The following is a 140,649-nucleotide window of genomic DNA, read 5'->3' on the forward strand; positions in this document are numbered from 1 at the left end:
CCAGCCACCAATAGAAGTGCCACACTTTCCTCCAGGAGGTTAATTAATCTTTATGCAGTCCTGTATGTAAACATCATTCACTAAAGCTCATCAGACTGGACTCTATACCTGAATCCTGCATAGCCAGATTATGGCTTTCATCTTCATCTTCAGTGGAAATGCTGTTAAGAAGAGGATGTTTCATCTTGGATAGTGCCCAAGTATCAGTCTAATCTGCTCTGACCTCAGCAAGTTAGAGGGAGGTTTCCTCATCAAGGAAAGACCTCATTACAAAGCTTCAATCCTTTGCAACCCTGACTGCCTTACTGCATGTTGGATAGAAATCTTCTGGTCTTCTCTGCGCTGGTCAATGTGCAGCTGGAGGCGTGGGCCAGCTGGAGTTCATCTAAAAAAGGGAAAATCAGACTGCTGGTAGATGTAAAATTCATAGTCAGGGAGAAGACATTGAATCACAGGGCTAGTGAAAAGTGAAGACTGGTAGTCTTTGGGTTTGCAAAAAAAAAGCTGCTGCAAAAAGCGTGGGAATAATCTGTTCTCCTCATCCACTGAGAGCAGGAGAAGGAAAAGCAGCTTTGAAGATTGTGTCATGTATGAAAGTTTTAGATGATTTAATTATGGACTTAAATTTTTTGAAAATATTTGTTTTCTCTTTTAGATTCTTCCTGGAACCATCTCTTTAATGTAATGAGACATTTAAGCTAGATATTAGGAAGCATTTTCTAATGATGACGATGACTACATCCTGTCACACATTGCTATGAAGGTTAGGCGAGTCAGCCACCATCTGCTGGGAGTGCGCTGGGCATCGCTGACCTCGCTGTGCCGAGCGGGAGGCGGAGGATGACCTCGGCAAGCCCCAGTCAGTCCTGTTTCCTATCATTCCGGCATGTCTGAAGATTTACTTTCACCCTGAAGGTAATCAGTCAGTTGTGATTTTGACCCACAGTTTAATGTGCTCTCTTGTTACAGTTACAGACATCCTCCTTCTGGTTATCCTCCCTGCTGTGACTAACGGCATCTTTGCAGTTGAAGAGGTGTTTTTTAAAGAAAAACATCCAAGTTTCAGTGCTGTTATTGAGTTTACAGTTTTAGCAAAAACAGCAGCATGGCAGTCCTTGCTATGGCCTATGAACTTGATATTTTTCAGGTCAAAATGTGTACGTGTAAAGTTATACACCTTTCTCAAAATCCCTAAATACGCAGGAAGCATCAATTTTTCTCTTCCTGTTTATGCAATGGATCATCAGTCTCTGTATTCACTATTCACAGTGAAGGATGTTTAAAGTACACTTACTCCATTCATACAAAATATTCTTGATCAGCCAAAGTTTTTTGAAAACTGAATTGTTTTGCACAAATGCAAACAAAAATGGAAACGAGTTTGCCAAGAATCAGGAACCGAATACCGCACAAGATACCAACCAAACTTTACAAATACGGTCCTGCCAGTGTGGTTTTCTGGAAGATGTTTAGGGGTTAAGAACCATTTTTTAAAGATAAAGCCATAAGGATTTTAAAGGTATTTTGCAAAAACCCTCAACCATTAATAAATATTCCTTTTGAAAACACTGCAATGATTTAAGCCAGTTCTCCAAACCGAAGAACAGATTTTTACATTGAGTGGTGTGACCACTTAAACAAACACAATTGATTTTTTGTGTGTGTCTGTGGATGCTGAAGAAAAATTTGGGAAAATGCTACATTTGTTTAAATCTCCTTCCCTTATTTTTGCCTCCTAAAAAGGCTCCCTGCATCTTTTCACCTCTAAGCCCAATTAAAGTCAAGGGCAGGAGATCACAAAAGCTAATACTACTTGACCAAAATTTCTACTCTGTGTGGCAAGAAAATAATCAGAAAGTAGCTCAAGTTTTGCTTTTCTTTGCTGGATAAGACTGCAGATGTCGTCTGGATGCTAATTGGAGTCATTGTACAATTATGTTAGATGCCCTGTTCTCATTCAATATTGTGGCAGGTAACATAGTACCTGTGTTGGTCAAGAAAGGATCAATGACACAGAGGTAGTTTTCTGCTGCAGGGAGAAAACAGACAATTAGAAAATCAGTATTTGTATTCAATCTCTGTTTACACTGGTTGACCGCATCTCTTGCAAGCACAAATTTCTCTCTAGCTTCAGAAATACACAAATATATCAGCACCAGAAGTCTCCTCTCGTTTTACTTTGCAATTCAGGAATGCTTTATTAATCAACGTAAGATGCATTCATTGAACTGGATTAATCCTGCATAAGTAATTTTGAAATTTCCTGCTGATGTTATTTTTCATTTCTGGGAACAAATCATTTATTTGGATTTTCATATATCAGGATCACAGAGATTTGCCACAGTCAGATTTTAATTTTAGTTACATCTGAGCTGGCTTATATATTAGGGCACATAGTTTTGCATGAGAGCATCTTCTAAAATCTGTAATTGGTGTGGAACACTGACATGCACAGAATACATCTGACAAGGTCCAGAGAGTTAGGTTCAGTTTCGCTGATCAACATCTATGCTGCAGATTAACTGAATCTTTTATGGCACTACAAGCCCTCCAGAATTCATTAGTGTACTTTCCCTTCCCGCTAACCACTCTGACCTCCAGCACTGCCGTCGCTGCCTCCTTGGTCAGGACCAGGGAGGCTGAAACACTGACTCTTTTCCGCTGCTGCACTAACAGAAATGAGAATGTGTCTCTTAATACTGTTCAGGAGTGTGTATGTTGGCAATTACTGTTTTGCCCTCTTTAGCCCTGTTTGGGTTTCCTGTCTCCTTTGTCTGTACCTGGAAAGCTCAATTTAAATTGCAAGCTGAAATATGGTCTGACCCTTAAAAGCAAGAGAACTACAGTATTATACTGGCACGAGTGATTATAATACAATACACACTGGTACGTATAATGAGGTTTGGCATGGATTTTTCTCAGAAATTGGCTCGCGGATGCAGCTAGCAGAGTAAATCATTGTATTAAAAGCAGGAAGGAGGACAAATGTGAAGGAAAGCAATATCAGCTTTTGAGAGGTGGGTGCACGGTACCTTTGAAGACAGTGCTATAGTCAAGGTAAAACATATTTCTGAAACACCATCTTTGCCCTCCTTAAGGGCAAGCATATAGGTTGCAAGTCAGCAGCAACCCAGTCCTCTCACGATTCTTGGGCAGTGGATGGACCACAGCTCAGGGACAGGGACATAGCTCCATTCACTGGTCTGTTTTTCAGGCTCAACTCTGCAAAAGTACCTAGGCAAGTTTGTCATGCTGAGGACAAACAGGAGAAGATAGATGTTTGGCAGGAAGGACAGCAGTGAAGGAGAATGGAGGAACAGTCCAGGTGTCCAGCTCCCAAAGATTACTCTCACCTGTGAATCAGAAATGGAGAAGACCCTTCCCTCCAGCCCAAGAGCGATCAGAACTTGCAACACATCTGCTCTTCCTCTGCTCCCCACCACCAGTGGCAGCTCTCCTCCTTTGCCACAGGTGCTAGTCATAGTTGGGTGCTTGCCATAGCCAAGGCACCGCAGAGACGTGCTGCTGGGCATCTCATGATTTCTGTTGTGCTGAAGTCCGTACATTGAAAGCTTGAACACTGCAACATCTAAGAACTCTGCTGATTTGACCCTTCTGCTTGACAGCTAGACCACTGTAAAGCATGAGCTGAATGGGAGTGGTATCATCAGCAAGTGTTTACCCAGTTTCATGTTTATTTCACGCCTTCCCTTATTGCATTTTCTTGTATTTCTCTTCTGCTCTTTGTATTGCTTCTCCTGTCATTTCTTTCCAGGCTTGCTCTGATGTGTGCTTCTCAGAAACCATCTTTGCCTTCCTTATTACTCCAGCCCTTACTTTCTCTGTACTTGATTCACAAGAACTTCCCACTTTCTCCTCTCACAGGCACTCATTTTCATTTTTTTTCCTTTCATTCTTACCTCTTCTTTCTTGCTCCATTCCCTTCCTTTCTAAATCATATGACTACCTGCTACTTCCAGCTTCTCCTCTTCCTTCTTCTCCCACATTGCTTTAAAAAAACCATGCATAAATCTATCTTAGAATCACAGAATCATAGAATAATTAGGATCGGAAGGGATCTTTAAAGGTCATCTAGTCCAACCCACTTGCAAGGAGCAGGGACATCTCCAACCACCTCAGGTTGCTCAAAGCCCTGTCCGACCTGGCCTTGAATGCTTCCAGGGATGGGGCACCACCTCTCTGGGCAACCTCTTCCACTGTTCCACCACCCTCATTGCAAAACATTTCTTCCTTACGTCCAGTCTGAATCTACCTCCCTCTATTTTAAAACCATTACTCGTAGTGCTATCACAACAGGCTCTGCTAAAGAGTTTCTCCCCATCTTTCATATAAGCCCTCTTTAGGTACTGGAAGGCTGCTATAAGGTCTCCCCAGAGCCTCCTCTTCACCAGGCTGAACAGCTCCAACTCCCTCAGCCTGTCCTCATAGGAGAGGTGCTCCAGCCCTCTGATCATCTTCCATCCTGTGGACCTTCTCCAACTGGTCCATGTCCTTCTTATGTTGGGGGCGCCAGAACTGGACGCAGTACTCCAGGTGGGGTCTCACTAGACCAGAGGGGCAGAATCACCCTTCTGATGCAGCCCAGGATGCAGTTGGCTTTCTGGGCTGCAAGCACACATTGCTGGCTCACATTGAGCTTCTTGTCCACCAGCACCCCCAAGTCGTTCTCCTCAGGGCTGCTCTCAATCCGTTCTCCGCCCAGCCTATATTTGTGCTTGGGATTGCCCCAACCCATGTGCAGGACCTTGCACTTGGCGTTGTTAAACTTGATGAGGTTTGCATAGGCTCACCTCTCCAGCCTGTCAAGGTCCCTCTGGATGCCATCCCTTCCCTCCAGCATGTCAACCACACAGCTTGGTTGTTGGCAAACTTGCTGAGGGTTCACTCTATCCCACTGCCCATGTCACTGACAAGGATGTTAAACAGGGCCAGTCCCAATACCAACCCCTGAGGAACACCACTCATCACCAGTCTCCACTTGGACATTGAGCCGTTGACCACAGCTCTGGATGGAGTGCGGCCATCCAGCCAATTCCTTATCCACCGAGTGGTCCATCTGTCAAATCCATGTCTCTCCAGTGTAGAGACAAGGATGTTGTGTGGGACAGTGTCAAATGCCTTGTACAAGTCCAGGTAGATGATGTCAGTTGCTTGTCCGTTATCCAGCAATGCTGTAACCCCGTCATAGGCGGCCACCAAATTATGCCTTTATGTACTTAGTGAAGTTGTGTTGGCTGTCACCAGACACCTCCTTGTTTTCCATGTGCACCTCATTGTCTCCATGCATGGTTTCCAGGAGGATCTGCTCCATGACCTTGCCAGGCACAGAAGTGAGACTGACTGGCCTGTAGTTTCCCAGGTCTTCCTTATTTTCCTTTTAAAAAATGGGGGTTATGTTTTCACTTTTCTAGTCAGCGGGAACCTCACCAGACTGCCACAACTTCACAAATATGATGGACAGTGTCTTGGCAACTTCATCCACCAGTTCCGTCAGGACCCACAGATGCACCTCATCAGGTCCTATGGACTTGTGCACCTTCAGGTTCCTTAGGTGGTTTCGGACCTCCTCTTCTGCTACAATGGGCAGTTCTTCATTCTCCCAGTCCCTGCTTTTGCCTTCTGTGGCTTGAGCGATGTGGCTAGAGTCCTCACTGGTGAAGACTGAGGCAAAAAATTGTTGAGTACTTCAGCCTTCTCCATGTCCCAGGTAACCAGGTCTCCTGTTTCCTTCTGGAGAGGGCCTACATTCTCGCTGGTCTTTCTTTTATCCCCAATGTACCTAAAGAAGTTTTTCTTGTTGCCGTTGAGGTCCCTGGCCAGATTTAACTGGCAGGGGTTTAGTCTTCCTTACCTGATCTCTGGCCGCTCAGACAATCTCTCCGTATTCCTCCCAGGCTACCTGTCCTTGCTTCCACTCTCTGTAGGCTTCCTTTTTGTTTTTTTTTTTTCTCTTCCTTCCTTTGTCTTCTGAAACAATGTCATCAATGAAGCAGTCCAATTCATTGGTCTATCTTACTGTAGTTACTGCTGGTTTGCCTTTCCCTTCCTTAGAAAAGATCTGAGCAGGAATGATTCCCTTGTTAGACCAGACTCTTTCATTGCACCCTCAGCCAGCCCTCAGCACAGCTCACACTTGCTGTAAGTGCAGGGGTCAGAGGTCTTTTTGTTTACTCAGTGCACCCACTCAGTTGGCATAAGAAGCTTCTGGTCTGTGACAAAGGTTAGTAGGCACGAATAAGTAAGACATGGAGTACAGTAATTGGTAGGGATAATGATTCTGCTTCCTGGTAGAACCCTTGTGTCCTCAGTCTGGCAATACCTCTTGTCCCAACTCATCATGCCAGGACTTCCTCTCCAAGAATGGAAATACCCATAGTTGGAAGGGTTAATCACCACAGGAGGGACATTTTGAAGAGTGAAGGAATTGCCACAAGTAGGATTAAATTCCTTAAAGCAAGACTGCATTTAACTGAGTGGCATCCTTGTCACTTACCTTACCAGGAACAGGCTGAGCAGCGCAAGGCAGAGGCACTGCACAGGTGTACGATTGCATCTGTAGGCTTCTGAGGTCCAACCCTGCCTGCGGGCTTGCAGCTGGGGCTTTCCCTGCTGGAAGCAGAGGCCAGGCAGGTGGGCTGGGAGAAGACTCTGGCTCACTACATCTTACTGTGTCGCTGTGTTTACAAGCATTGAGTAATGACACTTGGAAAACAATGAGGCTGTTATATGTACGACCACAAAATGAAAAGAAGTTTACGCATCTACATGATAAAAAAAGTTCCAAAGAATTTAATGTAGATATTATTTATACATACACTTTGTAAGTAGGAATATGGCAGACAGTTGAATTAGTACATAAAGTTTTATTTAAAGTTTCCCCCCTACAAGCAAGCTTCATTTACACAGTCTAGTACTGTACAAAATTTACATTCTTTGTGTGACTTATTCAGTTAGCACTTTCCTTGGTCATGCCTTCCTGAAAGATAGAAAGATTTACATACAGTCCTCATAAATCTTTAAATTATCTTGGTAAAAAAAAAAAGAACCACTTAAAAGGACAACAAATATCCTTTAAAAATTGTACGTTTTAGTAGAGACAGGTGACAGTCAGTGTTTAATGGCAGACCTTATCCTGATCTTAAATGTCATTCACGGTTTCCTCATTCAGTATCTTAACAGTTTCCTTTTTATATATATTTATATTTATATACTTTCAACAGGAAAGGAAAAAAAAAGTAATGATTGCACGAAGTATATTTTACAAGGGATCCCCTGGATCTGAACAATATAAATAAATACAAAACCAACTAAGATTGCACTATATAGTAGAAATGGATTGAGATTTCAGGATATACACTCCACCTTTATGAGTTCCTTAGTGACGCTCACTGGAAAACTCCCCAATGGCACATTCAAATATTAGCATCTTCAGATAATTATTTTGTTTAAACAATTTTTTTCCAGGCGTGCAGCTACCTCATCAATTGGGTTATTGCATTTGTATGGTATCAGTCTTTACTGCGTTACTCCAATTTTACAACTGTGTAATTCTGCTGCAAGCAAGGGAGTTGCACTGCAATAAAACTGGACTGATGCCAGAGAGAAACAGTCCCATGGTTATTTGCTCTCCATTATTTATATTGCTCTCAAGCTTCAATATATAGTGTAATTTCTGTGTACATTCGCCCTCTTTCTATTTTGCAAAGCAAATAATGAATTCTTCCTCCCATCTATTGCCTCTGCAGCAGAAACCAGCCTCTAGTAGTTGCCTGCTCCTTGCTTAATGCACTAGCATTAAATCCTATCGTGAAAGATATGTGCAGGCTTGAAAATGCAGGATATGAGTCTCCTTTGCCTTTTATCTGGTGCAGCCAGTTACAAGTAGGCAAATTAAAGGCCAGATTCTTAGCTGGCATAAATCAAAGTACATCCATTGGCTTCAATGGGGCAATGTCAGTTTATACCAGCAAAAAGAATGGTCCTGAGGGTAATGGATGCAGCACCAGTAAACCACAACAGAAGAATTATGCACATACTTTGAGGTGTAGATGATTACGTTAACTGCAAGGTGGTGAAGAATCAGGCTCAGATTATGTCACTGCTTTTGCAAAGCTAGGACAGAAAGACATAAGCTTAAAACATGGACAGCCTGATTTCTGCAAGCAACTATGAGTTCATGAAGCAAGTCTAAAATGCTACTGGTCCCATGGGGTAGCATTCTGAACTCGCTTTGCAATGTGTAAATAATTACACAGTCTATAAGGCAGTGGAAAGTCTAGCCTCATATTACTTTGGATCAATAGTAAAAATCTTTCAGAGCACATTTTATGGTCAACCACACAGGAGTATTTTAACCACTTACCAGTGTGTCTCCAAAATTGCGCAATATCATTTAATAGTTCAAAGTAATACATTTATATTTAAATGCAGTCGTCTTGTCTTTGGAAGCAACTAGCACAGATGCTCTATCTAACAGGTTAGCGAAAAGTAAGTAAGGGTTCTGGTGCTTCGTTAAGTGGCCATAGAAATAACTTACTTTACGAACCCAGAATTTAAGGTGTAAGACAAAATTTTTGTTATACTAATGTAGAAATAGTCATTCTGTGTGATTTCAGTGAAATGACTCTGACTTTACACCAGCGTAATTAGAAGAATTTGATCCTAATCCTTAAGCTGCTATTGCAAGAAGTGCTCTGTAAAGCATGGCTTTCATTGTAGTCTGCTTTCCGCTGCACTTACACATGGGGACTTTGAAGGCAGAGCATATTAGATGCCAAGCTGTGCAAAAATGGAATGATACTTCTTTACCTTTTATAATCTTGTGATGCCATGTTGCTTGCAGAGCATGTGAAGTAGCTGTAGGTTAGGATTACAGAGGAGGAGACAATTCTGCAGTGCAGGGTGAGCTTTTCACTATCTGAATTCTGAAGCATTCATGAAAACAACATCCTCATTACTTCAACACAGATCACATGCAGGTAGATACAATGCACAATACCGATCCTGTCTCTTCAGGCTGTATTTGAAAATTTAGCCTTCATTTTTTTTTAAAGTTAAATTTGATGTGAGGAATATCACTGCAGCAGGAAAAAGTTAATATCAGTCTGGAATGGCAGTCTGTCAGCATGTAATGTTCGGTGCATTTTAGCTGCTTGCTTCATAAGACACCGGCATCTATCTGAGATGGGACAACACTTGGTTTTTGTTTTCTTTTAGTTTGCTCCTAAAGCATAAATATGGAATAAAGGGTCAATTATGGTAGTTTTGTTTTAACAGGAATCCTGTTCTAGTAAAATATTTACGTCACCCGTCATTATTTTCCCAAATGCAATCAATGTTCGTGTCAGTGCTCTTTGACTATCATTTGTTGTACGGTACGCAAGCTGGCAATATGACAGTTGAACAAGCAGGTCCTGCAAGTGGCTCAGCAACATCTCCTTCTAGTTCTGTCCAAGTTCCTTTCTCAGGACTATAGCAAATAGTAGAAGATTTGTAAGCTCCCTGTAATAGAACAAAAAGTCATATTAAGTGTGGCTTATGTTAAATCCAAATTGCACATCAGTTTTAAAGACCGAAAGCCACTTCTTTTCAAAAGTGACTTATGGTTTTGGTCCCTAATTTAGGAGCCCTTGAAGAGGTCTGGTTTTCACATGGGCTGAGCACCCAGCAAATCAGGCTCCTTTACAAGCATCTCATAAGCAGAGCTATAGGCATGCAATCCTGTCAATCACTTTTTCCAAATTACATCTGATTTTTCTATTACTCCAGATCAATGAATACAATCTGATAACTCTTCTAAACAGGAAAGTAGATAGATGAAAAAATACTCCATGTTCTCCATGAGTTGAAAACCAAATCAAAACCTGCCCCTGCAGCTACTTTATCCCTCGCCTCCTCTCAGTCCCTTTTGAGTAATACACAGACTGGCTGCAAGAGCTCAGAAGGAATAGAAGGGTCACTGTAGAAAGCAGGTACACACCATACTCCAGCTGTAGCCTCCTACAAGGTAAATACTGTCATCAAGGACTGCGCAGCCAGGGCCACTGCGACCCTCCAGAATAGGAGTCTGGAGGATATTCCACTGGTCACCTTTTGGATCGTAGCATTCCACAAGCATTACGTCGAGATGGGAGAAGCCTGGATAAGGGCATTGAGAAAGGAGAATGTGCATTATGACATACTGTTTGATTATTTGTTTTACTGTTAAATTTATTAAAGTTATTGAATTATTACAATTATAACATCACTGTTAAACTTTATTCTATAAAATACTGCCATATACATTTAAGTCTTCTAGTGTTAATGTCTCACTACTTCAGTTCAACTAAATCTGCTGAAAGCTTTTACCATTAGTTCTACAGTCTTCTACAAATCACAAGTACATATAAAACCTGAACAGATCAGAAAGTAACACTCAGTAATAACCTGTCAATGATGAAAGCAGATTCAAGCAATATTCTTCCTCATCTATCAGTGCTAATGCAAGTTTGAACATGTACGAAAGGACTGTCCTGGCAGTCTTCCTCAAAGGTCAGCAGATCTGATCTATTCAAAAGTCAACAGATTAAATCTCGCTCACAAATCACTGCCTAACAAGTCAAAGTAGATCTCAGACAACTGATGCCACATGGTTCCAGAGGGGCAAGGTGCTTAGCATGACAGACCATGCTTAGCATGTTCAGAACCAGCTTCAATTTTCAAGCTGATTTAAGGTATACCCTAAGCAAATAGCTGTGATGTGACAAAGCCTTTAAGGTGACAGAAAATGTGACCAAAAACCCCTGGTAGTTTAATTCTTCCCTGACAGACCAAAAAAGGCTCCATGTGACTACTGCTTTGTGATCACCAAAGGGCAAATGGGTCTCAGCTCAAGACTCTCAAGCTGCATTAAATAGTATCAATTAAGTGAGCGAACTGAACACAGACATAGAACCCAGGAGTCCTGGTTCCTGCTCCAATATTTAGACAATTTCCCACCTCAAACTACCTTCTTTATCAGAGCAACGCAGTAAAATTATGGCTTTCTTAATATGCTGGGATGCTTTACTTGACACTACTGTCTTCCCTATCGAGGTATGACAGAAAAGAGAAGTTAGATTTGGTGGAAAAGGGCATTTGGCGATATTGGTACTTCACAATGATGCTGCTTGTAAGAGTATTATTTATGTAGAGAATGAATAGCTGTGATGAAATAATTTTTCATTGCAGTAAAGTTTTCAAGGGGCCACAGAAGGCCACTGCAGTGTGCCCAGAATCTATCAAAAGCTCTGTAATAAACTGCAGTATGCACATGACTAGCTGTGATGCGGCAAATGCACTGCTGGCACTAGTATACAGATCCAGCTTCACAAAGGAGGGCTTTGCCGTGGAGCCCTGCTATTCCCACCCAGTTGGAGAATTTGTAGTGTTTCATCCACACTTCAGTCCCCTCCCTCCTCCCTTTCCTTGCAATTCCTCCTTTTGTTTCACTGTACAGAAAAGCCCTGCTACCAGACAGCTGATGGGTTTCCAGAAGTCTGGATGTTAAATAGCTCTCACCACAGCAAGCAATTCATACATAAGAAAGGCATCTAGGGCAACACTTGTAGAGGCAAAAATGCAAGGTTTATTAGAAATTCCTTCTTTCCCAGAGGATGGTAGGTGAAACTGGGTGAAAAAAAGGAGAAGGCAGGATGGAAGCAATTCAAGCCTATGCAAACCAAAGCATGTGCTTTAGCTATAAGAGGGGTGTGACACGTTGACTTCTACTTTAGTAGGAGAAAAAGCCAACACTGTGGAAGCCTGCAACTCCTACAAAATTTGCAGATGTACATGTGCAGGCAGCTTTTACCCCACTCTCCCTTGTAAAGTCCAGTCCAGGAACACCCATCACAACTGGGAGAAGGTAGTAGAGGGAGAGTAGCCCTGCATCTGGTTGCAGAGGTTTATGCACCAGTACAAGGGAAAATTTACACCTGAGACTTTGTCCCCTACATGCTTCACAGGCACTCAGATCTTCAAAAGCAGCATATGGCTTCAGAGTCTCATGAGGACCTGATGGCTGGAGTCATCCAGGCACATGGCCTGGTGTTTCTGGCAGTTAACATCACTTTTTCTTTTGCATTACAATTTTCTCTTTTGTCATTGTGAGGCTTTTTTTTTAAGCAAGAAAGGAGAAAGAAGGAAAAAATATGAATATAAACTGTCAAATATTGTCATGGGACAACGGAGCAGGAGCTGTGCTTTTTGTCTAAGTGGCTGGATTAAGCAGAATCTCTTTAGCAGTAATAGCAATGGCATGTAGGCATTAAGACAAAAATACCAGATGCCTAAGCAGTACTTATTTTAATATGAGACCTTTTCAAAAGATGAAAACAAGAGACTTCTAAAAAAATTATAATTAACAAGCTACATATAATACTAAAAAGGGATCTAAAGAACCTAGTCCCAATATTTAATGGCTGGAGGTTTTTTTTTTTCTTCTTCATTAAATCAGGAGCTTGCTTTTGTGTGTTGCTCTGAATAAAGCTCTCTCTAACGGCACATTTTAGAAAATGATTTACAGAGGAAAATATTGCTGGTACTTTCGGGTCAAAGAATAATCTGTTTGTTTCATTGAATTCTTGGTAATGACAAATTGTCCATGCCTTTGAGTAATGGAAGCTCCCATTTTTATTATCTAAAGCATTCATTACTCATATATTTAATGTACTGTTATAATTTTAAAATAATTTGCATTAAATGTTTTTAAAATTGCTGGCTCAAGTGTCCTGTTAAATTGTGTTGCCTGGTTTTTAATGTATTTAAATATGACTGTCTAACAAAAATATTCTTTATCAGGAGAAAGGGGCCACTGAAATGCTTTTTTGCTGTAAAAAATGTGACCTTTCAAATGGTTTCCTCCAATTGCATACAGTCGATCATTCATTACAGCCAAAGTGTGGATTGCTCGTTTTGTGTTCATGTCCTGTTTTCGGGCCCAAACGTCCATAACAGGGTCATAGCAGTACAGCCAGGGGACATATTCTCCATTGTGAACACCTCCTGCAAAGTAAACATACCTCTGTTAGTTAATATAAATAAAGACATTGTGCTGCAGCAGGAATTCATCTCTATGATTTGGGGTTCTGGGGGTTTTGTTGTTGTTTTGGTTGTATTTTTGTTGATTTATGTTTTTGTTATATAGCAGGAATTATAAAAAACACTGGCCTGAAATATATATCTTGCCATTGTGAACAGCTCCTGCATGGGCTGCCAAAGGCTGTGGTAACGAAGACACGTAACGCCACTCATTTGTCTCCAGATTGTAGCACTCCACGCTGGACAAGTAGCCAGTTTCATTTCTTCCACCAATGACGTACAAGTTCTTGTCAAGACGACAGGCATAGAAACTGGCTCTCCTGGAGGACAGGGCAGAACAAAACAAAACAAGCCAACAACAAACCAATTAGCCACATCAATCCTGGTTGTTTCCTCTTCAGTTGACCCCCTAAACTAAGACAGTTGCTCCTTTGCATGCTACTTCAGAGAGAAGTGTCCAGGAGCTTTACATGCCTACAGTTATCCTAGAGACTGTGGCTGCTTTGCTAATCAAATACGTGCTCCACATGAAATAAATACTTCATTTTTTTTTGTGTCAAAACAATTAAGCACACATAAACCTGGCAGAAGATATCCCTTTTCAAAGCTGTTTGTTGCTTTTTCACACTCGTGAAAGATAAAAAGGTGCTCATTAATGTTTGGAGCATTACCTTGCAAGGGATATAACAACTCAGTAAGACAAAGTGAAAAATGAGGTAGATAATGTAACAATAATAAATTATCTTGACATTCACTTTCTTTATGGTCCTTCAAGGGTCATTGTTCCCAATTTACTAAGAGAACCACATCATCAAAATTTTTCTTCAATTATCATTTTTTTCCTCTTTCTGCAGTACTGCAAATAGAACAACTTTCCTTATGCTAGGCACAGTATTACATTTCCACCCTTTAACTCAGAAGAGGTCTGTCTCCATCCAGCTAACTCTGAGAAAAGTTTTAGCCACCCATCCGCTTTCACATGCAACTCAGGTGTGCAGGAAAATAATTAACTTTTCTGGTCAGGACTGCTAGGCATTAGTTGGTCTTCCTTCTTCCTCAAAATGAATGGTGAGTGCCTGTTGCTGAAGTAAAAGCAGAGCAGTCAACAATTTTGAGAGCCCCTGTTTGGTGTAATCCACTTTCAGGGAAAGCTCCCTGGATTATTCAGCAGCAGGAAGGTTTACTGGGGTAGAGGCCTTTAATTTTAAGCTGCAACAATATGAGAAAGAAAATTGCAAAAGAACACAGCTAGGCTAGGATGAAGACCTGTACAAAATGCTGACTGACACGAACTGTCAGTCCCAAATATCACATTTTCTCCTGGCGTGGTGTGCCAGCCCAGAGACGAGCAGGCAGGTCAGGCATGGCAAGGCCTAGCTCTGACAGCTCCTGCAGGACAGGCACACCGAAATGTGGCTGCAGCTCGCCAAACCCCGCTCTGCGGCTGACCAGGCACTCCAATTTGAATCCAGGAGTGGCTGCATATGGCACTACTGAATCGTGTGGTAAATCTTGGGGGCTTGATGGACACCTGCACCATCAAGGGCTTGATCCTGCAGACCACTGCAAGGCATTCAGGATGAGCAGTGGTCCAAGTCCAGAGCACAACACCCTGCAGTTAACAGCTCTGGTATGTCCGGATCCTCCCCAGGCTTCCCCTACAGTCATCCCATGACCAGGTGAGGTAGCAAAGCTTGATGCGCTGTGTCTCTAACCTGCCATCTACCCAGGCACGTGCTCAGGAGCATTTCCTTCAGTGAAGGCATGAATAAGATCTCTCTCCTTTACCCAGCTGCCTATTTTCACAGAATTTGTAATATGCTTTAATATTTTGGAGACATTTCCCTCTTTGTTAAATGTGGCTGAGACTGGCTGGTCATTTGTAAGTTGGCGGAGAGATCAGGCAGACAAGGAGACACAGCCACGGAAAGAGCAGGGCCGGCTTGGACATGCAGGGAGCAGATCTGACACAACGCTGCGTGCTCCTGGCCTTACTTTTTTTGGATTTGGTGTACATCTGACAGGGCTCCTCACCAGCCAGGGTCACTGAGTTCCTGCTCTCTACCCCTTTCCTTTCCAACTTGGACGGTGTGGGACAGCACCCCCTTGTTGAGTGGGAGTGGGAACACCACCACAGGGATAAGGCTACTGAAAAACAAGATGCAAACAGGAGGATGGGAATATTGCTAAGTACCTCCAGCTCCTCTGACGAATTAAATAAGATAATGTAATTTATCTGTCAACGGGCAGATAGAAGCTGATGGCATTTATTGCTCTGCATGGTCGGGCAGCAAATTGCGCATCTATGTTTTTAGGCTGATTTTCTATGGAAACAAAGCTTATTTGATCACAGTGTACATGTACCCATGTCTGCCTGAGTGTTGTCTCCTCAACAAAAACTTGCTGGCTGATTTCACTCTGATTTGACAGAGGGTATAGGTGTTAGAGGCAATCACGTGCTTCTGTGCTTCCCGTGAGTATGTGACAGGCCAGAGGCAAGACAGCCCATGGCGGACTCAAAAGTAGGAAAAGCTGCAGAGATCACATCCTAGCAGACATCAGAAAGCCTCCACGGGTGGGTACACGCTCTCTGATTCTCCTGTGTCCGGCAGCCGCAAGGCACAAACCTACAAGGTGCCTGCTGTCGTCAATGCTTGGGGTGCTCATGCACCCGCTTCTCTGTCCTCGCACACCTCCTCTGACAAACCCACTAACAAACTGCTCTCACCATATGTTTTTTTTTAGTGCAGGTTTAATAAACAGAGATAGGTACAACTTGCAGGCATTACTGTTTTAACTAGGATTTCATGGACATTATTCTGTATGTGTACTCCTGGTTTCATCCACACAGTGTCACTGTAAGGAGCAAAAATGAAAGCGTCAGCACCCTTCACTCTTCTCTTGGATGTGAATATTCACTCAGTAGCTCCCGTCACTAATACTTCCAAGCTTTTTGTTTTTTCACTTTTCAATGATACAGTAGTGTGTATGGGGCATGATGTTAAACGATGACTTTTTAAACCGCTGTAAAATATGACTCAGATTAAAATATAATACACTAATCTTTGCATGACAACTTTCCCCACAAAACTAGGAAGATACTATCTGTTCTAATGAGATAAATGGAATCTGCCTCAGGATCTGAATATGGACAACAAGACAATTATTTTGTGGTTTTCTTCAGAACTGCAAGTAATTGACATTCACTTGTCTCTGAAATGCTTTTCCTTCACATTCCTTCACTCAATAATCAACCCAACTAACTTTGCCTAAGTACATACACATAAAAGCGAAGAACTTCTGATTTCCATAGATGATGAATTTATGCCCTGAAACAAGAAATAAAACTACCAGTCTGAGGTTTAAAACTACCAATGCTATTATTGATCATTTCAATATCTGTACCTGATTTCAGAGTCACTTTTAGAGTGCATGCTTTGCTTTTTAAAAACCAAAGTCATCTTAATAGGGGTTAACATTACTATTATTAAAGGCAACGACTAAAATAGAATGTGAAATTGTTCCATCTCTTTCTGCGGCTTCTTTTCTCCATTCACTCGGCCTCAGTGAGGACACTGACCTGCACACTTCTCTTGTGCTTCTTCAGGCCTGGTACAATGTTGTGGTTTTTTTGCTGGTCTTTAAACAAAAACTTTTAACTCGGAATGTAAGAAAAAAGAAGATATTTTAAATGTTATTATGTTCCACACACGCTGTCCAGCTCTGGCTGAGCTGGCAAGATGCAACAGTACTGACTGAGATGTCCAGCTGAGGCTCATGCCACAAGTTCAGATATGTCTGCTACAAAGATATGCGCCTCCAGATATGTCCGCACTTACAAAGACCACTCCTTCAGTAGGCATGTTAGCCTAACTGAACTGGTCTCCAAAAAGCATCCTATTGTTACTACATCATCAGGCAGATGTGTATTTCGAAAGCTGATGAGTCATCTGCTGCTTCTCTAAACAACACACGTCTGAAAATAGTATGTACTTTTCAAAAGCACATATTTTTGAGATGTTCTTCAAATGAAAAGAAGCCAAACTTAGCTTTAAAGAAAATACACTGACAGCTTGGAATCCATAATGGGATTAGACTTTTCTTTATAGCTCATATAGTAAAATCAATCAGATATGGATTTTTAGCATATGAGATAAAAGTTTACTCATCAAATATTTCATACAGATTTTCAACTTGAGAATATACTGCCTGTGAATGAGACCCACATTTACCTGGCAGTCATTTCAAAGGAGCCATTATAGTCTATCCAGCCAATTATTCTCAGACTAAAATTCCTAAGTAGGTTTTGACTTGATGGACCATAATGACTCAGAAAAACCCATTAAACAGTCTGTCTTGTCAATGGTGCCTGCATTATGCCAGTAGAGACAGGGCGTGACCCTGTAGTCCTAGAGGGGAAAAAAATAGCCTGTTGACTTCAATGAGAACTTTATCTGAGCTAGGAAAGGAGATTGCATAAAAGCTCTCTCTTGTTTGTATGATCTCCTAAAAGCTGGGCCAGACGCTACCTCTAAACCTGCAACAACTCTGAGGAAGTCATCAGGGATGAGCAAATAAACCATTAAAAACATTTTAGGAAGTCATTTGAAAATCCGTGTTTTCCAACAATAGCCCCAGTGCTTCGGAGCCTTTATAGAAAAATAATGGGCAAGCCTATGAGTTATGTATCCTGAACAAAAGAGGCAACAATTCACACTGTCATAGTAAAAGCCCTTGCAAAAGGAGCTATGTATGAGTGGACCATTACATTTAAATAACAGTGTAAAGCCCTGAGATGCTAACGCATTCACTTTATTACTGGGCAGCAGCTAAGCAATCACAATATGCAGCACAGTTTCGAACTCTTGGCTGAAGGTGGCAGCCTCCACTGTGGAGGTGGAATAACTCCTACTGTCTGCTTTCTCCAACCCTCAACTACCTACTTCTGTCTTCCGAGGTTCGTCAGCCAAATAAACCCAAGCGTTCAGCCAGCGGCACATGCGCCTCCAGAGTTTTGCTTGCAGACTCCTGTAGTCTAATTAGGACACAGATCAGGCTCCACAGAAGAGCTTCAGGCTCCCTACACTCGTCAGCCTCCAAGTTCACTGAGGATGACCTGCATGGTGACACACAATCTCACCCACACCTCCTCTCTCCCCCATGCCAGCACCTGACTTGGCAGTGACTCAGTTCGGGGAGCTGAACCAGAGGGGAAGGCATCCCTCTGTTTTAAGGTAAATAAGCCGGTTGTGGGGTTGTCCCACAGTGCTGGCAGGAGAAAGTGAGAATCCAAAGACTATGATGAATTGTGATCCTCTTATCTCTATTTATATGGCTAATTTTATCAGTTCACTCAGCTCCAACAAGGAACCTCCTCAGATCTGTTCCACTTATGCTTTTTCATGCAGTGGTACGATGCAGTATTTTTTGGTGACAAGCATTGCACACAGGTCTGCGTATGGACTTAGGTCAATCAAACTGAATCTTGAACAAAGGCCTTTCAAAAACTCTACAGACTGACATTTTACCTCTGAAAATTTGAAAGGACAGCCATATTTCCATGCATCTCATAATACACACCTTGAATCGCAAGGTTGCACTGAGTTCAATATATTTATGACCACCAGACACCTGAACATGGAGGGCAGCCAGCAGAAAAAGAGCTCTAATACTGACAGGACATGGAATAAGGAAAGTGTCTTAGGAAGGTGGTGTGAGATCTCTTGTACATTAGATTCATGAGAAGATGGGTGTCAAACTGAAGGATGGGCACTGAATGCTAAATGACCCCCCTCATTGGGTGACTTTTTACCTGACAAGGTATGATTTGGGATCTGAAGTTAAGTTTATGCCATCTTTACTGGTCACTGCTCAAGTCCACATGCACCTCTGTTCTTCGGTACACAGCTAAGATTAAAATGTGTGCTCCTCTAATATGTATTAGCTGACAGCATCTTCACTCAAAGACTACCTAGGATTAAGAGTCATCTGAGAAGGCAAGTCATGTTGAGGAGAGGTCTTCATGGCTAGCATGGTGAAACAGGATGGGGTCAACATGTGGAGGTTTCAGTTCCCTGTAAGATATCTGACTATACTGCTTATTTACTGCAAACTCATCATGACGCTTCAGTCAGGGAATATGACAGGACACCATGAAGACTTCAGAGAAATCCTTCAGACTGTACCCAGGCAACCAATAATTGCACAAAATCCATGGTTATTTTCTATGAGTTAGCACTGCAGGATTTGGCATCTGGAGTTTTGAACTTGGAAAGTTAAAAAAGATTAGGAGACAAATGGGATGCAACTGCATGCTGCAGTTTTATCTCAGTATTTTCAATGCTACTGTTCCACTCCTTTACTTACTCCCTTACTTAGTCCCTCTTTACTCCCAGAACTAAGACAAACTTCAGCTGCTCCTAGGATGATAAAACATATATTGAACAACACGTAGTAGTAGGTTTTTACCTCTCTTGCATGGGCGGAAGTTGTATCCAGCTGTTAAATCTGGGATCGTATCGGCTAACAAAGTTTGTACTGTGTTTCCCTGTAAAGATAGATTATTTTGACACTCAGCTGTTTGTTTCATGTATTTAACATCATGATAGTAATATATATTACATATACTTCACAAGTTGACAGCTTTTATGAAGGGTTCCCCCTTTTACAACAATGTATGATTACACTATGTGTACAGTAATAATTCAACAAATGGGGCACTGCAAGGTTTGAATTAGCAATTGTTAGCAGTAAAAGCAGATAAGAGATTATTCTTGCTCTTTGTAATAAGGTCTTGAAAATGTATATTTAAATTTACTTACAGATGCTGTGGTACTTTCATAGCCAGAATAAATCACAGCGCTAAACAAAATTACTGCCAAAAAGAGGCATCCCCACAGTATTTTTATGACTAGAGCATTTTGTGTCAGGTAAAAAAATCAAAGGGAGAACATGTGCTTTTCTTTCTCCTCACATCAGCTCTATGTGGAACATGGTAAAAAAACCCTGTGCAAATAACCAGGAGCTCGATAAGCCATCAGCATGTTTGCACTAGATGGTTTATTCTACCATGTACTTTCAGTGTTAAGTTAGAAGGAATTACACATGTGCATCGAAGGGGGAATACGCTCTTAGAGTTTTATTCCAAGTGTGTTGGCTAAAATATGAAACATGAGCAACATACACCAGCTAACTAGCTTATCCTTGCTGTCAAGCCCAAAAACTGTATTCATGTCTTCACGATATTAAGATTTCACCTTATTTTACATGCAGATTGACATCAAAGCAAGAAAACTGAAGCAAGAGAGTGTATGGCAATTTCCTGTAACACCTGAGACTTCAACAGATGAGGATCTCGGAAACAGAAACCTTTGTTTATGTATGTGTGACTAAAAAATTGAATTAGAGGCTTCACAGGCCAGCAGAACAATCCAACTGCGTATGTCACAGTTCTATAAATGGTCACTGGGTATTCTACAAGGTGAATATTTTTGCATCGGAAAAGCCTCTGTAGGATTGGCTCGCTTTGCTTGTTTCATTCCGCACTTACTTCAGCATGTGTAAACCGACCATCAAGATTGTACAGAAGAATAATGATACAGCTAGAATTTATATTCGTAATAATTTAAGATCATGTTCTACAAGGAAACAGAGAAAGAAACCATGTTGACCACTCTGCCTGGAAGCAAACTCATTCCCTCGCTATGTATAAGCCTGTTCTATTTGAGAAGGGTAAAGTAGAAGATTGATGAATAATGTAGCATTTCCCTTCAAATTTCTTTACTGAAAGATCAGGCACTGGAACAGGCTGCCCAAGGAAGTGGTGGAGTCACCATCCCTGGAGGTGTTGAAAAAACGTGTAGATGTGGCACTTCAGGACGTGGTTTAGTAGACATGGTGGTGTGATGTTGATGGTTGGACTGATGATCTTAGAGGTCTTTCCCAACCTTAGAGATTCTAGGTTTCTAAATCCAGTGTGGGGCCTAACAAAGACCAAAAGGCTTTCTGCAGAGCACCACTCAAACACTTTTTGCCAGTGGGTCATTTTGCCACTGGATCATTTTGCTCTTGGTCCGTATCTGAATTGCTTTATATAGACAATTTAGAAAAAGAGGCATTGAGAGTACAGACTCAATAAACAGTAAAAGCAGTAACAGCAGGCATCTGATCAGCTCTAGATCTCACTGTTTATATTTATTAATCTATTTCTATTACAAAATGCAGAATTTCAAAACAATGTAAGTATTGATCATGATCTTGACTTCTAATGGGAGTTTTTAATGCTGCCACATTCACTACATCTTTCAGAGTTACTGGGGACTTCAGTGGTCACTGGCTATATAGCAGCTTTTTAATTATGTCCTACAAACATGTGATTTGGGGACCTTGGCCTCCTAACATAGCATGTGTCATACACATACTCACTACAAATATCACGTATGTAGAAGATTGCTTAGCACAGGGTAGAAAGAGGAGGGTTTAGTGAGCCTAGAGTGGGAATCCAGGATGCCAATCTGGTCACTTCACAGGAATGGAGATTAAATCAAACTAGAACAGGCACAAAGAAGAGCTGCTATGGTGACAGGAGGAACAGAGAGTTTATGTTATGGCACGAGACAAAGAGCTTGGCTTGTGGTACCTAGGAAAACAAAAGCTGAAAGTGGATAGGAGCGCTATCTGTAATACATCACAGGAACAAATCTCCAGGACGGGAAAAAGTATTAAGCTAAAGGCCAACTTTGGCATGAGAACAAGGTGATTTAGACAGTCAAAGAATACATTTTACTGGAAATTAGAATAAGGCTCCTTGTCATTTAAAGCAATTGGATTCTGCAACAGTTTTCCAACAGGAGTAGTAGGGGCTAAAAATCCAACTGCTATTCAAATGGAGCTTAGAAAACTTACAAAAGGGGACTATATGATACCTGTGATGTCAGGAAAAGGACGTGATGACATACTTAAGCTATCTGCTATAACTGGTTTGACTCCAGTTTAATTTTGGAATTCAGTTTGAAAGACAACTGTATCTATTTTTTCGCCTTGCTCATCAGTCAGGAGGTTTACACATGTTAGGAAGCACCTGTCAGAACGTATTAAAAAAATTGTGAAAAGTGATAAGAAATCAGGATTAGCAAATCAGGATGATGGAACCAAAGAAGGCAGAAGCTGCTGCTCTTTGCTTTCTACAGGATGGTCTCTGCAGCCATGCCAAAAGGTGAAGGGCTCTGAAGGTTATGAAGGTTGGTCTTAATCCATGTCTGTGTTCTGCAACCTGCTCTCATCAGCATTTACTCGTGAGGGGATCCCTTGTGAGTGGAAAGGCATAGCCATAGGAGGACATGAAAAAAAGATTAAAAATGTCTCCCACACTCTCTAGGTCATCAGGAAGTCATAGGAGCAGCATGGAGGGTACATGGACACTCCTTGGGGTCCACTCAGCTTCTCAAGAACCCCAAGTCTAATGGCTGAAGAAATGCATGGTGCTCCTTCCATTGTCCTCATCTCAAGGATAATTCTGTCCTCTGGAAAAATAACTGTCACATTTTCATTCAAATCAAAAGCCATCTAAGGCTTGGGGCAAGACTGTTCCAGCTAGGTCCCTATGAAGCCCCTTTTGGACTATGAGGATAGCAGACAAGGGCCTTTACAATTCAAGTGGGTACATGCAAGCAGTTCCCTTGTAGCTGTACATTTCAAACAAATCAGTTTCAATAAAGAACTAACCCAGCCATGGCACGGGATGCAGTTTATGATTTTCAGGTGCATTTTTCGTAACAAGTAAGATCCATTTCTCTTGGGGTAAATTCGTAAAGATATCAGTACCAGTAATGCTCCTACCTCTTTTATTCCTATCTTCCCTACAGATAAATCACAGCTCTGGTACTCATGGAACACAGAAGCTGTTAGATGTCCGATAGCAACGTCTTCAGCTCAGAAGTTGATGTAGGCGACCTCAGACCTAAGATACTATCCATCTCACAGTTGTGCTCAACTTCAATCTCAGATGCAAGATATGTACCCATTCTTACATCTCTTCATCATCTTGCGACTCAGTTTCCACATCTTTAAATAGTGGGTAATTATACTTCTTGTCTTTCATCCTTCACGTGATGTGGCTATTTAATTATAAACTGTCTGGAACAAGGTCTGCCTCTTATTATCCATGTGCCTACCACCAAGCACAACAAGGGCCCTCAGTTGCTGGATGTGGCTGATGCTCCTAACAATAATTATCATTAATGATACCACGCTATCTCCCATTTAATATAAAGGAGATCCAACAACAGAGCTGAAGGGCTCTTCTCCTAAGACATTCAGTGATATTTTTAACTACACCGGAAATATGCTTATAGGGTAGAGTGGATTGTTTGTCTCAGGTTTTAGGAAGTGAACAGATGTAACAATTTTCTATAATTTGGTTTAGTGCAGATGCTGAAATGGGGCATTCACAATAAAATATATGCAGTATATGTAATTTCAGCTGGATCCTCTGGTGTTTTAAAGTAAAAATGTGTACCTGCAAGCTGTTTTATGGTTTCTCAGTCATAATTATCTCTGTTACACAGACTGCTACAACTACAACTCTTTCTTCATGTGCAAGCTTTTTAACAATGTCTTGACAATTTTGTGAATTTTGCAAGGCATGGTATTCTCCTTTTGCTTTGCTCAGAAGCCTGTTAAATTGTTTAATTTCTCTTTGCGGTAAATTTATGAAGTAATCAAATCAAAGAAGGTAGCAGCAGATAATCTACATGAGAAGCTCTTGCACAAGACTGAAAAAAGGACCAGTTTAAGAATCTCAGAGTCTAGATAATTAACACATTAACAACGTTAGCTGCGAGTATCTGGTTTGACAATAGAGAGGAAGCATTCATCTACTGCAATTGCATTATTATATTATGACTGGAAGGAGACTGGAAATGAAGGTTAAAATTCTTAACAGCTGCTGCCTGGTGCATGCACTTGAAAAAGTCTGTTCTGCTGCCTGTGGCATTTCTCAAGGGATGTGGGAGCTGATGAACGACGGAGATGCTAATGCTAGAGCACCAGATATTTATTACATCAATATCTAAAAGTAGCCTTTACTAGGTTCCACAATTAGGCTGCGGGTCCTCAAAATCCCTGATGACTATATCAGCTCAACTGATGGACAGACAGACAGACAGACAGAGGAAGGCAGATACTGCCTATGCCTTTTAATATTCTATACATACCATTAGGGTTCCATTGGTCTTCTCCTCCCAGCACGAACAAGAAGTTTTCCACTTCCACGACACAGTGATGGGCACTGTTATATGGCATAACTGCAAGTAAAGTAAGGATTCTTTGTCAGCTCGGGGCACTGATTCCATCAAATACTTCCAAAGGTACAAAATACAACACTGGGATTACATCTGTATGAAATAATAGGGGAATGCATCACTGCAAGCATGTATGTCCACTGAATTAGCAGCAGACAAAGCCACCTATTAGCAATCTTACGTTATTCAATCTTGAAATAAATGAGGAAAAAAGCTGGAATTCTGGTCCCTCAGCATCTCCCCACCTGCCCAACTGCCGTATATGCTGCTCTAAAAACAACCTGTAAAAAGGGGTGAAGTTGCCTGATATTTCCCTGAAAATAGAGATGCTAGGAATCCTAGAATGTTAGGAAACATTAAAAAAACCTCAGCCCAGCTTTGTTTTGCTGGTAATGTTTCCACAAGAAGAGTCAGTGTGTTCAGTAGCTTTCTATTACACCGCAATGAACAAGCTGCATTTCCATACAGTTTTAAGTTTTTAAATTAAGGTCCTGCTGATTTAATGCCTTTTCCAAATGTATACGCTTAATTTCCTGTACAATGTCATTAGCAGCACAATCACACATTTTCTATTCGTCTAATCAGAAAGCCCTTTGTTAACAAAGATCAAAACTGTGGCATTAGGTTTGCAATATCCCGTTTTTTTGGAGGTGTCATGATTACTAAGGACCAACTACAGTCGCAACAATTATTTTTTTTTTAATTTACATTTTCCACTGCAAATGCTAAGACACTAAAATAAGGATTTACATGTACACAATATGCACATATTATTGCAGTGTGCCATACAGCACTATTGTGATATGATATGGTAAATGTAAACTTACATAGCATTAGTTATCATACCACATAGAGTAGTTTTGGCCCAGTGACACCAGTAGGAAAAATGATGTCCTTGTTCAGCTCATCATATGGGCACCTTAAATCTAGGTGAGGACAAATGGGGAGGTGATGTGCATGTACAGGCAGGGAACTTATTGCTTGACACGGATCAACAGAGCACTTAGGAAACCAGTGCAGTGGGAAATCAATATGACTCAGGGCCAGCTCTTACTTTGTGCTCTTTTGCCAATGCCAAAAAAAAAAAAAAAAAAAAGAGGCAGCCTATCTCACACTTGGATTATTTTGGGTGATATATCTCTCATTTCATTTGTTTTACTATCTTTTATTTTTCTCAGAATGCAGTTGTGCAGTATAGCATATGCAAATAATAATAAGGAGAAATACGCACAGCTTTGTTATTTAGGACACATTTTCTTAAAGATCAAGTGGGCTCATTTAAGCTTCTTACTGAAGTTTTTGCCAAGGCAATGATGAATAAGTAAGGTACATTTTTAGGTTCTAGTAAAGGTCAAATATAATTTTCATAGTCTGTGTCCTTACAAGTCGTGTAAGAGAAGCTGTTCTTAAATTGGGCAGCCAGGTACAGTGAAAGTTCATTAATTAAGGTTATTTGTTACTAGTACACTTTATATAACTGGGAAGCAATCCTGTACTAGGCACTGCATAAGATTTTATACTACCTAGAGACTCCTACAGTGGGGTGAAAGAATGATAAAGATTTCTGTTATCTCCTTAGCCCCTATATATTTATCTAATTTTTTTAATCTCAGACGTCTTCCCATCTTAAAATTATCTCTCTCAAAAATCCAGTACTTCCCTTGATATTCTGGACGCTTGTACTACAGAATGGATTTGAGTCTCCCACGGGAAATTTGCTGTCTTCCTTGGATGCTTTTTGGGACCCGTCCTCTTGGGAAGAAACTCCCCAGGACCAGTCTGCAGGGGCTTCAATTCCTACTTAATCCAGTGCTCTGTTATGGTTTCCAGTTAGGTCCAAGCCAGTGGTTGTACCCTCGACCAGGCTCTTCCCTTGGTCAGTCTGGAGAGATCTAGCATTTATCAAAAGAACTGTCTGCAGGCAGCACACATGCATATTTTTCACATGTTGTGTTTTCATTTTTGCAGACACTTTTGTTTATTTATCCTCCATATTGACACCAACAGGGCCAGCAGAGGAAGAAATTATATTTTAAGCTTTTCTGCTGTTCCCATGCATATAAACTATGCAATAAGTCTCCCACACTTATGATGATAATTAAACCTTGAAAACTAAGGCCTTAATCCTGGCTCCTACTTAACTCGATGGCAACATTCCCACTGACAGGGGATTGGGCCCAAATGACCCGGACTACCGTCCATAACTCACGGGAAAGCTAAAGGGCATCTTGCCTTCGAAAGGAGGGTAGTATTTGGGCCTCAGAAGGAAAGGTGACTGCAGTAAAATACTGCAGACCTTTAGTATGACCTTTGTTTCTCACAGAGCTTCGGGGAAAACTCTGCTCTCGGTCTCATGAATCTGCCCACAGGGCTGAAGGCAGCTGGAAAAAACAGGGAGGATGGAGCAACACTGTGGACATCTAAGTGGGAGGGAGTTTTGTCACTGAGATTGTGAAATCACAGTCTTTCTCCCTGACCATTTTCAGGATCCTTCAGAATCATGAGTTATAGACAGAAATCAAAACTATAGGAATGAACAATTTTATTTTTTTCCCCGCTATAAAATGCCCCTTGAAAGCATCAGAAAACCTGTGCTGTAAACCATAATTCCTTATGAAAACACACGTGTATAGGACCTAACTTTTCATAGATACAGTCAGAATGACATTGTAATGACCATGCTAAATTCAACCTCTAGTAGGAATGATCTTCTCAAACTCACTGGGCTTGCCAGGATGTAACAGCCAGAATTTGGCCCATCACACAGTCTGGCCAGGCTGCTGCTTTTATTAATTTTATATGAGGCTTTGTCTCCTGTTTTGCTTTAATAATGCGAAAATCCCATCTTCTTGTTTTTCGATTTCAACTCAGTGGAACACCTGCCTGCCCCGCAAAAAGCGTATTTGAAGAGAAGTTTGTACGCCACGCTCAAACACAGCCCGGTGTGAGTTTTTAGCGTGTCAGTCAGTGAGTTAGAGGGAAAGGGTAAGGAGAAGCTAATCAGGATGAAATGAGATTAAAGGCTGTCTAATTTTACAGCAACTGTGATCCATCAGCCACTGTGAAAGTGACAGTGGAAATGAATGATGGAGACAGACAGGTGGGGCTGTACATTTCACTGATTTATCCTCAAATGCACTGGGCCTTATTTTATTGAGTGAACATGACCGCATTTATCATGACTGTCATCTAAACCCACTTCCCTCCATTTAAAAAGGTCACTTTACTAGGAGGGAGTAGGATAGAGGCACTTTCAAAACAGATTTAAAATTTAATAACACATGTTTATAAAACCCTGTGCAAGAATTCTCAACTTTATTAAAGACCCATTTAAAAGGAAGGAGAAAAGATTATTAAAAAGAGGAGATGATGAAAAAAAGCCATGGTCATCTGAGAAACATGCTTAGCTACCAAGGTGATAGGTGCCAGAGAATTACATGAGATGGACAGATTCAAGCAGATTAGTCAGAGCGGGCAGAACCCACCTCTTCTAAGCCCCTGTCACCTCACACACATTTCCCAAAGCTCTCGAAGCCCATGGTTAACAAACCTGTGCTTTCCTGGACCAAGAGCACAACCGAGTCCAAGCAGCCCTACAGAAGACAGCATCCCCACTAGCTACTTTCCCATGCAATTTATGTATGATCAGTAGCAGACCCTTGGTAAGGTGGGAGGCAATTTCTCAGGCACAGATATGTAACATGCAGAGCTTTCTAGGTCAAAACCAAATGGGTGATTTATACTTGAGAATGGTCTGGAAGGCAGTGTTGCCCAAGCCTGCAGTGGTGTTTGCTAAGAAATACTTCACTACACAAACGTCAGTGACATTGTGCAGGAGGTGACACTCATGGACGCTCTTCAGAGGCAGATGCAGGTGGAAAACACAGCAGCACTCTGCATATCAGGGTAACTGTCCCACACAAAAACTCCTCAGATATGCCAAACCTTAGTCAATGAAAGGCACCAGATAATGCTCTGGGACCTACTTTCAAAATCAAAGTCTTACAGCCAAATGTTCATGAAACGAAACACTCTCAACCATAATGCCTACGAGATCAGTCAGATGCAGTGATGCTCCAGAGGCACCTCCAACTTTTGTATGGGGGTGACAGTGACACACTTACTCACCTAACAAACAATAATGTGTGCTGCTCATCTTACCCAGTTTTGCTTAGTTTTTGCCAGCAACTGCAAATTTAGGAAATAGCATCTGGTTGTTCTCCATACATAAATCAAGGCATCATCAGTTGCTCCGTCTTCTTACAACCCCACCTTCTCCTGTCCACCATCACTTCAACATTAACTAGCAGGGAAAAAGGGGGAACAGAAATGGCATTTCTTGACAGAAGGAAGGATGAGCTGTGGTCCCAGGAGATTTGAAAGCTGTGATACAGCCCTTAACCATTCCCCTGCTCTGCTAAAAAAACTTTTAGAAACTGCACTTGTTTCTTCTACTAGCAGTTTAAAAAAAAAAAAAATTCATAGATTTTTCACTGCCCAAACTGTTCAGCTGTTTGGGATACAGGAGGTAGCGTAAGGAAAGGCAAGAAATCTCTTCCTCAGCTACTGCACAGCTTGAGCACAGCCCCTTCAAGACTCGGTACACACCAAGAAGTCATGCTTGTCATCTCTAATGACCTGTGCAGATGACGCAAGAGAAAAGCGCGTTTCCAGGACTAGGGTGTCATTGCCAGAGGACATATGGAGTCAATAATGACCTTTCACAATATTAAAAGCCTAACCTCTTAGCTACCTTATATTTAACGACTGCTACTTGAAAACTGGTTATTTCCACCGCTCTCCAGAGGGCAGAGTAATGTGAGAAGATGTCCCTTTCCAGCACAGAAGGCACCTACAAACTCGCTTTAGGAGACAGTGATTTGCTCATGGCAGAGACACAATATTCATGTCATTCCCAACCCTCCCCCCAAAACGCTGCCCAGATCACAGCTGGTCCAATTATTTCTTGAGAACAGAATATCAGATACTGTTCACCTTTCTTTGGTCTATACATAAATTGCAGGAAGACTATGCATTTATTACTGAATGTGACTTGTTATTCCTCACCAAGGAGGTTATATAAATAAACGCTAGGATTCCTCCCTGAATTGTTCACTTCAACTGTTTGTTATTTAATAACTGTGGGGAAAGCCTGACCACAATAAGTATGAAATTCTAGCCTCAGTGAACATGGTGGGAGTTTTGCCACTGACTTTAAAGGCACTGGGTTTTCACCCTCAGGTATTTTCTGCTCAAAATATAATGAAACAAAGGTAATAGAGGAGAATAATGAACAGTAGATGGCAAATACCTCTGTTAAGATTCCTATGGCCAAGTTGCACCCTGTCACCTCAAATTCAAGCAAATATGTCTGAAGTATTCTTTTAGTAACCCAAAAATGCCAATCTTGAGTTTGAGCTCAGCTCAGTGGGGGAAGCCTGGGACAATCCAACAGCAGTCACCAGAAGCAGAAAATCATAAGATGATCAGGGTGAAGCACTGTGCCTCAAAGTCATCTTTGAGAACAAATAACTGGTACAGCTCTGGTCCACCTGCACCACAGAGAACTCCATCAGCTCAGCTAGAAACTTTGCAATCTCTTCATCCCCATGCCAGTTTTGCGGCAACTCATTCAAGCCATCACAGGAAGGACGGGCACAGGGCAGCTGAGTTCATCTAGGACACAGCCCCTGCTTCAACAGAGGCTGCAGGCAAGCAAAGGTCAAATGCTAGCCCAAATCTTCAATTCAAGATAACATAAGCACTAAGAGAAAGTTATCTGAGCAGATCAAAGTCCTTGGAATCATTCTCAACATAGTGAACACTCTTTCATATAGTTAAGATATTTCTTATTAATTAAGATATTTTACATTATGAAGATATTTCTTACTAATAAAAATATAAAATTTGCATTCAAATGTCAGGAGCTATTCTTCTGATACATTCTCTGGAATAACACCAGCAAGGAGATTTCAGCGAGGTCCTCAGTTTAATTGTTTTAATGGGCTAAATTTTTCTTATGTGAACATCTAAAATAAGATGCTTAAATGCATGCTGACACATCAGGCAAACATAACACCAGAAATAGCTGGCAGGCTCAGCTCCCCCCTGAAATAAATGGTTTTAAAGTTACTTGGATGCAAGTTCTGAGTACAGACCTGTCTGCTTCCTTGGGTGAAACTCACCCTACGGCAGAATGTTCTATCGGGTTTTCAGCAACACATATGTTTGACTATTTGCAAGAACAAATTTTACCCATATATTTTCAAAGCTGCAAGCACCCATTTGGACTTAATTTGAATAATTAAAGCTGCCTACTCAGATGAAGAGTGTCTGAATACAGCAGGAAAATCCTGCATTCACACCTCAAAAACTCATGTTCCTGTACCAAAATCCAGACACTCCAGTAAGTAGTCAGGTCTGGATTTATGGCCTCTGAAGTAGAGTCCGACATATATTACTGGGGAATCACATTGTCACAGTCTCATGATGAAACATTGACATGTGACATTTTGCACAACAAAATCCCCTCATGGAGGAAATGATGAATAGTCTCTGATGGGAGAAAACCATGGCAGAGTTGCCAGAAAACTCCAGAAAGAAATACTATTTTGTCCCACTGGAACCTTTCAGATCCTCCAAGACGGCAACTCAAGGACATGCATTCCCTTTTCTAACAGTGCCACAAGAGAGAAGACTCTGACCAGGAGTGGTGCATCAACGCACAGGTGCTGGTATCCAGTTGCATCCACTTGTGGCTCAATTTCTACCTGACCTGGAGATGCACGCATTCTCCCGGCCTCTTCTGAAGATAACCTTCCAAGCTCAGGATAACCACAACCACTACTTGCATTTTCCTGGCAGGATCCTGCTCAGGGACCCAAATCTTTCAAAGAAATCATCACATGCAGCAAGATATTACTTGGCCCCCACTGCCTCAAAGTAAAATCTTTCACCGTTTTTCCTCTCTTGGTCTCAGCACGTCTTATCCTGCTCTCCACTCTGGACTAACACTTTTTTTTTTAGAGGAATCAAAGGGCTTTTTCTTCCTGCTAGGTCTTGAAGCCATTCCAGAAGAAGAAGAAAAATATGATTTTCCATTTGGAAAAATCTGCATAGAGGAGGGATGTGTCCATATTTCACCATACTGGAACAGCAGTTTCGATACACTTAAGTTCACTCAGAATAGATAAATTGAAACCTTCAGAATTGCACTGCTACAGAATTTTTTACTTTTCCTTTTAAATACTTCAATATTCACAAACAAAAGGTTTTGTTTACCAGAGAGTCCAGCATGTTCCTAAAGCACTAGACAAGGCAGAAGAGGGTGGAAGCATCTGTCCAATGCTTATCACCAGGAAAAAAAAAGCTTAAAAAATGCTTTCTTTCCCAGAAGACATATACCTTGTATGGGTATCTGAAGAACAGTCTGAAACTTCCAACATGCTTAGCTTCCTGCATGCCCAAGCACAGTATGCAGAAGCAGAAATGTTGATGCAGTATCATACTAATGTACTTGTGCACACTTTTTCCATGTTGGATAGAAAAAAAAAATACAATGTATAATATTATTTTCTCAGGATGGGCAATAAGAGCCCACTCTAAATTGTACTAACCACTGGGAAAACAAACACAGAAGGAAACACAGGAATCAATCCACATAAATTAGGTAACACCAAAGATTGGTTTCTCCAACAGAAACCGGGCAGAAGTGTTGCTCTCCTAGACCCTTCTGCACAGACGGGCTCCCAGCTAAGGGAAATGGAAGACTCACACACAGTTTTCAATTCAGGGAAGGAAATTTGACCTGGGCAGCAAAACCATGTACTTACCTAAAACTGGCACAGATTTACTTTGTAAATCTATACATAGAGATGACATGAGAATGTGTATCTGAAAAAAAAATCCATTAATAGAATTGGACTAAATGTATGTTAATTTTCTTCTGCTTTCTAATAACAGTACTGTTTAATACTTTCAGAAAAACCCCTATGAAAAACGTGTTGTGATGCCTAAACATAAGGATCAGGAAAAAAAACCAATCCAAATGAGCATTCATACCAGAAATTTTATTCTCTCTCCTCATAAACTCTTTGTGGATTTAGAAAGCATCCATTCGGGAAACAGAAGCAAAAACATGTTTCTTAAAATTAAATACCAAGCTGAATATCCTAGCACAAGCAGCTACTATTTAAATCAAGTGGTGTCAAAATTCATGGGCTGAACCATGTTCACACAGAATCACAAATAATTCACAATTCACATGCTCGCGCATGGTCATAGACTGCTGACAAACAGGATGAAAGGTCAGGTTAATTTAAATCACTATCCATGCCAGGACTGCAGGATTCAGCATGTACAGTAGAGTAAATTAAAGTTGCTGTGATCAATCCCAAATACTCAAAATACACATAACTAAGTATGCTCAATTAGCTTGCATTTTTTGTTGAAGAAGTTAATTTTGTAAGCAGCGTTGTTCATGAAAGTATGATTTTCAGTTAGTTAGGTGAAGAGAAGTGAGGACTGAGATACAGAGACTTGCTGTGGATATTGGGACTCGCTGTGCTAGTCACCGTGGCTTGGACCAGGTTCTGATAGAGACTCAACGCAAGAAGGGAATGAAACTGAAATGAACAGACAGGGATGGGTCAGGTCAGGTTGGAGGGAAAGGGAAGAAGGGACCAGGACTGGAAGAAGAGATGCCAAAATCTGCAAACACAGCAGCAGCACACACTGATCCAGAGCTTGTCTGGGTGGAAACTTGTGCTGTTTACACCCCTGGTTTGCAGGACACATAGCCACCACTGTTACCAGCAACCACCAGAATTCAGAAGGCAGAGATGTGTACGGCAGACCTACAACACCAGCCAACATGACGCACTGTTTCTCAGCACATCCTGAAACAGCAGTTTCACCTCCAAGCTTATGGAAGTGCTGAGGAGATGCGGGGCATTCAGAAGATACGGACTGCCATTATGAGAGGCTGCAGCACACATCTCCTCCAGCACCTCTCTGTTTATTTATGCTGGTATGGTCCTTAAACAGCTAATTGTGACACTTCCCAACCGCCCATCTTGCTGAATGCTCAGTCTCCTGAACACCAGAGACCTGCAGAAGCTGCCACTGCCAGAAACATTTCTGCCCTTTCTCGTCCCAGTCCCATCACTCCTTCTGATGGCTGATGTGTGCACGCAGCCAAGCAATAAACAAGCAAGACACCACACTATTTTTTTAAGGTGCATTGAATTTAACCCAGATCTGTTCCCCACTAAGCTTCCCTGCCTGGCCTCACAAATTGGAGTTAGCAGGAGTGCGAGGTGATAGGAAGAAGGGAAGGACTGATGGATCAGCAGCAGCGCTGGCTTGCCATCAGCTTATCTCGGTTGTGAAAGGACAACCTCACCACGTGTTATCAAACCGTTTAAATGGGTCTAACCCCGTGCTGCTGTGGCCCTGCTCCTCTCGCAGCCCAGGCGATCCATGTCCCTCTTTGTGCCAGCACAGTCTCTCCTCGGCAGTCCTCAGTGAGCCCTTTCAAAGCAATAATCTGGTGGAAAAATAACCCAGAAAATAAAAGAATACATTCTCATTTTGGTTTAATGACCTGAGCAGGCTGACTCAGGAGTCAAATGAGTTCCAGCACTGACATGAAAGAGGAGACAGGACCACGGGATGGGGTTTGGGTGGAAAGGAACTTGAAACAGCAGCAACAGCTTCACCTGCCATACGGCCATGCAGGGGAGGAAGCTGCCCTATGAATGGAGCAGGGAACAGTGAAGAAGATCTCTGACTGCCAGAAGTTGCTTCACTTCTGGAAGGTGTGTAAGGAGAGGCGGGGGGTGGCTACAGGAGCCGATGGGATTTCTCACAGTTTTTCAGCTGTGCCCTGAGCTGGAGGACAGGATCCCATCCCTGCCTTTGCCACACAATTTTACTGCAGTGCTAGACAAGTCTTTTAAGCTATTTTTTTCCACCTCTACCCATTTCCCCAGTTCTGAGAACACTGAATACCTGTGGTTTATTTTCGGAGAGCCTGCATCTGATTGACAGGAGCACTCTGTGTTTGCTGATGTAAGTGAGAGAGGCAGTCTGGAAAGCATGGTCTGAGGGGTCTTGAAAAGGGCACCCCAAAACAAAGGATACCGTTGACTTTTAACCTCCTTGCACCTCTGTTCCTCATCCACAAAATGGGAACAATGACAGACTATGCTCCTCAGAAAGAGGATGGTGAAAAATACCACAACGAATGCCAATGAAGCGATTGGCCCCTGTGGTTGTGAACACTTCAAAGGAAACCTTGTGAAAAAAGTCTGCCTTCAGAAGATTTTAGTGGTGTGTGACGGACAGGACCCACTTGCCGAACAACACAGAAAACAAAACATTGTGAGCAGAAATTCAGCACGGTCCCCTTCTGTGCACTGACACGTGACAAAGATTAGTCTGTGATATCGTTAGCGATCATATCTTAGTGCTTGTGCAAACAGAGGCCAAATTAAGGTCGCAGAAGCAGCCTAATTCTCACATTTCCCAACTCCGGAGGGCTTGGTATGGCTGTCTATCGCTCTTTTCCAGTTTGGCTAAGGTCCCTTGTGTGTGATCCACCCAGGGCCTGACAGACAGCTAACGCCTTGCTAACCTGGATCTTTCAGCATCCCTGGATCACCCACGTAAGCGCTGTGGAGTCTGAAGTCTACCGAGTCCCTGGCAGGAGTTGCAGGAGCCCTCCTCCTCCTCCTCCTCCCGCTGCCGCAGTTCCTCCCCGCCAGCAGTTCGAGGCAAAGCCACCAGATGGGGTGCGGTGTGCCCGGCTCCCCCCGCCCCGGGAGAGGCACTGCCATCATCTTTTTGGCTTCAGCTTTTGCAGCCAACCAAAAAAAGAAAAGAGATGAGACACAGCACAAAAAAAAAAGACACCACCAGCTTCCTCCCCAGCAGTTAACTTCTGCTTGTTCCTGGTGTTCAGCATGAAAGGGAAGAAATCCAACGGTGTACGCAAGCGCCAGTGAACGTTTGGCGTGTCAATCCTGGTGGATGCTGAGCCGCCCCGGCTCTCATTGCTCGACACGGGCACGGCGGGTGCTGAGGCTCTGGGATGGTATCAGTCGTACCTGCTTTGCCTTCTCTCGTCTCAGCTCCCCGAACCCAGACTGCGCAGGCATCAGTCAGCGATTTCTCTGGCGGTCCCCACACAACTGCTTCTCTACTCCGCGCGCCAGTCCCAGCAAAACACAGCAGGCACAGTTCCCTTCCCCACCAGCACCTCGCTAAATCTCTCGCTTCGCAATGATCTGGAAGCTGGGTAAAACAACACGCTGGCTTTTGACAAAGAGCGCGCTTTCTCAGTACGGGGGTAAGGAAGGGGAAAGAGGGCATATGGAAACTCTGATACAAAGACATAACATGCAGAATTACAGGAAAAAAAAAAAAGAATTCTTTCTAAAATAGTCACTCCTTTCCGATGCAAACACAGTGCTTTACTCAAGGTTAATCCCAAACCAGAGCCATATTACAGCTCTCTTCTTGTCTCCCAAAGAACAATTATTTGGGAAGGCCTGCAGAAGCTGAAGCATGCCTATTCCATCAGGAATGTGGGAAGGGACTGGTATTTACCTGCGTATGCACTGCTGTCCTATTACACCTTCTCTCACTCTTTCCCAGCTGCTTACAAGAAGAACTGTCCCTCTCGAGGCATCGTCCATCCCAGTAACACTACTTAGGATTAAACCTGTATATAAAATACAACCAAGCAGTCCTTCCCAACATCCAGCTTCCTCCAGCCTTCCACAAAAACACAGATATCCTAGATCCCCTATACAGCACCTTCTCGTGATCTGGCCCACCCTTGCAAGCTCCTGCAGACTCCTCTTCTTCTTCTCTATGGCCAAGAGAAGGAGAGCAAAAAGCCAGGATCATTTTGAAGTCAGTCTTTTCTTTTGCTTGCCTGGCATGGGCAGAGAAAGTCCTCCTCCCACTCAGCAGAGGAAGGCTACCTGAGGGCAGTTGCTGGGGATGCTTCTAACACGGGGCAGCAATACTGACAGAGGTAAGCACGCTCTCACTTCTCCTCTTTACGCAGGCAACAGGATAACTTGCATTTTTCAGCCTGTGACAGTCAGCACTGCGGGAGCCTATATCCCTGCTAGTGTCTCAAAAGCCATCTCGAAAGAGCCACACACAGGGGTACACCCAAGCGGCAACACAGCACTTTATTAGGCAGGATTGCACCTTAGCTGTGAACTGGGAGACAAGCATGGGAAGGCAAATTTGTGCTGCCCAACAGCATGTCCTGTCACATACCCTGCAGGTAAAAACTGAACTCAACCTTCATTCCTCATGAATTCAGATTTTCACAAAGAGAAACAGATGAAAAAAAAATGTGGCAGGAAAAGAAATACAAAGGAAATTTTTTTAAAAAGTGTATTTGAGCAGTTCTTTTTTAAATTCATTGCAAAAACACTGACAAAATGCACCATGCATTACTACGGGACATTAATACAGACCAATCCTGAGGGGTTTGCAGTCTTTCTATAAATTAAAATAGACAGAATATGATCCCAAATGCAGTGCATTTGCTCATATATATTCATACGGACACTGCTGATCCACATCTGGCCAAGATAAGTGTGTTTTTACACAAATTAGGTTACCACTGATACAAACAGTTTTGACTCCTACTACAGAGCACGAACGAAGGATCAACGGAATTGCTTTGGTTTAGCACTGTGCTTGTGAAAGTCACCACTTATCAGCTGGGCTGCAGTAATTGCTTCTAGGCTCTTAAAATTGGGAAAAGCCACTAGCTTAAACTACCTTAAAGCACTGATTAGATGGTTTGAAAGAGCACATTTTACCTTACATTTGTAACCACCCAGCAATATGAGGACTAGCAGGTGTTGTGGCTCAACTAGCGGGTGCTACCTCGGAGAAAAGTAGATGAGCTGAATCTCTTGCAATCCTTTGACCATAACAAAACTAGAAAAGGTTTAGACTCAAAAAAATCCACAGGTGACAAATAAACAACAATAGCAACTACCTGCAAAATGAGCTAGTGAAATCAGCCTACTCCTTATGCCAGCGTACCTGATTTAAGCAGTACAAAACCACAGAAATTGCACACTGACTATACACATCCCAAGAAGCAGTGTGGCATTTTTATTAGATAAATATCTTAGTTAAAATTCTGTAGAGTCCTTAAAGCCGAACTTTAAACATTGAATCTAGAAAGACAGCTCCACATGATCAGCTATACGTAGACTTTCAAATGATAAGTCCTCTGATTTGTTTTGTTTTCTGGCATAAAGAAGTACTTTTTGGCATTCTGCAATATGTAAAACCTCTGAGCAACTACAAAAACGTGTTTGGGACACTCACTGAGATCAGTGTCACTGGAAGTTCACAAATACATTCATTCCTAACACAGTAGCAGAATGCATAAACATAGTTTTGATAAACATGAATACTAAGCTTTTTTTTAAAAAAAATCTTGTCTTCAAATCACATTACAAATCTTGTGGGCTTAGTTATTTGCTCCCTACTCCACAATACAAGTGTTGGTAACCCAGCACATTTTCAAAAATTACAATACAATCCAGACCACTAAATCCAAGACACTACATATGCTTGATGCCCCTTCAATTTACTTCCTTCAATTTACTTTCAATTTACTTTTAATTTTCAACCATAAGATCAAAACCTCCCACTCAAAAAATAATCAGTTGAATCACAAAGCTTTGTCTTAATATACTAAATGTGCAAGATCAGAGATAAAACAGTTGTCAACACTGCTAATGTAACTCTGCAGCAACTTAGCTGAAATAATCAGAATTAGGTACTCTGGTAGGCTTTATTTAGACACATGGCAAAGCGCAGTGTAATTGTTGCGCTCTGAGGGGACAGTCCCGGGGTAGAACTGTGAGTACTGAAACTGTTAGGGTACAATACAGTGATACCTGAACTAACTTTATGCTACCGACTTAGCCTGAACTGGTGTACTCTCAGGTTCTCCTTTGGTTTAAAGGTCTCGGTTGGTCTGGGGCTGGAGTTCAGCAGGTGCTGTATCCACTAGTGCCAGGGAACAACACGTTAAAAAGGCATATAGAAACAATCAACAAACGGGTAAATCATAGAATCAGAGAATAGAATAATAGAATAGTTTGGGTTGGAAGGGACCTTTAAAGGTCATCTAGTGCAACACTCCCACAAGGAGCAGGGACAGATCAGGTTGCTGAGTCCCATCCAACCTGGCCTTGGTTGGATGGTTTCCAGGGATGGGGCATCCACCACCGCTCTGGGCAACCTGTTCCAGTGTTCCACCACCCTCATTGTAAAAATTTTTTTCCTAATATCTAATCTGAATCTACCTCCCTCTATTTTAAAAGCATTACCCCTCGTCCTATCGCAACAGGCCCTGATAAAGAGTTTCTCCCCATCCTTCCTGTAGGCCCGCTTTAGGTACTGGCAGGCCGCTAAAAGGTCTCCCCGGAGCCTTCTCTTCTCCAGGCTGTACAGCCCCAACTCTCTTAGACTGTCTTCACAGGAAAGGTGCTCCAGCCCTCTGAATCAAATATTTCTTTCCAGATTTTTTAGTATCTGTCTGTGGGTTGCTCCAGTGGACAACCACATTTAATTTTAAAGTAGAACAGACTTTAAATTCATAACAGATTTCATCCATAGATTTCATGGAGTGGTATGATTTTGGTCCAAACAGTTCACTTTTCTTACCTCTGCTAGCCCAGACTCTCCTTTGCTTGTGGTTGTTTTTTTTTTTTGTGTGATACTTGCATGACATTTTTGCACCAGCCTCTGGAGCCCATCCAGGATCAATTCTAGCTGCAGATGCAGCAGGCAGCTCTGGGGTCTGCCCTCCTCATTCAACTGCGCAACCCCCCAAACAAATCAAAACCAGCCACTCCTTCACCCTGCCAGCCTCCATGGGGCTCCTCACACCCAGAACTGGTGCACAGTAATTAAGTCTTCCAGCACTTCGGTGCTACCTCTACAGTCTTGCTTCTGCAAAGAGGAGGAGACTTTTCCATCCCTGACTGTGCACCCATGGGCAGCTCCAGCAGCCTGATGCTACATAAACCCTGCAGCACCCCGCAAAGCCTCCGAGCGTTACGGGAAATGCAGAGTTCCCAAGAACAATGTTCACATACTGCAAAAAGGTAATCAGTGACTTCAGAAGGAGAGGCAAATCACCATGGTATTGTACGGTTAAATAATAGAATCATAGAATGGTTAGGGTTGGAAGGGACCTTCAAAGGTCATCTAGTCCAACCCCCCTGCAAGAAGCAGGGACATCCCCGACTAGATCAGGTTGCTCAGAGCCTCATCCAGCCTGGCCTTGAACGTTTCCAGGGATGGGGCATCCACCACATCTCTGGGCAACCTGTTCCAGTGTTCTACAACTCGCATTGGAAAAAAATTATTCCTAATATCTAATCTCAATCTGCCTCCCTCTATTTTAAAACCATTACCCCTCGTCCTGTCACAACAGGCCCTACTGAATAGCCTCTCCCCATCTTTTTTGTAGACCCCCTTGAGGTACTGGAAGACTGCTACAAGGTCTCCCCGAAGCCTCCTCTTCTCCAGGCTGAACAGCCCCAACTCTCTCAGCCTGTCCTCATATGAGAGGTGCTCCAGCCCTCTGATCATCTTCATGGCCCTCCTCTGGACCTTCTCCAGCTGGTCCGTGTCCTTCTTATGTTGGGGGCTCCAGAACTGGACACAGTACTCCAGGTGGGGTCTCACCAGGGCAGAGTAGAGGGGGAGAATCACCTCCCTCGACCTGCTGGCCAAAAGTACTTCAGTATTGTCAAGGTCCCTCTGGATGGCATCCCTCCCTTCCAGCGTGTCAATGGCACCACACAGCTTGGTGTCATCAGTGAACTTGCTGAGGGTGCACTCTATCCCACTGTTCATGTCACCAACAAAGATGTTGAACAGGGCCAGGCCCAACACAGACCCCTGAAGGACGCCACTCGTGACCGGTCTCCACATGGACATTGAGCCGTTGACCACCACTCTCTAAGTGTAGCCATCCAGCCAACTCCTTACCCACTGAGTGGTCCGTCTATCAAAGCTATGTCTCTCTAGTTTAGAGAGAAGGATGTTGTGTGGGGCAGTGTCAAATGCCTTGCACAAGTCCAGGTAGATGATATCTGTTGCTCATCCCTTGTCCACCAATGCCATCACCCCGTCACAGAAGGCCACCAAATTGGTCAGGCACGATCTGCCCTTGGGTGAAGCCATGTTGGCTGTCACCAACCACCTCCTTGCTCTCCACGTGCCTTAGCATGGTTTCCAGGAGAATCTGCTCCATGACCTTGCCAGGCACAGAGGTGAGGCTGACTGGCCTGTAGTTGCCCGAGTCCTCCTTGTTCCGCTTTGTAAAAATTGGGGTTATGTTCCCTCTCTTCCAGTCATAAATGGTCAGCCCTGGAATATTTTTTTTGTGTGTGTGAAAATCAATAAAAGGTGAAAGATCAACAGAAGTTTTCTGTATAAAAGCATTTGCTCTGGAAACAGTAAGTTTAGCATTAACCAAATTTTTCTGTTATTTAAAGATGTATCTTCATTCCTGTTGAACACTACTGTTTTCTGCCATGTACAGCCAGAGGACTTTTCTCTAAGGAACAAGTCATTTTCTCTGAGGACAATTAATTATTTTCCAATATTTAAAGTTTCAGATGAAAGCCCTCAGGTGACAGCAACTGCTTCAGGCGGGTGCCAGGGCTGTTTTACCTGGGGGGAAACCCCTTTCCACAGCAGCCCTGCCTCTCTGAGAGGAGGCCAGGCTGCCAAAATCAAGCAGCTGGGGAGAAGCCAAGTCACAGCTTCAGGAAAAGGGACGCTATGTCAGCGCTTTATTGCTGTTGTAAATCTTTGCAGTTAAGAAAAATCAAACTTCTGAGCACTGAAATGGTCTTTTCTGGGAGCTGCGCTGGAGGCAGCCTGAGAACTGACAGGAGAACAGTGGCTCCAGCCTTGCTGGGTGAAATGGGCCCCACAGCAGAAAGCCCCTGAAACACCCCGTGTGTGAACAAGACTTAAGATGGAAGCTTGAGCCTTGTATAAACCCTTACATGGGGCACCTCTGCCCTGGACATACCTTTCTCTCCTGCAGCTGAAGTTAATGGGAGCCAGTAAACTCCCAGCTGATTCCAGCAGGAATTCTGCTGAATACAACAAGTTTAAACAAGCTTGTTGCAGGCGTTAGTGGTAATGCAGCTGGGAGACAAGGACTGCATGGGAACCAGCCAGAAGGCTGGGATTTGGACACCACAGACCATCCAGATCTGTACTACTGGCTGCCACGCTACTTAAAATAATTGTAGTTCTTTGGGAAGAGTATACAGATAAACTCTGTTCTCTGTTAATGCACTGTCATATAGAGTTGTTTACAGGCAGTACTTAGTAGAGTACTTAAGCGTGTATTTAAACACGCTGCTGAACATCAGTGTGATTAATACTTTGCTGAATTAGAGATATGATACGAATACATTTTTCTGCTGTTGTAATTTTTCATTATATACACTTACAAGCTGGTCATAAGGATTTTCTTTCAGTTTTGCATCCAGCAAATGAGTTAATTTGAGAGTCAAATTCTGCCTTAGTTATGCCTGCACAATGCCTTTCACATGCATGAGGGCAGAAGACTGCCTCATGATCTTTAATTGGACTTCTTTTTTGTTAGTCTGTAATGATTCGTCTAGGAAAAAAAAAAAACAAACGCCACCTTTCTTTCTGATCTGGCAGCTCTATGACATTCTTTTCATGTCATTTCAATCAGAAAAGTATCTTTTCCATATGGTATATATGTTTGTTAAGGCTGTGCACATACAGCAGCTGTAATTCTTGACCAGCAAGCAAGCAGCTGCTGGTGAGTACAGATTGGAGCCATACACTCTGTTCTTCTGCGTCTAAAATTGGGGAGTATAGAGGGGAAGAGAAGAAACGTGGCTCTTACATCATTTATCATGGTAAATCGATTTAAATCTATTTTAATGGTTTTTAATAACATAATTTGCCAAGTCTCCCCACCTGAAAGTGATGCAAGCTCATCTCTCAATTTTTCCTTCCCTGCTTAACTCAGAGAGGAGCATTTACCATCTCCTAGTTTCAAGTTTTGGAGTCAAACCTTATTTTTCTCTTTTTTTTTTTTTTCTTTTTTTAATAATCAGAACTTAAAGCATTGTCCTACTCGCATACATTAAGGTGCTGGTTATTGTCATCACTGCAAAACAGTCACTCCATTCGCATCTATTTAGTTTTTACTCACAAGGAAACAAGCATGATTTAATAGTTTTAGCTGTAGCCATCTCAGAGTTGAAGACTTTTTTTTTCCCCCTAAATTAAAGCTAAATTGTGTGCATTAAATACATTATCTACTTGTAAAGAAAATGGGAAATTTTAAAACGATTCAGCCACAGATAATTTGTTACTGAAAGCAACGGGCTCGCATCAGCCACTGGATGATTTTCTCTGGGTGTTTGCTGAGCTCAGGGTGCATCTGGGAAGGCTTACCCAGGTTCACGGAAAACAGACGTTCACATAGTGGAAAAGATCCCAATTCCCTTTCACAATCCCTCTCATCAGCTCCCAAGGATCCTGAGTGGGGGTCTCTCAGGCCAAAGAGCCGGGATGCCGGGCTCAGTCCCATGCCTCAGCCCTCACACACACCTCACACGGATGCAGGTTAGCTCAGGGCACCTCGGCTGGAAACCAGCTGCCCGCTCTGTGCCAAAAATACAGCCCAGCTTACTTCACACACTGCTCCCCACAGGTGCTATGGACAAGGCCACCCCATGTCAGGCTTTTGCTGCTTGCCCCAGTCCATTGACACCACCTGATTAGGCTTTGCACCCTCAAACACTCTTGTGACATGACTTACTGCATTCGACACCCTGTCTTGGTGTCCTGCTATAAAGAGGCTGCTCTGGGAGACTGTGGCAGCACCTCCCACCCCGTCACACCCACTAATTTAAGGTAACTCAGAAGTAGAAGTCTCAGGGCAGCACCGGAGGAGTCCCAGGCGGTGGAGTGGAGGCATCCTGCATCATGTGCAGAGGATGGGTGTGAGCCCCACTGAGCAGGAGCCTCAGGTCCCAAGCCAAGACCCACAAAAAGCCAGCACAGTGACTCTCCAGGGCAGCTCTCGAGGGGGTCAAAGTCTCACCCCTAATTTTTACCCCTGGGGGTCATCTGTTCACAAGCAGCGGGGGCACAGTCATGGGGCAAGATAGAGTGGCTCGTACTACAGTTGTTTTTGTTGCTCCTGCGCGGCAAATACCAGAGGACATCACTTGTCTAGACTGACAGGAAGGCATATGTTAGAGCAATTAATTAATTTGCCATAAAAGATTGAGGCCAGGCCAGGATTTGTACCTTTCCTAGTGCTCAGTCTGATCTTAAGCAATGGGATTTCCACCATTTCCCATGGGAGATTATTCCACAACCTAATAGATCTCAATGTCAGGAAGTTTTTTCCTGATATTCAGCCATAATTCATATGTATGAATTATGAGCTACTGTCGACATCACACCCATTGAGGCATTCCTAGAGCCTGCTTCATTTAAAATTATATGCTCTAGTTATGCAGGGTTTCTGTGTACTAGGGCAAAATGCTTTTTCTGCAGGTTAATTCATTACTATTCAATTTATTAACACTTTTTTTCTCGGTGTGAGCAGTCGTTCTGCAGTTGCACACCCTATAGTAGCACAATCTCCATTTGGGAGTAGGATCACAATATATAAATACGACAAAACAACATACCAAAGCCCATCCCTGTAAAGACATATTAGTCTGTTCCTGCAGATACTTACTCCAGCATTCAGTTAAATGAAAGCAGTAGCTCATGCAAACACCTGGTATGAGACAGAAGGCTTAGAAAAAAGCCCTCTCAAGTCTGCAGTAAATTTTATTTCTGTCTTAAACAGAAGGAAAGTATAGGAGTAGAGGGGCAGGTAAGGAAGGGGGGAAGGGATGGGGAAGGAAAGTGAGAAGTGAACTTAATCAAGCTGTGAGAAAATAGAGGAAAACTGAAAAGAGAACAACTTCCTACAAACAATGAGCCACCACAATGCAGTAAGGACATACAACAGCAAATGAAGTTGAGGATGCAAAATATGCACTGCTTACCATTAACAGCACTAACAAAATGGAGAAAGCTAAGGCAGGCTTCTGAAATCTGTATTGCAAATAACTGGGTACAAAACACTTCTTGGAAGGAAGCTGTCTTGTTTTAAGAACATTAAGAGGAGAAAATTTATAAATCATGTATCAGTTTCTCAAAAAAGTCTGAGGATTTCTATGAGAATTTTTGATGGTTACTTTTTGCCCAGCTAGCGGTGCTTTGCCATCCTGTTTGCAACCCATTTGTACATAAATAAAATATCACATCAGATACTGAAAAAAGGGAATGCTTTTTAAAGTAAGCAACTAGAAACACATCAGAGTTCATTTTCATCTCTACACATGCCTACCTCCTATTAATGCTACATAAATCCTAGTGGAACTAGATGAGAATAAACACATAAATTTTACCTGAAATCATCTAAGAAAAAGAAAGCCATGTTTGCAGCAAGCATTAAATTCACATAATGCCACACAATTTGGCATGGAAGTTATTTTATGATGAATTTTTAGAGACAGTGGCTAAATAGTATTAACGGACCTACACAGACAGATCTGGTGACAAGATTTTGGGGGATATTTCCTTTCACTAGAAATTATGTGACTTTACTGAAATCTGTGTCCAGTGAGGTAAGACACTCAGTTTGGACAGAGAACAGGACAACACAGCTCCTACTCCCTACTCTGCCTGGATCAGGATATGCGTGTTCATAGCAGATGCAAGATGCCCATAGGCTGTGATGACTCAAAATGCTGCAGATCCTTTACAGCTGCACTAAGCCCAAGTGATCTATGCTCTGTTGCTCACCTGGGTTTACTGGTGAAGTCATGGCACCTTGTTATTTGTAGCTATACTGCTTCAGGTTTGCAGCTCACCCTGCAGAACTGGACAAAACTTTCTTCAGTGGGGCTGTGAAATACCCACTGGGACACACATGAGAGATTCTTAAGGTAAGAAATTGTACTCTGACTTGAGCAAAGCAAGGATTTGAACTTCAGTTGCTGGCCTCTTCCCCATCTCCCAAAAGGTATTGAGACGAGAAAGGAAGTTCTGATACAATTCTGGTTTTGCAAAAACATTTGAAGGCATTTGTTTTCATTTTGCCTTGGAACAAAGCTGTAGAAGTTGCTGCAAAATGGAACTGTCACCCTCAAGCCATCTGTAAAGATCTGTAACTCAAGTTGAAAGATGAGGTAGAAAAAGGTAAGTTCTGTGATCCAGGAGGAAGGTTTTGAGTCAAAGGTTTTGATGTACTTGCAAGGATATTGCAGGGAGCAGCATCTCCAGGAATCAACAGCTTTCGTTATAAGATGCCTCCGCAGAAGCCTGACATTGGCATCTGCTGTGGAAATGGCACAGATCACCCGGTACTTCACCTGTCTTACACCTGCCGCCTTCCAACTTTGAGTCACCCACAGCTCAGCTCTGTACTGACTCAGCGTCCTGCCTTAGGACCTCTAGGAATGAGGTTGTGCGCTGTTCTCTTGTTCCATTCAAGTTTGCAACCACAAATGGTCCTGGCTGAGCACAGGCAAGGAACAGGACATGTGGGTAACACTGCTGGACTCTAGCTGAAAGTAATTCTTTGCTGGTGGAGTTTCTGAGGATGACAACGAGTAGATTCAAGCATCTTTAGATATGTGTAAGAAAATGAACAGCCTGGTTTCCAGAGAGGTGGGTGTTCACAAGTCCATAAGAAAGGGCAGAAAGTAGCCAAGAGAAGCTGAAAGACTGTTGAGGGCTTCAGCACAATGGACTACATGCAGTGGTAAGACTGGCCATTTCTAAGAGACAGTGCAGCAAGGTGTAAAGGGACTGCGAATACAGGAAGGGAAAGCTATCCAGAATCACACGTATAGGTAAAGGGGGAATATACAGAAAAATTCACTTTACAAATAAGCAGAAAGTCTCAACTGAAATAATGAAAAAATCTGTTAATAATTTACTTACATTGGCCCTTCATTTTCTGAGGGTTTCAGCTGAAAGTGAAATGAAGTTAACAGGCTACTTGGTCAAGCCAGGCACAGAAAACAGAGGTTATCACAAAAGATACACACAGTCAAGTAGCAACTGTGTAAAGCAGAAGCTAACAACATTGTAATCAAAAAGAAAAATGCACAGAAAGAGGGCTGATACTTCTTGAAAATTATCTCAAATGGTGGTGTAGAAGAAAATAATATTTAAGGTACAACTACAGCATTCATTGTGAGAGCATGCTACATTTTCACTCATTCTTAGAGCTCTGTCTTGCTCTTAGATACACAGGCGTGCACCATTAATGGCACTTGCATGGTTGAATTCCCATGCTTCATCCTCAGAATGGAGTTGTGGCTAACCTCTAGCATGTCACACATAAAAAAAAATACTCTTCACTGTATTTCTGTTTCCCACTTCTGTATTCTCACTTCCCTGTATGTGTAAAGCATGTGCCTGACTGGCAGTGTGTCTGGCCACCTTGAATTAATCTCCTAAATCCAGGCTTAAAGCTGGATATTCATACCAATCTGTCAACTTTCCTGTGTATGAATCTCTCTTCTTTTGTGGTCATATTTACCTGGTTTTGAGCCCTTCAAAATGGTGTAAATATAAGGATGGAAAAAATAGATGGAATTTATGTTTAAAATTACCTTTTAGTGCAATCAGTCTGTTTATTTAAGAAGGAGGAGACATGAGCATGTGCATATACGTACATGTACAACTTCTGCATACATCTACCACATTTATTAAACCTCTCTAGTGGGTAATATCAAGACTTCTGCCTTAACAATATGCTAATGCTTGCTCAAGCTTTTCAACGCAGTGCTGAAACCATTCTCGACACAGCACTGAAGCAGAAGCTGCAGCATCCCCGACTGCTAGATAAACGGAGTAAGAGACACTAAATTTATCAGGACTGCCAAGAAGTGTTCATCAAGACACATTTTTGATTAACACAAGTGTGCACTATTCTCACAAGTGACAAAAATGGGGGAAGAAATTAGAACTGGCATATGTAATGAGATTTAACCCGTCCATCTGACTCGACTCACTTTTTGCAAACACCACTTCTTTTACTCAGTTACCAATTGACTGGAGGTAAACTGAAGGAGGAAAGTAAAAACTCTACAGTGGATTAATTTATTTACTTAAAAGATGTTAATATTTACAAAGGCACAGGATGTGCTAGGCACCTAGAGGTACTTAAGCTGACACTTACACCTTTGAAAATTTGTCCCAGGGACCTGTGATGTGAGCATATGAATCATACTGTTTGTCTTGTAAATAACAACTTGGAAAAGAGAAAACTGGATACAGCACTCCAACACAGGAAGGACCACGAAACTCTTAGTGACTCCAAAGCCATTTCAGAAAAACAATGGAACAGGAGTTTTGTTATTGATTTGCCCAGGAAGGACAAAGTATCATCCTGTATAGGAAAGGCTGATACAGCTGAACACCACAGAATTGCCCAAGAAAACAGAGAAGAAAGAAATACGATGTATTCCACCAGAAATGATGTCCGCTGGGGAATGGAGTGACCCTGGTTCTCTGATGCTGACTATGACATGAAGCAAACCATTCTACCTTCCTTTTACTTGACTTCCCTGTGCATAAAATACATAAATAATGATGCTGAAAGTGTTTCTAGAATCACCAGTATGCTTAAGTGCAGGCTAACAGTCAAAATGTTGTTACTGAAGATGGAGGACTGCTGTACAGGAGGCTGTACTGTCACAGAACATATTCAAGGGAAATTCAAAAGGTCAGAATGACAGAAAAAAAAAAAGATGTTGTACTCAGACCAGACTACCTGCAGTGGAGATTGCCTCATGTGAAAAAAGAAAGCACAGCCAACATGGGGAAGGAAGGAGAAGACGGACCGCCTGTATCAGAGCACTGAGGATGAAAAGGTTACTGGCTGCTTGCTAAGATCAGCGAGTCAGAGGAAGACAAATAAATGACAACTCCTTGATATTGTGTGATTGCTGCCAGCATGAAGGAGAGAGATGGAGAAGGAAATCGAAGTGCCTGATTCATTGTTTGTCCTTGCACATTGACCAAACAGAGCAGACTTAAATACACCTAGCAAAGGGCAGGAAGGTCAAGTGAACTAAAATAGGACTAAGGGATAACTAGGAAAAGAGGTAACCAGAAATGAGGTGCTGGTCATCCTGACTAAACTCTCCAGTCTGGCAACATTCTGGACATTTCTCTGTCTCTCCTACCCTAATATATCACCTGTGCTAAACTTCTCATTGAACAATGACGTTGGCTTTTACACTGGATCAAAATCCAAACCTAGTGCAATCCCTAAGCATAAGTGCATTACTGCCCACACATGCATTTGGCACTATTTTGAAGCTCACTGCATCCCCTCCATGGTTTACCCAGATGATGTGGTCAGCTAGGGAGGTTAAAGAATGTTACAATTAGCATCTTACTGAAAAACAAGGTACCGACGCGAAAGCAAGATCAGCTGCAGCTGCAGCTTCGCGTGGATGGAATGTGCCATGTAAGAGTTCAGCAACATTTCCAATATTTTACCCTTTTGTATTTTAGAGAAAAAGGAATTTTGCATTGAAAGGAGGATTCATTGTATACCTAGAAACCTGTAAGACACAATTTATCTCCTACTCATCGCTTCTAATCAGGCAGATGGATACATTGCTATGGAAAAAATACAAAAGAAATAAAACTAAAACAACGACTGCATCATTTTTATTTATTTCTTGCATTCTCTGTTCATGTAGCAAGAAATTTAATTCCAGTTGGATCAGTCTCTTGTGATATTTTTTTCTTTCATTTAATATATTTTTTTTAAATGCTTAGAGGCATTATGACAGAAAAGCATGTATTTTTTGCCCTGCTTTATACCCATCGTCCTTACCATTACAACAAGACAAAAGCATTAAAGTAAAATTAATCATGTCAAAAGATTTTAGCAAAAGCAAGGGAGACCATGCATAAAGCATCGCTTTGTCTAGTGTGAAGTCACGCTCTGATTAAAAACATATAATGAAAGTGAAAGTAATACATCATTGCCTTAGCAGTAGGGTTTTGGGGAGAGCTATGCAATTCCGAACACAAAAAGTCTTTATAGGCTCTGGATTTTGAAACTTGCAATTATTATAACATAATTCTAACAAACAAAACATTGCTTCACTTCCTTAAAGTTTAATTAATCTTAAACGTTGCAGTTAGAACGAACAACCAGAGGAATTCTAGGATTGAACAAGGACTCCTGGCAGGACCATAGCTGGTAATTAAATCAGAAGCAGCAGTGGCTGGTTCTGAGCAGTGGGGCATCAGGTGGTGACACAGAGACACGACCCCCCCTCAAACTGCCCCACATCCAGTAAGTAGTTATGAGGACTGTGAAATATCACGGCACAATGAAACCCCATTAACAGAGCAGAACTTTTGCTGTTCCTAAAGACTGTCAAACAACCAGCAGCCACTCAGTCCGTGTCACTGGCTGTGGTAGCCTGGTGCCGCTACGTGACACAGGTAGCACCCAGTTAAAAAATGAACCGGTGTTTGTGCACATGTAAGGAAGGCTGAAACGAAATCATGCAGTGAAGGTCTGTTCATTGTACTTGGCCATACAGTCTATAAAAGCCTCTACTTTGCTCAGGCATGACTGGACAAGGAGAAATGTCACAAATTATACAGTGATGTGTGCATTATGAATCGCAGATTAGGATTACGCCCACATCAAGTAAAATTAGGGGGCAGAAAATGTTTGTAAAATTTTTATCCATTTTTTTTTCTTTCTTCTGTCTCTATTCTTTGTTGCCAACATAGAAAAAATAATTCTCTGAGAAATACCAGACAGGAAAAATACACAGTAATACTAGACTGTGAAAAATCTACTGATCCCTTGAGCCATAGCATTCTTGCCTATAGATGATGACATTAAAAAATTGGAAATGGGTGCATGCTTCCCATCCTCTTCTGGATCTATGAACAAGGCAAGTTGTTTTCCTGATACCTTTAGAATTGCTCCCATTAGTACTGATGCATTTGGTGCTTTGGGTAGCCAGGCAGAGAGTGGTGGGCAGTATCCCCTGCCAATAGATCTAGTCTTGTCACGGCAACAAAATGAGATTGCTACTCTGCTGAGCTGTCATACTCAATAGCTTGTGCTGTTCCACCTGCAACTGTCTTCATAGCTCCAACTGCAGCTCCATGGCTTACATGGAGTCAGTTGTTTCTGATGGCTCATCTTCTCCTGCTCCCTATGCGTCACACAAGGCCGGACGCACAGCCCGAAGCAACTGAGTGGTTGCAACAGTCACACTGAGAAGGAAAAAGGCAACAGGCAAGCAGCTCCCTCTCAAACAAGTTGGCAGGCCCTGCCAAGCAACTTCTGGGGCTTCTCTCAGTTTAGGGTGAGAAGAGGAGATCTGATCTCCTCTCATCCATCTCCTCCTCAATGGCCCTGCCATTGCACCCAGAACTAAAGTGTTTGCAAGCTTCTTTCCCTACCCCCAAGTGCTGCTGGCACAGAGAGCAGAAAATGAGTAATGTAGATGGGTTTGGAGGAGGGAATGGAGGATTTCTGTGCACATTTACATTGGATCAGTAAGCCTCTAAGTGCAAAACCTTTTTTGTTGGTGGTTGAGGAAGTCTATTTGAGGGCAGAAGGTTAAAGAAAAAACTATGTAAGTGTTTGCTAGTGCAGGAGGAAATCAAACACACCTAAGGCAATACTAAGACAGAACACCCTGAAATACCACACTACAAGGACTGAGATTTTTCCCATCACAGAACCTCATGAGCAAGACACAGCTTTTACTCTGTCCCTGTTCAACAGGGAGCAAACTCCTCCTTTGCACTGATGAGCTGGGGGTGAACTGCAACCTCAGTACTGACAGCACTGTCTAGATAAGTGAAAAAGAAACAGAAAAAAAAATCGCCCTCCTTTGCTGCTGATTGTACATCTCTGATAAGAATAAACAGACCAGTTGGTTTCCAAAACTGTAGACTGGGAGAGGTAAAAGAGTAAAGGAAGGATACAAATGTACTTCTTCCTAAATTGCGAAAGCTACATGAAAAATAAAGATAGAACAATGTCCTTAAATTCCCACACACCGTAAATGTCACAGTATGTTGATACCACACCATGACTGCACTGAACTATCACCATGTTATAACGAAGAGTTCGTGGTCTTCCCTAAAACTGCTCAGTCACTGCTCTTCAAGTTCCTGCACTCCTATGCTGTATAGTCCTTCAACATTTCATGGAAAGGACAGGACAGAAGTTCTACTCCAATGTGTCTCCACTTCCCATCCTCTCTTATATTGAATTATAAAATTCTAAAATAAAGCAGGAGATACTTAAAACTCTTATTTCAAATTAAAAAAAAATTACTGCTACTGTGAGTAGTATTAATATCTTCTAAGGAAACATGCTTGTTAACATTTAGTCTTTTTCTGTGTAAAAAGACATAACAGAACCATAGAATGGTTTGGGTTGGAGGGGACCTTTAAAGGTCATCTAGCTCAATCCCCCTGCAGGGAGCAGAGACATCTCCACCCAGATCAGGTTGCTCAGAGCCTCATCCAGCCTGGCCTTGAACGTTTCCAGGGATCAGGCCATCCACCACCTCTCTGGGCAACCTGTTCCAGTGTTCTATCATTCTCATTGCAATTTTTTTTTTCCTTATATTAAGTCTGAATCTACTTCCTTCTATTTTAAAACCATTATCCCTCGTCCTATCTCAACAGGCTCTGCCAAAGAGTTTCTCATCCTTCTTATAAGCCCCCTTTAGGTACTCGGAGGCCACTATAAGGTCTCCCCAGAGCCTCCTTTTCTCCAGGCTGAACAGCCCCAACTGTCTCAGCCTGTCCTCATATGAGAGGTGCTCCAGCCCTCTGATCATCTTCGTGGCCCTCCTCTGGATCTTCTCCAGCTGGTCCACATTCTTCTTTTGTCAGGTGCTCCAGAGCTGGAAGCAGTACTCCAGGTGGGGTCTCACCAGAGCAGAGCAGAGAGGCAGAATCACCCTTCAACCTGCTGGCCACGCTTCTGTTGATGCAACCCAGGATGTGGTTGACTTTCTGGGTTGCACGCACACATTGCTGGCTCACATTGAGCTTCTCGTCCACCATGACTCCCAAGTCCTTCTCCTCAGGGCTGCTCTCGATCCATTCTTCGCCCAGCCTGTATTTGTGCCTGCGACTGCCCTCAACCTTGCACTTGGCCTTGTTGAACTTCATGAGGTTTGCACGGGCCCACCTCTCCAGCCTGTCAAGGTCCCTCTGGATGGCATCCCTTCCCTACAGTATGTCAACTGCACCATGCAGCTTGGTGTCATTGACGAACTTGCTGAGGGTGCACTCTATCCCACTGTCCATGTCACCGAAAAAGGTGTTAAACAGGGCCAGGCCCAGTACTGACCCCTGAGTAACACCACCCATCACCAGTCTCCACTTCGACAGTGAGCCATTGATCACAACTCTTTGAGTGCAGCCATCCAGCCAACTCCCTATCCACCAAGGGGTCCACCTGTCGAATCCATCGAACGGTAGTTCAGGCCAAGAAGACATCCTTTTCTAGCAGTTTTTGTAAGATAGGATTACTCATGTCACAAGAGGGCTTTGACAGCCACTGCCTCAGCCAACACTGAGACAGATCCTGGGACCTTCAGGACTTCCAGAGCTAAGCACCAAATGGATGAACATGAGCTAGCTAGGGCTGTAACAGATGCATTATTTTTCAATCACAGCACAGGCTACATGCACTAACCAGAAAGGAAAGAGAATTTTTGTTTGTTACCATTTATCAGAGGTAACCAGAAAAGACTACATTCTTTTGATAAAATTACATAATATTATTCAGAAACATCTCTCAACACCACCATATATGGTGGTGGTATTCAAATACTAGCGATGCATTTTTAACCAGAGCATTTAGGTAGAAAGCCTTTGGGTCCAGTTTCCCACAGTCTTGGAGATAGCATCACAATGTAAGTAGCCAATAACTGAATAAATTTAATTCTTACAAAATCTGAAACATCTACAGATAGGTAAGATCCAGAATAAAATTTTTTACTTTAATTTAGTGGAGAGTTCAGATCTTGAAGCAAGAAATTAATTTCTCCTGCCTACCCTGGTGAGCTACCGGATTAGATGCAACAAATTCAAAAAACCTGAACACTTCTGCCTTACATAACATTATTGGTTTTTCACTGACTTACCATCCTCATTTTCTTAGAAGTAGCATACAGATGTGAGTATCATATTATTCTGAAAAATGTGAAGCATAGTATGTTCCCTAGTAGAGGTGCTGTAGACTTTTCTAAAGTACAGTTCATACAAACTTTTACAATTGCCATTCTTACACAATACCCTCAACTATTATTCCAGGGCATCCATACCTAAGTATTTTTTACGTTGCAGCACTTTGAAAAAGGCTCCTAAATTTTCCATGGGTGAAACCAATTTGCAAACGCATCATTTCAAGTCCTGCATCATAGCAGTCTTTCAAATTATTTTTCATCCTAATCTCGCACATTATATTAATGTGGATGTATCCTACGAAAGGGCTCTGGATAAGGGAGGAAGAACAGAATTCTGTAAAATGTATTTTACTGGGGAAAAAAAAAGTAGGTCTACTAGGAAATCCAGGTTTTACCAATTGTCCAGTTTTAGAAGTATGGCTTTGATTTATGGATCAAAATTGCTCATTTATTATTTTATCTATACTGCTTTGGGCAATTTTGACAGTTAAAATTTAGTTTTATTGACCAATGCAGCCAGTTTAGCCACAAGGGGACTAATGCACACACAGCCTGCTGCACTCAAGAAGCCATGATTTGATTCCATGACCAAGTCAGACTGGGAATCGCAACCAACATAACAATAAGTTCCAAATCTTAATGCTCGAGGCAAAATACTTACTCTAAAACACAATAAACCTTTAAAAAAAAAGGTGGGAAAGTATTTTGTGATAGGAGCCTCCATGCACTGTTTATTGTAGCTGATATATTCCACCAATGCTTCTGTCAGCAACGGATGCAGAGCAGTACAGAGGAAACCTTTTTTTAATGATTGTGGACAACAGATAAAGCTGGAACAAGGAAATGAAAATACTGAAGAGAATCAAAAGTGTGCTCCAGTACTATGGCTTGCCAGGACGTGAAAACTGTCTCTAACATTGCCTTTTTTTTTTTTTTCCTAAAACTGATTTTATTCATATGTACATAAGTATGCATGTATTCATGTTGCAGTATGAAAGACTTACAAGTTTCCTTAAAAAACTTACTGGAATGATTTCAAGCCAATGTTAATTTAGGCCTATCCTATTATAAAATTAGCATCTTCTTGCAATCTCAATTTATTGCTCCATTGTGAAGCCCCTTGTGATACATAAACAAATCTCTGAAGAGAAACAAATCAATAAAGTGTCTAATTTGATTAACCATGTTTTTAAATTCATCAAGACAACTGTACAAAAATAAACCACTTACTTGTCAGTATTTTCCATGTCTTCTTTTCATCATCGTAATACTGAACCAAATTGCTGGGTAGCCGGTCAGGTCCAGGAGGCAATCCTCCAACCAGTAACAGCATTTTCTTATTGGAACGAATTCTTCACCCAAAACAAGAGGAAAGATGAACAACCACATTACTGAGGAGTATTTTTAGTGGCAACAAAATCATAACCATCAAAAGAATGTTCACTGCTTGCAGTTTTCCATTTCATTTTTTGTGTTTCTTTCCCCAATCATGTCTCAACAATTTTTTGAACCAAGCAGAAAAATGATCAGAAAAGCTGCATATCTCTCTACTCATGGAATAATAAGCTTCCTTTATGCAATTTGTTAGAGGTTCATTCTAGAACGACCTTTTTCTTATATTATCCCTTTAAATCATCACTCTTTACAGCTGAATACACATGAAATGCTCTGGAGTTGTACTAAGGTTAAGCATTAAAGTTGCATGTCAAAAATCGTATTAGTCAAAATCATTATTATAAGCCATTCTACACTCAAAGAACCTTGAAAAAATTAAGGTTATGCAGAGAGTTTGTGAGCCAACTCTTTAATCACACAGTGAACTTCAGATATCTAGTTTAGTACAATTAGCAGCACCGGGCTAATGGCGATGGGTTAAAAGCTACTTACAAGCACTTTTGTTTGTTTAATTTAGCCCAGACTCCTGCTTTCCCTCTCCCCCCGCCCCGGCTTCTCCCCCCCTTCTCTTTGCTCTCCCCCTGTGCACCACTGGCTATAGCAACACCAATTGGTAAAAATGAGACTGTGATGTTGTTGCGAGCCTCCCCAGAGTGGAGCCCTGCCAATGCCTGCCACTGATCCAGCGGCATGAACCTGCTCAACTGTGCAAAGTCACTCTAATTCCCTCCCTCTGTTTTTCTACCTTCTCCCTCAGGGGGCAACCACTGAAAGGAGTGACTACCCACCCATCAAGAGCTGGCAATTCGCTGCTGTTAACCGTGACCGTGATTCCCAATCTGCCTGGCAGTTCTTAAGAGCAGGACTGCAATGTCTCGTATGCGGTAAAAGCCGTTATCTGCACCCTGGCCTCCAACGCCCCACCTGAGGAACGTACAGTTTCTTTGCAACATGAAGGGATTTAACACAACTGTAAGTGAAAAGGGGAGGGGAGGCCCAGACCCCGCGATGAGCCCTGATGCTTTAACAGTCACTTCGCATATCATTGAACTTTCATCAGTTATACTAAGCTTGGGCATGATAACGCTGAAATGAAGCTCTGCACTCAAAACGTTCCCATCAAGTAGGAAGGTGACGTAGCCTGGAAAAAATGCATCGATACAAACAAATATGCAGGAGAAACATGCATTTGAAGGAAAGCACCTTTGCCAAACACCAACATTATTCCAAGCACAACAACAGACATCACTGTAGCAATCTACGCGTCAGTCTGCAGCAAGAAAGATAGCCAAGAAAGACACAGAATGCCAAGAACCAACGCTCACCACCACAACGGCACGCACTGGGGTCAAACTGCCACCCAGGACCGCCAATCTCAGCAGCGCACTGCGGCAGTGTGTGCTCTACTCCTGAGGCACACCGGTGGTTTGGCTCCAGCTGCTACCTAGAATGAGTGCTGGGGATCCACCAAGTGACATTTCTACCAGGACTGCATCCTCTCTTGAGAAGACTGAGCAAAATGAATTAGGTTGTGCTGTAGACACACTACTTGCCCAGAAGGAACCTCCTTCAGGAAGGGAGCACGCAGCTGAAGGCTCGATCCATGCAATGCTTTGGAATAAAACCTTCCAAACGGCTATTCAAAAGACAACTACAGACTGCAGATACATCTGTCACAAGGATGGCCAGGGAATTATCTGGCAGATGGCCCTGTTTGTTTTTAAATGGATTTAGGGCTCAGGGAAGGTCCTGAATTGACAGCGGAGGAAATGAAACCCTCACTGCAGGGGCAGGAGCTACAGTGCGGGGGCAGTGACACTGTGATATTCTCCCAAGCTGTCCGACCCCCCCTGCTTCACTCCCGACTTTGGGTGAGCCCCTGCTGTCCTTCAGGCTTTCTGACAAGCCAGCCTTTGACCTCTGCACCAAACCTGCCACATACTGTCCAACGGTGACTGCGACCTGCCCATCAGACAATACCTGCGTAGGGCATCAGGAGCTGCCTGATGATCACCGTTGGTGCAGACTCTGCTCAGTGAGACCAAGCGCTGGGGAGAGCTTCGGTAAGCATCGCCAGCATCTTGAAATGTTCGGTCTCCCCGGTAAAGTTTTTAATGAGAGAATGTTTGACAAAAACTATGCAACACAGGAGTATGATTAACTATTTTGGGTATGAGTTAAGGATGACTGCACACGTAACAAGTGGCAGAGCAAACCAGAGCCATAAGTCAGTTATGCATGGCCATCCCTAACGATGGAGAATAAATTGTTTATTCCAACCCTCTTGTGTTGTATGTTATATCACAATCAACTCCCTGTATATTGTAAAATTCAGAATGCCCTTGCAAGGTTTACTTGATAAAGGAGTTTATTTTGATTTTCATCTTTCATCTGTAAAACTCCCTTCTAACTCCAAAGCCCTGTGAAAAACCAATGAATGGCCAAGGCTCAATAGTTAAGGTGAAGAATGAAATGTCAGATGTAACTCTGAGTTTCTAGACTTTGGCAGCTGCAACTATCCTTAATGTTACTTTTTCAGCTACACAATCTCAGAAGCTACTGTTTCTTGAGAAGGAGCAGCACTGCTGTATGGGAATGTTCAGAAAATATTTAGTATTTTTACAGGTTTAAAATGGAAAGAAACCCTTAATAAAAGTTTAAGAAGAACGTAATAGCCAGCACAGTCTCTACCAAAAGCACAGGGAACTCTCATATGGCAAACAAGAGACAGGCTCTTTTACTCAGTCTATATTGAGAGCTCTTCCAGTGAACCAAGTAAAGATAACACAGAGATGCATGTTTTAAATTGATGTGTTTTCTCTGAGCCATTTCTGCTTTTAAGTTGTGTTTTGAATCACTACATTTTAGGTTTTGAAAAAAATATTTCTCTATTACATTATATTTGTGCCTCATATTGCACTGAGTAGTACTGTTGAAATCTTAAAATATGTACTAAAATATGAAAGACATGGAAATGATCACTGCTTATCTACAGAAGACTTTTCCAAATATTAATAAAAATGTAACTCAGTGAAACACTATGAAGAAGGCAGGATTTAAAAATACGTGTAATACCTTAGCAAGATAAAGTTTCTCCCTTTCTTGCATTATTACATGTTTGCTATTTGGACAACTCAAGATTACCATTTGAAACGCTCTGCTTCACATCTGAAATACTCTTTTCATAGTCCTTATTTCACAGTGCAATATACTATTCAGTTACATGCTGTGGTTCACAGTGTCCCTAGCAAGACTATTACCATCATCTTCTGTTCAATTAACAGTAGTGGGTCATGGTCAGGGAAAGCTAAAATAATGTTGATTTTGACCAGGCAGGCTGAACGTCATGGCAAGAAGCTGAGACAAACGTATCCATATATTATCCCAAAAGCATCTCTTATACCTAGAATCCAAAACTCCAGTTCTCATTGATGAACATACAGGTGTTGTTATTATTCTGCACATACTTTTCAGTTTCTGTTCTGCAAACATGTTAAAACACTTAATTAACCATAATTAAGTTCCTGGGTACCCCATGTGGTGTGAAATTTATTTTGTCTACTTACAAGCCTGGACACCAAAGTACATTTTAAAGTCAACATTTTCAGACTTGTATAATTTCCTTCAGGCACACAAACCTAGGAATTTGAGAACTTGTGTAAGTGGCTTCATTTTCAGAGACGCTGGATAGCCATCAACGTACCTAACTCCTACTCACTTCAAAAGTAGCATCAGCTCTAGAACTCAGGTCACTAGTCCATAGTCTAAACTAACAGTGAACACACAGGCGAAAATGCTGAGCCCAAGAGAGCTTATCAACTCTCAAGGAATCAGTAGAAACAACAGTACAGACCTCAGTAGTCCTGACAACCACTCCCACCCAAAGCTCTTTTGCGACCTCAATAGCCTCATGTTAATGGAAAACACATGAATGGGAAATACTCTTCTTGTACATTGTTTTTCTTTATTAGCATATCCATCAATCTTGCACTGATGGGTTTTTCTTATCTGGGCAGTTTGCAGAAGTTCATTCTACCAAGGCTGGCAAGAAAACAAGCCCCACCAACAACGGGTTTGCTCCAGACTCTTCCAGTTTTTAAACAATGCAATAAGGCTCCCCTCTGTGCATTAGCAAATGCAAAGAAATGGAAAGAATACAACAATGAAGAGACAATCCTGTGGTTTTTAATGGATTCGGTGTAGTCTTTCACATCACAAAGAAAACTGCACCTTAGATGTACAGATGATCGTGGTAATCAATGACAAAAAAACCCCAACTATCCAACTACACTTTCCTCTTAACTCAGGGTTATAATAAAACAAAAAAACCTGGATAACTGATTCTCTTTTAATATAGGCTGTCACCATGGCTTTGAGTAGGAGTGAGCCAGGTGGCTTTTCAGACCAGAGACCTCACTGACATGGGATGCCTCGCTCCTGCTTGAGCTCCAACCTCAAACACAGCACAGCCAAATCGAACTTCAGACATCTGTTCACTGAACTCAGGCGCAACCAAAAACAAAACCGTTCCAGCAGGAATGGGTGGTGAATTCTACCTACATCCATAAATCTCATTATGTCAAAGGATTTGAGGAACTGGAGGCCTACACACAGCGATACTGTCAAAACAAGAAGTAGCAAGAGTCTCAGAAAAAGTACCTGTATTGACCTGCAGTAGAAACAAAAGTATTGCAGGGAGGTTTAGATACCAACCTCAAGTTAACCATCCCAATCAGCATTTCAGCTGCAGACCTTATGTTAACACTAAAGACTTAATTTAATCTTTAGACACCAGTCCTTAGTAATCATCTTCTAAAATGGCATCTGAAGGAGTGCTGTGTCCAACAAAAATGTGACAGAGAATCCAGTTACAGTCTGCAACTCTGAACTAGTTCTGCAGGCATCCTTTTGCCTGTGACTGAAGAAGCAGTTTTGCCATCACAGAACACGTGGTGAGATCTTTGGCAATTATGTTCCCCACTCCAGGATAAGTATTTCAGTGCAACAGAAGTGTCATACGAAAGCTGGTTTATTTCAATGGATTTTGGCTTCCACACACAGTTGACTGCAAAGATAGCCATGATTAGCAACATGTTTAATAGAGAGAAAATATCATTATCCAGGAGTTTAACTATGAACTTGATGAAACTCATAAGACATAATGTAAAATTTATTTTGGACAGAGAAATTTTGTGAGCCTTTATCACATAAAATGAACTCATGAACATCAAAACCTATAGGTAAATTATGCATCCAGAATCTCTTCCCAACCCTGTAGCACTGCCAGGGGAAGGACCTGAGCTCTCACAGCCACCAGACCAAGTCCTGCAGATCAGACTTCTGCTGGAACTCTGGCTCTCCAGGAATGTCTTTCTCCTTATGGGCAAAGGACAGACCTAAAAAAATATTTTGCTTCCATCGAAACCTAAAACATGCTGAGGATTATCTAAATCTGTTGCAAATTATGAGCAAGAAATTATTTAGTCTTTAGGTTCAAAATATTTTTTTTAAATAAGCTGAACATATGAATGTTGCTTTACTAGCTGATTTTTCTGACTCTCCTAAGGCACAGCTATAGCCAAAGCCTCACCTGAAAGGATATGAAAAAAAAATTATATTAATATTGTACCTGAAAACCAGTCTAAACATTCACTTTAGTGCCACAAAGATTCTGTTTTTCATCTTTTCATTCTCCATGTGGGCATGCTTAGCACAAGACCCCAGGTACCAGTTTCATTGCAGCAGAGCTCACCATAACGTTCACTGAAGAGGTGTGGTGATGTCCAAGCCACGCTCACTCCCCTGCTCATTCAATACATGTTGCTGATCACTGACAGACTGAAGTTTAGGAACATAAATACTAAGTTGGGAATTATTTGCTGCAGATACTGATTGTTGCTTTTGTTCTCTGAATCCACTAGATTTTTTTTAATTGTGTCCAATTAATTTTTTTAAAAATAAATGCATAGAAAAAAAGGACAGTCACTGTTTGCTCCAACAACAATCTTTTGTTTTTGTCTCTATCTAAAAAGCAAAAGTCTAAGGTTAAGGGTATCTTTTGTCTGACAGGCCACACTTAACTGTTGCATAGTTTCCTTTATTTCTACAGTTGCCAGACAATTTTCCATCCTCTGTATTAAAATAACTGAGAATCTGTTTGGAGCTCTGAATACCAGTTTTTCTTTATGAATCCAATCCCACTGCCATTACTAGTTTGGAACGGTCTCTAAGTAAGCCTTGAGGAGTCAGGGTATATCTTTAGACAGAAGATTTTTAAAGTGAATGTCCCTTCCTTTTGGGATAACAGCCTCTGAACTAAGAGGTAGCTTAGGTAACTAGGTATCTAGTTGCCCTAGATAGAGGGAAACTATCCTGGAAGAGTGGCATCTACCGTCAGCGTTCCTTTGGGAGGAACACACAGGAATGTACTTCTCATCTTTGTCTCCCCATATTACCAGCTTATTCTTCATGCTGACAGGAGACTTGCGCAGTTCCCCCGAAAGATGCTCAGGAGCTTTACCATACGGAGTCCTGCCAAGGTTGCTGTATTCGTACACAACACTTGTTCCTTATATCTTGAGAAAGGCTTTAACAGATGTGTTGCCTATGTAAGACCACAAATTCTACAGTGACAGTATCTACACAAATAGATCACTTAAACACAAGTCTTTAAATTCACTGAGATTTGAATGCCAAAGATATCCTTACGAGCCAGTGAGTATCCGAGGCATTGTAAGGGATTTGAATCAAAGGAATTCTACTAGCAAAGATTATATTGGTCAATAAGTCACAAAACCTCCCGTGTTATGGATCTTACTGGCAAAATGATGTAAGCAACTGAATTTCCATATTGTTGAAAGTTTCGAAAAACCTTAAAGAAATTCATTTTATCCCAAATATTTTGTCAAAGTTAGATGGTTTTGCAATTTGCTTTCCCTTCTCCATCTCGTTTTTGTTTGTTTGTTTGTTTTAGACAGAGGCGAGAAAATGGAAATGCTTATAGAATTCTTCAGGGTGGTCAAATCTGCATTCTTCCCCTAGGAAATTTCAATCAACTCTTCTGTTTGATTTTCAGATTGTAAAAAGCCAAAAAGATCCTCATTTGTTTGATTCTATATTGGATGTCCACGACAACAGGAGGCCTCTGCCTCAGTCACTGTGTTCTCCCCAGCTGCCTCCTTTTCCTTAGGAAGTTGAGGAGACAAAACACAACTTGCTGCTCTCACCCAAGCTACGACTGGTTACCTTTTCCACCGCTTTTTTTTTTTTTTTTTCCCTGAAAGGAGGCAGCAACCAGGGAAGATAGGAAGAACCAACTGTGGCACCAACTTCTATTTACTTCCAGCTTCAGTGCAAACCGTCTGTTTCCATTGAACTTGGCAGCCGACAACATTTGCTCAAAGTTTATTGTCTGCTTTCCAAGAATACAGCAAGAAGTGTTGACTACTAAGTACTAGGCATGACGGTCTTTAAAGAAAATTTCAGGAAGGCAGCTAATATGAAAAATAATGCCAGGAAGTATCTACTAATGGATTTCAACTTCCCATATTATTTAATTTTTTTAGATGATCCTTTGGTAAACTTGTAATACCAGACAAGATCTGTTTCAACAAAATCAACAACAGAGATGTTTACACAGCAGTGGAGTCCAGCTCCAAACTTCCATTCACGATTCCTGTTAATATCTCTGCTCAATCTTTTCAGGCCATACTTTGCAAAGGATAATGACAAACTTTGCTCTGACTTAGAAAACGGTTCTGATTTTTAAAACAGAGGCGTTGTTTGAAAAGATAAAATGGTGTTTTTACAGATTATGAGGATTTTTTTCCATAATGTGAGTTTAACAGAAGCAAAGCTTTTTTCCTGGCAAACTATTTTCTGTTGATTTTGTGTTCTACATTTGCTCTCCTCGTTCCCCTTGCCCATGAGGCTTGCTGTACTTTCTCTTCAAGTACAAATCCAAACAATTACACCATCATAGCTGTGTTCCAGTTACTGCTCAGCAGTTAGAGACTCAGAACCTCTGTATTCTTCTGCTACAAGGAAAAAACTACAGTGACACCAGGCCACAACGTGCCTTCAAAGACCCTCTCCTTTCTATCTCCTCTTTCCACATGAAGGGGATGCACATCAGGCAAATAGTGAACAGAAAAGCCTCTGATAGGACACGTAAGCAGCCAAGACAGGTATGTGTGACGCTCATGATAAGCCTACAGCACTCTGTTTGTAAAAGGGACACCCTAAGTATAAATCATATGAGGAGGACTTGCTTGAGAGGGAACTTGCTTATTTAGGAGACTCTGCACCACCTGTGACCTACGTTCTCCCTGGCAGGACAGTCCTGGGTTGTGTTGCCAAAGCACGGGCAAGAACAGCACAGGATCTCATTGGAGACAGCTACGTTCTTTTAGGGACTCATGGGATTTGTAAATGAGCTGCACAGGTGCTGGAAAGGGGCATTTTTGCTGAAGTACAGCATTTGAGGAGGCAATTCCTGTTCTCCCAGGCACTTTGCCCCCAGTTTGAGTGGCTTGGTAAGATTTTTTTTTAACTTAACATAACTTTCCCTCTAGAACAAAGCGGTTTGAAATCCAGTGAAAGATTTCCCCTCTTGGAAAAACAATCTGGAGATGCAGATGCAGATACCTGAAGCTGTTTCAAGTGCTAAAAGGTGCAGGGTGACGGAAAGCCGAGGAGCAGCACAGCCCCACCAGCTGCAGCAGCCTCTGGAGATCCAAGCTGAGAGGTCTGGAGCAGTCGGCATTGATGCGTGCGAGGTAGGGAGCCTGGTGGAAGGGGCACTGAAGGAGGCCATGACAGCAGGGGATTCAAGAGAACGAACAGGTGGAGGTGAAGCTCAGGCAGGTTGGATCTGGGGAAGAGGTCTACCTGGCAGAGAGGCCTGGGAGCAAGAGGAGCCTCTGAGGCAAACCGGTAAGGGAAAATGAGTAGTTTGGACATTCAAGAGGCTTTTGAAGTAAGGGATTTTGAGAAACTTACGTTTTGAAGCAAGAGAGACGAGGAAGGAGCTGGAGGTATTGGGACTGTGGATGTAAAATCAGGAGGGGCTGGCAGTTCACAGAGGAGACTATCCCAGCTTGTACCTCTGACTAGGACCCTGGCCGGCAGGGGAAGGGGAGTACCTGCACATGGCACCTGGCACCCCTTCTTCCTCTACAGCCAGTGGAAAGACAGCTGCCCATAAGAAAGGCCATTAACAGCTCTTCACTTTTCATAGTTTGTTTCTCCTAACAAGTACCATGACTGGGCCAAGAAACAGGCTATCACCTATGCCACTGCAGCTCTCGAGGATTTTACCAGCCAGGACATACATTTCTTTAAGAAGTCCCAAGGACTGCCCTGACCCACAGCAGTCCTCTTAGGACAACGGTGCTGCCTCTGATCATAACCTGAGCTCCAGGCCTTCCTCCCTCTTGGATACTCATCATCTCTCCACTCACACTTCAGCACTAGCCTGTCTCCAAAGGCAAATGAGTGCACGTAATGCAAGTAGGTGAGACTAACTAGGATTAAACTGACTACAGGTCTGTGGTTCACTTCCCCGCAGCCTCTAACATGTCAGCCTCCCTTCTGCAGCTCAGCTGAGAGAGTCCTGGCACAGGTACAATCTCCTGATATTAATTCAGGCACGTAAGACCAGATCCAAAGCCCACTAAAATAAACCGGAGCCTCATGTTCATTTCATCTGCACCGCAATGCAAATGTTAATAATTCACATCCATTTTAAGGCATGTTTCTTATTCGGACATTAATTTCAGGTCTGAAATATTTTTCACTTGCAATTAACCCATGGGTATGAATATTAGTTAAAAATCCAAATATTAGTGTCAGGATTACAAAGGGATAGGCAGGTGGCTGTTACCAGAACACACAATAATGTATTTCAGTGAAAAAAACAAGCACTTTTTTTTTTTTACAACCACCAAACATGCCCTGCTGAGATCCTACAAAACCCTCAGCAGAAAAGGAAATAAAATTGAACTACACAGTCTGTGAGATTTGTAGGCAAATAGTGTATTCAATAAGGAAATTATTTAACTGACAAGAGATGTAACCAGTTTCTTCAAATTTTTAATCTCCTCTGTAGAAAGTAAAACAGACTGGGTATAATATGTCTTCCATATAAATGCTGGTGTCTCACGCTGTTCATCACTTTACATTTTCCTTCTTCATCAACAGTTACCGCATTCCTACTGAGTGAAAACTGGCCTGATCATCTTTATCACCTGTCACTGTTTAATTTGCTGTCACTTTCACTAATATTACCTAACACTAAACAGTCTGGATGACACTCTCTCCCTGCTGAAATTAAAGAAAAATAAAAACCTCTACAATTAGCTTCAGCAGGACCAGAATTTGCACTTCTAATCTCCCCAAGGTCCAGTAGTCCAGGGAACAAGAGTAGAGAAAAACAGCTGGGTCTGTACATGCTGGGACTTTGCTGAACCCAGAAAACAGCACGGTCAGGCTTAGCCTTCTTATCTCTTTGTCTTTTTATCTCCTTCCTTTCTCTTTTACTCTTAAATTCCATATTTCCTGCCTATAACTTTTCCCATCTCTGATCACTTGGCTGATCCCTGTCCATTTTTCCTCCCCCATATCTGAAATAGCTTTTCCAGAAGCTGAAATACTCAGCTCTTACTGACAACAGATGCTGTTTCTGCCAAGAACTAGGGGTTTTTTTCCCTTTTGTTTCATTCCCTCTCTTCTTTTTATCTGCCAAGGTCTTTTTTTGTTTTGCTTGTCTCCTTTCCTGTCTGGTATCCTATTAATTCACTTTTTTCCCCTTCAAAACTGTTCTTCTCTTCCCTTTTTCCTCATTTGTGCTTCCTTCCTTCCCCTATTCATGTCCTGTTTCTTCCCTGGGGTATCTCAATTCCTTTCTTTTTCTGCATTTTCCCCTCTCTCCCAGCTTTGCTTTCCTCCCTGCCCTCTGCCTTCAGGTACCTGATGCAGCTGTACAGACAGCTAACTGCTGCTCTGCCTGCAAATCCTGGGAGGAGCCGACCAGCCCAAACCATAGATGTTGAGAGGAGCTGCATGTGTCCTGGAGCCCACAAACAACTCCCAGGCCATAAGGAGCTATCTTCACCCACCCTATCTTCTCATGTCTGTCTGGAACAGAAGTCACTGCAAATAGTCACAAGTGAGCAAAACCATAAAAAAATCACAGCAATGTGCTACAAAAGGCAACAATATTTAGGTAAAATATTTAATAATAAGCCCCGTAATTTAAATATTTTTCTATAACGCTCCATTCTCTGTCTACAGCTATATTGCGCATTAGCACAAGCAAAATTAAAGTTAAAAGCTAGGCTTTTCATAGCAGTGATGTATTTTTAACTATTTTCATTGTTGCAAGTAAACATGGAAGCAATAATAATTCTCACTAGCTCACTCATCTTTAAAAGTGAAATTCTTTCCAGCAACGTGGTAATGCTCTAACCCAGAACTTTTTAAAAATTGAAAACATATACTGTGTATTATATAAAATATATTGTATTGCACAATAAAGCACAGAGACATTTTAATCAACTCAATGCTCTAGTTTAAAGTCCCGAGAGTCAAATAAATAACGGGAAGATTAACATTCCTCTACGTAAAATGCATTTTCTTCCCAGAACGACAGAAAACATGACACAGCATGGAGTTACCCGTGTCTCTCAGGGACAGACAAATATCACTTAAGCCTAACATCCAGGAGCACCATCATGAGCCCAACCTGCTCTATGCTGAAATCAGCTGAGATTTTTCCTACTGATGTCGAAACTAACCGTGCCTCAAGAGGCTTTAATAGCGGTTTGTGTGTTGAGGCCCTACTGTAGGTGAGGATGATAGAGGCCAGAAAGCTCTAGCGTTAACCTGGAAAAACGAGATCAAAGTCAACAGAATCACTAACTTTGCTTAACACCTGATCAAATGCCAAATCAGAGCCAAAACACCCACCCCCGGTGGTAAAGTCCTAAACCTCAGGGTGCACGGCAAGGTTCACAAGTCAGGAACGTCGTTCCTCAACTTTTCCAACGATGATCGTTTAGTTGCTGTACTTTGGAAAATAATTTTACAAAAATGCATGAGGGCATTCAGGTGTTACCGTCTCTCAGGAAATTTCACACATAAGAAAAAAAATTTGCTCTCCCTGAAGGTAAACAGCATTTTTCACTGTGGCACAAAAGACAACCCAGGTGCCTTCTAGCCCCAGCATCACTTGCGCTTGTAGCATCTGCGTTTGTAGCACAAATTTTATAAATAACTCATAGTGCGCAGACTGTCTCTTATGATCCAAAATCACTTTCCTCCAGCCCTGACAACACAAAAAGCTTGTGTTTGTCAGAAAAGCAAGCACATGTGATTTACCACATAAAAAAGAAGCTTAAATAAATAACCAGTGCTATTCTTACAGTTACATTTCAGAGGAGAATCATCGTATTTCAAGCTTCCCATGGTGCTTGTTTTGTTTAGGAAATGTAAGTAGCCCCATTTCCAAAGTACTCCAAAGTGGTAGTGCATGTATGGATATGCACGTGCATAGATTTACACACTTTTCTTTTTAGGTAGCATGTTACAAAAAGAAAAAAAGTTACTTTCAAAAAAGCAGAAAAGTTATTGGCAAGTTGTAATTCTGAGTGCGATTCTCTTAATTTCTTCAACAGGCAGTAAGCAGGTGGCTGTGGCTCTGTGCTGCTTGTATTTCTCATCAACCCACACTGTACTGTGCAGTACATGTTACACTGCACAAGAGGAACAGTAAATCTCTTTCTGAAGGCATGTGAATCTTTTGTGAATGACCTTCCATTCAACTTTAAATTCCAAATTACCGAGGTCACCACTGCTCACAGAAAAGGTAATCAAAGATCTGAAGTCCTTTTCTGTGCAATAGTTTTTATCTATTTGCACACATACTTCACTGTTACTTACTTTTAAGACTTCCTTCTGCAAATTAGTAACTTAAGGAACTCTTTGCAGATTTTCTTCCTTAAAATAAAATTTTACTGAATTAATGTCAATCTGTTAAAATTGCAACTTTAGAGAAACTATGAGCAACAGGAAGGATAAGTCTGGAAATCTCTATAGTCTTGAGCATGTTTCTTTTGTTTCTTCGTTGACGTTTAAGAGGCATTTGTACACTTAGGCAGCTTGATGAAACCCTAAAGTGATTAAGATTCAAAGATGGGCCTTTGTGACCTCACAAAGGCCTCTATGAATTCCCCGGAATATTATCCAAGACCAAAAATGAAAATATACCAGTTGCACTCTATATCACTGAGCATTTCAACACCTCCAATATTGTAAAATGTTGAGTAAATTCTAATGCCTACTTATAAACACGAGAAATATAAATGCTTTTGCTCTGATTTTACCGCCACCAAAGAATCCAATCAACACAAGCTAGTTACAACACTGTCATTAAACACATGTTAAAGTCAAGAAGGTGACAGCACGTTTTCAACTGCTATGGTTAAGGGTCTCTGAAATACCTATTACAAATAAAAAACATGGTATTTGTGGTATTTGAAGTCTCTCATAACTCATTAAGTAAGCGCAATTTAGAATCTAATCTAGGTCTACTTAAAGTGCAATCCTTTTGTGTACGCTCCCGCTTACAGGGAAAGCTCCCAGCACCAGGAGTATCAGATTCTTGCAGCATCCATGACACTTGTAAGCATTCAGTGGTCAGAACACCACTACATATCCTTCAAATGACATGGACCAGTGAAGCTGGAAGGTATCTTCACTGAACCAAGCCGGCCAGTATCTCAGCAATCCACCACGACACGAGCCCCCAGCGGCGTGCAGAATCTCAGCTGGGAAGGAGGTGGTGGGTTTTGCATTTCTGAAAGTCAACAGTTTTGAATATTGAACTGCAAAGGGTATGCACCAGCTAGAACAGCGGCCTTTCAAAAATACTTTACACTGCAAAATGCTGGTACTCGTTTTTTTTTTACTGTAGGATTTTGGAGTGGGAATCCGTTAGACAGCAAGGTGAAAAGCACAACAAAACACTAACAGAGCGAGCTAGCCAGAGATAATACAAGAAGGTACAGCATTTTCAAAGTTAAATCATCAGGGTACCTACTACATGAAGATATAAAGAATCTTCTATATTAATGCTAACGGAGCGTATTATCTAAAATATATAATAATGTACTAGTTTTTCTTGTTGCTGTTAAGACATTAATAATATCCACCTATCAGTTAAAAAGCAGAATAATACAAAGTGTTCTTTGATTTCTGCGCCACTGTGCCACTGAACTTGGAAGATTGGTATTATCTTTCCATTTTTGAATGAAATGAAGTATAAACATGTTTTAAAAGAAGAAAAATAAATATCCTCTTCATTTTGGGTATATTTACTGCTCATTAAATGACATGCTGTGCCTTCAGTTCCTAACACCAACCTCATATTGTCAACTTTGACATCATGATTCATTACCTTATTAAATGAAAATAACTGACATGACATAGACGTAAGGACTATGAAGTCACAAGTTTCCACGCACAACACGGACATCACCCCAACACCAGCAACACCAGGGTGTGCACGAATAATGCAGTTCTTTATGAAAATAATTAATTAGACTCAAGACTTGAATATCACAGCTTAAAACGCCCTGAAGGTGCAACTCGTTGGTAAGGGGGAACAATGGGGTGGAGGGGGGAACAGATATGGCCTACAGTAAATAATCACAACAGGTTCCCAAAGCGCGGGCTGCAACACGCACGGCCAAGCCTCACGTCGGCCCCACGGCCCACGCACGACGGCTACGGGGGGCCAGGGAGAGGAGCGCGCACGGCCTCCCCGTCCAGGCACCCCTCGGACCCACGCCACGGGAGGAGCCCCCGAGCAGGCCACCCGCCCCCAGCCTTGGCCTCCGGCCACACCGCTGCCCATCCGGGGGTCCGGCCCCCCGCGCCAAGCGCCGCGGAGCCGCCTCCCCCCACCCCCGCGCCAGAGAGCGGGTTAGAGGGGCGCTGTGGGGCGCCAACGACCGGCCCCCGACGGCAGCGGCCCAGCCGGGCCAAGGGGAGGGGACGGAAAGTTTGGCGGTGCTGGGGGCGGGCGGCTCGGCCCCGCCGCCACCGCCCTTTAGCCGCTCCCGCCGCCCGGCCTGGCCCAGCCCCTGCGGGGTCCCTGCCAGGCGCCGGCTCGGCCCCGCGGGGGCTCCCCGCTCCCCAGGACGGGCCGTCCGTGAGAGAACCCGCACCCCCGGCTACCGGCCGCCCCCCTCACCTGCTGGCCAGGCTCTGCCGGCAGTGCTGCCTGAAGGGCATCAGGTGGTAGTTCATGGCGTCCAGCAGCAGCTTCTGGCAGACGGGGTCGGTGCGCATGAAATCCACCGACTGGACCCGTTCCACCAGCTCCGGCGCCGGGATGAGGGCGAAGCGGAGGCGCTTCATCAGGTCCGGGGCGTACTGCATGCGGGTCTCCCGGTCGTGCTCCAGCCAGAGCACGGACATCTGGAAGAGTGCCAGCTCCGACTCGACGGGGGGGGGCAGCGAGTCAAGGAGGGCGCGCATCTCCTCGAAGTTGAGCAGCAGCACGTCCTCCACCAGGTACTTGTTGGCCAGCTTCTTGGTCTCCTCCAGGCCGTGCAGGGCGGCGATCTTGCACACCTGCTTGTAGTTCTGCACCGAGATCTGGTCGTTGAGGAACTGCACGCACAGCTTGGTGACCTGCGGGATATGCAGGATCTTGCTGACCGACAGCACCTCCTCCACCGTGTCCAGCGAGAGGGTCACGTTGGCCGTATACAGGTACTCCAGCACCAGCCGCAGCCCGATGGACGAGCAGCCCTGCAGCACCAGGTTGTTGATGGCCCGCGGGCTGGCCAGCAGCTTGTCCTCCGGGGAGGAGGAGGGGGTGCCGGGCTCCTCCTGCGGCTGCGGCGGCGGTGGCGGCTCCTTCGGCGGCCCCCCCAGCCCGTCCTGGGCGCCGGGCCCCAGCCCCAGGGCGTGGGGATGCCCGCCGCTCCCGCCGCCGCTGGAGAAGAGGGATCGGAAGTATTGGGAGCAGGAGGCCAGCACGGCCTTGTGGCAGTGGAACTGCTGGCCCTGGGCCGTGAGGGTCACGTCGCAGAAGAGCTGCTTCCTCCACAGCAGGTTGAGGCCGTGCAGCAGGTTGTCGCTGTGGCTGGGGTCGAAGGTGGAGGTCCTGTCCCCGGATCTGGACATGGCGAGCGGCCTCCGGCACACCTGCCTTTTAAACCCTCCTCCAACCTGGGGAGAGGGGGGGGAAGGGGGGGTACACACACACACGGGACGACACAACAATAAACAGAGCTTTAGAGGCCCGGAGGGCGCATCCCGGCCGTGTGCCCGCGGGTGGCAGCAGGGGGGAGTAGCCGGGGGACGGGCTCCCCTCTGCCCACCGAGCCGCCCCCCCGCCCCGGGGCACGGACGGGCTCGCTCAGAGGGGCCGCAACTTGGAGGAGCCGGGGGATTTTTTTTTTTTTTTTTTTTTTCTCCTGCCCCTTCTCCGCCCCTACCCCCCCACTCACATGCACACACACCACCCCTTTCTCCTCCCTCTTCGGTGCAAACCGGGCTGCTCTCCAGGGGAGGAGCGAGGAAGCCGGGGACGTTTTCAAAGCTGAGCCACCCCCAAAAAAAACTCCCCCCCCACCAACCACTCAAGCTATCAAACACACACAAAACAAACACACACTCCCCCCCACCCCCGCAACTCCGCAGTGCCCAGAGAAACTACCAAGTGACTGGAACTCTGCCGGGAAGGCGAGCAGCCCTGCCGCCCTGCTCGCCACCCCGACACCCCCCCCCGCCCCCCCGCCCCGCGGCTGCTTTGACAACTCGGCGGCGCCAGGACCCGCGTCCCCCCCGGGGCCGGGGGCCTGGCGCTGGCCGGCACCGAAGTTGAGCCACCCTCCGCCCCGACTCGCACGCCGGAGGAGAAGGAGGAGGAGGAGGAGGAGGAACGGGGCGGAAAGCGGCAGCCCCGGGCCCGGCTCGGTTCTCCTCGCGGCAGCCGGCGCCGCTGCCTTAACTCCGGTGAAGTTCAAGTTGGGGGAAGGGCGGGGGCGGCGGGGAGCAGGGCCCTGCCCGGCAGTTCCTCCGTCCGGCCGGGCCCCGCCGCGCCCCCCCGCCCATTCCGACCGCGGCCCCGACCCGGGAAGTGGGGGTTCGGCGGGGCAGCCCCGAGCTGCGGCCGCACCTGCGGGGGCTGCGTGGCCACCGACCCACGCTGGCCGCATCCCGCCCTGACGAGCGCCGCCGCTCTTCCTCCTCCTCCTCCTCCTCAACGGGATCCCGCCGAGACCTGCTCCTGCCATTGCAGCGCACTCAGTCGCTCCTCGCCAGCGCCAGGCTTCCTCTGCCTCCCGTCACCCCCCCTCCACCACCCCCCCGCCCCATTGATGGGCACGGCGAGGGGCTTCCTCCAGCCGCTTCCCCTGCCCCGCCGCTCAGCCCCGCTCCGCGCCCCGCCGCCGGCTACGGAAACCTCCCGCAGCCTCTCCCTTTAAGTGGACCCGGTCAATCCCCCCCCTCCCCACCGCACACACACACATATACATACATGCACACACATATACATACACACACACACACACTCCTCCTCTTTCTCCCTCCCCTTCTTTCTTCCTCGTTTTGCCCATTTCTTGCAATCGGAGTTTATTCTGCCAAACGCGTTCGTTATACAACTGCCCCCCCCCCCGCACCCTGCACACACTTCCAGCGCACACACCCGCACACACAGACACCCCTTTCCTCTTCCCCCGACAACAAACAAATCGGGAGACACAAGAAAATGCACAGAGACGGTTAGACACAAGGCCAGAAACTTACCTGCTCCACAACCAGCTGCCAAAGTAAAGGTTCACTTAAGCTCCCCCCCAAAAAAATCAATTGTCCTTCCTTTTTAAAGGTTTGCTCGCTCCTTCCAAAAAAAAAAAAAAAAAAAAGAGGAGAGAAAAGAAAGAAAGAAAAAGAAAAACCTTCTGGTTCCCAACTCGGAGCAGTCACTCTTTACAATTTATTTTGTCGTACATCATTTGATCACCATGAATTAGCAACAGCAAGAAAATGTACGAGAGAGAGAGAAGGAGAGAGAGAGAAAGAGAGAGAGAGCGCAGAGCTTTCTGCAAGAGAAGAAGAAGAAAAAATGTACGTGTGACAAATTATGCTACCAAGAAACAACACATCATTATCCTTGGGCCTGGGGCTCAGTGAGTCGTAACGAGAGTAATAGGAAATCCACGGTTGGGGAGAGAAACGGTCGTGCATGGCCAGTGGAGAGAGACCATACAGGGGGATGGATGCTGGAGAGACTCGCAAAATTATGGCTCAAGGCTATTGTAAAAATTGTCGAGCGTAAATGACTGCGATTTCAAACATCTTTGGAAGAAAGAAGGGGAAAAAGCGAGCCCCCCCCCCCCGCCTCCCTCCCTCTCGCTCTCCCTCTCTCTTCTCTCTCTCTATAAAGAACCGTCAAGTTTTAGTGCGCATTGCTAATTAGTCAATTTCTCTCTGCCTTCACAGGCTGGCGACTTTGCTGCTGAGCTGAAACTGCTAATTTCTGTGACCAGCTTTTTTCTTAGCTGTGATCTGGATGAATGAGTAGCTGTCTCACAGAGATGACAAAAATAAACTCTAATCCCCCCAAAAAATTTCCACTACATCTTTCTCATGCATAGATTTATGATCTTCAAGCGCCCTGTGCAATATGCAAACTTTTTGTGTGTGAGTGTGTTTGTGTTGCTGGGGGGGGGTAAGTCTGTTGTATTCAAGTTGCATGGTATTTGTTTTGTGTCTCTGCTCTCCCCCTGCACCCCAGATGTGATGGAAATAATGTCTGATTTCAGTACCCGATATGTTGTCACCCCCACCCCACCCCCTTTGCATTTATATTATTGCTTTGACAGGATGCATCCTCCTTCCTTGCAAGTATGATGAGGCTGGAGAGGTGGAAGGGAGAGAAGGAAAGTGAGGCTACTGAATGGTGTTAGTGGTAAAATGTTCCCTTTACATTTGTTCCCCTGCACTGTTCAAGATTTATGATCTTGTTTGAAGGCATATTTTCTCTATCGTTTTGTCTGGTTAGACAACCGTCTCTGAACTTCACTGTCAGCTCTTCAACAGATAAGGGTTCAGAAGTCACTTTTTTTTTATTGGAAGATTAGCATATTGTCAGATTTGTCTTTTGGTTTCGAGACTTTGCAATGCAGAAGCTTGAATCAAATGGCAGAAAGCAGCTGCTGTTTCACAAAGGTAACCTTTCAACTTTCTGCCAGAACTGATACCCTAAAAACGTGCACAGCCCATGGTTTGGGGTTTTGTTTTGGGTTTTGCTCCTTTGTGGTTGTAAGAAGCAGAGAGTCTTCTCATTGCAGGCATTTTGGGCTTTTTCTTTCCACCAAGGGGCATTTTGGTAGAGGACATGTTCTCCACACTTTGTCTCATGATATATTGCACCCTCACATTTATAGCTCTGTTCTTCTGTTGTCAAACCTCCAATTGTCAAAAAAAAAAAAAAAAAGAAAGAAAGAAAAAAAAAGGTGGAATGTATGCCCTTGAATGAAATGCACATGAAAGGAGACTGGTGCGAGTGCTTACGGAAAGTTTTACCAGGTGTGAAAGCCACAAGCCCTGTCCCCTTTCCCAGATAATACTCAGGCTCCTGTTAATTAAAATACACACCAGGACTTTGAATGCCATGTCTCATGGTCTTTCTCTTTGACTTGGCCAAGGATGCCAATGCATTTACAGCGTTGGAGTCAGATTGCTCAGGAATGTAAAGGACTGGAACTGAAAGGCATCAAGGCAGTTTTTGCTTTTATTTATCTTCTAGTGACCTTAAAAAAGAAGTTCTGCCATACCTTTCTGATTTTCCTCACCAGATAGCTCCCTTCCTCCTTCCTTGGATGTCAGTTATTTCTGCAAGAGATTAGGGAGCTGGTGTTTTAGGGCATGGTATTCTTCCCAAAAGAATGACACCATCACATGCTGCTTCTAAAACTGTTTTCTGTGTTTTGCTCCTATTGTGCCTCCCTTTCTCCCTAGTTGTGCCCTGTTGGCCACCCAAATTTTGACCCTGTTCTGGTGAAGAGAAACATGAATTCTAAGACACCTCCATTTCAATAGTAGCTGGTGTCTTCGGTGATGCAAGTTGCCTCCCAACTGTAGTAGATGGGAAGAACATTTTTTTATATCATTCTTGTGCTGCTGAACTTTACTGCTGTAATGGCTGTAAATAATCCCCATGGGGTTTTGTATCAGTTTTCACTGAGTGATGTGTCACACACTCCTATAACCATTGTAAACTGCCAGAATAAGTCTATGCCAATGTGTAGCACGTTTCTGGGACTAGCACACCAGTATGTTTTGCTTATTAGCGAAAGACCTGGTTAATTTTTATTCAACTTTGCTACACTAACTCATGTTGAAATAAAGTTCAGTCTTACTTATGTATATGATTTGTAGTCACTTATGAATTACACTGGACAAATATTTCCAAAAGTCCTGGGTATGGTATTTTTTAACGTGGGCTTGAACACTTTTGAAGGAGGACTTCAAAGTTTCTAACTCATTTGGGTTCTTTTCAAAATTGTACACATTATATTTGCAAAGTAGAAAATTAAAGTTCCTCTCTTAAAGGCAGCAGCTGTCAGCAGAAAATACCATGTGTTTTCTTTCTTCTGCGGTTACTTCCTAACCTGCACCATGTAAAATTATCCATTTTTTTTTCTGTGAAGCAAAACTAGGTGTACTTGCCACTTGGTTTAAGAAGGGACTTAATGTGTCTGGTTTATAAAGCCTAAAGCCATCACAGACTTCAGGGAAACCTCTGGGAGTGAAAAGCATCTGCCCCATGGCACTGAACACAAAACTCACAAAACTAACAACTCCCCAGCCTTCCCTATCGTAGCTCTAGTGCTCTGTCCCTAAGCAGCTTTTCCAAAGGACGGTGAGCAGTGTCCCACGCTTTCATCTTTTCAAAGCCAGAGGTTAGTAGAGTTGTGCTTTTACTTGTCTTCCGTTAGATCATCTTTTTCCTTCCATGCAGACTCCTCAACTCACTGAAGCCTTGTAGTAGCAGGTCAGTACCGCAAAAGGAAACGAATCACATCTTGCAGTTAAAGGAAGAGGTCCTCATGCAGAGGAGGCCTTCATGGAGAAAGTGTAAGACTTGTCATTAAAATCCCAAGGAATAGACTTGGTACATAAGCAAGGTAAATACTTTTCACTAAGAGTAATTATATTAAAAAGAGAAATTTAGAACCGCTTTATTATCTGTGCTTGTGATATGAAACATATCTCTGTACAACTGATGTTTGGGGGGGGATTTTTTTGCAGTTTTTGTTGTTGCAATATACACTGATATCCTGGCACAGCTCAGAAATCAAGTTATGTGCACAGCATCTTAATTATTAAGAACAAAAATAAGTGTCAATTCTGAACACCTGTCCCTTTGTCATTGATGCTGCTGTCAGAAACAGAACATCAGCTGGCTCCCCTCTTTGGGGCACAGGAATTGCCTTTGTGCATGTCTGGCCTACTGGACTCTCTCAGCAGTCTGCATTTCTGCCACTGTTGGGTTTCAAATGGTAGAACAGAGATGACAGCACTCACCAGAGCCGCCTGTATGTGGATGGGATCTCAGGAAAAGCAAGTTCTCTTGTGGACCTTCCAGAGAGCTGAAGACTGCAGGTAATCTGGGTCGGTTTCTCTTGGGCAACATGCCATCCTTGTTGTTTCGACAGATCTGAGCACACAGTTCCCTTTCATAGCACAAGTGCTGTACGAATAGATGACCACCAGCAGTATTGGCAGTTCCCAATAACGTTGCTACTCAGGCTGAACATCCTGTTGTATCATCCACCCTGAAGCTTCTGACGTGGAGGTTTGTAAGCTCACACTTCTGAAGGCAGACCTGGCATCACAGCAGCACTGTTCCTAGTGTGCAGATTCACTTCATCCGTTGCCAGGTAGCGTTAGCCTAGGAGCAGGGCAGGAGTGGAAGACTTCAGGAGGTTGTGATGGTGGTTGTTAGAGCCAGGGCTCACAAGTCTGGACGTCTGGATTCCCACCACTGGCATACAATGTTTGTACCTACACTGGTTTGCACACTTTGGCTTTAGCGCCTGGGAACCATCCAAAGCTTGCAGGTGCCTTGTTGTTCCCTGAGAAGGCCTTTTCCCTGGAAACCAAGGAGTTGTGAGGCCTTGCAAGGAGCTGGGAGGGAGAGAGATCTGAAATCAAAAGTTATCTTGGGTCTAGTAATATAGATGTAACAGCCTTGACCCAGGTGCATCCTTTAATATCTTTGTGCTTCAGTTAACAAATGCTAAAAAGGGTTTTCATTAGCGCAGTCCAAGGCTCTCCCAGCTTGTGGTCCATCGGCCCTGCTGAGCACATCTGCCCAGCTCCACCCCCAGCTGGGTATTTTTGAATGTTTACTCCTGTGCTTGCTATCCCAGTGGCTGCTGCAACCGTATGGCTCCAGAGACTGGCACGACTGGCCCCAGAGGTGTCACAGGCGTCCCGATCACCTGTGTTGTGTCCTGGTTAATCCATGCTTGCCTGGTGCTTTGAGACTCCTCCAGGAATACCGACTGATTTCATTTATATACCCAGACATATTGTGAAGTGTTGTTTCTATGCCTGAATGTATGCAGAGCAGGATTTTTTCTGTAACAAGGAGTCGTGATACCATTACGTATTTGCACTTCTCACCCTGCTTACCCAAAGCTCTGGTGGGGATGGGCTGGGAGCTGATAAACAGGACTCTAAATGAGTGAACCTAAGAGCACCGAAAGATAAACTGTTCTTCCTTCTCTCCCAGTCCCCGAAAAGGCAATAGGGTAAACTAGATTTTTTAAAAAATAAGTCATTCAATGCAAATTCAGTGCAATCAAGATGACATGAATGATGTTTGTAGAAAACCAGTAGCTTCTGAAAAATCAGAATATAAGGTATTGCCTCTGAAAGAGTTATTAAAATAACTTTGGGGGGGCAGAACTCAGAACTGTTAAAAGAAGCAGCTAAGCTTGGGGAAATTGCAATCTAAAAGCAAGGTGGATTAAGCAAATCCTTCTGTACAGAACCATGCTACAACTAGGAACCCTCTAACCATCACTTGGAAAAGCTTACGCTCTGGGACTCGATTTTCAGGCACATAATATGAGCTTTAGTGATTGTGTCTGCACTGTACTCCCAATTAAGGGATACTTTCTTGTGCTTAAGTCCATTTCTGTTCAGGAAAGCATTTAAGATTTCTTAAAGCATATTCTTAAGTACTCTCTTGAAAGGGAATGCTTTCCTGACATGGGACATGTGTCTGCATTCACGATTCAGTTTGGCTGTGGTGCACACAGGACTCATTGGAAAACTAGGAGGAGGAGATGTTGGTGGCAAGCGGCACCACGATTGCTCTGAAGTCACAGTCAAGCTTTGTAAGGAGCCATCCCCAAGTGGGGCAGTGCTCCATCCCAGTTGCATGGTTTCTTGAGGCAGCATTTTGAGACACATGGGGGAAAGGGCAAGCTTCAGAGCAACAGGAATGAGTAGGATTGCAGTGGCTAGATTTAGAGTACATTTTTGTACTGAAGTAATACATAATCCATAGGTTTAACGTGGCTCTCACAAGCCCCAAGGGACCACTAACTGTTTTTAAGGGAGAGAAGAGTTGTGAAAATTTTTTAATTCCCTTTCAAGGGAAAAAAGTTTGCTGACAAAGACTTTTGTTCTCCATCACATCTCAGTGCTCTGGGGACAGAAATCTTTCCTGTAGTGCTCTATGGGAGCTTCTGCTTTCAGCTGCCCCAAGATTATCTCCTCCCTTTGAATGCAGCAGAGATGACTCATTGGATGTCCATTCCCTCATGAGGAAATAATGATTTAAAATAAAATGTGGCGTTAACGTTGACTACCAAGATACTTATTAATTAACATAATTTTGGGGGCATAAGTTAAACTAAGTATAAAAAAAGAAAAAGGAAATGCAAGTTAAGGTTTACGGTCTTCCCTTGCTTTACTCCATCATTCTAAGATAACATAGAGCACCTTCTGACCTGGCTGCTTTAAACAGTAGATCTGTGTTTAAACGGTACAATCTTGTTCTGTTGCAGAGGAGAAAAAGGTGATCTCTCTACAGAGATCACGTATCATCGCTTTCTTGGTAACCAGACTTATTCACCATTGTGAAATAGGCAATATGCTGCTTCTTCCCCATATTCCACACTGTGTTTTTAAAGTCAGAACCTGCTAACTCAAGTTAGCCAGTTTGCTGAGAGAAAAACAAACAAACACACACACACAAAACATAGAGACAGGGCTTTGTGAGATTAAAACCAGGTAATCTTTAACTTTATGTAACCAGCGAAGGTCAAGCATTAATCCCCTCGCTGGTGTTGACCCTCACTAGTTGGTGAGGGTGATTTTGGTGAAACCCAGTAGTGGCTCCAACTTAACTGAACTAGCTATAAGGAACTCTGTCTTGTCTCTGCTAGGTTCAACTGCAAAATAGCAACCTGTAGTTGGTGTGGCATTGTAAAAATATACGTTTTAATGAGGGAAGATATCAGTTTGGTAGCAGATACTCTGAACAGGGAGAAAATGGGAGCAGAACAACGAAGTGCTTCTCTGCTTCCCAGCAAAGTGGACAGTTGTGTCCAGCTTCCTGGTTCGAATCTGGGCTAGGAAGTAGAAACCAAAAAGAAGTCATCACTGAATGGCTGGCAAGGCTCTATGTGTCATCAGCCAGTTGTTTCAGGCCAGCATCTAGTTCATATAATAAAAATGTCCTTGTATTTGGCTCTGAGTGACATTGCCTTGGAATAGGAGCAGATCATCTGTGGTCTGCTTTGGCGTGAGGGATATGCCAGCCGTTCACAGCTGGAAGTTGTTCCCTCCTCACCTTTTCAAATATTTCCATGGTGCCAAACAGGGAACATGAGGAAATCAATACTAGGTTTCTCACTGTTGTATCTGAGGATTAAGAGGAGGCTTTAGTCTTCCCTGTTACCAACAAACTCATCCATGAGCCATATATGGGAGGCAAAAAAAAAGCAGTTATGAGGGTAGATATGATTAATTCTAAAAAATGGAGATGAAATAGAATAAAGTGATACTTGATGTTGGAGCCCAGTCACCAGAACTTCATCTCTTTTTTTTTTTTTTTCTTTGACTCAAGTTCCCTGGGTGATTTCCAGATACCTATTGCTCACGAGATAACATCTTCCTCTCTGCTCAATGCCTCCTATTCATTTACACCAAGGTATAAGTAAACATCCCAGATATCCTAGGGATGAGAAACTACACCAGAGAAAAATGAAAAAGGTTTCCATTTCAACTTCATTCAAGTACAGCTCATCAGCAGACAAAGGTTCATTGGTGATGTAAAGGGACGGTCCTGGTGGACCCGGTGCTCGCTCACACAAGCTATGAATCTGGCCAATAGTCTTTTACTGATGATAAACCAGGAAGACAGGCAAAAAGAACATCCCTCTGCTGAGAAATTTCGTTTTTTTTTTTTTAAATTAGACATATTTTAGTTACAAAAGACTGCAAAAGTGTTCAAAATAATAAAACTTTAGGATTTCTGTGCTCCTTATCTCAGGAATAGCCGCAATGATTTAAAACAAATATGATATATATATATGATATATAAAGGAAATTTATATATTGCAACTTGGCTTAGGTTTCAGACCTGAATGGATTTTAACTGCCAAGCGACAAGCCCTTTAAAACGGGATTAACAATGGAAATTCTGGCTTTTTTAAGCTACCACGGCACTATTCTAACATCCAGGCTTCTTCACAGCCCTTGGTCCACCGTCAAGAACTGCCAGTGACAGACACCAAGACTAAAGCAAGGGCAGTGACCCGAGTTATTTTGGAAGTTACAGCTCAACATATAAGATTTCATGCAGTAGCTGTGATGACAAAAAACGAATTTACCACATGGAATCTCACAACATATTGTGCGGTAACTCAGAAAATAACTTGGGTTACCATTGCACACATATATATAATACGCATTAACAGCATTTATAGACACTGATCTATTAAGTCATTTTCCTACACTACCTTCAGACCTTTTGTATGAAGCAGAAAAACCATCATTAAAGCTATGGTTTGCCAGACAATTACTTTGTCAAATCTCAAGAAATTGCATAATAAATTGTATACATGCATCAAACATGAACAGCAGAGGGATATAACAAGCTGTGTATTTCCAGTCCGCTTGTTCTTTCATCTAAACAGTAGCTTTTGTTTTGAAGAGCAATCCTATATTCTTTTCAAGGCATAAAATGTGCATATACATTTATCTATCAAACTAAGTAGAAATAATTGAAACACTTAATATGCAGAGTAATAAAGAAACGCACGAACAAGTTCATTATTAATGTCTATTGATTATTTATGTTTTCAAATAGGCAAATGTAGCTACTAGTATTTTATCATGTTAGTCTATATGTGCATTTTGGCTTTACCTGTTTATTGGCAAATTTACTATCCACATTATGGGTGTTTTTATTGCTGTACACTCATTTGCTATGCGCATAACTGAGGTCAGTTTACGAACTGACTAGTGTTTACTCAATTTGATTACTATGTAACATTGCTGAGACTATTCCCCCTTTGGAAAATTAACTGTACAAGGAAGCCCAGTAAATCTTTACTTAAAAATTCCAAACTTTAGATTGATTTCAGCAGCGGGTCTGTATTGATCTAAAAAGCTTTGCGTTCCTAACTAAAAACTAATCTTTATTTCACCCTTTAGTGACTGCAGCCATAAATATGTTTGCTCGTACTGGAGTTTAGTGGATTAATGGTTATTGGAGATTGTGGCTTCCAACTGAGGTTGGTAAACCTTAACCTTTGGAGGACAACATGAAGGCATTTACCCCTTGTCATCTGTAATAGCTGGGTTCCTTTCTGACAGTTACCCGAGTGTTAAAGAGGAGGCAGAGCAGGGGATAGGAAATAAAGTACCAGTGGCTCACTTTAGCTATTAATCACTTATTAGACTGAGCACTGTATCTGGACCTGACTCGTTTTCTGATGCAAAGGCATTGAAATGAAACAATTTGTTTCATTCATGGTACCAGAACTCCAAAATTCCCAAGCATTAGAATTAGTCATGCCTCAAAATGAAGAGACGGAAGTATTGTGTTCTTTTATTTCACCATGTTTGTGGGAGATGCTTTATGTGTGATTCAGGACAGGTCTTTCTCACTGTCTCTGACAGAGGATTTTGAAAGGCAGCTGGCAGGAAACATTACCTTACATTCCACTGCAATGACTTATTAGCTATTACCCTAAACATAATTATACCAATTGTTATAAAAACCGTAATTGCATTAATGTCTTAAAGTAGGGTTTATTCTGGAATGTCATGTTCTGAAATAGATGTCAATTAGCACTTAAGTTATTAACAAGCCATCCCTACAAAACTTTAATTCACTCAAGTCAGCTTAAGTTACTCAAGAAAGTAATGTGAGGGTAGAAATTATTCCCACATGTAAGGACTGAAAGATCTGCCCTAACTTTTCATTAAAGAGAATAATGATTATTGAGAGCATAAAAAAATTTATTTCATTAGCAATACAGAGAAGGTTTCACCGGAACACGAAATATACAAAACGGTAGATGTCAAGTGATTATATTAACAGACACAATTCAATATCCATTGTTCCAGAAAATATACTGAGCTTAAAAGAGAGATTTCTTCTGCAAGAAATATTGACTCGAGCCTGCCTAAATTCAAGGGAGAGATTTATTTTTCATAAGCAGGTACCATCTTGTGACAGTCACTTCTGTTAATTATTCCCATTTGAGAGCATAAGGGATACTTGTGTCAAAAGGGGCGCCTGGTTTTTTGAAACCGTTCTTGTTTTAAAACCTTTCTTTCTATTCCTATTAATTCTTCTATTTTTGCAAATCAAATTCCCAAGAAGGGAGATTGCTTTTGTCATAACATAGAATCACAGTCACTGGCAGCTGTTGCAAATGATTCTAGGCAATTTACGTCCCTCGAGACATTTCCCCAACATCAAGGTAATCAGGGCCAGTGGGATATAATCTGGGAACAATTCTAACAACAGGTTTCCCATCCTGGGCCAAAAAACACAGTCCCAGGGGACATGCAGATCACTCGCTGTGCCTTGACATTCACTCCTAACACTTAGCTGCAAATTTTGCATCTGTTTTGTTTATTAAACTAAGAGCATTGATTCAAACATTTAAACAAAGATAACGAGACTGAAGGAATACCAAACATCTGCTAGGCAAAACGTTGCCCTTATTTTGCCATTTCATTTGTTTACCTTTTCCTTGTTCCCTCAGTTCTCTCTGACTCATCTCCCAGTTTCAGACTGTGATAGATTTTGCCCAAGAAGGTCAAAAAGCCCTGCAGCACATGGGGTGAGACCTCACTATTTGCTGTCCTCATTGAAGGTGGAAATGGGATTTGTGAGGTCTTCTACAAGCTTTGGCTAACAGCAACAACTACTGGGGCTTTGTAAAGATAATCTCGTTTTAATAACAAAGCATTGGCTTTCTTAAATATATTGGTTTCCAGAAATCTTTGATGATCTGGACTGAAGTTTGTTTCCCCTTGGTTGGCAAAATAAGCCTTGAAAATATGACCTAAGTGGAGAGAGTGGAAAGAATAAAGAGTACTTCTGCTGCTGGAGGCTAAGGGGACAAAAGTCTGCCCCTATCTCTTCATCAAGAACACATGGAGAATAGATACAAAATGGTGGCAGTTAAGAGTGTTCTGAAAACATTTGCTCATTAACAGTCCCTAGAAGTGCCATATAAAGTCACATTAATTGCAGATATCTTTGGATTGTACTTGGGATGGAAAGAACAAATTTCCAGCTCATGGCCAAATGCTAAGGTTGATCTCTCTAGTTTCCATTTAAAGCCCTCTCTGAATGCACATGCATTTGATGCAGCATTGACAGCAGCAGCGAGAATGAAATCGCTCTTTTTGGCCCAGCATGAAGTGAGAAAAACATGTACTGCCATGCACAAGACAGAAGAGCTATTGCCTCTCCTTTGAGCGCCAGCTGTATAGATCTTTCCAGCATTTGGGAGATACCTCCATCTATCTGCATGGGACTGTCAACCTGAGGAATGGAAGGAAAAATGAGTCTGCTGCTGAGTAGCTGTTCCTGTGGCAGGGCAGACCCAGCGGTTGTCTGAGCCACCACTGTAGGGTTAGTGTTGGCAGGAGAACAAAGTGCCCCAGAGAGCAGTGGTGACAGGAGGCCACCAAGCTCATTTCTACTGAATCATCTTTGCAAAACAGTTGCTGGGCAAGGAGACCAGCTCTAAATGCTACCAGGTTATTGGGATGAGCAAGTGCGATGGGTCAGTGGGATAATGGCTCAAAACAGGGGAATTGAGAGTACGGGGCTGATGTTTTCTGGCTGGGAAAGGAGTATATGGAGGTGGCATGGGTTTTTTTTTGTGAGGAGGACATGCCCACAGAACACAGGCATCACCCAGTGAGGAGAAATATATTTGTGGGAACCTTTGTTAGACCTGTGGGAGCTCGTCACTCATAGTCACCTAGCTGAGATCAAAGGGCACCTAGAGTAGGACTACTGTTCTCAGAGAATGCCAAGCTGCTTAGAATATTATAGGAAAAAATACAAAGAAATTAAAAATGACCACATAATTTCACACAGCAGTAAATATGTCATAAGGATTTTTTATCACATGGACTTGATGTACACTAGGCAGTAAGAAGATAGATTTGATCAACAGGAATAGCTGCTCTACAGCTAATATGATCTACTGAGTCACAAATCCTCTTTTTCATAATGCTTAAATACGGATTTACATGATGGACCATAACAACTCCAAATGCACCATTTATGTTTATCATGTAAATAATGATGATTTTTCAAATTAGAATGCAGATCAAAATAGCACGCTGGTTATTCAAATGGTTTCTTGGTTCAGAAACTCACTTTTTGAATAGTTCAAAAGTATGAACTATTTAGACTGTGAGCAGACATTACTGAGACCCAGGTGAGTAATGTGCACATGAGAGTAGTCCTGCTGAACTCAGTAGGTTTATTCAGCTGTATAAAGTTACTTATGGCTGTAGGTACCTGCAGGTGAGATATCAAAGTCAGTAAGGACACTTTATTTTTTCTTGTCAACTTCCAAGGATTCTGTGGACTGATCCTTAAGATCCTGTTAGCATTCATTATATACTGCTAAGGGGAATAATTTCTGTGTCCAAAGCATGTGCAATGCGATCACTAGTTTCCTAGTTTTTCTACCCTTTTCTTCTTCCACAATGTACTACTTCAAGAAATGCAAGAAACCTTGCCAGGATCCTGTTTTGAGTCCACGCACCTTCAGAAATGCTATATTCCCTTCTCTCAGCCCGTCTCTGCATGCCTCAGCTGCAGAATAGGCCTCCAGCTGCTGTGTGCCTGCACAAATGTGGGGATCTGTGGGACTCAGGATAGGCAACCACTTCACATTTAAATATTTAATACTTAAGCAATAAATTGTTCTCCAGATTGTCCAGTGTTGCTGAAAAACAGACACATTTTCACCTTTGATACTAGGATCTCAGCCAGGGATGGCTTCTGTAGTTCTTCAAGGCTCAAAACCAGTCTTGTGCAAAAGGCCAGTACAAAGGTCTTACAAGTCAAGTTATTCAGGTCCTCCCTCAGGCCTGAAAATCAGTCCTGATTGCCATAGTTTGCGGCTGACAACAGGCTTTGGGCTGCCTCTCAGTAGAAAGGTGAGGTCTAAAAACAACCAAGGCCCACGGGTTCAGGGCATACGAGAAAGCCCAAAGGTTATTTGGTATTATTTTTCCCTGTTGTGTACCCATCTGCCCCTAAACAGACAGAGTCCATCCCCTTCTACTTCCTCTGAGTTAATTATAACTTGCATTGAGTGGTGTCATGGAGAGAGACATAAAAAGCAGCAACACTAATAGTACTCAAGGGGAATTTAGCAGCTCTACAGCAGAACAAAAATCTCCCAGCAAAGAGTTGTGGCAATAAATGAGCCAGTTTGATACCAGTCAAAGTCCACATGCAGATAGATTTATTTGCTCTATATTGGCCATGCTTTTCCAGCTTAGCGAGATATGAATATTTCTGCAGGAAAGATTCCACGTTTAGGTTGAGAGGTGGCATGTCCCTGTAACATAAAGCATTCACTGGCCACTGCACCGATACGGGGACACTGGAGTTCAAATGAGCTTTTGCAAATCCCCAAGAAGAGAAGAAAAAAGGAGATTTGGGCACTTCTTGAAAAGATATATTTGGACTTACATTTCAGCAGAGTTGAGGAGAAGCAGAGGAGGGTGTCTCACTGTCTCTGTACCTGTTTGAGACAAGTCAGAGCCAGCCCAAGACAACCAGCGTATGAGTGGTATGATATGAGGGCTTCCCCAGCCTGGATGCTGCCAATCTGTGAGGGTGATCTGCGATCACGGGCAAAGCGCAGTGTGGAGGTGATGCAGGAAGCAATACAAAAAAACCCTGCAGTGCCCATATTTAGCTGTTTGCTTTTGTTTCATTTATTTGTGCTCGTTTAGATGTCAGGCAAATTCTCAAGGTCAGTAGTGCCTTACTGAAATCAGCAGCTAGAGGGGACAATATGAAGCTACTCGCAGCTGGAAACCCAACCAGCCCATCTACTTCCTTCCTCTTGATTACTACTGGCTTGTCCAAAGTATCATATTCTTCCACCTGAAATTCAGCTTCAGTCCTTGCTTCCTCCTCCCTCTCCCTCTCTGGTGATCTCTCTCTGTCTCTTTTCTCAGCACGTAGTTATCAGCCTTCTCATGAATGGTCTGAGCGTCCTTTTGCTCTTCTGATAGATTCCCTCTTGTAGGAGGAAAATGGACATTTTTCATTGAGAGGGACAACACAGTAGCAGAGCTATAGCAAGAACTCACTGGGTTTATTTAACTACATTTTATTTCAGAATTTTTCTTTGTGATGGTGAAAATCCTAACTGTAAAGTGTGTTGACCTTGCTTCTTGGTAAAATGCACGCACAATGAAGCCAGTGCTGTGAACACCATCCCAATTCAGAATCTATATCTTTGAGATAATTATTTTCTATAGGATGTCTTCACATAACGAAGGGCTTGTACTCATGCTGTGAACTCCTGCCCATGGCCTGGATCAGACACGACTGTTAAAAAGAAAAAAATGGTTCTAAATCTGTCCTTTATAGTTGTCCCCTAACACCAAAACAGGCTTTAGCATTTAATTCTTGAAGGTTGGAGAAGGTAAGAATGATCTCTAAGGGCTGGAATCTGTAGCCTCCATTTGTTTTTCAGGCTGCCTCTTTTGGAGACATGCTGCCTGTGCAGTGTAGCTGATAGGGGAGCGTTGCCTGTCTAAAGAAGCTGTAAACCATGTCCTTTTTGACTAGAGCAAAGACAGCAGAAAGCTTTGCAAGCCATGGATCTGTGGGGAGTCTGATTTCATTTGTATGTGTTTCCCTTCTTCTTCGCAAAAAGATAAATTTTTTCTCTTGGTACTTAAAGGGCCAATGTCTACAGCAATGAAGAGATCCAAATGGTTACTCCAAGTTTTCCAGATGCTCCATAGACTTCTCTCCAGGTGGAAAAGAAGCTTTATACAATAAAGTGCTGGAAACTCTGATGGTAAGGAGAAAATATAGGGAGAAAAAATGTCCTAAATGCCAATTAAACACAAAAAAAATTACCATGACTTCCCATCCTTGTCTTCAAATCAAACTGAACTTGTTGACTACCACTTGATCTTCTTCAGAGTTTTGTGGAAAATAAACAGACTTCTTGTGAAATTACACTGAACAAGCACCAGATACAGAGCTCCCTTCCCCCATCACCTTTCTGCACCATTGCAAAGACTTAATGATTTACATTGTTCAAAGAGTCACTCAAGCAGGCAAAGTGGAATTCCACCTGATCGGTAACATAGGGTACTTCCTATCTGAGCTGGCGTTTGTCAGCTCTCCTAATACGCAAAGAGCTATATGGGAACTGCTGAGGTGACTATAGATTTTAAGGGCAATAATCTACCTTTTTTTTTTTTCTGATGGTGTGAAAAAAACACCATAGAGAATGCCGTGAAGACAGGGGGCAAAGTGAACGTAAGCACACCAAAGCATTATCCAGCCTCAATGACACATGGCACATTGTCTCCATTATCAGACAAAAAAACCCTCACAAGAGACAGAGATCAAAGGGTTAGCTTTTCAGTGATCTTGTCATGCGGCTTCTTAAATGATAATGTAAAGGTTTTAAAAAACATTTACCGTAATTTCTGCTAAGTGTCACAGTCTAGTGAACCATTAAAAGTGAAGCAGCTCACTGAACCGCGCGGAAGTGAACAGATGGAATTCCACCCTCCCTCTGCTCCAGAGCCTCCTCGAACAATGCAAAGTCTTCTTTCAAATCTCCTCCTCTGAGCTCATTACCCAGGGCAAATATGTGGCAGGTTCTACCGCCACAAAGGCTGGGGCTCACTTTTCGCCATGGCTGGGCTGTGTGGTAGGATTTAAAAAAAATAAAATAAAAATTTACTCTGATTTCTGCATCTATGCAGTCTTTTCTTTGTTCCTTACTTTATACAGATGCTTGGAGAAAAGGAGGACACCTTTATTTGAGCCTCCCAGGGTTTTATGTATCACCATCATTCTTGTTTTGTCCAGACTTCCTTTTAAAAAAAAAAAAGTAGCCATTTTCTTTGGCAACAGTTGTTTGCACCTCTGTAGTTCTGAATTTTTAAGAGGGAAAGGTATAGTCCTGTCACTGTTGCTGCTGCTGCACTTATTCCTGTTCCTCTTACATCCTCCTCTCTGCTCCCCTGCCTAGGCAACAAGTAATTCTGCACAGGTATGCATGATCTTGCACTCTCCCTGCTAATTTTTTAGAGCACTTCATGGGCTTGTGGAAATTTGCATCATTATCGCAGGACTGAAATTTCCACTGAGTTTTGTGGGATTTGTGGGTTTTGTGAGCACAGTGTGAACCACCTTCTCAGGCCAGCCTACAGTAGAGGCTAGCAGGGGTCCTGCAAGCTCCAATGGGGCATGTGAATCCGTGGTGCGGCAGCCTAAGGGAGAGGAGGCTAAAGGGGGAAATGGGGGATGCTCAGTCTTCAGTAGGTGCCAAAGTTTTTGAGAAGAGAGGATTCATGCAGTAAACTCCAGTTTCACTCAGGGCCATCCTCTCCCTTCAAGGAGTCTCTCACTGATGCATGAAGGGTGACATGCAAATGATTGGTCTCGCTTAAATTTGGACAACTTTAACGTCCCAGCCCAAAACTGAAAGGTTCCCATCTACGATTTGGGTTACCTGGTATGCTTAATTTGGGCTGGGTTCGTTTCTGCAACATGTAACTAGACAAAATCATCTTTATCTTTCACGCCAAACTCACAATTTCTGCCAGTCTGTGGGTTGAATGCCTGACTCCTCTCTGTCCTGTACCACGTTTACTTCTGTGTAAAACTCTGTCGAATATATTTTTCCTAATTTCCACTGAACCATGGCAATATGCTCCAGAAACCATGATTCCATGATTCTTCTCAGTCTGCTCTCACTTTTGCCTTCAATATAAAAACCTGGGCGTGGGGCTTACAGTGTGATTCAGCCATTAGAGGTCCTTCAAACTGTGAAAATCAGAAACCATCCGTCTTCAGGATTTGTCCACACATGGTTTCAGTGTTTTACAAGGAGGTCCATCCACGTTAGAGCTGCTGTCTTTCAAAAAGCCCTTCTTTTATCAACAGCCTTGTGTTCTGAGGGTACCTGGTGAAAACAGAGTAAAAAATTAGTAGCTGAAGGGAAAAAAAAACAAAACACTTAAATTGGTCCTTTTCTAGTTTTTGAAGCTGTTTGTGAGTCACCAGTGCAGCATACAAAAATTGACCATTTTGTCCTCAGCTTAAGCACACTGGAAAATAAGAAGAGTTGTCTTGGAGCTTGGGTGCTAGACATGAGGCCTGTTTTGAAATCTGGCATATAAAAAGCACCCTGGCATCTTGAGCTCTCCACTTTGCAAGGTTGTGCTGAAATAAGTTGTCCCATCCTTTCTGGATACTGGAGAGGGTTGAAGTTCAACCTCATGGTGCGCCTGGCTGGTGATGTGGGCTGAGAAATAGGGGACTGTGGGGAAGGAAGGAAGAAGACTCTGGCACTTCCTTCCCTGGGAGAAGCAGCAGCCCCCATCACGGGCTCCGTACAGCAGCAGGAGACGCTGCCAGCTGAGCAACACATCCCTACGGGGCATGGAGTGCTGCTCAGCCAGGCATGGCCAGTCCCCTCTCCGCATGGCTGGGCCCTCTGCTGACTGCAGCACGCTCTCACCAAGGACATCCTGTTTCTCCCCACGAAGAGGCAAAGTACCTCCCTCAGCACATTCCCCTTACCCACCACAAGGCTTCTTATTTTCACAAGCTTCTGCTGTCTGCCTCTCTCTCTGCTGAGACTCTTACTAGGAAATGTCTTTGGTTTCCTTCCCAGGGTAAGATTTAGCCAGGTGACTCTGGCCCTGCCACCACTAGTTGAGCAGAATGAAAAGGATCCTCTCTGGTGTGAAAAACTGTGGCATGCAGGAGAAAATACAGAGAGTTTGGTCAGAAATGGCAGCTGAAAAATAGGTAAACTGGGAAGGACTGGGTTAGCTTACTGGGAGAGGTTACTGACCCCCTTAGCCAGAAGCTGCAGCCATCCCAGGAGAGGCAGAGCACCCGACTGCGTCTCTGCGAAATTAAATGCCTGTGGTTTAACCGCCTCTCCAATCATTTGACCATGCCCCTGGAGTAATTTGTATGGATCAAGATGTACTTCTTCCTCTTGAATCTTCCAGGTTGTCATGGCAAGTGAGAATAACCGCCATGTCACCAGGGCAGACCCTGCGCCAACTCTTACACAGCCACTTCTAAGTGGTCTTCAGCACCGCAAGAGTGGGATCAGACCCTTCTGCACCAGAGTGCTTATCCTGGTTTCCAGCTGCTGTCAGCTTCCTTAAGGGCGCACTCCTTGAATAGCCCTAACTTGTATCCTCACATTGCCAACATCACGGGAACTGCGCGCTGAGTGAAAGCCTGAGCACTGGTCCTTTTATTTGTGGAAACAGATATGAACGAGTGCTCCATGTTTCATTATCATCTTTCTTTTTTCTTCTTCTTTTTCTTTTTTACCATTTACATTGCATGCATACACTTGAGCAACTTGGCTTCAGTCTTGATTGAAATATTTAATGGATATTATTCATTGTTGGTATTCTCTCAATGTTGTTCTCATTCATTTTAAAACTGCCAAACCTTCCCATTTTTCAAGGATGCCTGGCCTTTTAAATAAGAAAAGCATTCTGATACCTTTATTACATTTTTTTGAGGCCACATTAGCTTGTTTTTGCTATCATTTTGACTTTGATTCTAATAAACTGAATAGAAATAGCAGTCTCTCAATTTCTTAAATACTGCATGCTTTTTCGTTGTTGTCCACAAACAGTTGATTCCAATCAACTTTCTTCAACTCATTCCGTCCTCAAAATTATTGTACTTTTATAACCATTCACAAATATTTTCAGAAGTGTTTCCAATTTGATGATATTATAACCTAGCCCTGAGGGTTTATTATCTTATATATTATTCATTTCACCTAGTTTCATTTCCTTGGACTAAGTCCAAAATAGCCCCTGGTCTTGTTGATTGCTCCTCACACCGAAGAAACAGTTTGGTACAGCACTCAGAAACATGCATCCATCCTTAATGACTCCACTACTGCTATGCCCATCAATGTCAGTATAATTGAAATTCCTCTATAGTCACCGCCTCTGCCTTTTTACAGCTTAGCCCTTATCTATGTAAGTGTTTCCTGATCTACTTCTTTGTTTTAACCACTTTCCAGGTGCATGCCATTTTTCTTTTTGGATTGTTTCATACCTTTAAGAGGTCCTTATTCATGCTTCACATTTGTCAGTTATTTGACAAGCTGAATGGAAAAGAAATAGCATTATAAGGAGCGTGTTACCTATGTTTGGATTTCCCCTCAATGTGGGAGTAGGGTATGTCTCAGAGCATTTGCCAACTATGCCAAGAATCGTTACTCAGGTGCAGAAGAAAGTGGAGAAAGTAAAGAGAGGGAAAGCATCCCCCCTCCATATTTAAGCCATATATCTTCTCTTCTACATGCAGTTTTTCCTGGGAAATTCTGGCAGTAAGATAAAGCAGAACATTTAGGATGCTTCAGATAGTACAACGCTCCTCCTGGTGAGCAAACCATGAGGGGGCTTCCTGACCCTAGCAATGTTGCAGTGCCAGCAGAGAGAACTACTCTTCCGTTGCTTAGGCATACACCGAGCCTTTGAGAGCCTAATTTGGCTTTTTATATAAGCAGATCTTCCTTAAACAGAATTTTGAGTTAGCAATGAGCCCTTTACACTGTAATTCTGGGGAAGGTAGAGCCTTTCACCTAGTTTATTAAAAAAAGTAAGTTTTACTCTTACATGGCATGCTGAGATCTTGGATTATCGAGACGGGTGGGCAGAATAGTTTACTTTCAAAACTGCATGATCTCACTGCTGATATTGCTAAACTGTGAGATTTTAAAGGGTACCTGGTGCTGCTGAGACTCGCTGAAGCAAAATCTTCACAGGCCTGAGGTCCCCTGAGCACGGACCTTATCAGTGGGGTGACTGCGAGGGCCCAGAGGTTGCTTTAAAACCGGGCCTCACTGGTGAGGATGCATGTCAGATAGGTACCGATTGATGTTTAAGGACTTTAGAAACCTCATTATACATTGCTGCTCATGAGCAGAAAAGCTCTGGTGTATCACTGAGATGCCCAGCTGGTCGCCATCCCAACACATCCAGCCCACAGCCGTGGGAAGAATGCATCTGCTCTTCCGAACAGGGATCCCGCTTCCCCAACGGGCTAAGTGTGCCGAGCCCTTTGCTCGTTCCCTTCAAAAGGGAACTGGGAAGTACCTCACAGAGCCGAGCTGACACAGCTAACAGCATTTCTTTTGTCTGGGCACCCCTGCTTCCATAGGGATGCTGCACCTGGCAGGTGTTTCCAGTGAACAGCTGAAGCCAGGGTGCTGCTTTCTCACTATCTCAGCACCTCTGGAAGTTGTTTGTGAAAGGATTACAATGCCTGTTCATTTTTCGTATGCCTGCCAGCTTAATACTGTACCTAACCTCACATTTGGGCATCGCCCATTCTGTGGTGCATGTCTAGTGTTTATTTCAGTGTCTGTCAGAGACCCAGGGTTAAAACTATTGGAGGTCCAGATGACATCTGGCTTCTCAGCTCCTCCAGAATATTGGCTGCAGTGTTTATCAGTGCATTATTCATCAAAACTGATGATGCAAAGTACAACATGCTGTCTGCATCTCAGTGTAAGAGTGGAAAGAAGTTGGCAGAAATGCCTAGTGTTCTGTGAGCAGCATGTAATCAATAGTCTGGGTGCTTGTTCACTTTATGTTGATGACTATTCCCTCTGGTACGTCTTTGTATATTTTTGGGTTCTCTGTATTACCAGCTGTACGATTTTTCTCTCTCTTTTCTTGATACCAGCCTTGATAGAACAGAAGGGGCAACCTTTTGTGCAGTAGGTGTCAAATCAAATAAACTATTTGCACAAAGCCTGTAAATGAGACTCAGAGAAAAAAGAATTAGTTGAGAATTTCTATGACAGACTGATATTTCTTCCTTTTTTTTTTTTTTTCTTTTTTCTTTTTTTTTTAAGGCAAAGGAAAGAGATGAAATGAGTAGAGGTAAAAACTGCTTTAACTGTTATTAAGATTTCTAACTGAATTTTCCTCTCCAGGTGAGGTACATCTAGCAAGACTCCAGAGATTTCATTGAAGTTACTCCCGCTTACACCAGTCTAAGGGAGCAGAATGTGAATGCTTATCTTTAATGCAAGAACTTGCAAAACAATAATCAGATTCTCAGCTGGGGTAAGTTGGCAAGTTTCCATTAAAGTCAATGGACCTAGGCTGATTTACACCAGCTGACGATCTGCCCCGGTGTCTGCCGTACTATACATACAGAAAAGTCGCTGCTTATTTATTTTCAGTGTTAGACTTGCATGCGAATTCGGTGCTACAGCAACTGAAGAACAGTGGTAGGTGAGTCTCATTGAAAAGGCATATTGCAGAGAAGAATGGCATTATTTTTCTTACAGATCCTCTGTTCACATGTGTGTATTGATATGCAAAGTCTTACTATTCCTAGCCAATGCAAAAATTATAAAGAAGAGTGGAACTAAAAGAGGTTTTTTCACTTGTGACCCAAAGTAAAATAGCAATCTTCAAAATTCTGAAATGGAGATGTAGCACTAATATAAGCAACATATAAGGTAAGCAAAGCAAAACAAAATCTTACCACCTCATCTAATAGCTCAGCTTAGAAGGGCTGTGTGATTTTTTTTTCCAAGGGGGTTCACAAATGTGTTAGCAGGATGTATGTGAATCAGTATGCACCATGGCAGAGGGGGGCTGTCGTTTGCCAGTTATCTGCCATTCTCCCAAAGCCATGGAAGGCCAAACTATGAAAGGAATGGATATGACCACTGCTATGTGTGAACAGTGGGTTGGTCCCACTTAGCCAATATGCTATATTTTTGATATTTCAACAAGACTACTGATAAACAGTAAGTGCTGATATGGCTGTCTAAGTAAGAGGAGCTCAGATTAGAAAATACGGGACAGCTTATTCTGTCCATCAACAGCTTATTTGCTCCTTCAACAGAAATCTTCTGTTGTGCTTTCAAGACTGAGAAACATGCTGCAGGGTGTCTAAGAAAAAAAAATAAATTAGAGGGATGATGAGTTTCAGACTTGAGGATGTTTGCCTCGGCAGTGTTACTGGACTTGAAATGGAAGTGACATTCATGAAGCTGTGTAGACTCAATAGGTACTGTCTACAGCTCTTCTGTCACAGCATGTGCTCTTCCTGTCTGAGAGAGTAGTGAAGTAGTAACTTCAGTCCTATTGCCATAGGTAAGTAACCTTCCAAGGCTTGCTAGTGTCACAAATACAGGCCTTAAGGGCTCCTGTGGAGATGTGAGGAATATCAGAGGGTCTGTCTTGTACCTACTTTAGGTACTCTTGTACCTACTACTAGAGCAACCTGATCTAGTTGAAGATGTCTCTGCTCCTTGCAGGGGGGGTGGATGGACTAGATGACTAGGTTCTTTCCAACCCAAACTATCCTATGATTCAATGACTCTACTCTGTCTTGGGCACTTGGAGACATTATTTTAGTAGCTGCAAAACCCCCAGTGCTGGGACAAGAGAAAGTGATAAGAAACACTTCCTCACTAAGAAGGAAGGGAAAGGAAGAGATTTTGTACTTAAAAAGGTTCTGAGCATTAGATCAAAAGACAAACTGTCCTTGAGGATGTGCAAGACTGAGGGAACATGGGTTATGCTGGAGTTGGTATCTCTGCCTTGGCTCTATTCCACATGCTTTCTGCAATATGTGGAGTATGTCCTGGAAGCATAATCTTTCCTAGAGGAGAGTTCTGATTAGCTCGTCAGACTGACCTGCTCATCTTATTTGTCTCAGTTCAGTAGGCATGCTGCTAAGCTCAGGCTTTTTGGATCTCTCTGAGTCATGGGGTGCTCTGGCACAGCAGATCTTCTAGGCTGGGAGTTAAAGAAGTGACAATGCTAGAGGCAAGTGATTTTCGAGAACCACAGATGAGAGGAGGAAATAAAGAGTGAAAGTGGGTCACTACTGCTATACACTGGTGTTCAGATTTGATTTTGATCACAGCCTGTCACCAAACTGGGCCGTGTTTAGCCTTGTCCCTCAGGGTACTATGGTACCTCTAGAAGATCTTGCTGTGGGCAAGAGGAAGGAAATAGTGCTGTTGTGGTTACCCATAAAACATTCAGCAAGACAGAATTTTTTTCCAGTGACTGTTTTGCCTGGATGCAGACTGCAGGATTTGGACTGGAACAGTAAAAGAATTTGCTTACAGTCGTGTAACAGGTCAGGAGTTGGGTCAGGACCAAGAACATGTGATATGGCTCACCGTCCTGTAATCATTAAACCATTTGTCACCCCTTGCTCCCGTACATTTCAGGCTTTCAGAGGCCAAGCACACCTTCAACAAAATCAGACAACAGGAAGCCCATCATGAACCTTGCAGCCTGTAACTAATGGTCTATGTTTGTATATCATGTATAGGCTGTCTCCTTTCTGCAGTGCTCTTTGCCCTTCAGTGAACTCCTAGATCTGTGTGACGTGATACTCCTCTTTGTACCCACTCCTCCTTTCTAGGACACATATGTGATGGAGATATTAAGAATAGTGACTTTTCTGAAATGTCCTCGTTTGCCTTCCAGTTGGCAAGAGAGTCACGCAGGGATGCTTACGTATTCAAAATACTTCTTATTCCAAATAAAAATGAAATTCTCAAACGCGGGTTCTTGCTGGGGTGTAGGATTGAGTTGTTTCATTTCTTACAGAAGATAAAATTTTGAAGAGTTCTAGTTTGGCAAAGTGCTTTGCAGATATTTTGCCCAGTAGACTGAGGGAACAGGGGGAAATGGGTACCTTTGGGAGGCAGTGGATTCACACATTCAGAAAATAAAGCAGGAAGGCTAGTGGAAACCTCTGGGCCGTATTTCATGGGAAGATTCCAAGTCATGGAAGTAATATATTCCAGTGGAAACCTGCTCTGGCAGGGTATTCTGGCCAAGTTCATTTCAATATGACTTCTTCCAGGGCTCTTCGGGGGACAAAGAAGACTGCTATTTCTGGCTGACTGGAACTTCATACCGCAGTGTTAGGCTGACTGGACAGGCCCACCAGCCCAGCGTGGAGAGCCAAGATTTGTTTTCAACCCCTTTTTGTGCATGATTTGCATAGCTCACCAGGGCAACACCCTACACCTGACATTGCTCTCTCATTCGGTAGGAACTTGGAGCTTCCTCAGCGTCACAGTGCACAGAGGATTCCTAAGTCATCTCCCATCCAAGTGTGGAATGGGCTCCCCAGCTTGGCTGCTGAGCCTGGCTGGGTGGTAGGACAAATTGACACCAGGCTGCAGCCTGCACGTGAACCAGCTGCAGCTCCCAGCAGCTGCATCAGCCTCTCTGCCAGGGGCAAGTGCCGTTGCCTGCTTCAAGTTTTGAAGGCTTTTCTTTGCAAAAGTACAAGCAGACACTCATTTAAATAACTGCAAACAGGTTAAGAAGGATGACTGCAGCATTTGTTTTCATACCCATGACATCCTGCCTAGACCTTTCTGCTTCCCAAAAGGGTCTCTCTGCACCACGCACAGGAAAACGTTTTCTCTACTTCACAGATTTCCAGATTTGTCAGGTTAGAAATATTGGGCTGGTGCTTTGTACTAGGGATTGGAGTAAAGACTGTCTCACATACACGCTCACACACATGCAGGCATGTATATGGGCACACAAATCCTCCAAGCCGATCGTATCTTGAGTGACTAGTAGGGTCATAATTGTTGTTTTCTGAGGATTAGTGAAAGGCAGTCAGAAAAAGGATATTCCTTTCCATACTGTTCTGGTTTCAAATAAGATCTGAGATAAATTTAAAGACTAGAGGAAAGAAAACATTTAGCTTTCTGGGACTTCTGCTGTCGACTTCCCCCTCAGATCCCCCACCTGAGCTAGCTTTTACCGTAGCATATCATTTAAGCAAGATCCCGGTGTCAGGAATTCCCAGTTTTCACTTGTTATCACTTGCAGTCTGACTCTGTTTTGTCCTGTGCTCTATCCACAGCCAATCACCACCTCCCTATTAATTTCTACCACTTGCTAGAAAATGCCTCTTCACCCAATGCCACTCCACTCCATGTGCTCTGTAGGTGAGGGACACCTTTTCCCCCCACCTAACCTCCTTGCAAAGCTGACTGCGCACAGTGGCAGAGGTGCACAGCACCCACCCCCAGCACACATCTCTTTCCTGTCACGTGTGAAGCTTTCCACCACGCCTGGCCCAGAAGTGCCCACCTGCAGCTTGAGGTCTGGACCAGGCTTCCTGCCCAGCATCCCCAGCTAGGGACTCCAGCAGCTCCCCAGAAACTCTGCCACCCCCTCCCTGCCCTCTCAGACTCCCAGTCACAAACCCATCTGTGCGGTCTTGGCTTCCCCAATTGTGTTCTGTGACACCTGGTCCACCTCCAGACTGAGAAGGTCTGAAGAAAAAGAGAAGTGAAAGGTCTTCTGGTTCTTTTTATACTTTATTGTATATGACATCAAGTTTTGAGCTCAAGTTCAGAGCAGTTCCTGCGTAGTATAATCCAATTGCCTTGCCACTGATAATAGTCACTAATCCAGCTCCAGGTGAGCAACGCATCAGTTCCCAAAGGTGTGTTTATCATATGTGCTCTAACATGAAAATGTGGCTATTATTCTTACTAGACATAAATGAGATTTTTAACATTACCACTATGAGACATTCACTGGCCAAATACCCACAAAGATTTTAATTGTGAGAAAGAAGCTGGCAAAATTATTCATCAATATTGTGGTGTCCACAACCTTGGGTCAAATCCTGCAGTGCTATAGGTAAAGAGACTCTCATTAACTTCAAAGTGGGAATGTGACTTAATGAATTGAACATACATGGAGCAAGGCCCTCAGAAATTGACCCTTTGGATACGCTTTGTCTAATTATTTTCTAATTATCTAAAAGATTATCTAAACCAATTTTTTTTAAGCTTCTCATAAAGCAACCAAAGTTCATTATGCTACTGTTAGCATTAGTATGACTTACTATCAATAATAATGTGAGTATTTTGCAGCCTAAAGCCAAGTCATCTAGTTTGGTGATATATTAAAAAGACCCTTCGGGAAACGAGGTCATACATAGAATTTTGCTGCAGGACCAAGATGTTTGAGGGGAATAGTGATTTTCAGTGACTCGGGTTTGGAAAGTTCAGAGCACTATTCAGTAAAAAAAACCAACAAAACAACTGAACTCCTTTCCTTTTTTTTTTCCTTCGTAAACCAATCAGTTTGGATTATCTACTTTTTAAAAAAAGCATCTGTACATCAGTTGCCCAAGTAGTTTAGAATGCCATAATCTAATTTTGTGACCTGGATGTGAAATCTAAATGTCATCCAATTCTGTCAGTAAATGACATTATGGTGCCTTGTGCTAGATATTGCACTATATCAAAAAATCCCCAGCTTTTTTTTTTGTTGATTTTAAACACAAAAATAAGTAAAAGGAAACAGTTATAAAGATTTATTTTATAGATTAATCAGAGAGATAGGTGGGATTGGTTTTATCAGAGACTGGGGAAAGACAAAGGGATTTTTAATTCACTTATAAATTCACAATATAAACTCAGTGCTGGGTAAGTGTTGCAGGTGTAATATTTCACATGTACATTTTTGACACGTGCACTCCGGTATCCTCACCTGTAGATCTGGAGACACGGTTCTGGATGGGCAGAAATGGAGTCTGCTAAAGGCACAGTGGAAAATTTATCCCTAAAATATTGATTACTTTCCTGGTTGTTAAATCATTATTAAAGCAGGTTGAAAACTCGTTTGCAGTCTCTTCTAGTACTACTAGTGTCACAAATGACATCACTTTTTAACAAGATGGATGTTTCCAATGCTGAGCTCAGAAATGCCAAGTGGAATTAGCAACTTTAAAAAAAAATGCATTTCGCTGTTTATTCATGGTGACAAGTGCTTCTCGCACTGTACTTTCATGCTGCTGGCCTCCTTAATGTGGCTGCAGTTTTCTTTTAACTTGCAAGCACAGGGCAGCCCCGAGGAGGCAAGGCAGAAGAAAGCCTGGCAGGGCACAGCCTGGTGAAGTGTGAGGGGGACTGAATTCCACCCTCCCCATCGCTCCAGTCCAGCGAGCTGTGTCCTTCTGAATACTCCCTGTGCTGTGGCCACTGGAATTACAATAAAAATATTTGCGAAGTATTCGTGAGTTGTCTGAAGAAAGGGACTTCACACAGAGAAGACATCGAGCAGAAACCTTAAAGCCTGTAAGAAAAAATAGTGTGGGGCATATGCGCACATTTAGAAGCCTCTCTTCTGCTGTTCAAAAAGAAATAACAGATAGACAGAAGCTTTGCATAGAAGACGATTTGCTGAAATGGGATCAGATGGTCATATGTCCCTTCCAGACACTGGAATGAAGCAGCGAGCTGTTATTCCTCAACTGTGTTATCCTCAACCCCAATTGCCACATTTCTGTTGTGAGCAAAGCGATCCTTTTAAAATCCTTTATCCCTTTCTAAGGAACAAAGTTATCATCACTATGTTGTCTGTTTCATCTTTACCATTATTATTGTCTCTCCCGACAATAAGTAAGTTGGGCACGACTTTGAAGAGCAGGATTCTCCTCTCAAGCTGAGCCTGGCACTATGCTGGCACGCAGATTTCCCTGCTCCTTAGCTCACCAGAAAGAAATGCAGGTGATAATTTGTTCTCTTGATTGACAAGTGCAAGGGCTATGTATTTCCAATTGCTTGCCCTTGGAGAGCAACAGAGGAGAGGGACAGAGAGGACCCTCACACATACATAACATACTGTTATTTGGTGTAAAATGCTATGAAATTCCAAAGAATACTATGATGTGTGAAATACAAAAGGCTCCTTCATGAATTATTCTGCATTCAGGACTCCTGTGATCTTTCTATGCTGCCTGTTAGGCTGACTCTCCTTAACTGGCACTGGCCTTAAAACCCCTTCCAATGCGCTTGCAGCAGGAAAAGTGTTTGTAGGACATGGCAACCAGCTGTTAGTCAGACATTTGTACTGCAGACTCCTGCGCTGCCCCTGAAACGCGCCAGATTTTATAGGCCTACCTTGAAGTGATGTTTTCTTCTTCATTTGACCCTTAGCTTTTATTGTCCTGGAAAGTAACTGCAGCTCTGTTTAGTGTTCTATGGTTTATCTAAGGTCTTGGGGAAAGAATCATGGAAAAAATGCAATGAAAATATTAAACAATATGAAAACGAGCAGAAGCCAAATGCATACAAGCAAAGTGCCTTTAAAAGGGACTTTTTTCTCATGGCTGAGGACAAAGAGGCGAGAGACGATGCCTCGGAGCATGTATTGTTGCTCTTTATGTGTTGCAGTAGGAAATCAAATTTACAAGAACAGTAGGAAAGGTGGAAACAGTGAAACCCCAAGCAACATTAGTATATGCAGCTGAGCCACAGCACCCAAGAGACCAGAATCTGGGTCACAGCCTTGTCTTACCTTACAACATGACAAAATGGCCTCCAAGGAGCACAACCAGTGACCAAAATGCAAGGAGAGAGGAGTTTGGCTATTCAGAAGCCTCCGGAACAGGACTGCAGTTTCTCTCTCTGTAAAGGGTGTTTGAAACCTAAAGCAAAGCCCTGAAATAGGAGAAGTATGTCAAGAAGGGAACATCCAGACCCCTTCTGTCTCCACTATAACACATTTCCATCTATTTTTTTCCCATGATATCATGCAGCACAAAGAACACCGGCTGGATTTGTTGAGTGCTTTTGATACACAACCACACAATTTGATGAACCTATGAGAGTGAATTGCCTCCTGATTCTAACCCCAGCTGGAAAGCACTGTTTGTGTGGCAGCCGGCGGGCACAGCCGGGGTCTGCGGCTGGCACCGGCGCTCCCGTCCTGCCCACCCACTGCAGCCTTCAGCCCCTGCAGTGCCTGCTCCCTGTTTGCTGGAGGAGCCGCTGCTGCAGGGCAAACTGCATGGGAGATTTCAACAAGATCCTGTTGGCATCACATTGCCCTTATCTGTGCCTCTTCTCCACCCCCATAAAAATAAATTTATTTTTCTGATACACTCATTCTACTTTTCTCATCAATTTTTTTTTGTCAGCCCTCCTGTTGCTATTTTTCTCTTTCTTCTCACTGTTTTTTGGCTTTTCGGTGTGTCTTGCATCAGGTATGAAGCCTTATGCCTTATCATACTTGTCTGTGTGTCAAAGGTACCTGCATTTTGCCAAAGCATGAGCTGAGACACAACCTTTGATGGTTGTGTTTAATTCAGCTTGCATTTCAGAATCAAAAGCCATAGGGCAGTTGTATCAATACAGCATTTAAGGACTGAGCTCACCTGGTGAGTATGAAACTACATAATTTTCAAAGCAGCTAAATGTCTGCACCTACCTTAAACTTTCAGAGGAACTAGACTTGCTCAGCACAGCTGGAAGAAGAAAGATATTGATGCTGTAATAAAGACTCTGAAAGAGCCAGGATCATAGCTCGGACTAAGTAATTTTTTCTTTGTTAACACTTTCCTCCCTTACCAGTGCAGGGAACACCACAGCTTCAAGAAAGCAACAAAGCCTATAATCCTCTATATGTATTGCCACATAAGCTAAAAGCTGACCTCTTCCTACAATTCAGCTATTTTAGTTAGCAACAATAAAAGACCAGGTTTGCACAAGGCTTTCTGCCTCCCAAAGTTTGCCTTTTTCGTGCAAGGCATCCTCTGCTCCTGTTATCTCCTGACCTCAGGGTGACACAGTTTGCAAACTGCTCCTGCTGCAGTGCGAGAGAGGCTCTGTGATTTTCCAGCAGTTTCCAACCAAAGCTATTGCCAGAGCTCCATCTCCATCTCCAGCAAGAGGTGCGAGACAACAGAGGAGTTTTTTGTCAGCATGCCTGGGCTGCTGCCATCTCCTTGTGCTTCCCCATTGCACAAACCTGTGGTGTCCTCTCTCTGCTTTCGCAGACTCATGTGGAGATCATTTCAACTCTTTTACCCTCTCTGATGCACCTAAAATCCACTTTAAAATCCTTGTGTTTTTTTCTGCTGTTGCAGTTACAAAAAGTTCTCATCTGCATCATGACTCCACAAAACATTTTGCTTTTTCCCTCTCCTACCTCCCTCTTTACCTTCACCTCACGTAGGACACCATTGTACCTGTCACCTGCTGCTTTCCCCCTGAGGAGACTCCTTCACCTCTCCTCTCTTAGACACCTCCACTGTCTCTCTTACAACTGGGCCTTCAGGTCCATGTTCTCCTAGGCCTTTTTGACGTGCTTCTTCCCGAGGGAAGTGTTAGTGCTTTTCTACCTCTTGTGCATTCCTCCCATCTTGCCGCTCGCCAGCTTGCCTAGCTCTGGCTACCCACTCCCTACTCTTGCAAGATCCTCTGCAAAGACGTTTTCAGTTGTTGTGTTGACATAATGTAGACTGTAGACCTAATACTTAACAAAGCCAGGACAGAAGGATCCTGTTAGCTTCTTTTCCTCTCCCTGCTCCTTGAGAGGTACTGTCTGCCTTTATGTCCCTAGACCACCATGTGTGCTGTTACTGTGGAGTCAGAGGATTACATGGCAAAATATATTTCAAGTTTCCCACTGAAACTTTGGCCAGCTTTGTCTCACACCTAAACTATCCTGCGGAAGCCAAGAGACCTGGGTATCATGTACATAATGGCAAAGCTGAGCCTGGAAGATAGCTGTGATTTTGGTTTAAACTTCTCTTGAGGAATTCTGGACAAATTATGACATTGCCCTCACCAGGTATGCCTGGAAAACTCTGCCTGGAACAACTCTCAAGCAATTCATATCTTGTTCACTTTGTCACACAGAGTCTGGTCAGCTTCACAGGGTCTCTGCCCTCCAGGTCAGAGTTTGGCAATATTTCTCCTCCTGTTTCCTTCTTTTCTAGCAGCCTGATCTTCCCAGAACACAGCAGCTCCATTGTGTCCTGACAGTGGTGCTGGAAAGGGTTAATTTTGTGCTGTCTGTGATAGGGGGACTTCTGTGTAAACATTGCTGACATTTCATCACTGGGATTTGTCAGAATAAGATCATATTCACCAGTTTGAAGGTCCTGAAGAAGCGTCACAGGTATCTCTATGCTTAGTGCTGCATTAGTTTCCCTGCTACAGATCTTGTTTTCACAGAAAACATCCACAGAAAGTTCTGTATGCATGGCTGAAGCTATTTAAGAACTACGTTTTACAGGAAATGTAAGGACAGACTAGAGAAGTTCAAAGCAACACATGAGAGAGGATAGTAACAGTCAAAAAGCATACATTAATAAAGGGCTCTCCTAGAAAAAGGAATGGTCTTCCATAGGCTTAGACGGCAACTCAAAACAACCTATTGCTAAAGACAAGGTGAGATTTTTTAGTTCCTTATTCCCTTTTGCATCACTGCACCAAGATAGATGTCAAGGATTTAGGGTGGGGGTCAGGGTGGGGTGAATAGATGGATCCAATGAAATGCAGCTTTCTAATGCACTTTGCCTGGTTCTGTACCTGGATTTCCAAATGGAAGTCTTGTCTGGAAGTGAAACAGCTCCAGGCTGTGTTATGACTCTCTGGACGCTCTCTCTGACTTCTCTTGCACAACTAAAGAGAGATGAGGACAACTGCGCAGCAGCTTCTCTTATGAGCTGCTGGGGAGAGGGGCTGTAAACTGAGGGCAAACCTTGCCCTAATAATTTTAATGGCTGGCATTTAAAGCACAATATAAATTTAAAGCAAACAATATGAGCTAAACCAATACAATATAAACCATGATTTGTAAGTGCTGTTGCTAGTTACTCTTTTTGTGCAACTACTGTAAAATGACAGCCAGCCCAGGCTAAGTTAATGCCAAAAAGATGGGTTTGTGCTCTGAGCTCTGCTATGCCTGAGCTAATCTTCTGGGTAGGAAAAGCATAAATACTACAAGTATCCAAGAATAAGTAACGCTTGTAAGTTTTCGGCAAGGAGATAATGAGACAAGTTCACCAGTTGGCTCAGCCTTACTGATCCAGACACGGCGATGACTCCTGGCAGGCGCAAGGATGAGATACAAGCAGCAGGTCACAACTTTTAAGCTAACAGATCAGGGGGGAAAGTCTGGGTTTTGGATATCCAGCCATCTGCCTCAACATAACATAGGCTGTCCTGACCTATAGGGAGGACTCGGCTCTCGTTCTGAGTCTCCCCTGGGTCACCCCTGCAGATGGTACCACCACAGGGAAGGAGGGCTCATTCTGGGAAGCCATTAGGTCTTTTTTTTTTTTTCCTCTAACAAGCATTAGGACCACCACTTGGTCTTTGCTTTTGGGAACTAAACCTGAGGCCTGTAATCCTTACTAGGCAACAGTCATGGGCTGTGGTGATCTAAATAGATGTCTATAAACTGTTAAAACAAAATGCTGAAGTCCATATTCTGCTTAAATAGTCACAGGAGGGAGGTACATCAGGACCTGATGCTTTTGGCTCTAGGGGGAGACATTTTGTCTTGGTGCCCAAAGTGGACCAGTCCTGCAACACCCTAAAACTGCAATCCCCTGCAACCTGCTCTAGAAGAAGGTTGAACGACACGGTCCCTTGACCACGTAGGTAGATGGAGGAGCTAATTGTGGGGTTAGGAAGCAGCAGCACATATAGCATGGATGTTTGTGGAAGGGGCCTCGGTCTAACCAAACACCATGCAGGTGAGACCCACCTCTGAGGGGGCACAGAGATGCGCTGGCACGAACTGTGGTGGTGTGTGTGTCCACAGCAGGGGCTGGAAGAGTAGTTGAGCATCTGCGCATCTCCCTCACTTCAGTCTTGGCTGTCTGCCATGAACCAGTGCTTCCCTGTCCTCCCAGCTTTGATGCATGGTATTTCTCTAGCTGTAGGCCCTAGTGCGGACATACCACTTACTCACCATATGTAACCTCAGCACTAGAGGTGCAGCACACGCCCCTTTGCCAAGGAGGGAGCTCACCTCATCCAGGAGTGAGGCAAGGGGGTAACACCATGCCTTGTGAAAGCAGCACAGTCTTCACACCTGCCTAGCAAGGAGGACCTCTCAGGAGAGGATGCTGTGCAAAGAAGGAGGTCTATGGAGGCCTGGGCTGGGAAATACAAGATGACATCTTGGAGTTCATCTCTCAAAGACCTGGTTCAGGGTTCGGAGCATTGAAAAGCTGTGCCAGAAGACAGGAGAGAAGATAGAGCCTTTGTTTTCTGGTCTGTGCATTCAAACTTGGCCCATGTTGGCAGACACTAATTGCTATTTCTGCATGATGGGTATTTGTAACACTGCTTGGTGGGCTCAGGCCAGCCCTGACGGCCAGAAATCTGCAGCGAGCCAAAACTGTCACTAAAACTCCCGGAGGCTGGAGGAGTCCCTGCTAGGCTGTTGGGAGGAGACATGCCCCAGGGCCTGACTTAGGCCTCCAGAGTGGGTGTGAGAGGCTCTTGCAAGGCTGTGCCGCAGCTCACGTCACACTCACGGCAGCCAGAGGGGCATATCCCTGTACGGAGTGGGGAGAGATGTTTGCCCTAGCATCAATTGGCTAAATTTCACTGGTACAACAACCAACCAGTGCCCCACTCTCTAGGAAGACACCCATATTTTAACTGCTACATGGGTGCTTCTTTTTCGATGGCAGTCGGGCACACAGAGACTGAACAGAGACACAGGATGGCAAACCTGAAATGGTGAGGGTGTGATGGGAGGAAGGCACTCTGCAGACAAGTGCTTGGCTGATGTGGCTGCTGGGGCACATCTGCTTGGCAGATGAACGGGAAAACATGGCCCAGTCTTTAAGATACCTACACTTGGTAAGGTCAGGTAGGACAGCAGGAGCTGCCTCCTGTTTCAGGTCACACTACCCTACTGCTGACAATATCACAGATTAAAAAATGTGTTCCTAACCAGTCTTGTAATTCGGGTAGAAAGAATGAGTGTTGGTTAATTTTTATTCTTGGTATTTACTGGGACACAGTAACAAAGAGGACATAATAGGCCAGTGTGAGACGTCAGCCTTTAAATTCACATGGCTTTGTCCTTAAACAGTAAAGATTTTTTTTTTATCACTACTGACACCTCAATATATAGCAAAGGACACCCTGAAATGGTCATTGCTATTTCAAACGAATGAGTGTCAGTACACCGCATTGTCAAAAGGAATTATGCACAAAACCAGGGCTCTTGAAAGCTGAACTTCCCCACAGTTGTGGGGTTTTATGCAGCTGAGAAACTGGTAGTGATAGGAAATAACTCCATGTGGTGTTTTACATGGGCATGTTTGAATTACACACACAACAAGAGCCTTCCATTGTTCACCTTGCTAGTGTGAGTATATAATTTTCCTGCTGTCTTTTCCCCTCTTTTGTTCTTTTCAGCTATTTTGTGATTAACACTGTCTGGGGAAGAATTTCAGTATTTTTCTCTGGTTTAGCAGGATGTGAGTGAGGTGGTGCTGCTGCATGAATCTTTTAAAAGCAGCCTAAGAAATATTTAAGACCTTAGTCTAGGAGGAACAGCTCTCCCAGGCATAATTTTTGGTGCTGGTTGCAGCAGGGAGCGTATGCTGTGAGGAAAGTATTATTTTTCTAAATGGAAGGTGTCAGATGGTCACGCAATGTGACTGCATGTTCGAGATCACTGCCTCCCATCTGCAATTTGTGACGTGTGAAAGATTCTGCCCAAATGTGCTCACCAACTGGAAACCCTCGGCACTTTTTTTTTCTTATCAGGAGAGACCAAGATAACCAATGGTTTTACAGATCAGGGATCCTATCAAATTAATATCATTCTAGGATAAAATCTGCTTTAAATACAACCACTAAACTCCAGCAAAGTTAACTAGTACATACAAGTTCATTCAACTGATTAAAAATCCCTACTAGTAAAACAAGAAAATATACATGGAATTTTTTCAAGAAATGTATTCTGCTCCTATATTTTAACCAAAGGCTTGGTATAAAACATGACAGTCTTTTCCAGCGCTAATTAATATCACCTAATTATAACACTTACTAGGCTCATGCCAGGCATTAATATACTGGGGATAGTTTCTCCTTGTCCAGCTTCCAGCTGGATCAAACAAGATGATTGCTTTTCGCATCTCTCTGTTGGTTAAATGGATGCCACTGTGGCTGAGGCAGAGGCTTAGCAAAGATGATTTACCTCTGGAAGAGAATTTACAGCCTACCAAGAGGGGAAGGCTCTCTGGGCAGAGGTGGTCAGCAGTGCCTCCCTGGCACTGTGTTCAGTGAGGAAAGCACTGAACCAAGGGGTTATGAGCCGGTGAGTTGAGCCCTGGCTGTGCCAATGGTGGGGCGCAGGTGATGGCTACCCCCAAGACTGCAAGGTGCCTGCTACAAGATTCAGGGGCTGCATGGAGTAGCATAGGCAGGATAGCCTGTTGTCTAGTATCCTGGTTCAGATAGGGCAGAAAATGGGGCTGTGAGGCAGTAGTTAGCCTACCCCAGCATCACATCTGGCCAGGTTGCCCTCAGCTTTGCCACGGAGCACTGTATAGTTACAAACCTGTATGATCCTTGCATATATAAATTCCAGAGTACCCCAAACAGGAGTGCTTGATGAGTTCAGAGGGTGGATATAAACCTCACCTAGCCACTGGAGCATCCTCCAGCATTTTATAGTCTGAGCTGACAGCTACCAGAGGAGAACTCCTCTCCTGTGAGTTACTATTTTTGATGATCAATAAGTTCATCGCATTTAATTTCCCTTCTTGGTTCAGCCAGGAGGTAATACAGCAGGTATCTCTGCCAACTCCCCCAAAAAGAGCAGATGTGCTCATGACTCAGCACTGGGTGCCTGTCCGAGGAGGGGCTGCTGACCAAGTCTGTGTGATGAACAGTGGCCGTCACAGAGGTGGCTGCAGCCATTTGCATGCGGCAGAGCTATCTGTAACCTAACTGTTGTACACACAGAGTGGAACAGGAGAAGGAGAGACTTGTACAAGTTGAATAAAACCTTTCCAGGAAGATAGGAACTTGCCCACATGCCAAGGACCTAGTTAAGGTTATTAGCAACTGTTACTGGTACTGAGGTTAATTAGATTACAGGTACCTCTGCTGTCTCCCATTACCACACAGGCAGACTCCAGGAACCTGTTCTTAAAGAAAAGTCACTGAACAAAGTGCAAGTGAAAAGCATTTGAGCAACAGCCCTTCATCTGCTGAACAGCTATAGCAAAGGCAGTGAGAAAACCTGGTCTGCATTGCCTCTCAAGTGGGCCTTCACATCAACCTGGATAAGAGGGAAGATTTTGTCTCTTTCTTTAGGTGTCTCCACTAGGAGAAATACCAAGTACTATCTGCAGGTATGGGCATCTTTATTGAAGGACTGGAGCGGAAGGTCTCCTGGGCTGGGGAGCCCTTCCCCCTGTGAAGCCATGCCAGATATACCCACTGATCTCTACTTGTTCTTGCTTGCCTCAGTTTAGCAGGAAGGCAGTGAGCTTTCTTCAGTGGTTCAGAGCCACATTCTAGTTGGCTAGAAACCCTCTTAACCAGCCCGTACCCATGTGTGCTTCTGCCTACGCTGTCCTTGAGATTAAACAGCTCTTTTCCATCCCCACGTTTATCCTTTTTCTTGCCTTGCAGATGCACACAGACATAGGGAAAATATCTCTTCAGAGCCTTCGTTTTTTACCCAAATTAATACCTTCTTGTCTCACAAAGGATCTTCATTCCCCTGATCAGCCTCCCAGCCCTTCTCTGCACCTGCCCAGACCATGCTCCTTTTTTTGAGTTTTAATCACCTCACTACTTCAGATGATGCCTTTTCCTTGCACGGTGGATGAGTATTTCCCTCTCTGTGCCACAGCTATGTGTTCTGATATGTTCCAGGTTGCATGGCTTCGGCATGCTGGTTTTTCGTAGTCATCCTTTGATATGTTAGTACAGGTCCTTCTCTTCCCAAGCCATATCTAATCAATAAACTCTCAGTTTACTATAAAAGAAACAAACACTGAGACCCTAAAACTTTTCTGACCAAGAGAAGTGGAGACCTTGCTACAGGCACTTAAAAATGAATCCAAAATAGGGCCCGTTTTCTAAAGTACTCAGGCATGCAGGAAGATTAAAGCCCTACAGTATTTCTGTGCACACCTTCCTGCACTTAGCCTGAAGCCTGCCTCACCTAAGTTTTCTCCTTGCTGTCAGTCCACGAGCATCAGAGCCATGGACAGTTTGCTCTTAGGAGAACTTGCAATACTACAGCTCCAAGAAGAGGTCTCTGCCACTCTCAGCTCTGATTTAGCAAATCAATACCTTACCCAAAGCCTTCCATCCATCATTTTTCTTTACTCTTGTCCCATAGGAAGAGACGGCAGCTTTCTGACCATATTTTCTCTTACTTTCCCCATAATTACTTTATCTTCCCTCTCATCTTCCTGCTGTAGCAGCCAGCTCACAGGAGGTGCTGGTGGTTTCTGTCGGGCGGCCACAGGGCCACCGTGTCCCTCAGAGTTGCTGAGCAAGGGGCTTGCTGTATATCACAAAAATGCAGTAAATATGTTTTGTCAGCATTTGGTGGTAGGCAAGTCAAATGAAAAATGGAAAAATAGCCACTGCATTTCAGGGGCTAGACCCTGGTGAAACATTTTCCAACAAGGATCATACTATAGAATGTATTTTTTTAAAAAAAAAAGTCTGAAACAAAACAGGAGATGTTTTAAAAGCCCTAATAAGCCCCAAGCAATAGCCCAATGCTAAGTCTGCCTCCTACTCTACCCCAAAATGTGGTGAGCTGAACCGAGAAGTGGCCAGACATCCCCAAATGTCACGTGTGTGAGGCAGGAAGCTTGATGGAGACGGCTTTGAAGGAAGATTTTGTATTGTTCAGAGAGTCACCCAAGCGTGGCAAGGCTGGAATTCCATCTGTTCAGCTCTGCTCAGTGAACTGGGTCACTTTCATTGGTTCGCTAAGTTCTGACTATCTAAAAAGTACAGTTATTATGCTTTTAAATTCTTGAGCTGCATGGCAAGATCACCTTACTGTTTTTTCTCTGTCACCCTTGCATTTAGCACCTCTGAAAGAGGATTAAGTGTAGTTCACAACCTAGAAGATGGGTCACATGTCACATACAACATTTGGAAAAGAGATTTGGAAAACCTTTCTGGAAAAGAGATGTAAGCAAGTTTGCCCTTTAATAAGCACCCTTGTGTTAGAACAGTCCTTTGGCAGGAATTTGTTTCCTGAAGAACTAGTCTCTAATGTTGGGAAAAGCTGACCTTCCGAGACTGATCTTTGCTTTTTAGTCCTCATGGAGGTCTCGCTGCACTCTGGAGACTGATCTCTGGCTGCAGCAAAAGACAGTAAGTATTTGAATGGGCTTTTTTTCACAGTTATTCCTGGTTATTGTAAGAACAGCTACAAGAGCAGTGGTGAGACATGGAAAGATAATGTTTTTGGGAGCTGAAACCCCAACTTGCTGAAGGGTGGGAAGAGAGATGAGGAAATAGCACTGCACAGTTCCTGGATATTCAAGCTCTTACGGGAGGAATTTCAAAGCAGCTAATCATAGATCATCTCTGAGAAACAAGTCTTGCATGCTCTGTCCAAGTTTGGTTCAGGAAAGAGAAGGAAATGTATCTACCTTTGCCAAAATATGGATCTTCCTCCATGAACTCTAGGGCTTAAGGGGGTGATCTCTAGTCCAAAACACAGAATTCACTTTTCATTCCTGTATTTAGTTATACTTTATTCCTACATTGATCATACTGGGGCAAATTTACATTCCTTTTTTTTTAGTGTTATAACTTCTTTTTCCTCTGTACAAAGAGGTTAATAGTATTTAGCTGCCTTCCAAAGGTGATTTATGCTGTTATAAAGAATGTAATGTCACCAAAACCAAGACAGTTAAAGAATGAACACAGCTCACCAACGAAACTATATGGACCTCTAAACAGAATCAACTGAAATCAGCACTTTGGAATTTAATGTGAAGAACACATTATGGAGCCTGCAATTAAAGACTTTTTTTCCCCCTAGATGGTCACATAAATAAATGAACCATTCAAAGTGAATCAGTTCACTGAGGAGCAGGAAAGTGCACAGCATCAGCTTTCTGATCACCTCCTGACACGAGTACTATAACTTCCACACCCTGACCTCCTCCATGCCCAAATCCCTTTTCTCTAGTCCATTTGGGTCACTGACAGATAAGTACCCAGGATGAAACTCCTTGTGGAGATATTTAAGCTGCTAAGCACTAAATGCACCTATAGAGCCACTGCAGCTGCTGTATATTTAAACTTCTTTCTTCCCACCAGGCAGACGGAACGGAGTTTAAATTTTAGTGCAAAGCAGCAGCACAAAATAATGGTACCTCCCACCCAGGCATGGACAGGTTGGTGGAGAAGATGAGGTCTCACATGTTTGGCAGGAAAAGGAGGTCTGTCTGAAGTGGAGAGAGTCCTGGAGATGCAGCAGACAGATGGTGGGATATGTTGATTTGGTTTTTTCTACACAGAAAAAAAAAATCAGCCATTTTTATTATGGAGGAAAGAATCCAGACCGCAAACTATTTGAGTTCTTGCAGGTGTTTTTTTTTTTTAATAAAAAAGAAAAAAAAAATTCTTCAAAATATTTCAAGGGTAATAAAATATAAACCAATGCCAAAATTATTTTTTTTTATAAATCAAAGCAATTGTAAGCATTATTGGCAGATTCTCATGTGATTCTCTTAAAAATCTTCATTTCCATTTCATGACTGATTACATTCAGTTTTCCCTCTTGCTTTCTTGCATACATTTCTTCAGTCTCTGACCCACAAAACCAAGAAAATAAAAAGAAAAAGAGTTTTTCAGTATAATTTGCAGTGTAGCTCAAAAGCAAACCTTCAGACTCATCTCAAGAACTGACCACTACATATGTTAGTTGATTTTATTCTGTTTTCTTTCCTGTATCTAGACTGACCTTGTATCACTGCTCTACCATTTCATCATTTTTCCTGGCTCTCTAGTTTTTCTGTGGTCGCTGGTGAGGAGACGAGCCCTGTGGTGCAGGATACTGCATCAGCCCATCAACCTGCTGTTCTGTCTTTCATTTAACAACTGTAGCAAGGATGCAAGTCTCAGATCTGGGTAGCGAGCATCACAAATTTGTTCTAACCCAAGATCTGATGCATTGCAGAATAGTTTCTCCGACCCTTACTTAGGGATACATACATTATTTCTCTGATTGAAGAGGTGTAGGTTATCTCCCTTCTTTTACCCACACAGTCAACCTGGTCATTATGGGAGCGTGACAGGATATAAAGCTGCTCTGCCCCTTCTATCTGCTTAGCTGTGGGGATCGTCCAAAACGCTGGGGCTACCCAACTGAACTTGAAGGTTGAGAGAATTAGAAAGGCGGAGGAGGGAGAGATTTTCTTTAGAGCTGCACTGGGTAAGACACAGACATAACTTATCTGCAAGGTAATGGAAAGAAAAAAAAAAATGGTGACAATAGGTCAGTTCCTGCAAGATGCTAAGTGCCATCAGCACTTTTGACCTTCACAGCAGGTGACATTATACATTTTTCAGAGGGTACCACTGGAACTGCAGGAGCACATCCCATAAACATACTTTTACAGTGCTCATCCCTTCAGATGTCCGAGCCCTTACCGTGTTACCTCTCCACACCCACTATTATCGCCATTTCTGCTTCATAGAAGCAGGTGCATCGAAGCGTAGAGAGGAAAATAGCCACGCTAGCAAAACCAGTTTCTAGTTAGGGTTCATGAGTAGGGATTGGAGGTAGCGTTCACGTGGCAGGTGTTTGAATTCTACCTTGAGGACACCTCAAGTTGAGAGAGAAGGGAATGAAGTCCAGCCCAAGAGTTTGCACTTCAGAGATCCTAATAAGTTACAGTGAGAATGGGATGTACAGTGCCTCTAATGGTGCAGATACCCTCATGCTGCTCCGATACCAGGGACTGAGGCACTCTGAGAGGGAGCCACCTTTGAAAATAATATTGTGTGTAATTTATGCTCATTTTAGCCTGATTCTGCATTGTCTTGCACTTTTCTATTACTTATGTCTTTACACAATGAGACCAAAGCATATGTTGGACAGTCCTGCTTTGGGAATGTCCTGACTCTGTAAGTAAAGCTGTATAGAAAATATTTCTGTGAATCAATAGCAACAGAACCCATTATTTTAAATCCCATTCTTCTTACCTAATAACTCTTTTATTTGACCTAGTGGTTATTAGGAAATAGAAAGAACTTCGTGCTTGGTATGTTAAGATTTTAATTTTTTTTTTTAGGAAGAATCAGATGAGCAAAGAAATAGAAAGAAAAACACTCTGCATCAACTATACCAGTACATGCATCTGAGTCATTAGCAGCTCTAAAGGAAATGATCTCAAATACTTACGATCAAAAGTATAGCAGATAAGGAACAAGATGAAGTGACAATTGACAACTACTCTGTGCTACCAAATCACGCAAGAGAACAAGATGGCCAGTCCTTTAAACATCTTTCTATATCTAAGATGTAGCGGGGAAAAAAGCTGTATTAGAGGAACATATTTCAATCTGATTGATATGTACAGGAAGTATCTTGCTGGCAGAACCAAAATGTCCTTGGAATTTTTAAAAAGCATGAATGACAACTTCTCAACTTCCAAAAAAATAAAAAACCCACGCAGGTTGTATCCAACACAGTGAAAGTTATACTGGATTTCATCTAACAGAAGAAGAGAAATTTGTGTCTGAAATAAAATCTGACAACTGCTAAGGACTGTAAATTGGCTGTGTTTGTTATGTGAAAACAGAATACAGCCCAGACCCACAATACATATTTCTAGTGCTTTAGCAAAGGTGTATTTTACACAGCCTAAAATATCTGGGCCACGTAATTTAAGCAGAAAAATGTGAACGATAACCATAAACTGTTTGAGAAATAGTTACCTCACGAAATTCACATAAGTCCAGAAGAAAGACTGTATGAGCTAGGAAAGCATGGAAATATAAACAACTATGAATACCAAAACAAAAAGTTAAAAAAATAAGATGCCAATAGCAGTGAACATACATTAAAAGCAGGGAAATACAGAAAACTGTATACATAAAGCTAGTGGACATGAAGAGGAAAATTACAGATAAAGGAGTTAAAAGAAAAATTAAAGAAGAATCTTTTTAGACTTAGAAGAATAAAAAGGATCTAAACTGAAGGGTGATTTTAAAGAAGAGGATGGAAATGTTAGAATAAATATTTATAATATAAAAGAGTGGAAGCATTCAAGAAATCTCAGTCTTTTTGGGAGAAAGTAGTTCTATATTCATATGATATGAAACTGCCCCAGCATTCCCAACAGAATGTAAGGCTGAGAGTAGGCAACCATTACGCATGTTAGATGTTTAAAATCATCAGATGTTTTATTTAGAGCTGGCCAAGGTCCTCTTTAGATTGTTAGCATTGATTTTCAATGTTTGAAACTATCCAGATGTTGCAGAGGAGGAACAGAAAGGCAGTGCTGTGCCAGTGTCTAAAAAAGTGTAAGCACTATGACCCCGTTAGCTGTAGGCCTCTCAGTCTGCTGTCAGTCCAGAGTTTTGAAATGCGATCATTGACAGAGGATTTGTTGGATAGATAATATAGTGTAATCAGTGACAATTAACATGATTTTGTAGAAAACATTTCTTGTAAAACTGACTTCCTAACATTTTTTATGAGATTATTAATTTACTTGATAATTATATTGATGTAGTATACTTCAGTTTTCATAAAGTGTTTTGACCTGGTACTTCAAAGTATTTTGATTAAATTACAGCAATACATTATAGCAATACAAAACCAGTGAGGCACATATTAAATGCATTAAAACTGGTTAAAAGATATGTCTCAAAATGTAATTATAAGCAACAATCACCACTGACTGTGTTTTTTGCTAGTGGGGTTCTGCAGGGATTGGTTCTCGGCTGTATATCATTTAACATTATCAGTGACATGGAAGAAAACATAAAATCATTACGATAAAGTTTGTAATGATGTGACATTTGGGGCCATGTTAAATCATGACCTGGAGAGATCTCTGCTGCAGGAGAGTCTGATTGCTAGGACAATGGGCACAAACAAACAGTATAATTTCAGTAAAGCTGTATGTGCAGTATGTGGGGGGAAAAATACTTGAAAGTGAGGGGACATCTTCATAATGGAGGCAGTGAAAAAGATGAGAATCATGATGACTGGTCAGCTGAGTGTGAACTCCAGTCTGGTCCTGCACCCGGTGGGGTCTCTGAGCGTATGAACAGGAGACTATGCAATGACAGAGGGATTTGGTTATATCAGCTGTAATGCTGACAGTCCTTTGTCCTGATTATGTGGCCGCAACTCAGACAGGTTGATATCAAGCTGTAGGTGGAACATGGAAGAGTGTCAAAGATTATTATATTAGAATTACATGAGAAAACCTATCTTAATAAAAAGAGGTTTAAGGAGGTCTATCTACTTACCTTGTCAGGATGGAGGACAAAGATGTTTCTGAATGATGAAAGATTAATGCTAGATGGGTCCCAAGACTTCTAGTCAGAAATAAAACAGCTGCTGGGGCCAAAGCTGGAACCTTAAGATTTATAAAGCTGAACTTCGAATGAATGACCTTGCAATAATGATCAATTCAGTCATTTTGTCCCAAAGGAAAAACATTTTCATTTTTGTCTTCTTGTGTTGATTTTGCTCTTTAGAGCAATAGACTTATTGCAAAGCTAGATCCAGAGCTAAAGGTAGAACCTTCAGGAACTGAAAGTTTAACAAGTCCTACTAATAAGCCCATCGTTAGTTCAATTTCCTAAGCAGGCTGCTGTAGATCTTACTGTGCCTGGGAGCTGGATAAAAGCAGCCAGTTAATGTACTAAAGGTCAAAATTTCAGAAGTGCTCTACAAATGCATTACAACCAACTATTAATAATTTTCTCCTTTTTTTAAGGGGTCTGGTCATGTCCAAGGGAACGCCAGCTACATTTTTCTTAATGTGTGAGCACAAGTTACACATAACAACCTAACAACACAATACTGCCTCTTTAATGCTAATCTATTCCTTGCAATCTACTAGATACATGTAGAATCATTGGTGTGTATCAAGAGAGCAAAATCAGATTCTGAAAATATCTGAAAGGATGCACTAGAGTGTACATAATAATGTATTTTAATCTGCCAGGCCTTAAAATTAATAATGAATTCCCACAGAGATTTTAATAATTTTGAGATGATGTTTTTTTTTTTTCATATAGTGATATTCTTGGACAGAGTTCTTGAAATGCTACATGGAAATGGGTGGGGGAGGGGAAAATGCGGGCCAGTTTTCAATTAACCAGGTTAGCTAAGATACAGATACGAGAGCTACTGTTTAATTGGTTGTTTTATTCTTTTCCTTCCACCTAATAGATAATCAGTAAGGTACCTCAAACACAAACTTTTATCACATCATAAAGTTGGCATACAGTATAAAGTTTATCTCTTTGGGCATATACTTAAGGGAACAATTCTCGTCAGCAAGTGCATACACTGAAGGGCTTGAAACTTCCTGGGGAAGCCTGCAAGCCCCAGTGTTTGAGCGATGAGGCTAACAGGGGCTCCACACTCTGGAGCTTCCCCTTGAGTTCTTATTAGGCACAAACCCTAAAATACACCTTTAGGATAGCTTATGTTTTGTCCTAGACATTTTTGTCTCTTTGTGGAAAACAATATGTCACAGTTCCTCGTGGCTTCCAGTCACCTAGGGCCACAGTTTTGGTCCAAATACCTGCATCTCCTGCTATTAAATATGTTTTACCAGAGCCACTTTGCACAGTCACAACAGAAATATTAACTCCCCCAAACCCAAACGATTTTATTTTTTGTTAAATGCTCTGCCTTTGATGTGTGGCTGCAAATAAAGTATGGTAAACAGCATCAGTATTGCAGAAAGTCTCTGATTTTCAGGGCCAAAACAAAGGCATTGTTCCAAAACATACTATTGAATTCACCAATCTGAGATGTTTTTAATACAAGTGGAATCAAACCAAGAGGTAAATGATTACTGTGCACCCCTGTTATTGTTCCTTGGGAGATATTCATGTCATAAGGGACCAAGCACAATGAGCAAAATGCATTTAACTCCTTCAAAAAAAAAACCCCTTGTAATTTTTTTAATTAAACAGTATTACTTATGTTCCACCATTTATATGAATTTTGCACAGCTGTTTGCACTAATATGCGTTAAAATGGGTAATTACCACAGCAATCATGGCATGATACAACACTCTTGCTATTTTAAATATATAGCCCTGCTTTTATCTCTCTCTTACCCACAGACACACCTGGTTTTATGCTGTTTTCTTGCTTGTTTGTTCCTTCCTACTAGTTGATGCCAGCAAATATTTCAGACACCGAAGATCTGACACATTTCTGGGTCTTGTCTTAACAGCTTCCACGCTATGTTTTTGTTTCCCTGTTTTAACGGTTAGGAGAAGCAAGAGGCAAACAGAATAGTGATGGTTATGATGAGAGGGGAGATGAAGGGGTCGAGGAAAGCTGGGAATAGCTGAAGTGTGTCTGACACAGCAGTTTCCCTTCTGTATCACTATTTTATTTTTATGAGGCTGCAGCAAATTGATAGCTTCTGATACCATAGTCAATAAAACGTGTAAATTCCAGCGATGGGCTGGAAAAAGATTGAATTAAAAGGGAGGTATTGGGTCACATCCATATTTCAAGTCATTTCTGTGCTGCCTTATCCTGGTACCTGGGGAAAGCAGTTTTTTCACAACTAACCACGCAATTAGTACCTGCTGAGCACCCGATACTTGTTTTTCTTCTAACTGCCCCCCTCTTTCTATGCAAACCAATTTCCTAGCAGTTTCCATTTCATCTCATAGAAGAACTTTTTTTTTTTTCCAGAAAGTTTGAACAAGTCACAAAAAGGGGTTTTAGAAAGAAAATTATTCTGAAACCTTCCTCATCCTGGAAAATGTGTTTTGTAATCACGATGTGACACAATGACATTTAGGCATAATTATTGCTGCAATTGTATTGCTCTTTCTAATACGAAGAAGTTTTCTATAGGATCAGGGGATAATTCAGGTCAGAATGGAGATCAGCAGGTGTCCAGTCCAACCTTCTTCTCCAACCAGGCTCAGCCACGACCTCAGATCAGGTGCTTGGGTATTTCTCTGGTCAGGTCCTGTAAAGCTCTAAGGGTGGAGACTGCACAACCTCTCTGGGCAGCCTGTGCCACTGCCTCACCGTGTTCCCAGGGAAATTTTTCTCCTTATATCAGTGTGAAGATGTCTTACTTTCTACTTGTGCCTGTTGTCTCTTGTTTTGTCACCATGCACCATTATAAAGAGACCAGCTTCCTCTTCTTGATGACTTCCCCATAGGTACTGGAGGGGTGCTGTTAGGCGCCCCTGAAGCTGTCTCATCTCCAGGCTGAACAAGCTCTGGTCCCGCAGCCTCTCCTCACAGGGCAAGGGCGCCAGCCCTGACCATCCCGAAGGCCTCTGCTGAACTTGCTCCAGTTTGATGATGTCTTTCTTGTGCTGGAAAGGGCCCAGTATCAGGGAACAGGCAAGTATAAGATGGATGTTTTCACCAGCATATGAAAAAGCTGGCAAATTTTAAGGATGACAAGCATTTGTGTAGCACAGTGACCTGCTGCACAGCTGGGCAGCTGCTGTTTTACTGCTTTAGGCCAAGATGGAGAAGAGCAGCAGTGCACCATGATGCCATGATCACTTTTCCCTCGTCTTGACAGAAGTTTGCTGCTTCCGTAGTCTACCCCATTACCAAGAGATGTGGCCATATTACCCACAGATACAATTAGTTTCACTCATCTAAACCATCCATTGCCACTGGGCAGAGACCAAGGAGATCTCCACAGTACAACTTCAGCCACATCTGTAATTAAATCAGAGCCGAGGTGTTGGCTCAAGCACTACCTGCTCCTGTCCATACTATTTCATTGCTCTCTGGCATGGGGGCAATACCAGTGAGGTCTCTCTCCCAGGCAGTCCCCCCAGCGCAGCTGAAGTGAGCCAGAGACCATTCCTGGGTACAGCCATGCTGTCCTGAATGGACAATGGAGTGGAGAGAGCCCAAGTGTGTGGGTGCACACCGTGCCATGCTACATGGCTGTGAAACTGGAGAACAACCCATGGCCTGTTTTATTCAGAATATAGATTTTGCATTCATCCTGAGTCCTAGCGGCCTTCTTCACGTTGTCCCACACAAGCTGTCTTCAGCCTCTCGTGGTCATAAACTGACCCTATCGCTCACTTGTGTCAAGTTCAGCTGCAAAAAATGTAACCAGAGCAAATAATGTAGAATTAAGCTTCAGGTGGACAGGATAGATTTTACACTCTCAAACACTCTAGGGCCATTTGCCACCTTAAGCACAATCTCTGCCATCTCTGCCATCTCTACAGTCTCTAACAACCTCTAGAGAGAAGGTCACTCCCACTTGCCTACAGGAGATTTGGCAGAATAAGAAAACCACTAGAAGACAAAGACATGCTCCTGCATCCTCAGCTGGTCTGAGGGATGAGGCAATGAGCTGGCCACAGGTGATGAGTTTTTTTTTCTTCCAATCATATAGAATTGAATACACCCAATTTACAGGAAAAAAACCCACCCAAAAACCCAACACCACATCTTCACCTTGGGGATTGTACTGGAGAATTCCAGAGGTGGCATTTTCTGCCATCTACTTGGCCACACTGTAAACCTACTACCACTGCCTGTCTTTTCATACTTCAGTAAGAAAAAGAGCAAGAGCAATAAAAATCTTAGGGAGACTAAGAAGGGGCTTTGTGAACTGTCTCTGCATTTGGATTTATTCAATTCTATATGATTTGGAGAAAAAAAAAATTTGCATCCTTCAGCTGATTTACAAAAAGCCTTAATGTTCATCATTACATTAATTTGATAGACTACAACAACAGTGAAATATATTTAGAACTTCCTCTGCAAGTGATGGTGCTCATAATACTAAAATATAGTTTACACTTTATGCCGGAACCTTTTATGGGGAAGGGCTCCAAAACATTTCCAAACATAAAGAAACAGAAACAAATATGACTTCACTTATCATTGAAACGCAACCTGGAGCTGGAGGTAAGTACTCAGCAGTGCACAACAGAAGAGGAGTTTATGACAGAACATAAAGAAAAATCTTGCACCTACCAGAAACTGCAAGGGGAATTTAGCTAAGCGAAATGAAATTCCCTAACTCAGCATCTGGAAAGGACATCCTCCTCATATACTTTTCCTCCTGGAAAAATGTCTCATTTCTGGCTCTTCGCACTCAGCCTTTTAGACCGTGCTGACTCACCATGGGTAGTGGAACTTTGAGAAGATAATAATTGGGTGAAACCAATGGGATTCAATAGAAATTGCTCTGAATAACAGATGGGATTTGCTAGAGAATTATTGAAATTCTGGATAACGGAAAAGCTAACCTATTGAACCAAGCAGCATTTATATTGCACACTTCTTCTAGTATGACATAGGGTGATGTAAACACCCTGTGGAAAGAGGCATCACTATGTCAGATTTTTCCGGAAGAGCAACATTAAGAAACCCATGCATAACTGCCTCGCATTTGTTATGATGCCACTGTTAACACCTTCATGATCCTGTCCTCACCAGCAATCATTACCACTGCTGGCAGTACCACTCCACGTCGCACTGCTGGGAGCACTGGGAGGGGGTCTGACATGCTCGGAAGGGTCTTGTGGGCAGCCTGGGGGATACTGCAGGCGTCACGGCAGCGTTCATTACGGCAAAGATTTAAACGGCAACTGGAGTGGGGGGACTGCAGTATCCCAGATGCTACAATGTCATGCCTGGTAATGAACAGGGAAGCCACTGTAAAATACCTGAAATATGTCTATAACAAGACAAACTGTGACCACTGCATAAGCATTCTTAAGAGCTAAGCGATTTTTTAAATAACAACTATGAGTATAATTTATGCTTCTTTTACTAATGCATGCTTAGTAATTACACTCTTTGAAATTAATGTGATATTTGCTGAATTGCTAACATTTTGTCCTTTTAATTAAACACTTCTTTAACCAAAGCAAGGTTGAATTCAATATATCTAAATGAAGCACGTAGTACTGTGCAAGTCACAAAAAAAAAAAAGTAAGTTTATTAGTCAACTCAGGTATCTAAAGCAGTCAGATTGCTTGGTTTTGCATCTTGTATGGATTCTGTGCCACTATTGCCAAGAAAAAAGACAGTATGAAAGACATTTTAATAAAAGTAGAAAGAGTGGCAGTGAGAGAAGAAGAAACATTAACAGAAATCTCCAAGAGATTCTCCTCCTGGCCTCAATTAGGTGTACCAAAATAATCCACAAACGGAGGCCATGCCAGACAGACAGAGTATTTTGTATTGTCACTTTGCAATTTAATACATTATTTATTACTTGTTTAAAAGTGAATTGCCTAACTTCTGTATTACCTGGCCTTTTGCCTTCACACCCTCAGTGTCACATTCACATAGTTTTGTATATTGTCTGCTTTACTGGGGAGCACCAGTTCTCTTTCTCCATTTCATCCCTCTTTTCTCAAACTTCTCCCCTTTCTCACAGGGAGATGTTAGCTCAGCAGCAGACTATGGAGAGCCAAGGTGGTGAGTTGCTGAGGGAGCTGGAAGCAGCAGTCATAACCACCTCAGCACTGAAAGCCATGGAAAAAACCAAAATAGTAAGTGTCAGAGGGGATAGGACATCATCTCAGCAAGCAGGGCAAGGGATGTGCCCATGGGGTTGGCATTGCTGCTGAGCCGATCGGCTGGATGGGCAGACCACCTCAAGGGACGGCACCCTCAGTGCCTCTGGGGGCAGCACTTTCCTGGAGGGGGACAGTGATGGGGGTCTTGTTGCACTTGGTGGCCCCCATGGCATTTGTCCCTCCCATGAGTCTTGGGTGGGGAATGCAGAGCCATGCTGATCAACTGGTGAGCTGCTAAGTCCCCACCGAGAAGTGAAGCATCAGGATGTGCCCTGCACTGCTTCTGGCTACCTGTGTCTGTCTCCCAGCCACTGCTGGGGACTTCAGCTGTGGGCCATGACTCATGGGAAGAGGCTGGCAGAGATGCTGGCAGACCCTGTCCCCACCAGCAGCCAGTCCATGGAAGGACATGGACTCTCCCAATCTCCATGCGACACAACGTGTTGTTTTCCTCTTTCAGCCTTGTAAGTACATACAGGACATTTCCCTGTGATTCTGCTGAGCCCAGAGAGAAACCCAAGGAGCTTCAGCCTTCAAGTGGCACCTGAGACTTATGAGACCAAAGTCGTACATGACCAGAATGAGAGCATTTGCTGCTGCGATGGTATACAAGCAAACATGGTATTTGTTTGGTATTTTACATGAGTGGGTCAACTTGGCATGGCAGTATTTCCCTCCTGTCTGCCAGCGGTCAAGTTCAGCTTGACTTTCCCTGGGGGAAAGGAAAGTCCCAGGGTTCCTGCGGGGCAGGGAAGAGCTACAGAGAAGTGGCAGTTTGCTCTTTTCTCGCTTCCCCTCACCTTTTTTCCTGCAGTGAGTTAATACGGGAGCAGATGATCAGCATAGGATGGTTTCCAGGCTAATTGTCAGGAAAGCAAAGAGCTCAGACCAAGCTCCACTACACCAGGTTCAGCGTGTCCTGCTGCCACCGATAGTGCTGCCCAAGGAAGAGGGCGGTAGCTAGTCCTACTAATTCCTTAGCGTCAGTGATACCCTTCACCCCATTCATAGCAAAGAGGTTGTGGCATTGGTGCCAGGTGGGAACGTCCTGGAGCTACAGGGGAGGAGCAAGGGGCTTTTGTGGCACGATGCTGCTGTGTGGTGGGGTGCCAAGAGACAAACAGCTTAGGCTGTTCATATGATCTCTGAAACTTGCTGCAGGCACAGGCACACATATCTCGGTGCACAGACAGAGGTAAGTCCTGAAACTCAGGAAAACACATGTTGTGTTTTACCTGGCACCCTTGGCTAGCTGGGAGCTGAGGTTGGGAAGAGGGTGAAAACACCACTGACCACATGCTCTCCCCTCCCAAATTCTTCACTGAGGGGATTAGGAGAGATTTGGCTTCTTGCTGCATACCATGTCCCTCCCCGTTGGCAAAGGTTCAGCCTGCCTTTGATACAGGAGAAGTGAAAAGCAGCAGAAACACAAGTTTTTGCAGCTTCTCTGGTGTGTGCTGGCAGATGCCTCCAATGTGTCGGACCTCTGAGTTAGGTCCTAAGCCCTGAATAACTCAACCTTTAGACTGACAATTCTTTGGCCTTTCCAGCAATTTTCCAATCCAAGGGTGTGCATCTTCTGAGTTATAACTGAGCCCACTGCAAGGATAGTCAGGGTCGCTCTCAGGTGCATCCCTTCTGTTTGCCAGGATTTTATTTTTCCCTGTGGCATTTAACCCTTACATCCTCCTGCTGGGAGCAGGGGATCTGCATCTTGTCTAACCTTGTAACCATTTGTAGCATCTGCTACAAAACTATTAAATTGGACAAATTTCACCAGCATTAAGAACATAGGATTCTCAGGAAATTCAAAATTTATGATCAGATTTTAAAAGAGATTAATGAATAGACAGTTTAGTTAGTGCAATTTTATTCTAGAATTGTATTCTTCATTCAAATCACAATAAAATGATTTCTGATAATTTCTCTCAGCAACTTTCCTAAATAGTCTGAATACTTTTTAATGAACATCCATGGAATGAGCAAAAGCAGATACTTCAAAACTGTTCCCTTAAGTCCGCCACTTTAAAGTGTTAATTTGAGGTCATAACCTAATTTTATTTGTGTCTTAGTTAAATCAGTCTCTAACAATATATCTATTTTCCAAAATTTTGAATGTCATCTGCAATAATTATGGAGGAATACTGAGTGTCTGTAGTAGATGATATTTATAAAAATTATTTTAAGGGTGCAAATACTCTGTGAGTTATTCGTACATATACTGTCCTGCTAATGGTGATCTGATCTATCAAAGCACCCAGTGACAGTGTTGGTACCACGAATGTTTTGGTGTAGCCATAAACCAGTTACCAACTTGTAAAGTTACTGAATGTCAGGAATTACTTTTCAGCACTTTTATTTTGAAGGGCTACCTACAACCTGTGATAACTGAAGTTCAGGACTGAAATTAGAGGATTTTAATGCAACAACACAATTACTACCATAATCCTGACTCTACAAACATATAATATGTGCTCAGCTATAAATCCACAAGTGCCATTGTCTTTAATGGGACCATTTGTGTGCCTATAAATCAACCATCTATACACATGCAGAATTGGAATCACAATAACAGAAAACAGATGTAATGATTAATTACCCAATTGAAAGTTGTACACAGATACTATATATGACAACCCTATAAATCCATTGAAATCTGTGTTAACAATAAGAGATCAAAGCCTAATACTAAGAGTATAGCTTAATTGGTAGGACAGAAAGTGATAAATTCAATAGATATTAATGAAGACTGCATTTAGACATCGGGAAAACCTTTTTGGAAACAACGGCAGTGAAGTGTAGTCACAAATTTTTCAGGGAAATTACAGAATTGCCACCACTGGGGAATTTTAAAGAAGAGGTCAGGCAAATTTTCCAGGGTTTTTTATGGTTCGCTCCTCCGTCTTGTGGCAGAGGAGCAGACAAGGTGATCTCTGGAGCTCTTCCACCTGACATGCTGGTGAGTTGTTACTGTGGTGTCCTTGCTGGCAGAGCACAATTTTACATTAATTTATCCTGGATCAGTTTTGAAGCAGATCCTCAAGCCGTAAAGGTCAGATGTGACGCAGGCAAAGCACACATCTGCACTCCTGTAGACCTCATGTGAAAGTACAACACAATGTTTATACCAGCTTTGTGCAGGAGGACAGACAGCATCTGATCCAGTATAACATTAAAGCAGCATGCAAGCACCTGTCCATCAGGATCTCTATTATGTCAAATTTGTGAATAAATTTGAAGCAATCAAATGAGCTTGTGCTGGCTTAGTGCTTTGTATCATGGTGGATGTGATACAGTTCCAAATACTTTGGAAATGGATGTGAAACTTCATCCTCAGGATCAATAAACACTGTCACACATTGGAGAAGTGAAATATGTCTCAGTCTTTTGACGATTCCTTACAACATGCCAGAGCCTGCAGGAGAAGCTACTTGGCACCATATTTGGCCCAAGAAGGGCTAAAGAGAATGAGCTGTAGAATGGTTTCTGTACCTTGGAGACTATTTACTCTCAACATATCAGCGGGCCTACGATCTACTTGATCTTGATCTACTGATTTCTTCGAATCATTATCACTACAATGATACCACTGCCAGAATGACAGATCTTCCACTGAGAATACCCTGTCTCCAAACGCTGCCAGCTCTATGCTGAGTCCCACCAAGAGACATGGCCATTGCAAATAGACGTTGGTGGTAAAGGTAGGAGAGGAAGTTAATTATGGATACTATGCCACTTCAAACCATGAAAATATTTTCAAGTAGAAAGGTCAAACTGATTGGAAGCCACCCAGAATAGCCTTGAGGGCAGACCTTGATCAACAGGAGGGGCTCTGCCTGATGCGTAGGTTGCGGGCTGTGGTGGGGTATTTCGGACTGCGTCAGTCGCTGCTGTGTTTCTCCCTCAGGCAAGCATGGACAAGTTGTCTGGAAACCTTGACCACCTGGGTACTCAAGAGGGATGAGGAACTGAGTACAACTCAAAGACCACGTGCCTTGCACAGGACTGGTAGCAGCCTCATAAAAGACAGGATCACCTTTATGACTGCTCCTTGGAAACTGTTGCTTTGTTGTACAGTATAGTTAATTCTTACCTGAATTCAACATTCTCAGAGCTGTTTTCTGGTTCACTCAGCACTTGTGGGTAGAAGGTGATTAGACCTTGATCTGCTGGAGTGGGGAGCTGGACATCATCAATACATGGATAATGCCAGAGCCTCCATTGCCCCCAGTGACATCCCGCAGAGCAGATGTACTGTGGAGAGGATTGGTGTAATGAAACTATGAAGGTCAGGCACATGAAGAAGAGGAGCAGCTTCCTGATGAGTGCAGCCACACTGCAGCAACTGTGTCTGTGCCTGCTGACCCCAACTGGCCGTGTGGGAGGTGGATGGACAGTGGGTTGATGGACATCTCCTTGGTGCCACAAGCATGCACTTCATTCACATTTACTCACCTTTGTCACCTGTGGTATTCGCACAAAGCTGCAATGGCCTTGTCTTTGCTTTCTCCTTGACTTTAATAGAAATATGAGTCGAAGCAGGAGGGTACCTATGAGTACATCTTTTCTACAAGTATAGGGAGAATGAGAGGGGCTGTGCAGCCTTTTGCTTCTGTTGTGGTATTTATCCAGTATGTATCCAGATATTTTCCAGAGCGTTTTATCAGAAAGGTACTTCTAGCCTGTGGGGCAGAGTCCCAACCTGCCTACATCCAGTACTAGTGCACAGCTCTGAGCACTTTGACCTGGGCCTTGGACTGTCCTTTAAGAAAAGAAACACACTTTGTCCTTTCTGCATTCATTGCTTCTGAAGATCTGCATGCAGTAGCAAAAGTCTCATGTGATGTTTTTCTAAACAATTTCTTGCTGGATTGCAGGATTTCTGTCCCTGGGAATCAGTGCAGATGGCATAATATTTTTTTTTAAATATCTCTGTCCCTTTAGAACACCTTTAAGATATGAACCCTGTTCAGGAAGCTTGCGATACAATGAGAGAGGACAGTGAAAGGGTAGTTGGCTGAGTAGGGACACATCAGAGCAGCTCCAGACAAACCTGAAAACGGCACATTCGGTCTACTCTGTGTTTATATTCCTCACTCTAGGGTCACTAGATTGTCTCGTGCAATCTAGTTTTACTGACAGCTATTCTTTTTTTGCTTGTAGTTACAGCAACTGAAAGAAGTGCTCAGACTGCTGAGGGTCAGCTCTTTCTCCCCTCCCTTATTCTATAACCCCACACCTCACCCTAGTGAATTGGTGTGACCTCATGATGAAGGCAGCAGGTGTGCACGAGGGGTAAAAGCCCTCAATGCTTCCCAGCCAGCATGAAGTTCTTCTGGATGCAGGGAGAGAAAAGAGTATTTTGGCTAAGGATTAACTAGTTTGTTCTGGGGTGGTCAATGGCAGCAGTTTTAACTAACCTTTCCTGAAATCTCCTGCAGCAGTTCTGCCTCCATTTCCCTCTCCTTTGCCTTTACTCTCTCACTTCTTCTTTCAGATGTCCTCTACAGGTCTATTTTTCTACCAAAGGTTGTCCTTGTTATCTGCCTCTTCTCTCCTTCAGGTCATCTCTTGTTCATCTCTCCTGACAAGACAAATTTGCCTTCTAACCCTGCACAGATCTTTATGCCAGCTCCTTCATGCTGTTTTTCTGATATGCCCTTAAGGATAACTAGATACCAATTCAAGGCAGAGGTGACAAAAACAATGATATTATTTTTTTCCCTTAAGTGTTGCCCCTGCTTTCTCTGGTTTTTATCTACACCATCATCATCATCCTGTTGGTCACTGGTTCAGCTTTGGCCTTGCTCATTGCAGTTGTGCTAATGGCATATCTAAACCTCTATCTATGTGATTTCTCTAAATTTCCACCTTCCACACCAGTCTATGATGCCCTACATGCCCTTGGTCCTGGTGAGATGTTGACTGCTGGCTGGTCCATGTGAGCAGCTTCCACCACCCAGTGACTACATCCAAGCAAGCACTTCCTCACTTTCTCCATTGCTGTTTTTAAGCTTGGGAAGAGCGTTATACAAACATCAGCAGATTCACTTCTTTCTTTTCTTTAAGTTTTTTTTTTCCTCAGGTACCTATAAAAATTGTCACCAATTCTACAGTGGCTATGCTGAGACCTGTGCCTTGCCTCTCTCTGAAGGTCCCTCACTAAGCCGCCCCTCTCTTCTTCGCTTGCTGTGATTCACGTGGGCTGTGATTCACTCGAAGCTCTGTGTCGGTACAGCATCTAATGTAGTGGATTCAGGACATATATAGCCTGTAGGGCTGACAGCACTGCAAAGAGTTGATGGCAATGTATGAAGAAAGTAGCAGGGTATACATTTGCAGTGTAATGTCTTTGGCACTGCCATCTGGATCATCTTAAGGTTTAATTTGCTGTATAAGTGCTTTGTAAGAGCAACTTCTAGCAAAACCAAAAATTGTTTAGTGACATAAGTTACAGATTTCTGGAAACTAGAAAAAGGAGATATTGAACAACTACTGCTACTACCTACTTTTAACAACATTTTTGCTCTCTTATCAGAGAAATCCTGGTGGTGTGAAAGAACTGAGGGCATCACTGTGCAGGTTGTATGATGGTTCTGGCTGTGCTTTGTGTACTATTCCCTCTGTAATGGTACTGTAGTTTGCTGATGTGGTATTTTGGCTATCCATGTCTGCACAGAGATTTCACAGTCAAATTACCCCAGAAGCCAGAACTGTGTGTAAATGGGAATGTGAGCTCTGAAGTTTTTGCCTTTTAAGTTTATGGAAGTTCTTCAAATCATTAATAATTTTGTAAGGAATGGAGCGCAAAACATTTCTCTCCCTCTAGTCAGAGATGTGCCAGATTGCTGTTTATCTGTGATCTTTCCAGCAATCTATGAAATTTGAAGCCTGGAGTGATGCATATTTAGGTCTTGGAATCAGAAATTTCAGTTTAATGCCACTTTCTCATCAAGTGTAGAGTATGGTGTACATCTCCAGATGGCCTATACAAATGCTCTGCCGTACTTCACTCACTTTTTGAATGTCAAGCATCTCTGGGATTCAGTACATCACCAATTAGCATCTTATATCCATTTGCCAGAAATGATTCCTCATTATTTCATACATTTCTTCTTTAATAATATTTGCACACTGAATTACTCTTCTGATAAGAGAACAGGAGATAACTGTAAGATCAGGGACTGTTTATAAAATATTTTTCTTCTGTGCTGTATTGAGTTGCTCCCTGGTTTAAGCCGGTGGCCATCTCTGGTTTGAAGCTCTACCAGTGAAGGGCAGTCATCCTTCAGTCTTACAAAGCACTGAGCACTTGCATTAGTAGCTTTTTAATTATAGTGTTAAAGTAGGACATACCCCCATACCACATGCATCCACACCCAGGTCCTCTCACCCAAAGGGAAACAAAGGGAGCACAGGGTTCAAGAAACTTTACCTCCACTCCAAACTGCCCTCCAAATTCCCTACCATCACTGATTGCTTCTCTGAAATCCACATTTACCCACAGTCCCTGAAACAGTTACAGCTGCCATCTCTACCCAGGCTGCTCTGAAATATGCCTTTGTACGTGTTTGAAGAGCTGATGTGGTGTGCCTTACACCAGCCTACTTTGCCCAAAGTATACATGGTACCTCTGCACTCCCCTTAACATGTGCACATACAGCCCAATAAAAGAACCGCCAACATAGGCACAACTAAGCATATCTGACTCTCAGTATTGTGATACTAGAGCCTTTCAGCTACATGTTTTCAAACCAGAGCTGGATGTGACAGAAACCAGCTTTTGTTTAGAAACCCATGCTGCTCACATAATCACCTGACTCCAGGAACGGGCACTTTAAGGGAAAATCCAGGAGGAAGACTTGCTACGGAGCTGGCGATGCTGGTGGCATTGCAGTCCAAATCCTCGTTAGGTGGGGAAGCTACATTTAACCTCAAAACTACTGTGCACATCCACGGATGCATAGGAGTAATGAATAATGTGCGCTCTTCTGCTGATTGCACTATTTAGTTCTTTTGCACCTGTGTGTGAGAATGTAAGAGCTCTGCAGAGATATAAAGGAGGAGTCCAAGGAGGGCTATAACAGGTAAGAAGGAGGAACACTTCCTGAGAAAGAGTGGCTGCAAGTCCCCAGGATGTTGCAGAGTTAAGCCATGTTCTGTGTTAGCCTGGTGAGAGTATGAGGACATTTGTGCATGCCGATATGGGTGGGAAAGGGAGTGAGATTGCTTACGTGTATTTTTAACATGTAGAAATTTGCACGGTAGCGATAAAAGTAAAGGTTGCTTTTCAAAATATAAATATGTAGGTGCCTTTCCTCTGTACCCCTTCTTTCTACCCTGTCTCTCATGATGAGGATGGCTGAACTTGTATGTCCTCTGTTCACAACACTCAAAATAGGTCAGGCAGGCCGGCTGCCGCAGGGGGCAACAGCAGCACATTCAGAAAGGATGGGGGTACTTGGGACTGTTCAATGCCTTCACCTTCCACCAGCGGCATACACAAAACTGAGGGGAAACCTCCAGCGGCCCCCTGCTCAAGTCCAGACCCCAGTCTGGGGTGATGCCATTCATGGCATCCCAAAATCTGCTCCCACCCCATCGTGCTCCACAAGTATGTGGCCACGGCACCGTTCGCTTTGCCTGCAAAACCATAGGGCATGATTTAATTCAAGAAATGCATCTGACAGGATTTTACAGCTGAGTTCCCCTCTCTCTCCCCACCTCTGTGCAGCTCAGGTAACCTGTGGGGGCTGGTGACATCCCACAGCCCCGCTTTCTGTGTGCATGTATGTGGATGCACGCCACTTGCCCTGAGTGTGCACAGCTGGTGGCGTGGCTATGAGCTGCTGTGGTGTAAATCAGCAGAAGCCTGGCGATGCTCCTTCTGCCAGAACGCAGGCTGGTCTCTCCTCACAGCTGAAAAGCAAATGTGCCCACACACCATGCCAGGGACATGGAGCAAAAGCTGCTGGAGGGAGGTGCAAAGGGGATGGGAGAGCTGGAGGTGGCACGGCAAGGCAATGGAGCCAGGACATCACCAGCTTTCCCATTTATTTTTGTTTTGAAATAAACAAGTAATGGGCAGGCATAGAAAACAAAATGTTTATATATGACCTCCTGTTCAGCTTCTCAGGTAAAAATGTAAAATGTATGCAAGCAGTTTTTTAAAATGCATATTATGTTTCTGATAGACCAGAACTGCTGGAGCAGATCAGATCTCTCAGTTAAATATGCATGCACACATTTTTAAAAAATGTATAATGTTGACTATATCAGATGTAATGGCTCCTGTAGAGTCATTACAGTGCACAGTGCAGGCCCTTTATTTGGTATTGTATCAATTTGTAGGGTGGACTGTCACGGTGTTAATACAGATGTATGTTAATAACAGCACGGAAGCAGAGAAAATGCTGCATGTCAGTACCCAGCTTTTAATTCCAGAATTTTTAGCCTTTTAAAATATATTTGAATTTTTAAAAAATTAAAATTATCCCTTTCCCTCTGCCCAGTGAGCGGGGACTGGGGTCAGTGCTTCCTGTGGGTCACCAGCTTGCAATCGGGGAGGAGGCACATGCCAGACGTACAACAAGGAGCTGTGATGCAGGGTGGAAGAGAGGGAATTTGGCCTGAAAAGATCAGATGGTTCATGTCTTCATTGGCAAATGAAACTGCCTTAGGGCTGCAAGACAGGATGTGTGAAAAGATCAGAAAACGGCTTGATTTGTACTTGCTTTGACATGAGATAAAAATGTCTAATGTAATTGCAGTTAAAATATGAAAGGAAAAATATATTTACTGAGCTGAGATACCATATTGCATGTCTGAGGCATGTGAACAATTTTTAAAACCAATTTATAAATACTTAAAAAATTGGTTTTCTGTAGAAAAACAAACAGAGCTATAGAGAAATAAACAGCATCTCTACAATAATTCTGTAACTTCATACTGATGTAACCCACCAGCTCACAGAAGAAGCCCTCCATGTAAAAGAAACCAGAGAAACTATAATGATTTTCAGATACAGTTGACAAGAGACCATTTAGTAAACTTTTGTTTTTTTTAACTAACAGTATGCAGGGATGTTGTATTCTAGGCTGCTACTAATAATCTCATCAGAATGCAAAAGCAGTGACTGTGTTATAAAATCAATGATCTGTTATATTCTGCAAGAATTTACAAAAGCCTAATGTCATTTACTACACCATGAGAACCATACTTGGATTAAAAAAACAAAAACCCCAACAAAAAAACAGAATTAAAAAAAATGATTACAGATGACGAAAAAACAAACTGTTTGCTAATGCCAGGTTTTAAAGATATGATACATCTTAGGGTTAAAAAACAAACATATCCTGAATCCAGGAAAGGGAATGACATTTGTGTTTGGGAAAGGGTCACCCAACAAGTCATTCCCAACCACACTCACATCCCAGCTCTGCTGTGACTGGTCAGTCCCCATCACCCTGCAGTGGCAACTGGGTTTGTACCCCTGGGTTCAGGCTCTGGGGAACTTTGCCCAATAAGTTTGGGGTTTTTTTCCCCCTAACACTTCTGACAGAAGTATGAGTGCATCATTCATAGAAATAGGTTTCCAAATGACTGCAAAGAAGGATTTAAAAAAAAAAATATACAGAATAAATGAAGCTGAAGCTAGACAGACCCAAGACCTTGCCATGCACTGAACACATCGTCATCACCATAATGGTTATTCGCTTTCACCAGCAATAAGAGGTGTTTTGCAAACATAAACTAATTAAGCCCCACAACCTTGGAAATGAGTCTGTAATTTTCTGTAAAAGGGGAAAGTTAAGCGAAGGCCAGATTGTGACACACTTACTAAGTGCAAGTGCTCCACAAGTAGCTCCATTGACTTCCACGAGACCCTTTTTGGTGTAATGTGTAGTTCAATGAGAGGTATCACAGCCTGGTGTTAAATGACTTGCCCAGAGGCGCACAGCGAGTCAGAGCAGGGCCAGCATCAGGCTCCGGGACCCAATTCCATCACTCCCAGGGACGTAAATTGCACCAAAGTCGATGGGAGTTGCGTGCATGCATCCAATGGGACCGAAGGGACCCCTGCAGCTCTTACCTGCGAGCCTTGCTCTCAAATCCCTCCGTCCAGGCTGGGGAAGAAATGAAACTACAAAGAGCTTCTTGGAAACAGCCTGTGACGAGTTGTGCCACTTTGGAAAAATTACAGGTGCTACTCGCCCTAGTGCCCATTTGTGTTAAAGGTTGAGATCAGTCATGCTATAAAAATCCAAGTCCTTATTTTGGCAAATGGGAACACAGAAGATCCCTGCCTGAAAAATGACTAGAGATGAGAGGGAGCCAGGCTGCTTGTGCAAGGGGGCTCAGTCCCCAGGTAGCTGGGGCTGGGGCTCTGGGCTGCCACAGAGGGTGATGGGGCGACCATCCTGCAGGGCCCTGAGGGCAGACAGGTACCATGGGGTGAAACCGGCTCCGCTCGAGCGCAGGTCGCAGGTCCTGCAAATAGTGCAAGGTTGGAACAAAGAGCATCTGTAAAAGGGAGACTGCACTCCTCATGATGAAGAGTGGAGTTATGACAGATTCTGCAATTACAGGACATCATAGAAAAATCACAATGAATGGCGTATCTGTACTTGAATCATGGTCTGAGTGACATGCTTTAAAAATAGGGTAGACAGCCCCATGTTGCAGAGTAAGGACTAAACATCACACTAAGGAATTGCTCCTTGGGAGTAATTCACGGGTCTCATTTTAGAAATAAATCCTGAGCAAGACATTGGAGGCTGCAGCAATGCAGTCACACTGGTAGGTCAAGCAAAGAAACTGGGCCTGGCATTTACAAGCTATTGTGTTTGACATCGACATTTCAGTGAGTGTTCTCCTAACTACAGTTTTGCATGTAACGATATACAGAGGCTGGTATTTCAAGTCATGTGTTTCTGGAGAGCAGCCAGCCTATGGTATAAAGCTTTTACACTTTCGGACTTGCACGTTCTGGATGTGCCAAGGTGCTGCATGCCACCGCCTGAAGATGCAGTGCATCCTCTGAGGTCCTCATTGCTTTTACTTAATTTCAGAAAGTCTCTGAAGAACATGTCAAGAGACAGAATATTTATTTTTTATCCCAAGCTTTTAGTGCAGCTGATTCTCCAGTGTCACATGTAAAGGGTTTATTTAATAGTGGTTAGATTCTCTACTGTGACAGTAAACAGAAAATAGATTCAAACGTCATGCAAGTGGACTAACAAAACCAAGGAAAACTACTTTTGCCTTTAAAATGTACAGAGGGAGAAATCCATATACATTTTTCCAGAACGTCTTAGCTTAGCACAGAGTTTTGGGTCCATTTTGAGGTTTTTAAAGAAAAAAAAAAAGTTATTTTTTTCTTTTATAGAACAGTGTGCACGTCTCCAGCTTGGCTTGCATTTCTTTCCATGTTGGAGGCCCAGATGACAATAAGTGAAAAGATCAGGGCACCAGCAGCTCTGGAAGGCTGCGTTTCCCCCCAGCCTTCTGAGACACGCTTGTCCTAATGTCCCTTTCTCCCTCCTCCACTATTGCTTTTTTCATTTGCTGACAAGCCCAACATTAAACATTTGCTGGAGTTTTCATATCGATAGTACGTTATATTGCCATTACTGAACAGTTTGGGGCTTTGTGGCTAGCTACCATGACAATAGATGCACAGCCTGGAACCAGTTTTAGTTAATTAGAGTCAATCAATCCAAACTTTGCTAACTTACTCATGTGAAACAATAGTATAATGAACCAAAGTCTGCAAGATGATTGGGAAACACAAATTATTGCACCCTGATAAATTAAATGTGACTATTGCAAAACCTTCCTTCTAAATGAATACTCAGAGAGGGAATGTATGGGTGAATAAGCATAATTTAGAATATAGACAAAAAAAATAAAGAAGCTATTATAACCCTACTTCAATGTTTTCATTTTTCTTTAAAAGAAATAAAAAGCTATATTCTGTTCTGTGTGTCCTTCACAATTGCTTATTTTTCAAAGCTGTTTGCTACATGTTTGTCTGACCTTGACAAGGGAATGCCCTGAACCCCTTCAAGCCAGAATACTGCTGTCAAACAGCCCTTTCTCACAGGCAAAAAAACTTTTTGCCCCCTTTTTAGGGTCATAAATATTTCCCCAATGCTTGGAGTTCAACGTATGTACCAAAAGAGAATTCCCCTTTCCTATCTGTTTTCTCTTGATTTTCTAAAAGTGGTATTTTTAGAACAAAGGGATTCAGTTGATAGAAACAATACCAGGATGGTGCTTACACTTTTGCATTAAAATTTCATTTTGGGTACTGAGCTGGCCTATAATAAGCTATTCCAATGATTTATGGCTTTCGCAGGGTCTTAACTTTGTCCAATATGCTTCTTACATTTTTTAAATTCACAGTATGTTCTTCATATGTGCTACACTGTACAAAAGAAGACATATGACAAAGGGCTGAGGCTGTGTCCTAAAGACATTAACATGTAGAGATGCAATAGATGAAATACGGTGCACACATGGACCAGCCAAGCCATGAAGGATCGGCACACGGGATTTAAGAAGTGAGGTTAAATGAAAGGGAGGGGAACCTTCATACGATAACTTCACAAACCAGCATGAGATTTCAAAAACTGGATGTATTGCCCAGTGTGTTTTCTGTAAATATTTCACGTTGTCTGTGAAATATTGCTTTCCAGAAGCAGCAAACTATTTCTGCTTATTAATGTATACAGGTTTTGGGGGAAGGGGGTTATGTGGTGGACAGGGCATAAATTTGTCTATTCTAAATAAAAATCTAAGAATCACTTATGGGATGGGAAAGAGTTTGTGCTTGAGACTGTAGTTCTTTCCCAGGTGTTTCCTAAATGATCACCGCTGAGGTTTACGAACATTTGGATTGTTGGATCACAGGTGTGTTAGGTAAGAAAAGGTGGGATCTTTTCTGTCCCATTACAGAAGTAACCCCATTTTTCCTGCTGTGTCTATTTGTATATTATTTCCCACAAACTATTACAAAGCTGTACATTGTTTTAACCATATGAGGGCATAGTAAGAGATGTTACAGAGGAATAAAGGTGATGGATACTTCCTACCTATTTCAGCGTTCCATGGATTCTGCTTTTCATGCAGAGGCTAATCTGAACAGGTTTTGAAACGCTTCTCCCTGTGAAAGAAAATTAAAATCTGAGTGTTCTCTACATGTTGCTAGTGCCCAGGTTGCTCTTCTACTAGCAGTTCTGGACAGATTTTGGAAAAAAAAAAAAAGAAAAAAGGAAGAACTGAATCATTTAAGACTCTGCAAATTAGACATTTGGTTAAATGAAAAACCTGAGATACCATTTTTACATAGCACAGTTGGATTCCTAAAGATAACAGTGTCACACTGTCAGCTGTTAATAACAAATTCAACCAAATTCAGCCAACAGACATTTCTCAAGTAGTTAGAAAAAAATCTAAAATGATATCTTTCTTTGAATTTCAGTGGAGAGAAAAATACTAATAAAAAAAAAGGTGAATCTTAATAAGGAAAATTTATTAGCACCTGAAATAATTTACAGTATAAATTTTTCAAAAATTATCCTATAACAATTTTTCTACCATAATTCCACTTCCCTTCTTTTCTTTCTTCCATGTTCTGAATTTTCCTTCCCACATTCAATTGCAAACACATCTGAAATACAGCTATATATTAAATACATGAATTAGAGAAAGTGCTCGTCTAGTACGTTCAGTAAATGCATAAGCCTGATTACAGGTAACCAGTATTTTTAATGTCTGTTCTACCATGACTATGTATCAATGAGGCATGGGAATTACATAAAGCATACTTCTGCTGTTACAGGTATTGGTAGAGAATTTTAAAAAGAAACAAAGGAATAAAGAACACGGGAACCACAGCAAATGAAATACAGTTTTATCTCATAATGTAAATCTGGAGAGGTGGATCTCAGAACTAGGGTCAGTTTTTTGTTAAGAGTCTAAAATAAGGTCCTTTAACTCCAAGAATCCAGGCTTTGATTTAATATACAACATGAGTCTAGACAATGCTGGTTTGTACATATATTTAGGGAACAGTCGCTTCTTTAAATATCTCTTGGATGGGAACTCATCTGAATCCAGTTACCTTCACTGATATGCCTCTGACTGAATAAGGCGCAACATGACCTTGCAAATTTAATTCTTCAGTAGGATAATGATGAGAAATTAAATCATCCATTTTGCTCTGACTTTTCTCTGTTCTTTATCCTAAAATTACTGCTTGGCGTTCAGCCCCTCTTTCCTCCATACACAACACTTTGTTTTTCTTTTAAAACACAGGAATAGTGATACAGAGAGAATTATTGCAGTTTTCCCAGATGGGGACAACCGCAAGTGCCTATCAGTATCCCAACACTGCTGTGCTCTTTATATATGCCTTTTTCCTTACCCATCATTGACCTGACCATGTCCTTCTGCAGTTACTTAATAACTGTGAAGTCTTTGCTGGTAGCATGCTGTTCACAAAATAGGTTTCTCAACCTTAAATATACAAAAGAAATACCCTATATTTACTTTACACTAGTTATACCAATGAATGCAACTCATATTTGCATCTTAATTTCTACACAGATGCAAAGTTTAGCCAGCCTCTAGCAATTTACACTAGGAATGGGATCAGTGATTACCCGCAATTACACCGCTGTTAATGACCATAATCAGGAAATGGGTGTACCTGTTTTACTTTCTATAAATCACACTGGTTCTTCTCTTACCCGTTTCCCTTCTCTGTCAAAACCCGCTGTGTAATGCAGTTTAGATTTAAAAAAATGCATCAGGGAGTCAAATTGCTATCTAAGTAAGTCTTCCATCTCATGAGAATGATGTAATTTCCTAAATAATCAAGTTATTACTTAACCCAATAAAGGGAGCTTACTGTATTTCCTAAAGTTCACTGAGGGGCCTGACCTAGATCCATTTAAATTAATGACCATCATCTGAGAATATCTATGGTCTTCGTAACTTCAACTAAAAAATTACTTCTTCAAAAATTCTGCCATGATCTTCTTAGAAATCTGTGGAGAATTCAGACAAACTTTTCCATATTTTAAAATCTGCCCTTGGGAGTAAACTGTGTCCATTTTCATTTGGTCTTTACTCAATAGAGACTGTAAACTTTAGCTCAGAATAAGAACCATTATTCCTCTGTTGATAAAGTGATGCATCAAAGGAAGAAATGCCTTGCATTTTCAAAGCTATTGTTTATTTCTTCAGTCCTTGCTGGCAGTTTACTATCATGAACATGGTCGTCCATATTAGCAATCTTTGTAGCCAGAATGAGGAGGAAATGGGGTGGTAGAGCTGCAGTTCCTCTGTCTGGTCCTGGTAACCTCATAAAACATTGGGTGGTAATCTGCCTACACAAGTCACTGCACCTTATTTCCGTTCATACTGCTTTATCCTGTCACTTTCACTGATTAGTCCTGGTTTTTTAGCCTTTATTTCTTACAGGGCAGCTTTATAACAGTCTCTTCATCCTCATGAGTACTGAGGAAGTGCCCAGATCTTGGTGTGTAAAGCACAGTGCTGCCCTAATCGTGAGCCACGCTGTTGTGTTTCCTCAGACGAATATGTAGGAGGGCTGCAAAAATTCCCAGGTCAGAGCAGTGCTCTGGTGCGATGCCCAGTGGCTGGACAGACCATGTCCTCACCTCCTTTTGAAGGAGAGAACATGGGTATGTTCATGGATATGACAGCATGCTGTAGTGGGAAACACTGAAGGTTGCGAGCACTTTCTAACCATGATGGGGCATTAGGAAAAGCCGGTGTGGTGAGAGAAAATAGTCATAGTCTGTGATGCTGCTTTCCTGATTTTCACCCATCTCCAGTGCCAACCTCCCCAAATCTGTTAGCTGTTAACTAATAAATCCTGTAAGAGATTTAAATGTACAGTAAACATTCCTAAGAAAGAGTGTATATTGAGTAAAATCCGGAACACTTTAGGTACATCTTTCCATATTTCACCAAAGAAGTATTTTTATGCACGTATTTCATCCCTGAAGAATGGCAGTGATCATACATTTTCAGAAGTTAGGAAGCCTTTTTTTTCCAGACTGTTGTTACAACACATCACGAAATACCAAGAACATTTACAAAAATATTGAACCAAGAAATGGTAGAGGAGCATCCACAGATGTAAGAGCACAAATAGTTTGATGCTTTAAAATTCTGATTACTTTTTCAAAAATGAAACCAAGGTATAATATTAAATGGGAAAGAAAAAAAAAGTAATTGATTGATGAAGTTTCTATATAATTTATTAGAAGTTTTAGCACACATATGAGTACATTCATGAATTGTTTTGCTAAAGTTGTTAAAAACATTTATATAATGGATTGTTAGTAAGATGTAATCTAAATTATTTAATTCAAGGTAAAAGCATGCATTTGGAAATGGAAATGTGCAGGATCATAGTCCTGATCCACTGACTATTGACAGCAAAAGAAGTTAACTTCAATGTCTATTGAATCAGCCAGTCATTTATGATTACTACTTATTCTTTTGCTAAATGGATTCATTACTCAGGCTGATACATGCAATAGTTGTCCCTCTGTCTCACAGGAAACCTCGCTGTCCTGTACATGATGAATATTGTATTTTCTGTTGTGCAGCAGAAATAAATGTAATGTTTAATTCAAAAAGAAAGTATGATAAAAACTCACAGGAAATTTCAAAATACAGATATGGAAGATGTAAAATGATCTTTTCTTCCCAAAAACTATCTCCTCCTAAGTTCAGCTTTCAGACCTGAGCATGAGACCCACACTTTGTTCCTGCAGCAAATTATGCAGTTTTAAATACCATGTACCTGTGTAGCTAAATTGCTGCATTGCTAGAAAACCTCTCCCATTGCACTCAGTATGTAATAACAGATGGGGCTAAATACTTTATTCTCACACCTGAAGGCTTTGGTGCATAGATGCTCTTCTCAGCTTATTCTGTTGTATGGTATGTTGTAATACTGATGTTCAGGATTTGATGGATAGATGTGAAGCACAGTAACTCCATTCCCTTCATCTATTTTAGTGTATTTTTGAGGTTAGAAACCATACCTGTAATACCTTTAAG

At 42.7% G+C, this 140,649-nt stretch overlaps 1 protein-coding gene across 1 annotated transcript; it reads right to left on the bottom strand.

The window, feature by feature from the left end:
* Positions 1 to 9,381: 9,381 nt before the first annotated feature.
* KLHL14 (kelch like family member 14) lies at positions 9,382 to 71,329 on the bottom strand. Its single transcript, XM_086742295.1, has 8 exons — positions 70,389 to 71,329; positions 54,971 to 55,092; positions 24,294 to 24,383; positions 19,549 to 19,627; positions 13,210 to 13,400; positions 12,886 to 13,044; positions 10,001 to 10,158; positions 9,382 to 9,522 (listed from the first exon to the last, which is right to left on the bottom strand). The coding sequence occupies exons 1-8, from the start codon at positions 71,327 to 71,329 to the stop codon at positions 9,382 to 9,384; spliced, it is 1,881 nt and encodes a 626-aa protein (XP_086598421.1).
* Between the last annotated feature and the right edge of the window lie 69,320 nt (positions 71,330 to 140,649).

The sequence above is a fragment of the Chlamydotis macqueenii genome, chromosome 2 (genome assembly GCF_036417535.1).
Source record: "Chlamydotis macqueenii isolate bChlMac1 chromosome 2, bChlMac1.mat, whole genome shotgun sequence".
NCBI lineage: Eukaryota > Metazoa > Chordata > Aves > Otidiformes > Otididae > Chlamydotis > Chlamydotis macqueenii.

What these genes read in the sequence shown, in the direction of transcription:
- KLHL14 (XM_086742295.1), bottom strand. Translation starts at nt 71,329, where the DNA reads ATGTCCAGATCCGGGGACAGGACCTCCACCTTCGACCCCAGCCACAGC. An exon ending in GACATGGAAAATACTGACAA is followed by an intron (nt 24,384 to 54,970) that starts GTAAGTGGTTTA and finishes CTTTACTTGCAG; the next exon opens with TTATGCCATATAACAGTGCC. An exon ending in TGGCAAGATATATATTTCAG is followed by an intron (nt 13,045 to 13,209) that starts GCCAGTGTTTTT and finishes TTTACTTTGCAG; the next exon opens with GAGGTGTTCACAATGGAGAA.